This window comes from Akebia trifoliata, chromosome 6 (assembly GCF_017979445.1).
Source record: "Akebia trifoliata isolate Shusen 1 chromosome 6, ASM1797944v1, whole genome shotgun sequence".
Lineage (NCBI taxonomy): Eukaryota > Viridiplantae > Streptophyta > Magnoliopsida > Ranunculales > Lardizabalaceae > Akebia > Akebia trifoliata.
The window spans coordinates 1160754-1304932 of record NC_141380.1 but is presented as its reverse complement, the minus strand read 5'-3'; the positions used below and the strand labels follow the sequence as shown (position 1 = coordinate 1304932).

General features: G+C 34.3%; 12 protein-coding genes and 3 pseudogenes across 20 annotated transcripts in view; 5 read left to right on the top strand and 10 right to left on the bottom strand.

The window, feature by feature from the left end:
• Positions 1 to 6502: 6502 nt before the first annotated feature.
• LOC147399436 (cytochrome P450 714C2-like) lies at positions 6503 to 10277 on the bottom strand. Its single transcript, XM_086444797.1, has 5 exons — positions 9918 to 10277; positions 9594 to 9820; positions 8452 to 8693; positions 7494 to 7845; positions 6503 to 7071 (listed from the first exon to the last, which is right to left on the bottom strand). The coding sequence occupies exons 1-5, from the start codon at positions 10195 to 10197 to the stop codon at positions 6646 to 6648; spliced, it is 1527 nt and encodes a 508-aa protein (XP_086300923.1). The 5' UTR covers positions 10198 to 10277; the 3' UTR covers positions 6503 to 6645.
• Positions 10278 to 15720: 5443 nt separating this feature from the next.
• LOC147399435 (cytochrome P450 714C2-like) lies at positions 15721 to 23046 on the bottom strand (annotated as a pseudogene). The gene is made up of 5 exons (XR_015179515.1): positions 23031 to 23046; positions 22202 to 22428; positions 18795 to 19039; positions 16387 to 16742; positions 15721 to 16156 (listed from the first exon to the last, which is right to left on the bottom strand). The product of XR_015179515.1 is annotated as a cytochrome P450 714C2-like (transcript).
• A 3759-nt stretch (positions 23047 to 26805) lies between these two features.
• On the bottom strand, positions 26806 to 30454 carry LOC147399434 (cytochrome P450 714C2-like; annotated as a pseudogene). Its single transcript, XR_015179063.1, has 5 exons — positions 30151 to 30454; positions 29807 to 30033; positions 27950 to 28197; positions 27481 to 27832; positions 26806 to 27251 (listed from the first exon to the last, which is right to left on the bottom strand). The product of XR_015179063.1 is annotated as a cytochrome P450 714C2-like (transcript).
• Positions 30455 to 43322: 12868 nt separating this feature from the next.
• LOC147399433 (uncharacterized protein At5g01610) lies at positions 43323 to 46929 on the bottom strand. The gene is made up of 3 exons (XM_086444795.1): positions 46758 to 46929; positions 44658 to 44712; positions 43323 to 43927 (listed from the first exon to the last, which is right to left on the bottom strand). The coding sequence occupies exons 1-3, from the start codon at positions 46842 to 46844 to the stop codon at positions 43557 to 43559; spliced, it is 513 nt and encodes a 170-aa protein (XP_086300921.1). The 5' UTR covers positions 46845 to 46929; the 3' UTR covers positions 43323 to 43556.
• Positions 46930 to 52784: 5855 nt separating this feature from the next.
• LOC147399432 (abscisic acid receptor PYL4-like) lies at positions 52785 to 53763 on the top strand. Its single transcript, XM_086444794.1, has one exon. It carries the CDS (start codon positions 52798 to 52800, stop codon positions 53485 to 53487), a length of 690 nt encoding a protein of 229 aa, XP_086300920.1. The 5' UTR covers positions 52785 to 52797; the 3' UTR covers positions 53488 to 53763.
• Positions 53764 to 56895: 3132 nt separating this feature from the next.
• SLP1 (Calcineurin-like metallo-phosphoesterase superfamily protein) lies at positions 56896 to 63192 on the bottom strand. 2 transcript variants are annotated; one of them, XM_086444793.1, is made up of 10 exons: positions 62964 to 63190; positions 62313 to 62413; positions 60944 to 61057; positions 60214 to 60426; positions 59847 to 59982; positions 59533 to 59711; positions 58816 to 58904; positions 58164 to 58233; positions 57422 to 57531; positions 56896 to 57225 (listed from the first exon to the last, which is right to left on the bottom strand). In XM_086444793.1, exons 1-9 carry the CDS (start codon positions 63133 to 63135, stop codon positions 57445 to 57447), a joined length of 1161 nt encoding a protein of 386 aa, XP_086300919.1. In that variant the 5' UTR covers positions 63136 to 63190; the 3' UTR covers positions 56896 to 57225; positions 57422 to 57444. The 2 variants fall into 2 exon arrangements, 1 of the variants encoding a protein (XP_086300919.1); XR_015179061.1 differs by lacking the exon at positions 56896 to 57225 and adding an exon at positions 58575 to 58686 and having other exon boundaries at positions 57460 to 57531; positions 62964 to 63192.
• A 12763-nt stretch (positions 63193 to 75955) lies between these two features.
• On the top strand, positions 75956 to 84656 carry LOC147399430 (MATE efflux family protein). Of its 3 annotated transcripts, none has more exons than XM_086444791.1 (13): positions 75956 to 76110; positions 78244 to 78365; positions 78613 to 78762; positions 78922 to 79094; positions 80655 to 80790; positions 81733 to 81829; positions 81938 to 82038; positions 82204 to 82367; positions 82911 to 82982; positions 83123 to 83239; positions 83370 to 83465; positions 83566 to 83687; positions 84094 to 84656. In XM_086444791.1, exons 3-13 carry the CDS (start codon positions 78729 to 78731, stop codon positions 84155 to 84157), a joined length of 1176 nt encoding a protein of 391 aa, XP_086300917.1. In that variant the 5' UTR covers positions 75956 to 76110; positions 78244 to 78365; positions 78613 to 78728; the 3' UTR covers positions 84158 to 84656. The 3 variants fall into 3 exon arrangements, 2 of the variants coding, with proteins under 2 accessions (XP_086300917.1, XP_086300916.1); XR_015179060.1 differs by lacking the exon at positions 75956 to 76110 and adding an exon at positions 77157 to 78154 and having other exon boundaries at positions 83555 to 83687; XM_086444790.1 differs by lacking the exon at positions 75956 to 76110 and adding an exon at positions 77172 to 78154.
• A 1292-nt stretch (positions 84657 to 85948) lies between these two features.
• On the bottom strand, positions 85949 to 88014 carry LOC147399429 (dehydration-responsive element-binding protein 2C-like). The gene is made up of 2 exons (XM_086444789.1): positions 87816 to 88014; positions 85949 to 87393 (listed from the first exon to the last, which is right to left on the bottom strand). The coding sequence occupies exons 1-2, from the start codon at positions 87836 to 87838 to the stop codon at positions 86388 to 86390; spliced, it is 1029 nt and encodes a 342-aa protein (XP_086300915.1). The 5' UTR covers positions 87839 to 88014; the 3' UTR covers positions 85949 to 86387.
• Positions 88015 to 92006: 3992 nt separating this feature from the next.
• On the top strand, positions 92007 to 94706 carry LOC147399428 (Pentatricopeptide repeat (PPR) superfamily protein). The gene is made up of 2 exons (XM_086444788.1): positions 92007 to 92439; positions 93928 to 94706. Exons 1-2 carry the CDS (start codon positions 92041 to 92043, stop codon positions 94342 to 94344), a joined length of 816 nt encoding a protein of 271 aa, XP_086300914.1. The 5' UTR covers positions 92007 to 92040; the 3' UTR covers positions 94345 to 94706.
• Positions 94707 to 95553: 847 nt separating this feature from the next.
• LOC147399427 (BRISC complex subunit Abro1-like protein) lies at positions 95554 to 99597 on the bottom strand. Its single transcript, XM_086444787.1, has 3 exons — positions 98578 to 99597; positions 98020 to 98109; positions 95554 to 95850 (listed from the first exon to the last, which is right to left on the bottom strand). The coding sequence occupies exons 1-2, from the start codon at positions 99499 to 99501 to the stop codon at positions 98062 to 98064; spliced, it is 972 nt and encodes a 323-aa protein (XP_086300913.1). The 5' UTR covers positions 99502 to 99597; the 3' UTR covers positions 95554 to 95850; positions 98020 to 98061.
• A 5392-nt stretch (positions 99598 to 104989) lies between these two features.
• On the bottom strand, positions 104990 to 108393 carry LOC147399426 (laccase-12-like). The gene is made up of 6 exons (XM_086444781.1): positions 108218 to 108393; positions 107974 to 108125; positions 107521 to 107765; positions 107307 to 107435; positions 105566 to 106510; positions 104990 to 105443 (listed from the first exon to the last, which is right to left on the bottom strand). The coding sequence occupies exons 1-6, from the start codon at positions 108329 to 108331 to the stop codon at positions 105313 to 105315; spliced, it is 1716 nt and encodes a 571-aa protein (XP_086300907.1). The 5' UTR covers positions 108332 to 108393; the 3' UTR covers positions 104990 to 105312.
• A 6150-nt stretch (positions 108394 to 114543) lies between these two features.
• Positions 114544 to 115435, bottom strand: LOC147399425 (PRA1 family protein B4-like). Its single transcript, XM_086444782.1, has one exon. The coding sequence runs from the start codon at positions 115365 to 115367 to the stop codon at positions 114729 to 114731; it is 639 nt and encodes a 212-aa protein (XP_086300908.1). The 5' UTR covers positions 115368 to 115435; the 3' UTR covers positions 114544 to 114728.
• Positions 115436 to 116375: 940 nt separating this feature from the next.
• LOC147399424 (uncharacterized) lies at positions 116376 to 121260 on the bottom strand. 3 transcript variants are annotated; one of them, XM_086444783.1, is made up of 5 exons: positions 121120 to 121260; positions 120551 to 120620; positions 119441 to 119666; positions 117653 to 117769; positions 116376 to 116908 (listed from the first exon to the last, which is right to left on the bottom strand). In XM_086444783.1, exons 3-5 carry the CDS (start codon positions 119612 to 119614, stop codon positions 116777 to 116779), a joined length of 423 nt encoding a protein of 140 aa, XP_086300909.1. In that variant the 5' UTR covers positions 119615 to 119666; positions 120551 to 120620; positions 121120 to 121260; the 3' UTR covers positions 116376 to 116776. The 3 variants fall into 3 exon arrangements, with proteins under 3 accessions (XP_086300909.1, XP_086300911.1, XP_086300912.1); XM_086444785.1 differs by lacking the exon at positions 121120 to 121260 and adding an exon at positions 120774 to 121113; XM_086444786.1 differs by lacking the exon at positions 121120 to 121260 and adding an exon at positions 120854 to 121113.
• Positions 121261 to 131976: 10716 nt separating this feature from the next.
• LOC147399423 (cation/H(+) antiporter 15-like) lies at positions 131977 to 134795 on the top strand (annotated as a pseudogene). The gene is made up of 2 exons (XR_015179514.1): positions 131977 to 132978; positions 133539 to 134795. The product of XR_015179514.1 is annotated as a cation/H(+) antiporter 15-like (transcript).
• Positions 134796 to 139838: 5043 nt separating this feature from the next.
• Positions 139839 to 144179, top strand: part of LOC147399422 (cation/H(+) antiporter 15-like) — a 7404-nt gene continuing 3063 nt past the window's right edge. The window contains exons 1-2 of the mRNA XM_086446597.1: positions 139839 to 140254; positions 143154 to 144158. Of these exons, the coding sequence (XP_086302723.1) occupies positions 139994 to 140254; positions 143154 to 144158 (1266 nt within the window). The 5' untranslated portion in view covers positions 139839 to 139993. The remainder of the gene's footprint in view (positions 140255 to 143153; positions 144159 to 144179) is intronic.

The following is a 144179-nucleotide window of genomic DNA, read 5'->3' as shown; positions in this document are numbered from 1 at the left end:
AAAAAAAATACTATCCGAATTCGAATTCGAATCCGATCGGATATCTCTATCAAACATTCGAATTCGAATCCGAAAATATATATCGGATATCCGATAATATCCGACCGATCGAAATTCGCACAGTCGAAACCCACGGATTTCATCTGAAAAATCACTCCGGCGGGTTTAGATCGTAGAGAGAGAAAGAGAGAGAGAGTATGTACCTGAATGCTCGCCGGCCGGAGTAGACGTGTCGGAGTTCGCACAGTTGAACTTGAAACCCACATATTTCCTTCAAAAAACCACTCCGATTGGTTCAAATCGGGGAGAGAGAGAGAGAGAGAGTAGGTACCTAATGCTCACCGACCGGAGAAAATGGTGCTAACGGAGTTCAATCAAATGGAAACCCACCACCATTAACGTCGTCTGGTGTTTAGAGACGAATGTCGTTTTGAGAAGATAAAGATTTGAAACACGTTTTGTTGTATAACACGAATACATAGACTATATATTTACATATATAAGGTTTTGTTGTAAAACATAGATATATAATATATGTATTATTATCGGAGCGGATATTATCGATTCGGATATTGCGATATCCGAATTCGTATCCGAAACTCATTCGAATGTTAAAATGACATCCGAATCCGAATCCGATATCCGAAAATTTCGGATAATATCCGATTTTTCGAATTCGAATTCGAATTCGAATTCGGATTTCGGCTATCCATTGACACCCCTAGTTGTAGTTAGTGTTGGAATTATTATTATTATTATTATTATTTTCGTAATTAAAATTATTTTGTGGCCTTTTCACATATACAAATTTTATATAAATACTGGATTGTAATTTGTTCAAAACATTAAGGATAAAATTGAAAACCATGTTAGTGGTCTGGCATTGGTTACCAGCATCAAATATGATGGGTTAGTGAACATCCTATCAAAACTTAAGTGGTATTCACCTAATACTAGAATTCTACGATGGGTAGAAAATCTAGTATCCTCTATTATAAATAGGTGGTCGTCCCCCCCTCTCTACACACAGATTATTCTATTATTGAGATAGAGGTTCCCATCACCAAAAGTGTAGGCAGAGTTGGGGTAGTGCACCTGTTCTTTGCAGATCAAGATTAACATATTCTCCGTGGATAATCGGAAAAGCGAATCCAGGTATTTTACAATTATTGCTTTTCGATTTCGATTATTGTATTGTTTGTTCAAGATCAAATCCTAGATCCATGCTTATCATGTTTATTGTATTTTTCCAACAATTGGTATCAGAGCCTGTTTGGATTTGTTCTTGTTCAAAACTATTGATTAAATCTGAGTTGAATAGATTTAAATTCAAAACTATCATATTTATTTATTTAAAATCGATTTGTTAAAACCGATTTACCCAATAATCAAATCTGCCATTCTTTTTCTTCAAAGAAGATTAACGAAGGCACAGAGATTTTGAATCTTGTTCTGTCAATCCATAAGTAACAAACAAATTAGTTATTCTAGTTTGCATCTCTGCGATCGATCGATCGATCTTGATTGAATCTGATACGAACCCAGATTTACTTTTGAAATAAATCGATTATTGATTAGAAATCGAACACTATTCAAACCAAAATGGAATCAATAAGTTATAAAGATTGTAAAACTCTGAAATCTAGATCTGTTAAGATCGAATAAGAATAAAAAAAGGGAATAAGGGTTTTTTCGATTTTCAAATTTCAGTCGATCAGATCAGCCGATATGAGTTGCGAGGTTTTAATCGGACGCTACCGGACGGTTTCCGGTGGCCGTATGTATCGTCTGACATCGTCGATAAGACCTGCCGGTCGACGAATTGGATGGCTGCGATTAAGCGGCGGCGGCGGCTAGGGTTTTTCAGCAGTTCAGTCTTGACGAAGAAGACGAACTGTTTTTCGTTTTGGGCTGGGCCGACTCAATTAAGCTTTCGGTTGGGCTTTAAGTTTTGTTTTGGGCCAGTCCGATATCGTTTCTTTTAGATAAGCCCGATTGGTTCTCAGTTGGGCCAAGCCCATATTAATATTCGGTTGGGCTTATTTATTGTGATTGGGCTAAGCCCGTTTCATAGTATAATTTATGATTTTATTAAGTCTGTTGGGTTAAACCCGTTTCAGACTCGAACCGACTCACTTAACCGAATCGTTTTGGGTCAACCTATGACCCGATCCGAGCCAAACCGGTCCAGCCAAACCGATTCAATTGGTTCAAACATGAACCAGACCATAGAAAACCGGGTTTTTTCTTTAAAAACTTTGAAAAATCATAACTAAATCGTTTTAACTCCGATTTAGACAAAATAAAAGTCCATTTTGAATATTTTTTCGAGATCTATTCAATAAAAATGTTAAAATAATTAATTGACAGCAACATATAACAGTAAAGTTCAGATTAAGTTGTACCCTTTTGGAGAATATATCTATAATTGCTTTCTTTTATATTGAATAATTTATTTTGTTATTTTAATGTATCCACATGCAAAACTAGAATAATTAGAAAGCAAATTTAGATATATTAGGGTATAGGTCTTGCCTATAGGGGTTTAGGAAGACATTTTGAGTGATAGTTCAAGGAACGTGATGGAAATAGGATAGTAGTCTACCTAAAGGTGACCGTTCTATGGAAGTTACGGGTTCTTGAATTCTGAGACTTAGTATCTCATTAGGATCACTTTGTGGCACTCTTTTACATGAAATCACTAATTTCTTTCCAAAGGTGATTTAGGGATGTTTGTGTAGATTGAGTGAATAGAATAGTCACAAGTGTGAAGGGGAGAGAAGGATAACCCTCTTGCCTAAAGGTATGGATAGTGTCTGGATTGAACTGGAACATGAGTGGCTAGGTCTATGTGCGAACTCTAACGCAATTTTAGGGAACATATAGCATATTAAGATCTCAGCCCAAAGACGAGTTTTGATGATGCGACTTGTTTGTACCTGCAGAGTGAAAAGTTTTACCCTTAATAAAACACTCTGAAACGATTCGACCAAAACCCCTGGTACGAATTGAAAGAATTGAATCCCACAGTATATATATATATATATATTAATGTTTGACCATATTTTAATGCAGCTATGGATGGGTCATTAATTCAAAAGAGTCTGCCAGGGATTGAGCCTCTTAATGGCTCTAATTATTCATCCTGGAGGATGAATATTGATATTCTGTTGGGATGCATGGATTTTGATTTTGTTCTTTTTGAGGACATCCCACCAGCTCCACTTCCAGATTTTACGGAGTTGGTAAGAACCCATTTTGCTAAATGGGAAAAGGCTAATAGATTGTCCATGATGATCATTCGAGCATCTATTAATGAGACTTTTCGAGGTGGTATTCAGACCACAGATACAGCTAAGGAACTATTGCAGATCATCAAGAAACAGTTTGTGGGAACAAAGAGATCTGTTCAGTATGAGTATTTTGGTCAGTTAATGAATCTGAAATATGATGGTAACGGAAATGTACGGGAACACATACTTAAGATGTCAAAACTTGTAATTGGTCTCCGAGAGCAAGGGATTATTTTTGAAGATGACCTTCTGGTGCATATGGCAGTTTTATCTCTGCCTAATTCTTTTGATACTTTTAAAGTCAATTACAGTGCACAAGAAACTAAATGGGATCTGAATCAATTGATTTCCCTTTGTGTCACTGAGGAAGCAAGATTGAGAGGTTCGAAGGTTGAGTCAGCACACTTGGCAGTTCACCCAAATAGCAAGAAAGATTTCAAGAAAGGCGGCAACAAGAATTTTAAGCAAGGAAAAGAGTTCAAGGATTTCAAGAATCAGAAAACAATCAAGGAAAAGACAGAGATTGAAAAAATAGATAATGAAGATTGCTGGTTCTGCAAGAAGAAGGGACACATGAAGAGAGATTGTTTTGCGTATAAAAACTGGTTGCAAAAGAATTCAGGAGGCGTTCGACAGCAAGAGAAATCCCAGACCAGATGATAGACTTTTTCTTAGGAATGCAGAGGCATTATAGGTTGAGGTTGTTGGAGCTTATTGTCTCATTTTCAACATAGGACATTCTTTAATTTTATAGGAGATTTTCTATATCTCGTCTTTTAGATGAAACATTCTTTCCATTTCTAGATTGGATATTGTTGGACATGTTTTTTATGGTATTTATCAGTTATCTTTGGATAATTTATTTAATTCTTCTCTGTTATGTTTATTTGTTGATTCTTATGTTTCGGAGTTTAAGTATTCTAGTTCGTTAGAAAACTCTTCTATGTTATGGAATTTGAGATTAGGTCACATTTTCAAGAAAAGACTAGAATCCTTAGTTAAGGAAAGAATTCTAGGTCCTCTAGATTTTCAGATTTTTTGATGTTTGTGTGAATTGCCTTAAAGATAAGATGATTAAGTAACGGAAGTTTGAAGTTACTAGGGTTACCGATTTACTAGGTTTCTTGAATATGATTAAAACAGTGGGAGTGAAAAGCGAAGAAAAAAAAAAGGATTCAAAAGTAAGGCCAAGAAGTTTAAAATAAGGCTTGTAGCAAGGGTTTCATACAAAAGTCAAGTATTGATTTCTATAAGACTTATTCTCAAGTTATCTGCAAGCTGAAAATATTAATTTATAGGTTGAAACAAGCATCAAGACAGTGGTACTTGAAATTTGATCAAGTGGTGACTAGATACGGATTTAAAGAAAATGTCATCGATAAATGCATATATCGCAAGATGAGTGGGAGTCGATTAATCATTATTGTGATTTATGTTGATGATATATTGCTAATAAGCAATGATGCTCATCTCTTATGTGATAATAAGGTTGTTACTGATTTTGCAAAGAATGAAAGAGTAACTAAAGGAAACAAGCACATCGAAATAAAATACCTTTTAGTATGTGAAAAGGTTCGTGAAGGATTGATCGAGATTGCCAAGATAAATTCTGTTAATATGATAGCTGACCTTCTCACAAAAGGACTCCCGCCTAAGATTTTCAAGGAACATGTAACTCGTATGGGAATTATTATGTCATTTGTTCATGTTATTTAAGTGTTAAGTTTGTTTTATGCTGGTTTTGATTCATTTATACTCTTGATAGATTATTTATTGTTGTTTAAAGAAATTAATCATGACTAGTCATTGTTTATGTATTATTGTGTACACATGTTAAGTTTGCCTGTGAGTAAATGTACTCGTAAAGTATTAAAAAAATGCTTTGACTAGACGTGACTTGGCATCACGTTGATGAAGTCTTCATTCTGGATAGAAAGGTGATGGAATATCACATAGCTGGTTGCTAGTAAGATATCAGAATGACATACGATGAGTATGAAGCTGGACACCTAGGGAATGTACATACAGACTACATTGAAGGCTGTACATTGCCCTAATACCACAAAGAAAGTTCACATAAAGGTAAACTCCTGAATTTATTGATGGTACTAGTTTTGAGACCATGGAACTGTCTTAGGGCCGACATATGAGCACTTTGTTACATCCATGATCCATTATTAGTGGTATCTTTGAATGAAGGTGACAGTTAAAGATTATCTTAATTGTTTTGAACAATTGTTTTTCAAAAGAGTGCACTCGATTATTCAAAATGTAACAATCCAAAGAGTCGTTTTAAACAAAAGGTATATGTGAAGGCCAAATGGGAGATTGTTGGAATTATTATTATTATTATTATTATTATTTTCGTAATTAAAATTATTTTGTGGCCTTTTCACCTATACAAATTTTATATAAATACTGGATTGTAATTTGTTCAAAACATTAAGGATAAAATTGAAAACCATGTTAGTGGTCTGGCATTGGTTACCAGCATCAAATATGATGGGTTAGTGAACATCCTATCAAAACTTAAGTGGTATTCACCTAATACTAGAATTCTACGATGGGTAGAAAATCTAGTATCCTCTATTATAAATAGGTGGCCGTCCCCCCCTCTCTACACACAGATTATTCTATTATTGAGATAGAGGTTCCCATCACCAAAAGTGTAGGCAGAGTTGGGGTAGTGCACCTGTTCTTTGCAGATCAAGATTAACATATTCTCCGTGGATAATCGGAAAAGCGAATCCAGGTATTTTACAATTATTGCTTTTCGATTTCGATTATTGTATTGTTTGTTCAAGATCAAATCCTAGATCCATGCTTATCATGTTTATTGTATTTTTCCAACAGTTAGCACGCTTGAATCATAGAAATACACAAGCGAGCCAAATTAATGAACCAAGAAACAAAGAAAAATGGGTTAAGGCTCTCAATCAACATAACCATAGAAAAATGAATTCCTATGAATACTGATCTCTAGGAAATCTATTTTTTTCCCCTCAAATCCCAACCATCGTGTTGATAGAGATAGAGAGCCACAACCATGAACAGAAATTTGATTCTGCCAACCACACCCTCACCCACCTTTGAGGAGCATAATGCTTGTTGGAAGCCTAGTATATAGAAATCTCTTTGATGAAATATGTTCCAATCAACAAAAAATAAAAATAAAATAAAATATTTTAAAGTTACTAATCAGGCTAATATTTGTTTAAAGTTCAAGCTACCAAACACCACATCCTCATTGGGTTGGGTTCCATTCATATGGAAAGATAAAATACATAATCAAGCAAGAACTAGAAAACTAAAGAAACAAAAACAAAAGTAAAGAGAAAACATGAAACATATTTCAGAGTTTCTTCATGAGGAGATGCACTCCATGTTTAGGCTCTAAAACCAATCGCAAAATTGGGCAATGATGATAATTAGGAGAAAGGGAGAAAGAGAACTTGGACACAATGAGAGATATAACAATTTTCAATTCTGCCAAAGCAAAGTACTGTCCCAGACAAATGCGCTGTCCAGAGCCAAATGGCATGTACGCCTGTGGAAACTTGCAAGCACCAACAACTCCAAGAGCAAACCTTTCTGGTTTAAATTCGAGCGAATCAGGTCCCCATATTTCGGGGTCTGTGTGAAGTCTCAGCACTGGCATCCATAAGTTCATTCCTTTAGGAACATGAACATCACCTAACTTCATCTCCTTCAAGGCTTCCCTTGACATGATAGTTACAGGTGGGTAAAGACGTAATGCCTCATTAATCACCATTGTCAACTGCCAAGAAAATGAGCAATTGAAATTATTCAAATTCAACAAATAAAATTTCTAATGTTGCTATATATGTCTAGAATCTAGCTGGTTATTCATCACTATCATACCATTCGTTGTGATACAATTGAATGTTCTACCTAAATTTAAATTACCATTTCGAGTGAGTTGAATATGGCGAAATTCTGATTCTGGCTAACTGTTCATTTTAATTCCCAAAACATGAAGAGATATCAAGGATTTTCAAATATAAAGAAACGAGACAATCTTGTTGGTAAGTTTATATATAGTGATGATCTAACTAGAAAGTAGCGAACAAGTGATCAACACTTCTATAACCAGCAAGATTGTCACTTTGAAAAAAAAAAACTTATCTATTTTATATCAATGAAATCATCACTTCAAAAATGTTTAAATCACATATGTACCATTTTCATGCCACTAATTGTATTGGCATCCGGTAGGCGATTGCCACAAACTTCCAACGCTTCAGCACGAACCCGATCTTGCCATTCTGGGTATTCAGCCAATAGCATTAAGATCCATGTTGCAGTGACTGCAGTAGTTTCATACCCAGCTTGATAGATATTCTTGCAGTTGTCCACGATGAATTGATCAGTATCTGTCACTAAGTCTTCACTGTTAGCGCCATCGAGTATCATTTGTAATAGATCCTTCTTAGTTGTTGTTTCTCTTCGGTCCTTCACCACCTTTAAGATCAATGAGCGGACAACTTTTTCGTGCCTCCAGATATTTCTGTTGCCCTTTGTAGGGATATTTCTAGCAAAATTAATTTTAAAGAAATCAATATCATTTAATGGTCTTGGCCTGGTACAGATTTATATAAGATGAGTCGTGATGAATGCACAGGGTTGGGTACGCAGCTGATGTGACAAGAGCACAGAATCATAAATCATTTTCATCGGGTTTTGTTTTTCCCCTCTTATCTCAACTGTGGTTTGAGAGTAGAAAAGTTTAAAATGCCCACAACCCTCTACGTATGATTTTGATAATAAAACCAGTGAAAAAAAATTATAAAAAGATGTTAGAATTTTGTCCTGTACATGCTACATAGTACATATGGATGCCACATGTTACGTGGTTAGGAAACTTTCATTATTTAATAAGTAAAACTGTTTGTTTTTAATTAAGTAATATTCCTACACCTTTAGGTGTGTTAGAGATTCTCGAGAAACAATAAGGAAAAACTCTACTACTCCCTGGAAGATCTGTACCTATGAAAATTCATTAGAAGATAGATCCATACTGATCTCTAGGAAATCTGTGTTTTTCCTCTTAACCAAGTACACAAAAAGCGCTTCCAATAAAATCAAAGCACCACCTTAGCAAACGAGGCCTCAGAAATTCATTAAATAGTGGTTATACCTTAGGATTGGAAGTCCAATCTTAAATGAATCGGTGGCTTCTTGAAGAGATCTAAGCCTAGTGAATATCTCTTTCCCTTTGGCAAAATTGCTTCCAAAGCAAGCTCTTGATATTACATCACCAGAAAAGCTTCTCAAATCTTCATCAACTTCTAGATCTAAGATGCTCCCTTCACCTTCAAATCTGCTTTCCCATGACTTTATTAGTGAAACTGAAGACTCCACCATTAAGTTCACCATCCCCTGCAATATAGTTTGATTTTTATAATATATAAATAAAAGGGTGGTGTAAAAGAAATACATATATATATATATATATGGAAATGTTCAGCGACAAACATTTTGACAAAACATTTTTCAAAACATGGGTTAGAGGTTTTTGAGGAGATCATCATCACCAAAAATCAGCCCATTCAAAAACTTCTAACCCCATCAAAAACGATTTACAAAAAATGAACGGTCCACAATTTTTCAATTTGTAAACTGGGGTTAAAAGTTTTGGAATGGGCTGATTTTTGGTGAGGATGATCTCCTCACCATAGAGATCATCCTCACCAAAAATCAGCCCATTCCAAAACCTCTAACTCATGTTTTGAAAAATGTTATCATCCTCACAAAAAATCAGCCCATTCCAAAACCTCTGACTCATGTTTTGAAAAATGTTTTGCCAAAATGTTTGTTGATGAATGGGACCCAAATATATATATATATATATATATGGGAGGCGGTTCAAGGGCCATATGAGAAAACATATGAAAAAACTTTCGTTTTTCAAAATAAGAGTTAGAGGTTTTGGATTGAGCTGATTTTTTGCAAGGATGGTCACTATGATGAAAAGATCATCCTCACAAAAAATCAGCTCAATCAGAAACTTCTAAATCCATCAAAAGTGATTTACAAATTAGTGATAAAAATTGATAAAAAATCGACGGTCCACATTCTAAATCACTTTTAATGGGGTTAGAAGTTTCAGATTGGACTGATTTTTTTTTTTTTTTTTTTTGGATGATCTTCCCATCATAAAGATAATCCTCACAAAAAATCAGCCCAATCCAAAATTTCTAACCCATATTTTAAAATTTTATTAAAAACGAAAGTTTTTACATATGTTTTCTCATATATATAACCCATAAAATTACTCACCTTAACCTTTTCCATGTAGAGACTAGGAGCAATAATTTTCCTTTGGTATGCCCAATATGCACCGTTTGAAGTCAAAATGCCTTGACCAAGCAAAGCTCCTCTATCTTTCTGTTGATACCCAGGCTTTCCCAAATCTAAAGATGTGGAGATACTCATCTCCTTCACCGCATCAGGGTGTGTCAGGTACAGTAGTTGTAGGGTTCCAAGAGAAAACATGAATGTTTGGCCTGTGAAAATCAAACAAAAGCTAGAATTTAATTTATCATAATAAACATGATTCAAGAAACAGGCCCACCATTTGAACGATTGAGATCAATTATATACCATATTGTTCTCTCCAATTCTCCAAGAATGGTAAGACAAAGGAACAACAGTCGTGAGAAATGTGTCTGTCTCTTGTGTTCACAGCTGATAAAATTCTTTTCATCTCTGGAATATTTCCTAAGATAAGAGAAGGTCTAGGGCCTTTGATCCCTTGCTTTTGAATTTCTGATCGAATCCTTTCAGGTTTCAAGTACAGTGTGTTATAGAAACGTATAAACAAGCTAAAAAAACCAAGTACAGCAAGTGAGATGAAGATCTTCACAAGTATTAAGCTCTCCATGATCTCACTCCCTGTTTCTCACTCTCTGTTTAGCTACTGAATTTAGGACCCCTTTATATAAAGGAGGCTCTCCATAATTAGATGGCTGAGAGATGAAGTGAAACGTGAGGCCAAAAAAAACCCAAATATCCTCCATATCAGTTCAGAATTCTTAGAGATTATAATTTTAGAAATCTCTAGCATCCCATCCATCTATTTGATCCAAATGAAGTATGTAGCATACGGTATTTCGAAAGCTTGAACAATTTATTATTATTATTATTTTTGGAAAGAAATTTTTAGTTCCATGTTCACTGCCACGTCAGTACAGTCTTGAACTCAGAATCCTAGGAAATTAGTTCATCATTTTTCTAAAAGAGTGTGTGTGGATCGTATGCACGAGGGTGGAGGCTAAAAACCCTCTTCTCCACATCTCAAACGTTGCCACGTAAGTCTACGTTTCAATCTTCCACCTTTGTATATATACGATTGGGTATCTTTTTCTAAACTGTTTGGTACGCGTGACGGTTATATTTCCTTTTAAAATTTTCATTAGATTATAAGTTTCGTGGCATGTATTGAAATGTGGGTAGAGGACTTCAATTCTCCACCCTCGGTGCATACGATCTGAAATCAAGTGACTTAAATATTGAAAATGATGGTAAAATATATATAATTTTTTTATGCAAAGAACTCATAGGTCCTTTCTTTTATGTTTTATGTCTTATAAAAGGTGTAGAGTTCTTAGAGAGCTCAATAGTTGCTTTCTTATTTAGTTCATGTAAGGTAGAGTTATCTCCACCTGAAACCAATTTATTTCGATTATGTGTCTTTAGAAGCTCTCAAGTAAAAGAAATTATAAAGATTTGAATTTTTTTTACTCATACGCACAAGGCACACATACTTTTTTTCTTATTAATTATAGGAATGTAAAATTTTTTCACTAAGAAACCACAATTGCCCTAATTTTTAACTCGTAAAATATTTAGAGTTCTGGGAAAACCCTATCTGAAAGAAGTAGATATGAAATTTGGTACTCAAAGAAATCCAAATTTAAAAAAATCCTTCTTTTTCACCTTATAACTACATAATGGGAAAGTTCTAATAGACTCTACTTCATGAAAACAATATCATTTGTTTTGTAGGAGTTGAAGAGAGAAAAATCATACATTGGATAGAAATATTCACCATTTGTTTCGATTTCAGATGATTCTACCTCAAACTAAGTTTTTGGTGAAGAAAAATGATTTCCTACAAACAATAAGAGGATTTAGAAAAGAAAAAAAAATATTGGAAAAGATGATTTTGTACGACTCACTCTTATAGGAAAGAAGTGGAAATGACGAATTATAAATCCTAAAAATTACATTCTCATGCTATTTTGACCAAAATAACCTAAAAATTTGTTGAGTAGAACATCATCAAAATTTGGATCTCACAAATATTCCATCTTTACCTGTAAACTTATTATATTAGGGTCATTGGTTAAAAATCAATAAATTGCAATCCGACATTCATTTAATGAAGTCCATTAATTTTCAAAATTATAAAAATATTCTTTTCATTATGTATTATTAAAATCCCCTTTAATTAATATTTTAAATTACAAAAAAAAATCCCCTCTAATATATGTAAGTTTGCAAATGCTACCTAATTATATGTAAAAATTTTTATGAGGTTCACATACCTCCACCTGTAGCTCTCCAGAAAGAAATCATGTCCGTCTATTTTACAAACTTTTGAAAAATGGTCGTGATTTCCTGACTCTCACTCTGACTTCGCATGAAAAGAATATTTTTATAATTTTGAAAATTAATGGACTTCATTAAATGAATGTCGGATTATAAATCCTAAAATATTACATTCTCATGCTATTTTGACCAAAATAACCTAAAAATTTGTTGAGTAGAACATCATCAAAATTTGGATCTCACAAATATTCCATCTTTACCTGTAAACTTATTATATTAGGGTCATTGGTTAAAAATCAATAAATTGCAATCCGACATTCATTTAATGAAGTCCATTAATTTTCAAAATTATAAAAATATTCTTTTCATGCGAAGTCAGAGTGAGAGTCAGGAAATCACGACCCTTTTTCAAAAGTTTGTAAAATAGACGGACATGATTTCTTTCTGGAGAGCTACAGGTGGAGGTATGTGAACCTCATAAATATTTTTACATATAATTAGGTAGCATTTGCAAACTTACATATATTAGAGGGGATTTTTTTTTGTAATTTAAAATATTAATTAAAGGGGATTTTAATTTGGTTTTGTTTTGTCGGAATATACAATTATTTACGCATGTTTACCATAGAGGATATGAAGTTGTGTACCAGAAGGAAAAATATATGGCTCTACACACACCACACGTCACGTCGCATTAGGAGAGTAGAGGCCATCAACTTTTAATAAATTAAAAAAAGGACATGATCCAAGACCTATTATATTCTTTAATCAATAATATAAAATTACCTAACATAATTCCATGAATTTTGAAAACAAAATTAAAATAAAAATTAATTTTGAATTTTGAATTTTTATTTTTAATTTTAAATTTAAGAGTTTGGTGGAAGTTTGGTAGGCTTCCATTTTTTACACCTTGGATTAAGTCTAAATGAAAAATCAATTTTTTTTTCTTTTCTTTTTTGGATATGAGATTTTCTATAAAATCTAGAGAAATGTGATGTTGTATTCATAATGTGATGATCCATTTGCACAAAACGACTTTTAGTAAGACTTAAAATCTTATTAAATTAGTAAGGAAAATATTAGTGATTTAGGTATAAATTTTTCTCAAAACCTCTAACATCCTAGCAATCATGTTGATGGAGAGTTTCAACTATTACCATTTTCTATCTAGCAATCGATCCCCTTGACGTGACATATGTTAGAATTGTAGATATGTATTCCTTGGGATACATAATTGGACATCTCCATATATTTGTAGTTATTTATCTCGAGGAGTACACAGCTCAATGATTCTAGCAAATGTCACATTGGGAGAGTTGATTGAGTATGCCATGTGGATGAGTCATTTTATCACAACTCTTTAAAAAATCACTTTTCTAATGAATATGACTAATAAAAAAATACACTTTGGGTCATAATTTCAGAAGTGGATCATCCTTAGCACACAGTTCGTACACCCAGTAACACAACTTCAATGGATGAGAAAGAGCTATATTAGAAAATAATTAACATCTCAACCCTCTTGTGATCATGACTTAGATCAGATTTAAAAAATAAATAAATCAGAAAATAAGTTTTCCTCTTCAGATCCTTGTCTGTAAAAATGAACAGCTATTGAACTCTCAATATTATAAGAGATATCTAATTGTGTCGATGATGTGGTGCTATCTCCTCCATTGAAATTGTGCTATAAGAATTGTGTACTACAGAGGATCCGTTTTACATTTTTCACAAGATAGTGGATCACAACCATCCAATAATGATTAGCGAAAAAATTACTTAATAAATCCTAAGGAGGGACATCTTTTTCTCAATGTCCTTTGACTTCGATAAAATATCAAACTCAAATTGTTGAGACAAGCCATTCAATATCCGCAAGTACATTGTGGATAGGCCTTCAATTCCTTGGAGCTCCTCATTCTACTTGTGAAGGGTAAATTTTTTACCATATTTTGCAATAAATTGACACGTTGTCGATTAATTTATCAATTCTCCCTACCAGACCCTTAATCGGGGAATTTTAAAATTTTTTGAAAAATTTGATGAATTTTGTGATTACTACCCTTATGTTTTAAGATTGATGACATGCCCTTTGACATCAGTCTTCTCTCATAGATCAACGAAAAATATCCTAATTTTTTTTTTTTTTAATTCTTTCTAAAATAAGAAATCTTCAATCTCTTAAACGGTGGTGGTGATTAAGGTGGCGGCAAAAATAATGCCGATGATGTGATGGTGGTGGTGATGATGATGATTATAATGATTATCATGATGATCACAATAACCCAAATCAACATCACAGAGGTTGAAAATTATTTATTTTGGAGAAAAAAAGCAATGAATTTTAAGTTATTTTCTCAATAATCTCTAAGAGAATACCAAGTCCAAGGCTTGTCACCAATTTTAAAACATAAAGGTATCTCAAATAATCAGCGAATGGCAACTGTTTTTTCATAGGGGTGAGCCATGATTTTCTTGTAGGGGGCAAATTATAGTTGACCGTTGAAGAGCCTATGAGGGATTTTGAGGAGAAAATTCAAAGATTTGTTTTGTTAGAGGTTGAAGAAAAAGTCATTAGGACATTTCTCATTAATTCACGAGAGAAGACCTAAGTCTAGGGGTTGTGTCATCCATTTAAAACATTTTATAAGGATCTCAAATACTGACCAAAAAACCTACTTGATCTCGGTCTTTTTTATAATTAATGAAAAATGACCTTACTTTCCCTGGCTTTGAACTTAAAATAATAATAATAATAAACCTTTGATTCCCATCTTGAACATCTTCGGTAGAATTTTCTATCCTAGTTTTGAATCATAGGACTAATATATTTTTAACTTTTAAAGTTAAAGAACAATATATTGGATTTTTTGGGTATTGTTAACTTGTATGTTAAGGGCACATGTTAAAGGGCAATAAATACACATTGGGAATAAGAATCTGGTGGTATTTTGGTATATAAAAAAAAAATTGAGGGTATTTTCAATACAAAATTCAAATCCACTTAACTGTATTTTTTTACACTTTAACGTATGCCCTTGGGGTACATGTTAACAAAACCAGTAGTTTTGAAAAGTAAAAGATATTTTGAAGAAAATTCTAGGATTTTTGACAAAGGTATCTAGTTTTAACGTTGGAAGCTAAAGAATATTCTAGGATTTTTGAGTATAAGATGAGCATGTTCAAAATAATAGATGGATAATGGTAGCGATTTGAATGGAAATTAATATCCAAATCAAAGATATCTACCATTGATGACAACAGATGATAAGTTGCGACATCCAAAAGTCCAAAACAACAATAAAAGGGCTCAAATTACTAATCATACCAATATTTGCTTGAGTGATTCTTGCATGTGACTTGCTAGACTTCAAAGTGTAGATCAGATATAAAATAATATAATATATTTTTTTTAACTTGGTATCAAACTTTGAAAATGGATGCGATGCCACTGAACTCCTTAATTTAAAATTAAAATCCAACAGTGAGAAATAATCTTTTTTTTTTTTTTTAAATGTCTTAAAACTTTTTACAAACAAGTGACATATGATCATATTTTCCGATACCCCCGGGTCTGGATGGACAGTGAGGAAACATCCGTTAGTAAGAAAATGTTTTTATATTTTATTTTTTGGGTTCATTTTAAGTTTTACTTTAATACAGGGTAAGACCAAACATCAGTCAAATCTTCATGGACTACTCATGCATCATTACATACGTCTCCGTTAATGGATAATGATCACCTAAACATTCAAGCAAGTTTGAAAAACCTACTTTCTTATTCACCAAAAGAACAAGAAATGTGCTTGGTATAAAAATAACAAAACGAATAGAAAACATAAAGCATAAAACAGGTGGTTTCATAGTTTCTTCATGAGGAGATTCACTCCATGTTCTGCTTCTATAACCAACCTCAAAGTAGGGGAATGTTGATATTTAAGAGAAAGTGAGAAAGAGAACTTGGACACAATATGAGATATAAGAACCTTTAATTCTGCCAAAGCAAAGTATTGTCCTAGACAAGTCCGTGGCCCGACACCAAATGGCATGTACGCGTATGGAAATTTGCAAGCACCGACAATTCCATTAACGAACCTCTCTGGTTTAAACTCGAGTGCATCGGGTCCCCATATTTCAGGGTCAGTGTGCACTCTTAGTACAGGAATCCATAGATTTACTCCTTGTGGAACACAAATATCCCCGAACTTCATATCCTTCAAGGCCTCCCTCGACATGATCGACACGGGTGGGTAAAGGCGCAACATCTCATTAATCACCATTGTCATCTGCCAAGGAAATATTGGTTATTGAAATTTTTCGAATTCCATTAACATAAATTTACAAGTGTTATGACATACATAAGTCTTTAATTCATGTTCATCTCATTTGTCTGCATCTTTCTTATATTTTTATTTCTTTTATGATTTGAACCAAGGTATCATTTTCACAATTAGACACAATTAAATTTTGTACTAATGGTGTGCTATTTAAATGTCTAAATCACATGTATACGTACCGTTTTCATCCCACGAATTGTATCGGCGTCTGGCACTCGGTTACCACAAACTTCTAGCACCTCAGCACGAACACAATCTTGCCATTTAGGATGTGAAGCTAATAGCATTAAGATCCATGAGGCGGAGACAGCAGTAGTCTCGTACCCAGCTTGGTAGATGTTCTTGCAGTTGTCGACAATGAATTTGGTCAGTATCTATCTCTAACTCACCATTGTTAGCGCCTTCGAGTATCGTTTGTAATAGATCCTTCTTAAATGTTGTTTCTTTACGCTTCTTCACCAGATCTAAGATCAACGAGTGAACTTCTTTCTCCAACCTCCAGATTTCTCTGTTGCTCTTAGTGGGGAGGATATATCTAACAAAATAAATTTTCAAGAAATAAATATCACCTAATCATCTTTTTCATATATATATATATATATATATATATATATATAGGTCCCGTTCAGCAACAAACATTTTGGCAAAACATTTTTCAAAACATGGGTTAGAGGTTTTAGAATGGGCTGATTTTTGGTGAGGATGATCTCTACGGTGAGGAGATCATCCTCACCAAAAATCAGCCCATTCCAAAATTTCTAGCCCCAGTTTCAAGTTGAAAAATCGTGGACCGTCCATTTTTTGTAAATCATTTTTGATGAGGTTAGAAGTTTTGGAATGAGCTGATTTTTGGTGATGATGATCTCCTCACCGTAGAGATTATCCTCACCAAAAATCAGCCCATTCCAAAACCTCTAACCCATGTTTTGAAAAATATTTTGCCAAAATGTTTGTTGCTATTTCCCATATATATATATATATATATATATATATATATCTAGGGTCCCGTTCGGCACCCTAAGTTTTACCACACACTTTAACAAACGTGTTTTGTCTTATATGAGTTAGAAGTTTCGGAATGAGCTGATTTTTGGTGAGGATGATCTCTATGGTGAGGAGATCATCCTCACCAAAAATCAGCTCATTCCAAAACTTCTAACTCCGTCAAAATTGATTTACAAAAAATGGACGGTCCACTATTTTTCAACATGTAAACATGGGGCTAAACATTTCGGAATGGGCTGATTTTTGGGGAAGATGATCTTCTAATCATAGAGATCATCCTCACCAAAAATCAGCTCATTCCAAAACTTCTAACCCATGTAGGACAAAAAACGTTTGTTAAAGTGTGTGGTAAAACTTAGGGTGCTGAACATTTCCCATATATATATATATATATATGGGGGGCGTTCAAGGGCCAACTTTTTAGCAAACTTTTTGGCAAAACATTTTTCAAAACATGGGTTAGAGGTTTTGGAATGGGCTGATTTTTAGTGAGGATGATCTCTACGGTGAGGAGATCATCATCACCAAAAATCAGCACATTCAAAAACTTCTAACCCCATCAAAAACAGTTTACAAAAAATGGACGGTCCACGATTTTTCAGCTGGTAAACATGGGTTAGAAGTTTTGGAATGGGTTGATTTTTGGTGAGGATGATCTACTCACCGTAGAGAACATCCTCACCAAAAATCAGCCCATTCCAAAACCTCTAACCCATGTTTTGAAAAATGTTTTGCCAAAAAGTTTGCTAAAAAGTTTGCCCTTGAACGCTACCCTATATCAAACTTTTTAGCAAACTTTTTGGCAAAACATTTTTCAAAACATGGGTTAGAGGTTTTGGAATAGGCTGATTTTTGGTGAGGATGTTCTCTACGGTGAGTAGATCATCCTCACAAAAAATCAGACCATTCCAAAACTTCTAACCCATGTTTACAATCTGAAAAATCGTGGACCGTCCATTTTTTGTAAACTGTTTTTGATGGGGTTAGAAGTTTTGGAATGAACTGATTGGTGATGATGATCTCCTCACCGTAGAGATCATCCTCACCAAAAATCAGCCCATTCCAAAACCTCTAACTCATGTTTTGAAAAAGTTTTGCCAAAAAGTTTGCTAAAAAGTTTGCCATTGAAAGCTACCCTATATATATATATATATTGGGAAATGTTCAGCACCCTAAGTTTTACCACACACTTTAACAAACGTTTTTTGTCCTACATGGGTTAGAAGTTTTGGAATGAGCTGATTTTTAGTGAGGATGATCTCTATGATTAGAAGATCATCCTCCCCAAAAATCAGCCCATTCCGAAATGTTTAGCCCCATGTTTACACGTTGAAAAATTGTGGACCGTCCATTTTTTGTAAATCAATTTTGATGGGGTTAGAAGTTTTGGAATGAGCTGATTTTTGGTGAGGATGATCTCCTCACCATAGAGATCATCCTCACCAAAAATCAGCTCATTCCAAAACTTCTAACCCATGTAAGACAAAACGCATTTGTTAAAGTGTGTGGTAAAACTTAGGGTGCCGAACGGGACCCATATATATTAGAAATGCATTAAATAGTGATTGAATATTTCTCATACCTTAGGGCAGGAAGCCCAATGAGTAAATTTGACTTGGACATAGCCTTTTGAAGAGATCGAAGCCTCATGAAAATCTCTTTTCCTTTAGCAAAGTTGCTCCCAAAGCAAGCTCTTGAGACATCTCCAGAGAAGCTTCTCATGTCCTCATCAATTCTGATATCCATTATGCACTCTTCACCTTCAAATCTACTTTCCCACGACTTCAATAGTGAATTTGCAGACTCCACCATTAAGTTCACCATTCCCTAAAATGAGATGTGATTTTTAAACTACATAAATTAAAAAGATACAAAAGAAAAATAAAAATAACTAATAAAACTTAGGGACACTGATCTTGAATGTTTACTTTTCTTAAAAAAATATTTATGAAAAAGGGTTAGGAAAGAAAAATACAAAAACAAGTTTTTTTATTATTATTATTAACGAAGACCAAGGTCAATGAGTATGCCATCAAATTTTAAAGTTAGGAATGTTCACCAAGGCACGGATTGGGCACCTCTAAAATAAATGAGGTTTTAGGCTTTTAAAATAATATGAAAGGATAATTTAAGCATTTTCAAAAAAGAAATTTCAAAAGATCCTACTTTAAAGATTACTAGCCTTGGGATCTGTGCAATTTCATCTCACAATGTTTACATGTTTATGTGAGGGATAAAGATGTGTTTTATGGGTGGCGTTCTTTTGACAAAATTCTAGAGAAAGCATTTTGTCTTACATGGGCTAAATTTTGTGGAATGGACTGATTTTTTGTGAAGATGATCTCTATGAGAAGAAAATCATCTTTACAAAAAAATCAGCAAGTTCTGAAATTTCTTACCCTAGTTTATAAGATGAAGAATTGTGAATCGTCCTTTTTTACTATTAGTTTGTAACCACTTTTCATGGGGTTAGAAGTTTTAGAATTGGTTGATTTTTTGAGAAGTTGATCTACTGACTATAGGAATCATCATCACAAAAAATCATTTCATTTCAAAAAATTTTAGCCATATAAGACAACACTTTGTCTAAAATGTTGACTAAGATTTTGGCTGTTATATATATATAGATATAGGGTCCCGTTCAACACCAAACATTTAGGCCAACATTTTAACCAACCATTTTTGTCCTACATGGGTTAGAAGTTTTGGAATGCGCTGATTTTTGGTGAGGGTGATCTCTACGGTGATGAGATCATCCTCACCAAAAATCAGCCCATTCCAAAACTTCTAGCCCCATGTTTACAAGTTGAAAAATCGTGGACCGTCCATTTTTTGTAAACCATTTTTTATGGGGTTTGAAGTTTTGGAGTGGGCTGATTTTTGGTGATGATGATCTCCTCGTCGTAGAGATCATCCTCATCAAAAATCAGCCCATTCCAAAACCTCTGACCCATATTTTGAAAAATGTTTTGCCAAAATGTTTGGTATATATATATATATATATATAAAAGTGGCGTTCTGAGGTCCTAAAGAGAGCCAAACATTTTTCAATGTATGAGGTAGATGTTTCAAAATGGGCAAATTTTTTGTGAGGATGATCTTTATGATGAGGAGATCATCCCCACCAAAAATCAGCCCATTCTGAAACTTCTAACCTCATCAAAAGTGATTTATAAAAATCAGACGGTCCACAATTCTTCAACTTGTAAACTAGGTTTAGAAATTTTGGAATTAATGGATTTTTGGTGAGGATGATGACAAGATCTTCCTCACAAAAAATCCACCCATTTTGAAACGTCTACCCCATTCACTGAAAAATGTTTGGCACAATGTTTGGCTCTCTTTAGGGCCTCCGCACACTCCCCAACGGATCGCAAGCATCTGACGGTTTTAATGATAAAAACAGTAGAAAATTAAAGTTACCCCATGTTCAAATTTTAAATTATTTAAAGTACTTTTTGGCAGCGATTACATAAAGTACTTTTTGACTACTGAATATACAGAAAATGTCATCTAATTAATAGAAGGAATGACATCTGGTTTAAGAAATACAATTAAGGCATCGGAAACGTTTTTATTTCTCCTTAGGTCGAGTGTAAATTATTTCACATTCTGAGGCTGCCCAATCAGAGAGACTTTTCACATTTTGATCAGTTTTTTAAAAGGCGTTTGAGGTGGTTTGCACATTAAGATGGGTGGTGATGTTGTGGTGGTCATTTATAATATCTTGAAAGGTTTAAATTTTATTTTATTTTTATTTGTTGTTTTCCCTAATCCTTGGTTGAATTATTATTTACTTAATTTTAAATTAAACAAGTATAAGATGAAAATATCTAGTTCCCCATATAAGATTTACCCCTAATTTTCTTTTGTTTTGTTTTGTTTGTTTTTTTGTTTTTTTTTTTAAATCTCCAAACTTCTCAGATAACAGATGTAGTGCGAGATGTGAACTTTAAAAGAAAATTAAGGGAAAAAAATTGAAAATTCTCGAAAAAGTGGAAAGGGAAAAAAAAAATCTGGTGTTTAATGCACTTGGGGAAATGAGGAAAAAGTAGTGTTGGTTTTTCAATGTTGGGAGGGTATAATGGTGTGAGAATAACATCAGGAGATGAGAAAATCTTTTTCCAAAAGGCTTGGATGGTAAATATTTTCCTCAAAGAGAGTAATATTATTTTTCTAGAACAATGATTTCGTATAAGAAAATCTGCTGCAATCATACGCTTGCAAAAATCGCATTTTCTGAAGGAAAAAAAAAAACCCCATTTTCCATTGAGCTCTCGTTCGAACACATTTTAACAGAGAGAGAGAGAGAGAGAGACATCGATGGCGAGAATCATTCGAACCTTGAGATAGAGGGAAAGAAATTTTCGAACTCTTTCTGTAAGTTGAGAAAGAAAGAGAGAAAGAGAGAGAGACAACTTTAATTTTCTACTGCTTATCTTTAAAACCGTCAGACGCTTGTAATCCGTCGGATCTGTTCAGATCTAACCGTTCAGAAACTTTGGCTCAAAACTTGATTTACTTTAGGACTTTAAACCACTACCACATATAATATTTTACATAGAGTGGCAATGCTCCACATTCTACGCCAAGAAACTTATTATGACATACCCCTTGACCTCAGTCTTCTCTGAGATACTGATAAAATAAACCCTCAACTTCAACCTCAACCTCCTGTGGGAAAAAAAAAAAAAAAATTGCCCTCCATTTTCATTCAATTTCCAAACCTCATAAATAAGATAGGATTTATTTTTTTCTTTGGAAGTAGGAAATAATGGACTCTTTGATAGAAAAATCAAGGGTTTTATTAAGAGGTTGAAGATAAGTGATTGAAAATTAGGGTTTTTGGCTAAAGATTTGTCTTAAGAGTCTTCCAGAATAGACTTGAGGACAATTGTACATCCAAGAATATCTCTAAAATATTTACAAAAAGGTGGAAAGATGGATGTGTGTATAAATATTCCATAAATTAAATTAAATTAAACTTACCTTAACCTTTTCCATGTAGAGTTCAGGAGCTATGATTTTTCTTTGGTGTGCCCAATAAGCACCATTTGAAGTAAGAATTCCTTGACCAAGCAAAGCACCTCTATCCTTCTGTTGATATCCAGGCTTCCCTAAGTCCAAAGATGTACAAGTGCACATCTCCTTCACCACATCAGGGTTTGTTAGGTACAGTAGTTGTTGATTTCCACGAGAAAACATGAATATTTTACCTGTTAATTTTATTAGAAAATCAATCATATAAATATAAAAGTATTTAATGATCAAAATCATTAACTCAAGAATCAATTAAGACCACCAAAATTAAATAAAATCAACAAATGCTTGAGAACAAGTAAAAGTTGGAGTGCCAATAGAGGCTCATTCATTTTTTTTTTTTTTTTCTGAATTAGATTTATATTTTTTGAATTTAGGATTTTATATGAGCATAATTATTTTGTAATCTTAAGATTATAATTTGAAGCAATCTTTGTAATTTTGGAAGAGTTTGTTCTAATCATGAATTAAAGTGGGATAAATAATTGAAAAAATTAAGAGTGTAATAAGCAGAAGATGGGATGTCAATAATGGAATCTCTCTTTATGTGTTTTCTCTAAAGTTTCCTTAATCGGACAGTCCCATCATTTTCTTTCTCTGTAATGGGTGGTAGATATGGTATAGTTACTATGACTAAGTCAATGCAAGTTTCACGTTGATTAACTTGTTGAGCAAATACCAATAGGAGAGTAGAGGGTCCATTTAGTGGCGACAAAAACTTTAAATAAATTAAAAAGGACAAAAACTTTAAACATTTTCTATGATTCAAACTCCTTACATGGTCCAAGATCCATTATATAATAATATAAAATGATCTGACATAATTCCACGAATTTTGAAAACATGTGATAGAATTGTATAGCTTCGTATTCCTCGGGATATGTAACTGGCCATCAATTTGACATTAGGTAGCACCGACAGATGGACCACCAAAGTTAACATTTAGTTGACAGTAGTCATCATCATTCACGTGACACCCAATCTCATTTATCAATTTCTTTTTATATAAATTTCATCGAAGCTCAATAATTATCCCTCACCTTTTGACAAAAACTTTCAATAAATTAAAAAGATCCGAGGAGTGATAGCTCATCCTTGGAGCAAGGAGCATCACACAAATTCTCCCCTCTGCTACACGTGGGCGGTTGAGGGGTTCCAAAAATGTTTTACATTTCCTATGATTTTAAACTCCATACATGCTTAAAAGACCTATTGTATTCTTTGATTGATAATGAAAAATAACCTAATATAATTCTATGAATTTTGAAAACAAATTAAAAAAAAAAAAAAAAATTTATTTTGAATTTAAGAGTTTGGTGGAAGTTCGATAGTCTTCCATTTTCTATATTTTGAATTAAGTCTAAAAGAAAAATCATTTTATTTTATTTTATTTTTTATATGAGTTTTTTCATGAAATCTAGAGGATTATGGTATTGTATTGGCCATGTGATAAACCATTTGAATAAAATGACTTTTAGTAAGACTTAAAATCTTACTAAGTTAGTGAGGAAAGTGTTAGTGATTCGCATATAAAATTTTCTCGTAATTTAAGATTCTTTATAAAGATATATATTTTTTTTAAATGATTAAACTAAAATTATAACTCTTATTAAAAAGACTAAATTATTTGGTGAAAGGAGTTATACTTCACTTGATGGGATAAGGAGTTGATGCTTTCGCTTTGTTCCTACTAGATCCAACAACAGATCAATTAGTGAAGCGCAAACTAACCAATTTGAGAATCCACCCATTTTGGATCATTGCATTATGTCATTTGGTACAAAGAGTAAAGTTTTTTTGAAGAATTTCATTATGCTCTTCTTGCTATTTATGAAAGAGAAGCAAATTTTCTATTATGTGTCAAAGAAATCTTTAAATATTAATTATTTTTTGAACTTTTTAACATTATAGTTGTATTTATAGTTAACATGCTTGAATCATAGAAATACACAAGCAAGCCAAACTAATGAACCAAGAAACAAAGAATAAATGGGTTGAGGCTCTCAATCAACATAACCGTAGAGAAATGAATCCCTATAAGTACTAATCTCTAGGAAATCTATTTTTTTCCCTCAAATCCATACCCTCATGTTGATAGACAGTCACAACCATGAATAAAAATTTGATCCTGCCAACCACAGCCTCACCCACCTTTGAGGAACATAATGCTTGTTGGAAACCTAGTATATAAAATAAAATAAAATATTATAAAATATACTCCAATCCATAAAAAATGAAAAATAAATAAAATATTTTAAAGTTACTAATCAAGCTAATATTTATTTAAAGTTCTAACTACCAAACATCACATCCTTATTGGGTTCCCAATCATTGGAAAGATAAAATACATAATCAAACCATTTAAAACTTGCTTTCTTCTTCGAAGTAGTAGAAAACAAAAGAAATAATAAAAAAAAAATTAAGAGAAAACGTGAAATGCACTCCATGTTTAGGCTCTACAACTAAACTCAAAACATGGGAATGTTGATAATTAGGAGAAATTGAGAAAGATAACTTGGACACAATAAGAGATATAAGAACTTTCGATTCTACCAAAGCAAAGTACTGTCCCAGACACGTGCATTTTGCAACACCAAATGGTATGTACGCGTGTGGAAGATTGCAAGCACCAACAATTTCAAGAGTGACCTTTCTAGTTTAAATTTGAGCAAATCAGGTCCCCATATGTCGGGGTTTGTGTGAAGTCTCAGCTTGGTTCAACCCAACTTTATGCCTTATGATACTCGACTTATGAGCTTGTCTCCACCCCATGACCTATGCCTTATGGTACCTAACTTATGTGTTTGACTCAACCCAATCTTATACTAGGTGTTGTGTATTATATCCCAACCTATGCATTATACCCGGGCTTTAAACCCGGAACTACGTGTATCCCTATAGGTCATGTGTCACCATCCTAGGTCTTGCAAATTTGACCCTCCACACATATCTGCAACCAATTTCAATTATAATCAATTTATTGGACTTACTAAAACATAGTTATCGATCAACCAATGCTCATTTAACCTTACTATATGCGAATGCAAATTTACCAAAGAGAAAATTCTTCTTTTTGGTCCGGTAGAAGAAAAGTTCTTTCATACAAATGTGATGCAAAGGGAAACCCAATAGATCAAGCCCATATGACTATTTATTTATGAATAATAAAAAATTATAATGTGAAATCAATAGCTCATTTACTACTATTAAGCCCACCAAAACACCAGACATCCCAAATCCAAGCCATTTAGCCTAATTCTGACCAACTAATAAAACTACAATCCTCTTTACTCTGGACCAATTGAATCTAATAACACATGTTCAGCACATTTATAAAAAATGTATGTGGACTACTAAAGCCCAAAATATTCGAATGAGACCAATAGTAAAGCTCACGATAGGTTCTTTATTGGCCCTCCACGTAGTAACAAAGTTCGGTTTTGGTAATTGTTGGGTGGGGCTTCAATTTGGTAAATTCAGATAACTTCATAAAGGTTTCATAAAAAATCATGAAAATCTTGGAAAATATAAAAACAAGGTTTTTGGATTTCTCACCAAAATCCATATCGTGCAACCTTCTAAAAATCCGTACCTTGTTATTGAGATTAATAAAACAGTTTAGGTTGAAGGGCATATTTTTTACCATATTTTGCGATAAATTGACACCTAGTTGATTAATTTATCAATTCTCCCTACTAGTCCCTTATTCGGGGAATTTTACAATTTTTTTGAAAATTTTGATGAATTTTGTGATTACTACCCCTATGTTTTAAGATTCATGACATGCCCCTTGACATCGGTCTTCTCTCATAGATCAACAAAAAATGTCCTATTTTTTTTTAATTCTTTCTAAAATAAGAAATCTTCAATCTCCTAAATGATGGTGGTGATGAAGATGACGGCAACAATAATGCCAATGATGTGATGGTGGAGGTGATGATGCTGATCATAATGATTATCATGATGAACACAATAACCCTCATCAACATCAGAGAGGTTGAAAATTATTTATTTTGGAGAAAAAAGCAATGGATTTTAAGTTATTTCCATTATTTTCTCAATAATCTCTAAGAGAATACCAAGTCAAGGGCGGGTCACCAATTTTAAAACATATACGTATCTCAAATAATCAGCTAATGGCAACTGTTTTGGATAGGTGTGAGCCATGATTTTCTTGTAGGGGGGCAAATTATAGTTGACTGTTGAAGAGCCGATGAGTGATTTTGAGGAGAAAATTCAAGGGTTTCTTTTGTTTGAGGTTGAAGAAAAAGTCATTAGGACATTTTTCATTAGTCCATGAGAGAAGACCTAAGTCAAGGAATAGTGTAATCCATTTAATACTTTTTACAGGGATCTCAAATACTGACCAAAACCCCTACATGCCTCTATGATCAGTCAAATCTTCATGGACTCCTCATGCATCGTTACATATGTATCCGTTAATAGATAACGATCACATACACCATCAAGCAAGTTTGAAAAACTTGCTTTCTTATTCACCAAAATACAAGAAATGTGCTTGGTATAAAAAGAGCAAAACCAATAGAAAACATAAAACATAAAACAGGTGGTTTCATAGTTTCTTCATGAGGAGATTCACTCCATGTTCTGCTTCTACAACCAACCTCAAAGCAGGGGAATGTCGATATTTAGGGGAAAGTGAGAAAGAGAACTTGGACACAATAAGAGATATAAGAACCTTTAATTCTGCAAAAGCAAAGTACTGTCCTAGACAAGTTCGTGGCCCGAAACCAAATGGCATGTACGCGTATGGAAATTTGCAAGCACCAACAATTCCATTAGCGAACCTCTCTGGTTTAAACTCGAGTGCATCGGGTCCCCATAATTCAGGGTCTGTGTGCACTCTTAGCACAGGAATCCATAGATTTACCCCTTGTGGAACACAAATATCCCCCAACTTCATATCCTTTAATGCCTCCCTCGACATGATCGACACGGGTGGGTAAAGGCGCAACATTTCATTAATCACCATTGTCATCTGCCAATGAAATATTGGTTATTGAAATTTTTCGAATTCAATTAACATAAATTTACAAGTGTTATGACATAAATACGTCTTTAATTCATGTTCATCTCATTCGTTGCATCTTTCTTATATTTTTATTTCTTTTATGATTTGAACCAAGGTATCATTTTCACAATTAGACACAATTAAATTTTGTACTAATGGTGTGCTATTTAAATGTTTAAATCACATTTATATGTACCATTTTCATCTCACGAATTGTATCGGCATTTGGCACTCGGTTACCACAAACTTCTAGCACCTCGGCACGAACACGATCTTGCCATTCAGGATGTGAAGCTAATAGCATTAAAATCCATGCCGCGGAGACGGCAGTAGTCTCATACCCAGCTTGGTAGATGTTCTTGCAGTTGTCGACAATGAATTGGTCAGTATCTATCTCTAACTCACCATTGTTAGCACCTTCGAGTATTATTTGTAATAGATCCTTCTTAAATGTTGTTTCTTTACGCTCCTTCACCAAATTTAAGATCAACGAGCGAACTTCTTTCTCCAACCTCCAGATTTCTCTGTTGATCTTATTGGGGATATGTCTAACAAAATAAAATTTCAAGAAATAAATATCACCTAATCATCTTTTTCATATATATATATATATATATATATATATATTAGAATTCTATTAAATAGTGATTTAATATTTCTCATACCTTAGGACAGGAAGCCCAATGAGTAAATTTGAATTGGACATGGCCTTTTGAAGAGATCTAAGCCTTAAGAAAATCTCTTTTCCTTCGGCAAAATTGCTCCCAAAGCATGCTCTTGAGATTACATCACCAGAGAAGCTTCTCATGTCCTCATCAATTCTTATATCCAATATGCACTCTTCACCTTCAAATCTACTTTCCCATGACTTCAATAGTGAATTTGCAGACTCCACCATTAAGTTCACCATCCCCTAAAATGAGATGTGATTTTTAAACTACATAAATTAAAAGGATACAAGAGAAAAATAAAAATAACCCATGTATAAAACTTAGGGACAATGATCTTGAATGCTTTATTTATTTATTTATTTATTAATATTTATGAAAAAGGGTTAGGAAAGAAAAAAAAAACAAGTTTTTTATTATTATTAACGAAGACCAAGGTCAATGAGTATGCTATCAAATTTTAAAGTTAGGAATATTCACCAAAACATGGATTAGGCACCTCTAAAATAAATGAGGTTTTAAACTTTTTCTTTTGGAAGAAAAAAAAAAAAATTACTAGACCCTAGGATCTGTGCAACTCCATCTCACAACGTTTAACATGTTTATGTGAGGTATAAAAATGTGTTATATATATATACACACACACTATTTTACATAAGGGGGCGGTTCATGGGACATATGTAAATACAATGGTTTTTCAAAATATGGGTTAGAGGTTTTGGATTGAGCTGATTTTTAAAAATGAAATGTCAAAAGATCCTCCTTAAAAGATTACTAGACCCTAGGATCTGTGCAACTCCATCTCACAACGTTTAACATGTTTACGTGAGGTATAAAGATGTGTTATATATTTATATATACACACACTATTTTACATAAGGGGGCGGTTCATGGGACATATGTAAATACAATGGTTTTTCAAAATATGGGTTAGAGGTTTTGGATTGAGCTGATTTTTAAAAAAGAAATGTCAAAAGATCCTCCTTAAAAGATTACTAGACCCTAGGATCTGTGCAACTCCATCTCAAAACGTTTAACATGTTTATGTGAGGTATAAAGATGTGTTATATATGTATACACACACTATTTTACATAAGGGGGGCGGTTCATGGGACATATGTAAAAACAATGGTTTTTCAAAATATGGGTTAGAGGTTTTGGATTGAGCTGATTTTTTGCGAGGATGGTCACTATGATGAGAAGATCATCCTCACAAAAAATCAACTCAATCTGAAACTTCTAAATCCATCAAAAGTGATTTACAAATTATTGACAAAAAATCGACGGTCGACATTCTAAATCACTGATTTTTTTTTTCCTGATGATCTTCCCATAATAGAGATCATCCTCACAAAAAATCAGCTCAATCCGAAATTTCTAACCCATATTTTGAAAATTTATTAATGTTAAATTGTTTTTACATATGTCCCTTGATCCGTTCCCTTTACATAGAATGGCATAAATACTCCATATTCTACATCAAGGAACTTATTATGGCATATCCCTTGACCTCAGTCTTGTCTGAGATACTGATAAAATAGGCCCTCAACTTCAACCTCCTGAGGGAAAAAAATTACCCTCCTTTTTTTATTCAACTTCCAAACCTCATAAGCAAGATAGAATTTTTTTTTGGGAAGTAGAAAACAATAGATTCTTTGATAGAAAAATCAAGGGTTTTATTCAAGAGGTTAAAGATAATTAATTGAAGATTAGGATTTTTGGCTAAAGATTTGTCATAGAGTCTTCCTGAATAGACTGAGGACAATGAACATCCAAGGATATCTCTAAAACATTTACAAAAAGGTGGAGGGATGGATGAGTGTATAAATATCCCATAAATTAAATTAAACTTACCTTAACCTTTTCCATGTAGAGTTCAGGAGCTATGATTTTTCTTTGGTGTGCCCAATAAGCACCATTTGAAGTAAGAATTCCTTGACCAAGCAAAGCACCTCTATCCTTCTGTTGATATCCAGGCTTCCCTAAGTCCAAAGATGTACAAGTGCTCATCTCCTTCACCACATCAGGGTTTGTTAGGTACAGTAGTTGTTGATTTCCACGAGAAAACATGAATATTTTACCTGTTAATTTTATTAGAAAATCAATCATATAAATATAAAAGTATTTAATGATCAAAATCATTAACTCAAGAATCAATTAAGACCACCAAATGAAGGGTGAAGATCAAATGTATATACCATATTGTTCTCTCCACTGTTCTAAGAATGGCAAGATAAAGGAAGAACAATCATGAGAGATGTGACCATCTCTTTGCTCCTTAATTACATTCGATAGAAGAATTTTTTCATTTCTGGAATATTTCCATAGAGAAAAGAAGGTGATGGGCCTTTAATCCCTTGCTTTCGAAGTTGTGATCGACGCTTTTCAGGCTTCAAGCACAGATCCTCATAGAGACGTATAAGATACCCAACCAAAGCAAGTACAATGAAAGAGAAGAATATCTTCAAAACTACTAAGGTCTCCATACTCTCTCTCTCTCTCTCTCTCGATGATAATGTGGTGCATTTGTTCAAGGGTTCACTTCAATTTATAGGTGTTTGCATCTGATTCTGAACCATTGTTTTAAAACTCGTTAAGTCAGACTCCACTCGTTTGAATTTCGAGCTGAATCGTCCTTAAACTCGACTGAATCAACTTGAATTCCCACCGCTTCTCTTAGAAACTCAACCGAGTTTGTGGTTATCTTTATGTCTTTTATGAATTGTTACTCACCCAAGTGGACTCACGAGCCTTCGAGTTGGTCATCGAGTTCTTGTGTCGTGGATTCGATCTTTTAAACTAAGATTTGAATTTAAAATTTATTTTTGCTTTCTATAGTTGCTATTGATTATCCCAACTTTTACTAATTATACTCAATTAAAAATAAAGAAAATAAGCGAATGCTTGAGAACAAGTAAAAGTTGGGGTGCCAAGAGAGGCACATTCATTTTTTTTCTTAATTAGATTTATATTTTTTTGGATTTAGAATTTTATAAGAGGGTAATCATTTTGTAATCTTGTGATTATAATTTGAGGTAAACCTTTTGTAATTCTTGAAGAGTTTGTTCTAATCTTTAATTGGGATGAGATGAATAATTGAAAAATTGGGAGTGAAATAAGCACAAGATGGGGTGTCAATGGCATCTCTATTATGTTTTTTCTCTAAAGTTTGCTTAATCATCATTTTCTTTCTCAGTAATGGGTGGTAGATATACTATAGTTTAAGAGTTAGGCTAGCATTGCTAAGTTCCACGTTGATTAACGTGTTGACCAAGTACCACCATGACCGTCCCGATTTCATCTGTTATACAATTAAAAAAATAATTTTTTTTTTTTTTTTTTTTGGCTTAGTCTAAGGTTTGGAAAAGGACCTCAACTTCCAAGTTTAAACTTACAACCCAAAAATGTAAATTTATATTCTTTTAAAAAAAATTAAAATTTTATTATCTACATCCCTTTGACATCGATCATGTTTTTGACTGGTCATGAAACTTTATGTACTTAAAGAAAGGTTAAGAAAATTGGTTTTTCTTGACTAAATATACCTATAAATATAATATGGCAAGAAAAAAAATTCTCACATAAATTTTGCTCATAGTGCTCGCAGAATCCCGGATCCACCAATCCAATGGGCCTATGTGTGAATGGCATCCCTAATTTATAAAACTATCCTCATTAGGCTTGACATGGCATGAATTGGTGAACTTATGTATGAAAAATTTTATGATAAAAAAATCATTCATATGCTATAGTGTACCACTAGGGAAGGCGCTAACACCCCTTGCAACCATAGTTATCAAATTCTCTAAAAAATTTATAAAAGACTAATGTTAATCTAACGCTCGTTTTTCAGACGTCCCCATATGATCCCTGACCTAGCAATTACAAAATCATAAATCTTTTTCTTGAGTATCCCAAAGCAAAGATCTATGGTTCTGTGAAGAGTGTTAGATTATCGCGACTCTTTTATAAAATTATCTGAATAAGAGATTAATTGATTAAATTGACAAATCATCTAATTAATGGATAATACATCAATTAGTCATGGAATATGATCATATTTTTATTCTTCACCCTCAAATTTTTTATTTTCTTCATCATTCAAATCAAAAGAACGTGATAAGATTTTTAGATAATCATTTTTGGTGAGAACCCAATAACATCATTTGTATATTCTTAAAAAAAAAAAAAATCCAATTTTTAAAGTAACTTTTTTGAATTTATTGAAATTAATCCAATTTAAGCCATGAGAATAATTAGCCAACCCAAACTTTGTTACTATTCTTACAACTCACAAGATAAATTATAGTTTTAGAGGGATAGTCATGTAGCCACCCAAGAATTTTTTAAATTATATATAATATTTGATTTATGCATTTTATTAGATGGCCAGAAGTATAAGATGGGTTGAAAAATTCAAAATAATGATGAAAACTTGAGTATAGCATCTTATTAAGAAGTTTCTAGACTTAAAAAATGCAGAGCTGAGATGGAAGAAAAATATTCTTTTTGTTACAGCTTTCCTGATTTATTAGAAATTTGATCTCTAGGAGATCAGTTTTTTTTTTTTTAATTTAATTTAATTAGAAACTAGAACTTACGTCTTGGGTGTATTTTTACCTAATGTAGGAGAACAATAGAAGGTTCCAAAGGACCATAATGAGGTCTTCAGCTCAATAATCTGGATGGGATGATGGCAGCGAGACTTGAATGGGAGTGGTGGAATGCAACCATAATTCAACTACTTAAGAAACTTATCAAATAAATACCACTTAATTATAATAATTAATAATGAAAGAAAAAAAAAAAAAAAAACTTAATAAATTAATAGGGATATTTACGAAAAAGTAATCAACTTTTAATGAATTTACAATTTTGACTCACTGTTCATTTTAAAGATATTTCCCTGTTCAACATTTTTTTTCCTGACTTGATAAAGGGTCGAGTTCTCATCATTCATGAGAGAACACATTATCTTAACCATGTAAACACAAAATCCAATGGTTGAGATATAAATTTGAACATTCAAAATTCAAATCTTAATAACATGATCTTCAATTCTTATTATAGAATAAAATCAATATTTCACAATCGGAATCATGTGTTCTCTCCCGAATCATTCTCCACAAATCACCTAAACTCGATCTTTATTTAAATAACTAACATGACTGAAGTAATGATTGTGGACCTAACCCAACGTATGGATTGCGTGGCTGGGGGCCACTTCAAAGTCAAGGTCAAACTGAATGGGCCTAACCCAACTTGTGGTCTGGAATCTAGTCTCAGATTGATGCATTAACTTCAATAGTGTGGAGCCACTCCATGGACAAACAGATTGTGGTAACCCAACTTGTGGTCTGGAATCTAGTCTCACATTGATGCATTAACTTCAATATTGTGGAGCCAGTCAAACAGATTGCGGTCTACATGTGTAGATGGATCATCAACGAAGATAACTTTTCCTTTTAAATTTATTTTATTGGCCAACGTAGAAGTAACATTTGTGTCGAAGGCAATCGTAATGGATGGGTAAGGACTCAATATGTCATGGATCAACCCTATCAACTGCCATGCGTGAAAACTGGAAAATTTGACAAGAAAATTCGACGGGTCAAGCCATTGAATTTTATAAATGAATTTTGACGGCCCAAGGCCATTGAAATTTTTTATGTTCCCCAGATCCAACGGGTTGAACTGTCAAATTTCTCTCATCCTCCATTATTTTGACAGTTTTGGCCTATTAAAAAATAAATTTTGATAATGAAAAACTTCATGCCTTAATCCATCAGGTCTTGTACTTTTAGGAGTTGAGTGTTTATCAATTCCAGGCCTTCTTGGTACCACTCTTTCGTGGACAATAAAGCTTGATCGGAGATATTTATGCATTCTTATAAGTTTTTCGATGTAGGCTTCATTAATATGTCTGTTGGTTGGTTCAAAGCTAAACAATGTTGAATTTTCATGAATACAAAATAAAAAGGAAAAATACTTAGTGAGGTCAATTCATGGTAGAAATGTGGATGGATAGGGTTGTGGATCAAATGGGGTTGATCTTGGACCAATCCGATAAGGAATGGATTAGATCCCAAACTTATTCGATTAGCCTTGAATCAAACTTTTATTGGAGAATGAGTTTACACAAAAGCAAAATAAAAAAAGAACCATGTTAGAGTCCAAAGGCATTATAATAAGTAGGACAAAGACAATGTATGGACTATAAATTTAGTACGAGCACTCAAGTATAGGAATATACAGTAGAGTTAAAGATTATAAACAAGTGAAAGAAATACCCAAAAAAATGATAATAGAGATAGTAAACATAAGTTGTGATAATCTGACTTACCCATGTGGCATACTCAATTAACACCCCTGACATGATAGGCTTGGAAAATGTAGGTCTGCTCTCCTTGGGAAACAATAAGCACTTTTTTTTTATGGGGACTGTAGTTTTGTATCCCTAGGAGAGTAGATCTACGGTTCCCTAAGCCTATCACATCAGGGATGTCGATTGAGTATATATGCCATGTGGTTAAGTCAGATTATCATTTTTCTTAAAGTAAATATGAACGGCTTAGACCCATAGCACAGTTGGTTTGACACATTGCAAAACAACGTTGAGGTCATGACCTACATCAGAGTAGGATGGAGGAACAAGATGCATTTTGGTGGCCCAAAATCTAAGGGATAATGCTTGATAATGAGTTTACTAGGTGAACAAATAAAAGAAACATATATTACACCGCCGCTTATTTTACGTAGGATTAAATCTCTGACAAAATAAAGGAAATAGAAACTATAAAATATTGCAATTAGGTATGTTTAGCACAATATTGTATACAATGCAGGATTTATACATGTCGCAATAATATATTCTGTTGATATATCAAAAATATGTCATGGTCATTAGATTTCTGTTTTTTAAATGGAGATATATGTTTTCTCATTAGTCATTTCTCAAGAGTCAATAACACAATGAACATGTTTTATCCTATATGAGTTAGAAATTTCAGAATGGACTAATTTTTGTGAGGATGATCTCCTCATAACTTTAATTTACAAGTTGAAGAATCATGGACAATCAAATTTTAGTGTTGATTTGTAAATCACTTTTGATGGTGCTAGAAGTTTTGGAATGGATTGATTTTTTATGAGGATGATCTTCTCACAATAGCGATCATTTTCACAAAAAATCATCCCATTCCAAAACTTCTAGACCATATAGGACAAAACTCGTTGGCTATGCTATTGGCACTCCAACTTTTGCAGTTTATTTTCAATTTTTTTTTAAGAAGTCAATGACTAAGAATAATTAAAAATTGGGATGGCACTAGAAACTATGAGTGTATGCACGCGTAGGGGCAGATTTACATTGTGGGAGCCCTTGCCCCCCACAAGAATTTTCAGAGTCTATAGATTAATGAGTTATCGAATAGATATTTGTTGCGGGTAAAAAAATCCATTGCCATAACACCCACAATTTTTTTTTTCAACTCCTACTTACCCCCACAAAAAATAAATTTACTCTTAGTTTCCCCCACAAGAGCAAAATCCTGGCTCCGCCCCTGTACTATGTGTGTATTTAGAGTTCTAGTTGTTAGCTTTAGGATTTTATATGAGTCTAATCCAATTGTAAACAGCTATTAAAATTATTTGAATGTGTTTTCATATAGTGTTTTCATATAATGCTTTGTAGTGTTGAGGTAATAATTTGAACCAAGCTTTTGTAATGTTTGGATGATGTGTTTTAATCTTTAATTAGGATGTTATTAATAATTTAAGTAATTGGCGTGAAATAAGTAAAAGCTGGGGTGCAAATAGCAGCTCTTGCAATTACTTCTAAGAAATGGGATTCTTAATGTCTTTTCTTTGGTCTAACGAAATTTCATAAAATGGGACCCAGGGCCATGCGCTGGAGCAATCAAACAATTACTGTTGTACCTTTTTTTTTTTTTTTTTTCAATTATTAAGATTTGTTTTGTTTTGTACTGTTAATGCAAGCTGACTATGAAGTACGAACACATTTCTTTGCCACAAAAATCATGTTCTCTCACTCTCTTCAACGTTCCTGGCGTGCGGCCTTTTTTGAATTGTAATTGTAGGTGCGTGGAACGAATTATAGCTAGTGGACCATCTGCAAATTTCAACCTGAAGATTTCTGATTTTCTAGAAAGCCTTCACTCGATTAAATATTAGGTTGATTGATGTGGCATTTTCGTAAAAGATGTGCAGTTTTGTATCCCGAGAAAAAGAATATATGATTCCGTATTCATGCCAGGTCAGCCAGATATTGAACGAGTAAAGACTTTTTAGTTAGAAAATCATTATTCTTAATTAAATAGCTCAGTCAACTTTCTAACCTTGGTGGGATTTTCGAGTTCATTCAACCCAATTTATTTGCCAACAAGTTGTTCTATCCAATTTTCAGGCAATATCTCGAAATCATTAGAGTTGAAGTGACCTAATGAGTTTTAAAACTCGGGTTAAGAAAGAAATAGGTAGATTTGTCAATGGATAGCTGAAATCCGAATTTGAAATTGAATTCGTATTTGAAAAATCGAATATTATTTGAAAGTTTCGAATATCATATTTGAATTCGGATATTTTTTTTATATTCAATAGCATTTCAGATATTAGTACATCTGATTCGATAATATCTTATTCGTTTTATATATATAAAAATAAAAACATAATAAAATATATGTGATGCTTTTCTCCACTTTCAAGAGTTTTCAGCAAGTTTTGCTCCCATCTCCTTAAAAGGGTTTCAATACCAAACGAGGGTCGGCACCATCTTCTCTGGCACAAACTTTTTATATGGTTCTCTCTCTCCACCAGGCTGTTAAATTGTTTACCTTTGGGTAAAGGTTATGATCTCATCTTCCTAACCCTAAAAAGAGGAAGAGATGATGGGACTGGTTGGAATTCATTGTAAATGGGATTGGGGGAATGTTTTCTTTGTTAGAAACTACAAGTTGAATATCTGATTTCGTGAAGGTTTGGGTTTCAAGGTAAGACAAATGAAATGGATGCATCTCTCTCAAATAGAAGATGAAACTATTTCTAGGATTTTTTTTTTCTTTTCTCTATAAATGCATTTAAACAGACATGACATCGTGCAAATATCGAAATCGTTTCTTCTAAAAGCTTTTTTGAATCGCTCAAACAACTGCGAAACCTCTGTGAGCCTCGGATCAATCTCTCTTTCTTGGTGAAAAATCAGGGGTTTGAACTTGAGGTTGAAAACAATCGCATCAAATTCGAATTGAATTATATCAAATATCCAATAAGAAAATCGAATGCGAATTTGAATGTTGAATATAAGTATCCGATTGGATTCGGATACCAATGAATTTTTTCAGATTCAAATTTGGATAGAGGTATATCCGATTCAATAACTACCTGTTGACAGCCCTAGAAATAGGACCTAAGATTTAGAAAATTATAACAACTTAGAAATAATGAAATGTTTTATATCCACCAAAAATATGGCATAATTTTTTCAAAAAATCTTAGAACGGCTGAAATATTTAATCCCTAAATACAAGGCAAAAAAAGTAAAATGAAGAGTTGGGACCAACGTAATACACATTTTCTAAAGGTCAAAATCTGATCACAGTGGAAATTGGTTAATCTAAATGTCAATCATACACATTCGTCAATACCCCCAATAGTCTAAATTTCAAGATGAGTAAAGTAAATTTTTGAATCTCTATGTACATTGGAAAATTTATCAAAACGATTAATAATAAAAGTGCACGAAAACAAGTAGAAAAAGTAAGAGAGACTGAATTATTTGGAGAAAATATAGATTTGCAACTTGATAGTTCCACTCCTTAATTTGAAAATAAGAAAACTATGGAGAAAATTTGTCATTCAATGGTCAGTGGAACCAATCACATCAACTGTGACAAGTTTTTCACATAGAACTCCTCCTTAATTAGTGGGTATCTTTCAAAGAAAATTCAACACCCAAGTTAGACAATGAGTAATTAAAATTGATTGTGAGAACATGGTTTCAAAACTCGTTTAAGGCTGAGATGTATCGTCCGAGTCGTCTTGGTATCAAGCATGAACAAAATAGATGGACAAGTCAATTTTTTGAACGAGATTTAATGCCCCACGTTCATTTTTTAAATTATTGGGGATAAGTCAATTTTTCGAACAAGATTTAATGCCCCATGTACATTTTTCAAATTATTGTGGTTAAGTCAATTTTTTGAACGAGATTTAATGCCCCTATGTTCATTTGTGGATACATCAATTTTTGGAACAAGATTTAATGCCCCACATTTATTTTTCAAATTATTTATTGAGATGGACAAACAAGTCAATTTTTTTTAACGAGGTTTAATGCCCTACATTCATTTTTCAAATTATTGGACGAGACGGACTGATAAGTTAATTTTTCGAACAAGATTTAATGCCTGACATTCATTTTTCAAATTATTGGACGAGACAACTTGGTATCTAGCATGGACAAGACACAAAATCGAGTTTTAAAATCATGTGTGAGAAACAATGAAAATAAAAAATAAAAAATAAAAAAAATGTAAATAAAAATAAAACGAACACAAAATTTACATGATTGGACAAGATTGCTTCTATCTACCGATGATGATGATGAGATCCTTTTTCTATTTCTTGCAAATCATGGTGCTGAGAAACAATCACTAAACATCACACGGACAGATTGGAGCCAGGGTTTTAAAACTCGTTTTGACATCTCGTCCATGAATGAGATCAAGTCATCCAATTTAATCAAATCGTTTCGCTCAACAATTACACAATAGACTGACTTTTTAGAAGCACGTCAGGTTTGAGATGACTTGTCAATCTGTCTCATTGGTGGACGATACTGAAATGAATCAGACGAGTCATCTTGGTCTCGAAGAAGATATAAAATCATGCATATTAATGACATGTATTTCAACATCATGTGTGTAAAATGATATCATGCCCTAGTGGACCGGGTGTTTATACCAAAAAAATACATTTGAAATCGAATTATATAACACCAACCATTCACTTATCACACATTGACTAAACTTTCGGACCAAAAAAACAAGAAAAACAGAAACTCTTGCAAGTGGATCCTTGACGATGTCAATATTTTTAGAGAGCTTCTATTGCCACAGAAACTTTCACTAATAGCACCCCAAGATGTTATATGAATTGGTGTGGCCTATTTTTATTCACTTAAATATTATAGATTTGTGGGATCTACCTAAATACATGAAGAACATGTCGCCCCACACATGGAATGTAAGAACAACAACAAAATCTTTAAAATCGAGGGTATTAATTAACTTAAAATTTGGTCCAAGGATAGAAACATAAAATAGATTGGTGCATGGATATTTCAGTTTTACATTGAAATATATCGTTAAATAGGTACATATGTGTTGCAAATGTTTACCCATGGTAAAAATAAATAAAATAATTTAAACTACAAAAATTATAACGTCAAAACGCCGAGCAATAAAATAACACAATTTTCCCACCAAAAAAGGCTCCAAGCTAGTGTTAAAATTACTTTGAGTCGCGCCAAATATGTTTTAATGTCACCTATTTCTTTGGAGAAATTATTTAATGGAACCCAATTTGGGCCATGGTGATTTCTATCTATTATCCAAAATTTTGGGGTGTATCTCATAATACCTCCAAAATAACATACGACCAAAATGCTCATAAAAGCTATATTTTCAACAAGTGCCAACAGCTATTGAAAATGCTTCTAGACCCAGAAAACTACTTGATTATAACAATTGCAATTCTTATAGAAATGATTCAAAGATAAGTGCTTTCATAAAAGCACTTCTATTAACAACGGAGCTGCACTAGAGGAAGAGGAAAGCCCTTCCATATGGAAGCAGAGTTTGCCGGCCTAAAGGATGGAAAGCTCTGTGGAAACATCTAAACTTAATCCTATTTTTAATAGGATTATTTTATTCTATTTTTGATGATCAGGTATCTCTGTAGACAACGGACTGGGCCCGTGTATGAACTTTTCCCAGTCTATAGACCATGATCTTATCTAAGGACTAGTCCCAGGACATGTGCAATGTCCGCACATCACTCGCACCAAGTAAGTGAGGGTGGGCCCTGAGGGTTAATGTTCATACTTGTTCCTATTAGATGTAGGTTTCTATTTTAGTTCTTTAATTCTTATTAAAATACAGTCATATGAAGTGTTTTATGAATAGGAGTTTATTTTTAGGTGCATATGAAAATCTATTTTTCTTTCTTCTTATTTCTACTCTTTTGTATGAATGTTACGAATTGTTTGTGTTGGAGTTTTTGGACTCAAGAGACTCTTTTAGCACCTCACTCTCTTCGATACCCTATCTAATATGTGGAACAAAGAGAACTATTTACAACATCACCCTATAATACAAGGTGTTTAACGTAATATGATATTCTTGACAACATTACCATTTATGTCAGTTAGTTTAGTTTGTAAAGTCTTTGGGTGATAATACCACAAAAAACCTACATGTTTAGAGAGTTCAAATCAATGAAATAGGGCCTCTTCTCAAGGTGGGCTTGAACCAATTTGATCGTCGGAGGACATTCCTATGGCAACGGGATCAATGTGCCACGTGGTACACAACATAAATAAGGTTATTAAACATTATCCTAGGGATTTGGAGTCTGCTTAATGAATCATGTTCATGTATATTACCTTTTGCAAAACTAAATATAGTTTAATTTTTTTTCTAATTAATATTGTAATCGGTCTTTGTTGAACGTGTTCAAACCTTTTTATTATTGTAGAGGGTAAAAGTTGTAACAAGTTTGATCTGAATAGATGTCCAGATCCTGACCAGAGAGAAGGTGGTACCCAGATTAGTCATGCTGCCCAGTCCTGCCCAATTGCAAGACAAGACTGGATTAGGTTTCTAGTCCAATGTCACAACTGGGGAAACAAGAAATGTTTGGCGCATTTGATCTCTGGAGATCAAGGCGAAACCCTAAGATTCGGAAAACCAAGAAAGGAATAATTCTACTTCGATTGAGATTCCACAGTTCATGGGATCTTCCTAATCTCGAATACAGAGGAGCGAAATCAAGAACCCAAGATGGAGGGAAAAGCCTATAAATAGAACCAAGGTCGAAAGGAGAGGGGTTCTTCTCCTTCCGATTGAAAGGGAACACAATTGAAAGTACTAAATACTCTTCTTCTTTTCTTCAAAATCTAACTTGAACGTCGGAGGAATTTTGACAAGTACCATACAGGTGCTTGTAGGTGACTAGAGCGAAGAGTATTCCATCTGGGTTGTAGAGCAGAGTTGACAGAGGTAACTCGAAATCACTTCTACAATTTTTATAATTTTACTTATTAGAGCCATTCTTACATTTTTTTTTTTTTTTTTTCTATAGTGGGTTGATTTTAAAGTTTACTTATCTTTCCACTCATCTATCTTAATGTCAGTCAATCTACTATGTTCACCTTATACAATTTTCTTTTAAATCCTATTTTTATAGTGTTGATCAGATAACACTTTAGAAGCACCCCTCCACTTAGAAAATTCCCAGCTTTAAATCTATAGACAACATCTTCTCAATCTCTCTGTCCCTAAACTCAATAAACTTAAAATGATTAATAGTTAACACGTCATGTAGTCATCTTGATACTAGAGCAAACAAATATGGATGGATTTAGGGCCAATCCTAGTAAAATTTGTAATAAACCAAACAAAAAAAAATATTGCAAATATGTAACTAGGAATAAAGAAAGGGGTATTTATGTCATTTTAAGTTATGTCTTTCAAAGAGTTTTGAAACCTCAGGTATCTTAAATATTCACCAAAAACCGGAGGGGCTAATCGACCCTTCATTTCCTTGAAATTACCAGAAGGGCATTTCCAATTTCCATCATCAACAGAAATGTCGATTTCTGAGAATGGTTTCTTGCAACGTGAATGATAAAAATAATTAGAGAAGCTCTTTCGATTCATAATCAAGATTTCTCATCTCTCTCTCTTTCTTTCTGCTTTCTGCTCTGTTTTTTCTGCAGATAACTCAGACAGCGATTCCGAAGCTCATTTGGATGATGGCCTTGACCCTGATTACTATCAGCCCATCTCGGCCTTCGATGAAGAGGAATTCGATCAAGAAGAAATCTCAACTGAAAACAACAGAGATCACGTTTTCGATTCCTTGCCTTCTTCTGAAAACCCTAATCTTCATGATTTCTTCACCAATGGTTATTATGTTGGAACACTGAGCGTAGATATTTCCAATCTCGATCAGAACGAAGAAGAGAGGACGAGAGCCGTAGGAAGGCTCCATTGGGTGCGGAGAACACAACAAGGATAATGGAGGCTATGCGTGGGATCTCGTTCTCGGGATTCGCTCCCGAGTGGACCCAACGATTGCCCGAAGATCGGTGGGTTGATCAGCTGAGGAGGTTAAGACTCGACACAAAACCTTCTAACTACCCAAAACTGATTTGTTTTCTATAATTCAAATCAAATGTACTATAGAGTTTACTTTTATTGTAATAATGGTTTGTTCATGAGTAATTCTTGTTTCCAAAGCTCCAATTTATCTAGAATTTTTTTATATAATGCATGATTTTAAAACTCGTTTTGGCTTCTCGTGGGATGAGTTTTCCAATGCGTTTGAGTCGTCTCATTCAACAATGAGACAAATGAACCATGGTTTTAAATCTCGTCCAATACATTGGACTTGTCTATCCATCTTGTTGGTGGGATGGACGATACCAAGACATATAGTACTAGTCGTCTTAGTCTCATACAAGATTTAAAACCATGATACGGATGTCTTGTTTAGCAATCAATTGTATAATGAGTTGTTTCATACCTTCAATGGACCATATCCAAACACACAATATCTACCACCACATTCCTAAGCTCAGAAAATGTATGGAGACTAACTCCGATGCCGATCACAATAGTACATAAGCGATAGAATGAGTAGCTATGCTTAATTAAACTCTTAATCATTGTCACTATAATTTGAAGACCGCTAATGATTTTCTGACTCGAAAATTTTCACTCGGTCTGTTCTCGGCTGACGTGGCAAGGGCACAAAACCTTTGATCTTTTTCCTTGTGTATCCTAAAGAAGGTTCTGTGCCCTTGCCACGTCAGACACGTATAGACCGAGTGAAAATTTTCAAGTTAGAAAATCGTGACTCTTTGAAGAAACAACTACTACTGCAATATAAAGTATAAATATAGTCTAACCTTTTGCCAGATTTCACCCACACCAGTGAACTTGGTTAAGGATTATATCCTCCCTGCGTTAATCCCGAATCCTCCTAGCCCAAGTAATTCACTTGATCCAGACTTCAGACATGCGTAACAACAAACAAGCATTTTGAGAAATCAAGTTAGTCACCCATATAGATAATACACTCCACAAGGTGGAGTTAAGTATGTATAGACCAACTCCATTATGAGCCCTAAAAACAAGCATTTCATAAGTTTCAAACAATTGGCTTAATAAGTATCCAATTTGTTGTTGGGAGACGTCACAGAAACAAACAGATATAATCTCAATAGATGAAGGACACTTTACAACCATCACAAAAATAGAGAATTTTCCAACAGCTCAATACCCATTTAAAAGAGACCCTCCTAAAACTTATCCACACACACTCCATCTCTTAGGACCTCATAAGCCTCTCTACTCCTGGTTTTCTTCATCCCAGCTGTGAAATGGATTTTTGATCCATCGGTACAGATGGAGGTCACTTTCACCCAAATCATCACCTTCGTCTTCATCCCCTCGACATCAGCTAGCTTTCCTTTCTCTAGATACCCAGTCACGGTGGTAAAGAAACGCAAGACGGATGAATCCTTGTACCCGACTTCACATACAGATGGTATGAATACAGTTAGCTTCTTTGTCTCTTCATTGAACTCGTAGTTGGTGGCATCTCGAGGAAAAATGCCTACTGCCATGTCAAATTCCTTTAATAACTCCGGCAGTGGCTTTTGCAATTTCCCTGTAAAAACCAAATCTCCATTTCATTAAAAAGTTGAAGAATCCTATTCAGAGAAGAAAAAAAAAAGTTCCATGTCAATGCCATCCTGCTTATTTTTTTTAATCCAATTTATCAAGTTAACTGAAATTCAAATACAATGAAGGTTCAAACAGGATGATAATCCACTTGTCAGCCCACCATCAAGAGAAAACCTTTAAGACATGGCGGTCCATGATTTGGAAATCCAATAGAAATCAGCACTCTCGCATGAAGTGTACATTTTTTTACTTACCAATGATTCCAAGACTCGTGTGGCACACACCTTTACTCTGAAACATGACTCACATTCTCAATTCAATTCCATTAAACTACCAAAGCAGCATAAATAAAACTATTCAAGTAAAAGAACACCTAATCTCCATACCATCTCACAACTGTGTCATAAAGGCTAAAGTGCATTGAACTTGGTATTATATTGGCATGCCTTTAGTGTATTGTGGTTCAATTCATGCAGCTATAGCTTCTTATGACTTACAAGGAGTTACTTTTAGTCAATGAACTACAAAGAAAAGGTCAACTTATTGTTAAACTTGCTATAATGTATTACTGGATTGCTTTACATGCTAGGGAAAGAAAAACAGACAAAACATTTGTAGTATTAAGTTTCTACCTGATGCATATATGTCAGTTGATATACATGTGAAGTAAATGAAGAAAATATTGGAAACTAACAAGGGGTAGTGAAATTCACCTTTGAATTTATTAACCAGCCATCTGGTTCCTCCTTCTATGGTGTTTGACAATGACTAATCACATAGAAAAGATATTTCAGTATGTAAATAACAACTTTATGTTTGATTAATAAAATACCAATTGCAAGGAGAAAAAAACCAAACCAAATAATTAAAGCACAAAAATAAAATTCCCAAGGATGGTAACATGATGGTAATATCAAGATATAATGTGTCGATCAAAAAAAAAAAATCAAGATATCAATGACAGCTGTTTAAGTCATATTGACAATTGGCAGCATGTTGTCTTGTTCTTTAATAAAACGGTCTAAATAAACAAGGGTTTTGTTAACATCTGCCCTAAGGGCACACGTTAAAGTGCATTTAATACACCTTGGGAACTGATTTTAGTACTGAAAATGCCCTTAAAAAAACAAAAATACTCCCTGATGCTTATTCCCAAAGTGTATTTAATGCACTTTAACGTGTGCCCTTAAAAAGACCCAATAAACAATAATTTGATCTAGTAAAGCAATATGTTATATCAACAAAATGATGATAAGATAACTAGCATGAACAAGTTATGTATAACGACAACAAATAATAACAATAGATCAGAGTGTCGAAAAAGCAGATTAGACAAGTCAATTCAACAGGTGAACCAGATTTTTGTTATACAAAAAAAAAAAAAAAAAAATTGCTCTAAGCCATTAAACCAGTTTGAACTGGAAAAGGCAAACATTCAAACCGGGTGGCTTTTATATTTTTATTTTAAATAAATTTGGTGATTGTCACTTGACATCATGGCTTGCTCTAGTTGACCTGATTGTTGACCCCAAACACTTCCCCAGTTTGTAACTGGTTTGGTTTTTAAAACACTGCAATAATGGAGATTTTTCCTTGACACCTTGGGTATCCAGTCATCTTAGACCACCCGACTATCCTGACGGGGCACGTATATCACCCCCTTCCACACATACCAAGTGTACTGGAAAAAATACCAGGGGAGGTCAAACTCAAGACCTCCGCTTCCTGAAGCATGGTCCTGGCCATCTCACCAACCCCTCGTTGGTTATAATGGAGATTTCACCTAGCAATTGGCAACTTTGCACCTCATTTTGATTTCCAAAAGGTTAAATGCTTTAAATATCTCAAAATTCCAATCAAGTTAACCAAATCTCACACGAATATTGTGGTACCCAAACTCAAAATATTTTGAACCATATGTGTGTCACCTCAAGATACATGTAACTAACTTATATATTAGATCCGACGTACGGACGTCATGACCACTGAAACCCAACAGCATTAAAGGGAAACCTAGGGATAAGGACCAATCTAATATTTTTCATCTATTATATATTACATTCCTAACCAACATTACAAAAAATGTTCACCTTGGGAGCTTAGGCAACAACTCTAAAACATGAGGAGGATCAAGAATGACCTCCCGCACTGGATAAGACTAAAACTATGTAGGGAATCCTAAATTGGGTGTCAACTATCAATGAAAATCTACAAATAGTGGTGAGAGTGAGACCTCAATAGTAAGTAACACAATCTACGTACTTGATGGGAATTGGGAAGTACGGAGCATCCAAGGGTCTTGCAATATCATTTATGCTCTCAAAGTAATCTGGTCCGAGATCTAAGTGAGCCGAGGAGTTGAAATTAAAACGCCTTTGCATCAACAAATATCTATAGAATTTCGAGGAAATCTTGAAACTTTGTACAGTACCTGAATAAGGTTCTTGATAATTTGGTATGTGGATTTGCAAATGTGAAATGAATCTTTTGACTATGGATCTCGTGTTTTGATATGGGTTCAGGAAAGAAACTGATAATCCCTACACCTTTTCGTGGGTTCATGAATTTTGCTTTTATGTGTTTTTTTTCTATATAATTAATGGATTATTGAACCCTTTTTTATAACCACCAAATCAAATTATACAAGTTAATGAAGAAATTGTGAAACTTAATAAGAGAGGGAGGGGGATTCAATTAAGCAAATCAACCAAAAATAAGATTTGAAGAAAAAACACATTTTGATCGAGAGGAAATTAAATTAGGGCTGAAAAATAAAAACCCTAGAATTCGATTGGAAAGGGAGAAAACCTTACATTGATGTCATCACCAACGGAATTGAGCTCCTTGTTGGCTTTCTTACTGAACCAGTAGGATCCCGCCTTGTTCAGGATCTGATCCATCTCTCTCTCCCTCTCTCTCTCTCTCTCTCTCACTTTGTTTTTGTTTTTCTTTCTTTTTTTTAATTTTTATTTTTATTTTTATTTTTGGACTTTAAGGTTGAACAACCTCGATAAAATGTTAGGGACGAGATAACTGGCGAAAATCATTTTTAGACAGTCGTTATTAATGTAAAGTTGCTTTTAATTAAATGGACTAAAATGACCTTACATGTTAAAAATCGACAAAAACTTGTTTTTTTTTTCCTTGAGTGTGCTTTTAATCATTTTTAGACATCAGTTATTGATGTAAAGTTAATTGGACTAAAATGACCTTCCATGTTAAAAATCGAGAAAAACTTGTTTTTTTTCTTGAGTGCGTAGGTGACCGGTTATAGCCGACTTTTTAAGGATGATTTAGACATCACCCCCTACGTTTTGCTGAATATTAGAGATACCGTTATATTTTGAAAATGATTACATACATCCCTTGACCTTAGTCTTTTAAATAGACTAAGGGGGAAAATACTTAAATGCCATCATCTTCAATCTGTAGTCAAAAATTCAGATTTTTCTTCTTATAATCAGTCATCTTCAAGTTCGTCAATCTCCATGATACATCTACTCAACTAATTAATATTCAATTCATTGTTTTTTACCTAGAACTTATCCTTTACATAAAATCTTAGATTTTTTTATCCAAAATATCATCATTTTCAATTTTCACAAATATCTTATTTGTTTTTTCTTCCTAAAACGAGTCATCTTCAAGTTCTTTAATTTCTAGGATAATTTTAATCTATTCAATCTTATTTTAATCCATCATTTTCTCTACCTTGTCTTCTTTGTAAAAAATCTTAGATTTTTGAATTCAATATTTCATCATTTTATACTTCCTCAAAACTTATATCTCGCCTTGAGATTTGATAATTAAAGATGATTGAATTTTAGAAGAAAAATCTTGATTTTTTATTAGTGATTGAAGATGAGAGCGTTCAGTATTTTCCTCTTAGTCTATATAGAAGAATGGGGTCAAGGGATGTATGTCATCATTTTCAAATATAGCGGAGTATCTCTAATGTAGCAAAACATAGGGTGGCATGTCTAAATCAACCATTTATTTTTTTTATCTCATCATGATTTTCCTGATAATTCCTTTAGTTTGTTGATGATTGAGTGGGTCACCACATGTCCCAATGACATCAAATCCATCCACTTGTACCACGTCTTTTGTGTGATTGACAATAAATACACATTGCTTGAATCAAAAGGATAAAAATATCTCAAAGTCATCATATAAAAAATGCTTTAACTTGATTGCCGACCTAGGTTCAAATCTTGTTGGACCCACTTTCACGATAATTACTAACTAATACTCTTGCCTAAAAGGAGATATCTGTGAGTCAATTTCGTATAATTTTAATGGTCATGACATGACATCCTAAAGATTGAAATGCTTGAATCAATGAGAAGACATCATCTCCCAAAAATTGTATTGTGATGAATGCAAACGGTAAACCACACATGGTTGATGTGGTAAGGGCATAGAATATAGATCTTTTTCTTCGGGATACATAAGGAAAAAGATTTACGATTATGTGCCCTAGCCACATTTGTCGCGTACAAATCACATATGATTTAGCGTGTGCATTCATCATTGTTCCCCAAAAATAGGGAACTGAGCATTTAGAGAAACGCTAATCGGTCTCTAATTCTCTTAATTTAGATATGGAAATGTCCGAACCTAATTGCAGCCGGTCTTTAAATCTCTGACAGTCTCGCTAAATCATTGTTCACATATCTAAATTTAGATACGTTGAAAAATTTTAGAGCTTCTCTCGAAATCACTATTCATTACTTTTAAATACCATTTTGTCCCCAATTTTTTACATAAATGTTATTTTCAATTTTCATCTTTTTCATAAAACATGTTTTAAATATATTTTTTCCCCTACCTATTTTCAATGCTTTTTATTCAATCCCAAATTTAGAAAATGAATAGTGATTTAGAGGATGGGTCGATTGGAGTTCAAATTGGTTCAGATGAGAGCTCAATATCAAAACCCTAAACTGAGGCAAGATAACAGGACAATGAACCCATTGACAGCCAAATATACAGCCAGACAATTTCAGCTTAGGTTGAGAATACATTGTTCCTATCCAGACTTGATCTATGCCAACATCATAATATGGATGGTTCCATAAATCTAACAAGATGGATTCAATGGAAATGAGCTTAGGTTCAATAATGATTCGAAAGGTATCGAGGATACGCTATCTTACATATTTTTCCATGAATTGATTATTTCTTTATTTCTTCATTCCAAACTCAACAACTTGAATAAAATGAAATGGTTAGTGGGCTCGACCCGATTAGACCGACCCATGGGTTCTCTAGTGGTGATAATCATATTTGACCGAAGATTTTATATCTTCAAAGCATGTATTCAATCGTTAGCAATTCCGTATTGTTTTGAAAATGCCTTACGATGACTTCTAATTTTGTTAATCTTTGAAGGGAAAGAAAGTCCTATCTTCCTTTTCCTCCATTCCTTCTCCTATTTTTATTGGTTCTTGCAAAATCTTCTTTCAAGTGGGAAAAGCTTTTGGGATTTAACTAAGCATAACCGGACTATGGCAAGAAATAATTGCAACCAAACACTTCCTTATTCTAGAAATAGAATATAATAACCATAAAATAAATCTTGTTTGAAAAGAAAAAAAAAAACCTAGTAAGGAATACTTATGTTGGACCTTTGAATTAAAATTAATTAGATTCTTCATATTAAAAAGAAATAATATGAGTCAATAACCAAATAAGTTAATCCATTGACCAAGTTAGATCTCAAAATCAATCAGTAAAGTTGGCACTAATTCTATAAGTAAGAAGACAAATAAGTTTTTACATGGATTTCATCTACAGTTCAATTGGTTGCAAACAAGTTGATATCATTTACCTATCAAAAATTAAAATAAAATTCGTATTACAAAATCCAAATCTTTAAGATATAACGCTTTGTAGTTGTTTTTGTATTATATTATATCATATCCAGTCAGTTTTGATTATTCTTATCCATTCTTTCATTAGACATTGAAAACAAATAAATTAAATAATTTGCCTTGACTAAGTATTTGCAAAGTTCCATCGAGGGTATTGGCCAAATGAATCAAACTAAACAAGTTTACTTTAATGACCGAGTTATATAATACTATAAATATTTCTAGTTGCAATATTTTATAGGCCAATTGCATATTTTATATAGGGTTTAAAACAAAATTTTGAAATAATGATGACCTTATGTTTATCCCATTAGATAAATTGTACTATGCTCTAGACATGAATATAGGAGAACAAAATGGTAAAACAAAAAAACAAAAAATAATAATAAGGTCACCAAATACAAAAGTATTTAATAGTTGTGAAACTCCTATGGTAAAAATAGGGAAGTTAAGTACCACCAAATATAAAAACAGCATAATAAATATCCAATCCCCTATGAGCTAAGAAGAAATTAAGCGGTGTCAGAGCTACAAATCAAATCCTCGTATTTCTCAAAAAGGGATGGTAATTGTATGTCCCTTTGTCTACTTGATCTCTGCTCTTTGATCTCCTTCTTTGAAAGTTTAATTTGTTTGAATTTTGATGAAAGGGTAAGAAATATCGAATCTCCCCTTGAAAGTTACCTATTCAAAAAACCTTAGGAGTTTATAGTTCTAGTTTTTTTTTTTTTTTTTTTTTCAAAATGGGAATGGTATTTTCTAGTGAATGTTGCTTGATCATATTTAGACACAATGGTGATTAGATGCATCGGCATTGAAAATTTTTCTTTCATGATGTTCATAGAATGTCAAGTTACGTATACCTTTGAGATCCATGTGATATTTTTACATATAATTCTATGAAGTCAACATGACGAATGTCAAAATATCATAATTTAATAAATCAATTCTCTATTCGGATTCCAATTCTTAAAACGGGTGCAAATCCAGACTCAAACCAATATTTATTAGTTTCAGTTCGATCTTAACTCGAACAGGTTCGATCCATTTTCAATATGAATTTCGATTTCAGTTAAAAATGTACATCCCTAAACCCACCCCATGAAGAGGTCTATATCAGAGTTCACAAAATTGATTTGATTTTGGGAGGTCTCAAGTTTCGACTTGTTTGGATGAGTTTAGAATATTATAATAATAAGAAATAAAGGTGAAAACCGGGTCTAAGTTGGCGGGTAGGAATGTGTGGGAGAGAGCTCTAATTACGGGGAAATTTTCTACACCCACTTGTCTGTTTCTGCCCTTCAAAACAACACTTCTGAAAAGGAGCCATACTTATCTTATCCACCGCTTACGTCTTTTGCAGCTCGCAACCCGCAAGTGGATCCTCCATTTGCAAATTTTATTTTCGCATTAAGGCTAACTAAATACCCCCTCTCTCATGTACTAAATTACGAGAATACCATCTTGTTTTACAACACAGCTGAATGCACCCACTTTACCCAAATGACTTATACGCCCTCTTAATCTTTTGAGTCTCTAACCAAGCTGCCGACATACTTATTTTTTTCTCAATGGTGCAAAATATCTCTAAGAATCAACTTAATTAAATACTTCTTAATAGTTATGAAAGAATAAAGATAAATGTAGAGGTAGGTAATGCAAATTTTTTTTTACGAATAACCAATTGATTACATGGAATTTGAGAAGATGATTTGATTCAATTAGATAAACTATGATCCGGACTAATTTTGCATGAAAAATATTCTCACAAACATAGATTTAGGAATTTTAAGGACTCAACAAGAGACTTAATTTTAAGAATTGTTCTAAATTGATTTCGTTAGACATTATGTAAAAAACTATGTTGATGTGGCAATGTGTAAAAAGGCTTTGATTTTTTTTCTTGAGAAACAATGAAAAATAAAAAAATAAAAAATCAATGGTTTTTTACACATTACTACATCAACACAATGTTGAGCGTAGTGTCTAACGAAGTCGTTTCAGCATTTACCTAATTCAAAAGACAAAAGTAACCTCAACATTAATATAGAGCAAATTCAACTAGGAGACACCAAAAATACCTACATAAAATCAAGGACAAATGTTGTTCCAAACAATCTATATGTAAATAAAGTGCAATTCCTAGCAATGGTATAGCTCATAATGTAGTTGAGAAAACTCATGAGACTTAATATAGTAGCATTTAGAATTTGTGTTTCATTATTTTCTTGATCTTTATGTGTGAGTCTATCAGATTTATTAGAATACATTTATTAGATATTTTGAGAGAGAGAGAGAGAGAGAGTCACACTGAATTTCTTGCAATTGGAGGATAAATTCATTTGCTTCACTAATAGTAATAGACTCAATTTAGATGGTCACTTCTCAAGGAAGAGTTACACATAGTGTAAAGTTAACAGATGCATTTTCTCATCATATATTAATTTTGTGATTAATATAATCAAATCATCATGTATTTTATATAATAAAATATTAACAATTCTTTTAAAAATAAATATATATATATAAATTATATAATTTAAATTAAGTAAAAATAATTATGTCAAATATACGATTCTTTTGATTATCATAATACATAATGTATTAATAGGTGCCACCACACTGGATGAAGAGTACTAAAAGAATTGTTGAAGAAAAATATCATAGAAAAGGTTTCGAACAAATAAAAGATCCACAGATACTATGTCAATATCAAACATGAGGAGAGCTTTGAAAACAAAACTCGATCGCTCATAAACGCACATCGCTGTCTGATAAGCTATGGTTGAGATGGCTATTATTCATGGTCATTTTGTACTTCCCTGAGGACAAATGTGTAAATTACCATTAAGGTCCCAAATCAGGGCTAGTTTAGTAACTTTGTTCCAGCTTTATCGATTTTTAAATATTTTAATATTTTAATATTTTATTCCATAAGAACTTATATTTAGCTACCTTTCCAAGCCAACCATCTCTCATGAACCCAAAACCTTTTTCAAAGAGAGACAGAGAGAGAGAGAGAGAGATGCCTTCAACAGCTTCAAAACCATCTCTGCAACTCCACAGACTCAGTACCACTACCACCACCACCACCACAATCTGCCACAAACAACCCCTCACACACCGAGTCCCTCTATCATGCGCCACCCCAGTACCTGACACGGTGGCACGTCAGCACTCACACGTGGTGGGCCCCAACCAGTGCTGCTCTTCTGTCATCCAAACCATCTCTGCACCAGTCTCCACCGTATGGTCCGTCGTCCGCCGCTTCGATAATCCACAAGCCTATAAACACTTCCTTAAAAGCTGCCACGTCATCGTTGGAGATGGTGATGTTGGCAGTTTGAGAGAGGTCCACGTGGTCTCCGGACTTCCTGCTGCCACAAGCACCGAACGCCTCGAGATTCTCGATGAAGATCGTCATGTACTCAGCTTCAGTGTTATTGGCGGGGACCATCGCCTCGAGAACTACCGATCCGTTACGACACTCCACACTTCATCAAACGGTTCTGGAACCGTAGTTGTTGAATCGTATGTCGTTAATATCCCACCAGGTAATACTAAGGAGGATACTTGTGTGTTTGTCGACACAATTGTACGGTGCAACCTCCAATCACTGGCACATATCGCTGAGAAATCAAACAAATGTAACATATCGTTTTCATAAATCTTCGTTTTGTGATTTTGAGATGTGTGTCGATCAGATCATACTTCCAAGTTCAAAGAAGAGTGTCTTATGGGTTATGAAAATTTCGTCTCTAATGACGTCAGGAGGAATGTAGCACCTTGTTTTTCCGAGATTATCGTATCGGTACCGAAAAGCAATGTTAGTGTCACCATCACCCCATCAATGTTTTTTACAAGTTAGACCATTGTGAATTCCACCTTGTTGAATCATATTGAAATTTGAAGGGGGCATTTTATTGCATGGGTTATACTTCAATATCACTGAAATTGTTTTTTTATTTATTTATTATTATTCTAAAAATCTGATTATTGTCCATAATCTGACTCTAGAATCTAATATTTGTTTGGTTTGGATTATAAAAACGATTATCTAAAAGTAACTTTTTTTTCCCCCTTATACGCATATGGTATTTTGCACCCCAATTCTAGAAATAGGTTTAACAAAAATGAGATTATTATTTTAGATTCTGAAATCAATTTCTTGGAATAGTGCCATCGATCGAGACTGTGAATTTTGATAATTAGTTTCCATTTTTATAATCTAGAATCAGAATATAATCACACTGCAAGTACTAAGCCTGTAGGCCAACTTCATTCAAATCCATTTAATATAAATTAATTTAATTGAAACCATTACCACTTTAATAAGGAAATGGTTTTCATGCCTGCCTTAGCCATTAAGTAATAGAGTCGTGATAATATGACTCACTTTTATCCTTCGTTTCAAGGTACATAAGGATAGATCTTTATGATTTTATATGATTCTGTGAAGGGAGCGTACAAATAGTATACTAAAAAGTGAGTCAAGGATTTAAAATAAATAAATAAATAAATAAAACGTTCTTCAAGTTAATCGACAATATTGTGGAGTATGACGTGCATATCGATAAAATGATCAATTTGAGTATCTTTACCTTTCAATTCAAAAGTTGTATTTTTATTTTATTTAATTTCATGGGTTTTGTTAACGTAAGGGCACACATTAAAGTATATTAAATACACTTTGTAATTTGGATTTCTTACCAAAATTATCCTTTAAAATTTTTATTTATTAATCAAATACCCTCAAATGCTTATTTCCAAAGGTGTATTTAATGCACCTTAACGTGTGTCCTTAGGTTAGATGTTAACAAGACCTTTCATTTCATTTGATTTTATTTTTGACCTTGTACATTAAGTGAGTTCTTGAGATTTTTAAATAATTTTCCTTCATGTTATTAGTTGTGAAAAAAAAAATGAAATAAAAATAAAAAAGATTTCGACCCCATAGTCCATGCTTGAGTAGGATACATGTTGTAATAAAATATATTTATTTGGGTGATGGAATCAATGGCCGCTCTGCAGCTAGACATTAATAACACATTTTTTTTTAAGGAAAGAAATGCAAGTTGTGTGTGTGTGTGCGCGCGCGTCTCTCTCTTTCTTGGTTTAGCTTGCAAGTGGGCTTTATAAGTAAAGAGCTTCAATGATCCTTGTGGTCTCTCTTGTTTATATTTGAATGCTTTCACGCCGCCCATTTTTAAGTGTTTTGGGTATATTGTTTCTTTCCCTTTCATTGAACCCACCACACAAGCCTATTTCACCATCATAGCTCTCTAACCATTCATGAATTACTATTTTTCATTTATGTTTTTATTTTCAGTGAAATTTCAACAAATCCTTATTCCAGATATTTGGGTTGACTAAATAAATCTTGTTCCCCACTCCATTCTTGCCATAGCAAGTCTTTTGCCAATGAGAGTGAGTTTTTATTAGCTTTCACTTTCTTCTTCACATTTGTGGGTGGAATAAGAAGAATCCTTCCTTTAATCTTTGTTCCTCTCTTGACTTATTAAGTAGAAATTTTGGCAAAGTCAAAAGATTAAATATTGAGAAACTTGTGTAGTTTTTTATTCGAACTTATCAGTTAATCTGGTCGAGGATGACATCAGATTGTATTTGGTAGTTTTACATTGTCGTATTTTACAAATCCAATATAAATAAAGTAAATTTATTGTATTTTTTGCACCATGTCTATGTTTAGATAAATTTGCTAAATTTCGATACAGGCTTACAGCTAATATGTGATAGAGAATAATGTGCATGAGATACACTATATCAATGCTATGGTGTATCTCATCACATTTCTTGCAAATCTTAGATTTGCATCAATTAGGATTAATTAGAGATATTATATTGGGTTGATTGATTCTGTTTTCATATTCATGGATATTTCGAATTTATATAAACTCTATGAGATATGTAATCACTATCCAAGAATTCTCAATTTTTGATAAGTCAGAAGTATGTTATATAGTAAGATTTAATGTAAGTTGAAAAAAAGGATAATTTAAGTTATTTTTATTTTATAAAATGGAAACGCTCAACACTCCCAGTGTTAGGATTTTAATATTAACCACTGGCCTCTACACTTGATGGCAAGCTTCATATGGCAATCCTTGATTTTTCTTCCCCAAAACTCATTGGCTTCAACCTCTCCAAAACCCTCTCTTTTTTATTCTTTTATACATGGCATGGTATCTCCACACCCTCACACCCTTTGTGGTAGAACTAGTCCCTACGATTGCAGAGTCCAAACCTAACAAAAGTTTCCCAACGTGCAACAAAGTAAGAGACCACCCAATTTCAAACAAACGATTACAAAGAGCAAACTCTTGCCACTAGTCTTACCGTTGAGCCAACCCCTCGGGGGTTAAACCCTATCTCCTTCTTAAGGTTTGCAAGTAAAACAATATAGGATCTTGAGGTCGAAGACAAGGATAAAATGTTAAAAAAATTGTCGTGGACAAGTCAAAAGATTGCAATACATTGTGTGGTCCCGATGATTGGAGTAGTGCAATTTATGGACTTCAATGAACTTTTAGGGAATGCTGGATATGAGGATCACCCTATCCCAATCAAGAATAATTCTACTCCATTTTGAGGGTAAACCATCTTTGGTGGAAGATGAAGTTTCAGGTGTTCAAAAATCAAGTTAAGGGGAACTCAAACTTGTTAATTCCATTAAAGCTGACAACAATGAAGATTACATATTGGATTAGACCTAACCAGCTATAGATGTAATCCTGCATCCAAAGTCTCCGATGTGGGACTAAACTCAACATGCCCCCGCACGTGTAGGCCGGACTGGGGCAAAGCACATGGAGATATGAACTGGGTGACGTGGAGGAGAGAAAGGCCCACTCTGATACCATGATAAATTTGGGGGTCCAACTCAAAACCAATTGGCAATGAATGGAGAGGCCCAGGAGCTTATAAGGAGAGAGAAGGTAATGAGTGGCCGATGTGGGACTAAAACGACATGGATATCCACATTTAGAAAACAGAGGTTGCTGATGTTGAACATATATGATCAAATGGAACAGAAGTCAGGGAACAGCCAATCAAGTTTACTTTGACCTCTTCTCTCTGATGAGACCCATTTTTCTATAATAAGCAAATCATATACAAAATCTAAAGTGTTTACAGTTAATTTCATTACCAGCAAATATTTTTGACAGAAAAAGTTTGATTACAAATTCCAAATTGGAGTAAAGCAATTACCTCCACTGTTGAGCAAAATCACCAGACTAAGTACATCACCTTATCCCAGATTCCCACCAAGTATATCACCAAAACTGGAATTGTTTCACGACAATGGCACTGCCGTCTATTGTGGTGCAGGAAGATTTAAACCACTTGATGTCCCCAGGAGTAATGAATTTTAACACTGTATTTCCTGCAAATGTATCGACAAGAAATAGTGAGCCCTGACATGTAGAAAGGTAGATAATGATCTTTACAAAAGAATCCATCTATTTCTATAAATTACAACCCAAATGAATTTGAAGAAACGACAAGATAAACGAACTCTCATTTGACATGACAATTTAATACAACAACAAAACAAAGGATTATTTTCATACGCATTGTACCTTATCAATTCATATAGTGGTCTTCAAATATAATCAACAATTTGAAGTTCATTAAATGTGTCGCTCTTGCACCTTATAACTCTTGCTTTATTGTCGATTATTTCTAGAACCTGATCAACAGAATCGAAGTTAAACCCTATCACTTTCAGCACCATTAATAACTAGGAAGCAACAAAAATGTAAATAATAGACAGGAGGATCTTCTCCTTCTAGTGTTTCTCCTTCAAAGAAAACCCAAGAAGATGATAAGAGAGAGATGTTGGGAGTTCCTTTATTTTTATTTGGCACATTATATTTAATTTCATTAATCAGTGTGTTAGAATGAAAGTTGATGTGATAGTAGATATTATAAAAAACTGCCCAAGAAAATATATAGTTTATGACCATCTAACCGGGTCTGAGTTTGGCACGAGAGATATGATAGGAAGAAGTTAGACCTAACCCAACCAAGTGCACCACATTTGTGGTAGATTCAGCATACTCTTCTAGTCCACCCAGCTTGACTCGTGAAAAAACTTTGAAGTGCCCATCCCGCTTCAAAATTTCAGTACAACCCTATCCTTTGGATTACACATGGTATGTCCAAGGAGGCATCCCAAATATTAACCAAAAAGCAGGGACGTGAAATAAACACAAAAAGCCACGTGTCATGTTACAAGGGGGGTTCCTCCAAAATTTTGAAGTGGCCTGGCTGCTTGTATTACTGTTATTCTTAAGTAGGTGCAGAGAAATTCTAGCTTACCTCAGGTCTTGAATTAAGGACCCCACTGGACATTCCCACATTGGTACGCCATATGCTACAACTGTATTTACTGCAGTGCAACACCCAAAACCAAATAGCTGATCCACGAGACAAATGCAAGTCTAAAATAGGCTGTAAAAACTGATACTTTATGGTATATGTATTTAAACATGAGGACAGGCACTCTGGGATGACACAACAGGTGGCGTTTCCAGCACAGACAGGGTCTTCAAAGGTAGTTGAAACCAAATGGCCCACCTCTCCACTTGAAAAGTTTCAGCATGGTAGTCATCTTCCACGTGGCTAAAATGCAGAATTTCCATTTTTTTTTCTCTTTTTTACTACCTTTTGTTCCAAGATAATAGAAATATCAAGCATCTGCTTTTTGTTGAGGAGAATAGAGAAACTCACAGAGTCTAAGGGTAAGTTTGGCAGGGCAGCATCTACATGGCTGATCTGGAGGGTCCTCTATCAGATGGACAGTTCAGATTCACCTCACCAGCCCTCCATGTGAAAGAGAAACCTGCCTTAGCCGGTAAAAAAGTCTGTTGTGATACCCCAGAATACCTTTCGCTTACAAATATATAAGAGATCTTGAAGCCTTATCAGTAGTTTGTCCAAATAAAAGCTCCAGAAAAAACGCTCATTGTACCTGTTTATTCCAGAAGTTTGAGGAGTATGGCCGACTACCATAGCCTTAGCACCTACTGCTTCCAATGTCTTTTCAAGAATGGAACATATCTGATGGGCAGATACATTTGGTTTAGGAGACCATAGAGTTATATAATGGAATGTTCAAAGGTAAGACTTTAATTATGATGAGGGTAAATCAAATAAGTACATATTAAACAACTAAATGGAATAGCTGACATATAAACAATGCCCATTCTCCTCGGAAACTAGCCTAGACAACCATTTTCATGGTTGATAGTATTTTTATGTGCTTTACATCCTGTTTTCATTTGTTTTGACATTACTTTTATCAAGTAAAGGAGACCAAACCTCCCCTTCTCCGTTTGATCTCTTTTCTTTTATTCTTCCTCAAACTCTCATTGCTATCCTTGAAACAAACCGAATATTGAACAATGCATGGAGTGAAGGAAAAAAAAAACATGGTGAATCAAAATTGACTCGGCACTCTTTTGCATGAATATGCCTACATATTGGAAAACTCATGTTTGGTACAGACAAAATTTAAGTTCACTCAACCAAGTTCTCAGCCAACTTATTTTCATTTTTTTCTAATAAAAATATTTATAAAAAAAACTAGAATCCCTTTGTGAAGACTGAAAAAAGAACATGAGATTCTTCAACATTGGGACGGTAATCTAATAAAAAGAAAATGAAGCACATAATTCCAGTGACTTGCCTGGTGAATCTGATAGTCTTCCATGTCTTCAACGTCTCTTGAATACAAGCGGTTCCAAACAACACTATCATAGCCTCGGGTGGCTATGAAAGGGAGTCCAAGACCACTATCATCATTCTCATTGAAACCTTTCATCCATTGAGATACTTCCTTGTTCATCCTCTCTATTCCATATGCAACTGCAGAAATAACAACACATCCTATCAGCCATCATGGAAGAGGTAGATGAAACGTCTGACATATAAGGTAAAAATTGAGGATGAAAAACTATCAGTAACAAAGTAAATTCATTCAGTAAATAATTCAAGTTTTACCATGATGAGGGAGGAGACCACCATGACAGAAAACCCAATCATCAACTTTAAGAACAACAGCATGTTGTGCCAACTCACATGCCAATGGAGCCCCTGGCCTTAAAAGGGTTGATCTCGCAGTCACCCCCTTTTGCCTCTGTCCTAATATTTGGATAAATTTATTAGAGTAATTATCAAAAATCTCAAAAGGATTCATAAAATGCTACAAGACATGTATAAAAAGGTGGAACATTTATTCCTATCTCCTGTTTACTTCGAAAAAAAAAAAGTGGCGTCTTAGATATATAAAATAGTTTAATGTTCTTAATAATGAAGAAAATGTTTTAAACAAATATAAAAATCCAAGAAAAACAAAGTCTGCTGATACCTTCAGTAGGTTCCATGGGCCCCAATAACTCTGAGACGTCCTACGATTTTCTTTCCACCTTTCAGACACACTTATCCAACCAATAAAAGCTTCATCCCAGTTATCTTCATAATCATCCAAGTATTCCAAAAAGTTCAAACATTCTTCAAATGCTCCTGGATCAACATATCTGAAATCCCCTTCTACATTCATGGTTTCATGATTTCCATTTACCTATAAAGCATAAAACAAAATCACCAAATCTAGAGCGAGGCCTTTACCAGTGAAAGCAGAAATGATCCAAACAGGTGAAAACAGATATGCAGACACTAGTACCAATAAAAGGCATGTTTTTAGATAGAATTTAATGGAGGAATAGTATTTATTTTTCCAAACCCAAATTTTTGAGATGAGGCTTCGATTATGATGACGAAGTAGTGATCAAATGACGTCCAAAAATAAAGATGGTTTTCCAACTTAGGGAACCTCATAGAGGTGTGATTTCACTAATTTGTGTGTGATTGATGGTGAGAGGGCACTTCCTTTCCTACCTCTCTATACTATGTTGCTTCCACAAAAAAAAGTTATCTATTAAGCAAGAAAATTAAATAGTCAAACATGACATACTACCCATGTGTTGTAGTCTCTAGCAAAGTATTTGTTTACAAGCTATCACCGAAAAAGAAAACACTATAGTGTACCATGTTCAAGAAACTGTCCTGAAATCTAAATTCCAATTGTAAGCACAAACCTGAAAGACTGCTCCACCTTTAGTTTTTGCTTGAATATTCAATGAATGCAATAAGGATAAAATAGCTATTTCATCTTCACCTCGATCAAGAATATCTCCAAGTTGAATCAATACCTAGGATACACAGAAAACAGATTACTATTTGCATGTTTCAACTCAAATTGAGCACACTACATTTTAATCCAAGAGTCAAGTTTAAAACTATCTGTTATACAGTACTACATAAATCTATCATAAATAATATATATATATATATATATATATATATATATATAATAACATAAAGGAAGAAGCTTCCTTCACTTCAAACAAAACAAGTTAAAGTGGTATGGCTACTATTTTAAATAACATAGTGAAGACTCAAGAAATCATTTGTAGATATCAAAAGATGAAATGGACTACCAAAAAGATGACAAAGGAGTGGGATTTTATCAATCATTAGTTTCTTTACCCAATTAAGGGAAGACAACTTGTCCGAAAGTGTGCAATCTAGTTCTCGATCTATTTGTAGAGATTGGATCAAGAAACTTTACTGAACTGTGGACTTGACAACCCAGACTACCCAGCAGAAATTTCAAAAAACATTTAAAACAACAGAAACTTCTTAATGAAAATATTTTAAGAAAAAAAAATTTTATTTACTTTGGTAAGTTGGCGGTTATTAAATGTTTTACTCATTCTACAATTCAGGGCACCACCCTATTGAGAAATGAGTTCAATCCCCTATCTCCCTGTGATTTTTTAGGCTGTTGACCTACAAACTCTTGAACAAATCGATTAGTGAAGTGATGTTTACAATTAAGTAAAACCTTGAGGAAAGGAACATCTTCAACATAGGTGGCTAAATTGGTGTCCAACCTTAGAGTAAGTCCAACGGGGATATCCAAAATCACTAACCATAATGAGTAACCATGTGCTTATGGATAGTCATTTTGAATATTCAAGGGGTATGTACTCCAACTGTGCTACCCAAAATAACTATCCATAAAAATTTCAATATCTTTTAAATTCAACCCAAGATGGAGATGGATAGTGCATTGGAGAACCCTACTATCCAAAATGACTCTCCAAAATAATAAATTGGGGTCATGAAATTTTTGGAGCCAAAAAATGGAGACTCCAAACTAGCTACCCATAATAGAGAGTGAAAATCCCACGACACAAAATGGACAGTGGGATGGGTAGTGCGTTGGAGACCCTTGTTTTGGATTTCACTCTCCAAAATGGCAGTTGAGAGGGGATTGAGAGTGGGATAGGGAGCGCGTTGGAGTTGCTCTTACTCATATAATAGAAACACTAACACAAACTAGTAAACATGATTCACATGGAGGGGCAGTGTAACCATCATCATTATGTAAAAATGGCATACCGTCTCTTCACCAATCCATGAATCCTGACCATCTGAACTCAAGACGCCAGCCATCTCAAGTGCACATCTTGCTTGTGCAAGGTCACCATGCAAATCTCCAACTAAACATGTGCAAAGCAGTTATAGACAAAACAGTAAAAAATGTAAAACCCATTATACATAAACAGTTCCAACTAAATATTAACAAAGCAGTTAGATGAATAGTGAAGTATTCACACTCAAACATGATAAACAATTAGGCATGCAACATATAATAATCAATTTTCATATTTCTTATAAATAACTAAAAAGAACATAGTCCCAAGAACTTCATTAGTGTGATAGAACATACACATGGCGTGCCTATCCAACCAAAATAATGGATAATTGATCCAATTGGAGAGGTAGAAGATCATGTACTATAAGAAGAGCTACAGCTTAGACTATCTTATTATTTCCCAATAAAAAAAAATAACAATTTTGAGATAAAATTCAATCAAAACTAATAAACAAAAAAAGAACATAAACATGCACTTGTATTAATAATTACAAATAGTGAATTAGAGCAAGAACACCGCAACTTTATTGTTGAAATTGTTTTAAAGAATCAAAAAACAAGATATAGAGTGCAAAATAGCAAAAATGAATAAATGGGTACTGGTCAAAGCTCACCAGCAACGATTCGACGATCAGGAGCAGAGACGAAAGTGGGGGGATTTCCACGAACAATGATGGGCTTCAAGCCTCCATGGAGAAGAGAAGTTTCCGAGAGTTTGCGAGATTGAGAGGGAGGAGGGAGAGGTGATGAATTGAGAGAGAAGGAAGCCATGTCTCTTCCTTGCATTCTCCTCTGTTTTAAATATTTTTCTTTTTTCCATTTGAGAACAGGGTACCTCAGCCAAGTGTTTTCGATCCACTCTTCTTTTTCTGGAGATTCTTCGATTTTTTATAATCGCCCCCTATAAAATGGCTAATACTAGTGTGAACTCCCTCCTAATTCCTAAGTACAACTTTTTATTTCCTTTGACTCTTTTCTCAAATAGCTGACTGAAATTAAATGTCGAAAATCTCCCTCCCTCATTATGAAAAAGAATTAGATATTCTATTGGCACACTAACTATTATTTATGAGACCCAATCATTAAATTAAAGGAGAAATCTAAGGTTAAGGGTATAAACCATTCTCATTATTATTTTTTAGCTTCAATTCACCTTCTCTTTTTCTAGTGTAAGAGCCTATATTTTGATTTCTAACTTTCATCCATAGCTCAAAGAAAGTTATGAGTGAGGGAGAGAGAGAAATAAACACCAAGAATTGAGAGAGGAAGATATAAAGATCATAGCTAATGGTGTGGTTGTATTTATATTTGGTGTGTTATTACATACAGTTATGTTAGTTGGACTAGGGAGCGCCACAAAAATGTTCAGAAATCTCCATGCCCAAAGCCAGTACCCAATAATCGGGTTCCAGGCCCATTTTTAATTTGATGCTGGGCCAATTGCTGTTACAAAAGAGAGAGAGAAGTGAGACAAATGGGTCTTGTCCCAACGGACCCGATAACTGTTTGGGCTAAGTTACATTGACAAAGCCCAGTTCATTCTTGGATGGTCTAGGAAAATATGTGCACTATCCAATCTTGAAAACCTCTAAAGCAGATGATTATAATCATATCCATATGAATGTCAATGAATTAGATCGTCAAGAATTAGATCGTCAAGGATTGATCGAAGAATAATGCTGAAGTGACCTCAAAGATTGGACCTCAAATCGCACACCCTGACATGAAAGTGTATTGGAATCATAGATACTTTCCTCGAGATACAAGTGAAAAAGCATCTATGGTCCCTATCCACTTTCACGTCAAGATGTGCGATATGAGATCCAATCTTGAGGTCACTCCAGCACGACTCTTGATCAAATCATTCACTGTGAATCTGATCTTGAGAAAGAGATCTTATAGGTGAAAACTATTTCTTTGATGATTTTAATCACATAGGGTAGGTGTGGTCTAATTAATGAGTGGTTAGGATTGACTGATCTGTGGTCAAGATTGGATGGTAAACGAGGTTACTACAACCCTTTAGTGGAAGATCTATCACTAAGTTGGAATGTTTGAGATCCTAATAACCACTTTGAACACAAATTCTTGCTAAGTAACCATTTGAATAAGCTCCCAAATCTTGCTTCTAACTTGCACGTCCACATATTCTTATATTTTCTCTTTTTTTTTCAGAAGGAAAAAAAATCAAATTGAAATCTTCAGAAAAAATGTCTAATATTTTTAAACACATGCATTCAAATAATTAGTGATACAAATTTTAATTTGTATGACTAATTACTCATAGACTAGGGTTGTCAAACGGGTACCTAATTACCCGATGTACCCAAAATCGATTAATCGGTTTTGAGTCTACTATGAGAGACCCGATTTATTTCCGGGTTGGTTAATCAGGTCTCCCCGAGTAAACAGGTAAATAGGGTTTTTTTTTTAATTATTTAAGAAAATATTTATATTTATTATTTAGTAGTATAATTAATTTATAGTAATTACTAATTATAGAGAGATATTTCAATATTCAATATCTTCTCAAACAACCAACTTGATTCTCAAGTCCCATCCCTTTATATTTTTTAAACGTATGTCCATACTCTCTTCTTTCATTTTCAAGTTTCAACTTTAAAAAAGCACAGAATTGCACTCATGGGTTATAGGGTAGATTTTTCTCATCTTTAATCCTTTGAAAGATTAAAACATGTCATTTAAAGTTCAAACACTAAAAGAAGAGTCTGACTAACCTTACTAAGGTCCTTGGGCTCACCTTGTGACATCTAAAAACATGATCTGATGATTCAGGGTTGTAGAGAACAAAATTCTAAGAATCCTTTTTTTTTTTTTTTTTTGTATGCGTGGGTGGAGGGGGACATTCAAAAAAATTATTATTTGCCACCTTAAATTTTTTTAAAACTAAGTGGAAATTCAATAATCCATTTGAGCAAAACAACCTTAGTAATTAAGTTAAACTAATTTTTTATTTTAATCTTAAAGGGTTCCAATGGGTATTGGTTATTTGTTGACGTGAAAGTATATGGGAACCATAGATGCTTTTCATCGAGATACAAGTGAAATAGCAGCTATGGTTCCTATCTACTTTCACATCAAGAAGTGCGATATGAGGTTCTAACTTTAGGTCACTCCAGCACGACTCTTAATTTCTATTGGTTCATAAAAACTAAATCATATCCAAATCAATAAGAGCACCTTCTAGTAGATTACTCCATTATGTGTATCTCTGTATTTAGAATGTTTGTGATGACGTGTGATATGGTGCTCTAACAGGTCAATTGCCTCACCCATGTCAGTTGAGCCTACGATTCTGAACGATCCCCACCATAAAAATATAAATATATAAAAAAATATGCTAAATAAACCTAATTAGACGGCTGAAAGATGAGAATTTCACTCTGCTTTAGAATGATTAGAACCTTGGCTCATAAAATCGTAGGTTTCCAATTCGAAACTATCTCTCTCAAAATCTAAAATAACGCCATTTTCAAATTTAGATCATATATTCCTATTAGAGCATATTGTTAGTTTGATGAACAGTAACATTGAGATTCATCAAGATCCATGCCTCGTGATTATGGAGGAATGTCCAATGTTCTTCAATCCAACCATTTGAAATTTCATTTTAATCTATTTTTAGTTACTTGGACCACGTCTCTTTAATTGCCTTGGAAGTTTGTCAATGATGATATATTTCAACAAATCTAATTTTCAATTTATTCACGAAGATTTGATTAAGAAACTTTATTGAATTGTGGACCAAACATCCTATAGTACTAAATCTGGGTGGACGTATCTTAGGAAGGATGTTTCCTGTTGCTATTTGCTGGGACACATAACAGATGAAAATTGAAGGGCGTTTAACCACTGACAATTAGATATTAACCTAATTAGGATTACAACTTGGGCAAGCTAACCTGAACTCAACCCTGATCGATGAGTGAGCTTGGGCTGAGTTATGTAGAAGATGAGTTGAGCTTGGGCTAGGATATCCCAACTCGAACTCAATTTGAGTTGAGGGTTTGTACAAGCCAACTCAATCTAAACCTGATTATATATATTAACATATAAATATTTTATTTATTTTTAAGCTATTTTTTCGATCTCTCTTCCTACATATATTTGTAAAATTAAGGAAAAAACATCTTTTTATTTATCTTTCATTGTATTTAAATCTATTGCTATATATGTTAATGTACACTAGTACAAAATTTTGAAGATGAAGAGTTCAACCAATCGAAAGTTACCTAACTCGAGTTCAACCTAATTTTAGAAATTCAATCACGGATTGAGCTCAAGTTAGATGGTCGGGTTGAGGGTTCTACAACTTGAATTCAGTCTGGGTTTACTCTCCAACCCGCACAGCTTGCAATCTTAAATCTAGCCATTACTCAAGTGTCAATTAGATGAGATCTCATCATATGCAGCAAGGATCAGTAATAATTCATAATTTGGATAAGTTAGGTACGCATTAACTCAAACTGAGTTGAATAAATAATAAAAGAAGATATTATTATTTTAAATTATGAAAGAGAAGATTTCCTTACTTATTTCAATACAAGGGAAAGATAATAATTTAAAATGATTCATAATCTAGGCAGGTAAGACATTGATTAATTCAAAACGAGTCGAAGAAATATTTAAATGAAAAAAAAAAGGTTGGAGATTAAGGTAATTTGAACCTTATTTAAATGGTCATTATCTAATTCCCCTTATAAGTCATAGACCCTACAATTTATGCATTTTTTTTATTGTTAAGTTGGGGTCAAACAAGCCCTCTCTTATTACAAGATCTCAATGATAATAATTACAGAATAAATCTTCAATTAAAATTCTCGTTAGATCTTGAGGTATGCTAGAAGTATTCTCAGTAACAAAAAAAAACGTCCCCAAAAACCCAAAACTTTACTAATAAAAACCAATGTAGCCAATCAATAAATACCATTTATTTTTCATCAGGGATTGGGTCCCAGTGACAATTATACAACTTTCACAAAATAAGTTTCCAAGAATAATTGGCCCACCTCTTGATGAATCTAAACAAACAAAAAAATCAGCTATTTTAGATAGTTTCTATGGTTGGATTTTACTAATTCATTTATGACATACCATTGAAGAGGACGAAGGGAAGATATATGCTTCCAAAGCCGTTCATAATAAGGATGGTTTAAAATGGACAACAAAATTCACTTGTGTGGTCCAAAATTTCAATAGCGGCCTCAGAATATGCCACGTGGAACTTTGTGATTGATTCCATTCATCGTATTAGATTGCATTGTTCATATGGATTTGCTTATATATAGTGGACCCATATTTTAATAAGTATTTTAGTAACACTATGCAAAATTTAAGATAAGCCTAAAAGTGCAAATCCGCACTTGAAGTGGCATGTGCACAAAACAATATATCTTTTCGTTGTATATCCCGAAGAAATTGATCTATGATTCTGTGCACATGCATGTCAAGCGAGTGAATTTCGAATTGATTTATAACGATAGCTTTTTTTTAAATCAGTTTAATACAGTTCATACTTTAAAAAAAAATTTGTGATGAATGCACATAGATAATCATATCGACTGACGTGGTAAGGGTACATAATTATAGAACTTTTTCTTCGAGATATACAAGAAAAAGTTATGTGGTTCTGTGACCTTGCCATATCAACCGCGTACAGACCGCATATGATTTACCATGTACATTCATTATTGTTCTTGTAAATATTTAAAAAAAAATTACATTAGTAAATTAAAATATTAAAATTTATATAAATAAAAATTTGTTGATCTTTAATTAAACCTAATCCCCCAACTTTACAGGGGAAAAACTAATATCACTGATTTCTTAAGGGGTATTATAAAAAATTCACAATTTTTATTAGAAAAATCAAGTCCACGCATGGGAATCAGGGAATGGGATGAACAGCTAAGAAAATATCGCTCGTGTTACGAGGACCTGACACGTACGACGGAGTGATCGAACTTTTAAGGCATATAACGAGGGGTTTTATTTGCTGATGGATCTGATTGCTGGCCCATAGTACAGTCAAACTGCGGTAAAGCTGTAAATAAATTCCAGAGTAGTCCTCCTGCTTAAAAAGATACAGTACAACCCATTAACATCGAGATAAAAAGGATTAGACATCCAATGGCCAGGGATTGAGCAAAAAGTTACACTACAGTATTTATCTACTTCAAGAACGCCACAATCGCTTTCCAATTGAAAATTCATCTGATAGTGTGACTCGGAGGACCATGCATCGAGATCAATTCGAATATCGAGGAAGATCTTTGATGCACTGTTCACTTGGGCTGGACTGGGCTGGTATAATAATCTAGCCTATTTGTTATGGGTCACCATCAAAATGGGCCGATTGCGAAAATAGCCAATATGGTGAGTTCGTGACGTTGTGAATTAGGTAAGTGTCATTGAAGATGATGGGACCCAGATGAATGATTACATCAAATAAAGCCGAAGAAGCGCCTGACCCGGGTCCGTATCACTACTCAGGATACAGTACAACAGTCCACAGTAAGTGAAGATTTGAAGTATGTGGGGCCCTTCAAAATGCTCATCAACATGGCATGTAAACCTTAATACATTTTTCTTTAAAAATTTAATCTTAATAACGTCAATATTATGATTAAAGTATTGTCATTTAGTAAGGAGTAGTTTATTATGTTAGTAGCGGCTGTATGATGTCGATGCCACGTGTTAACCTGTATTAAATACATTGAATTTCCTACCAAAAATATCCTCAGAAGATTTGTTTTACCAGAATATTTTCAAAGGCTTCAAAATTGAATTTCTTACCGAAAATACCCTTACAAAATTTTTTTATAAAAAATATTCTAAAGGTCTATTTTCAAGGTGTATTTTATGCAACTTAACGCGCGCCCTAAAGTCACGTGTTAAGAAAATCCAATAATTAAATATAAAATTAGAAAAATTACTTAAAAGATCCTTGCAGAAGGACATCTTTCTAAATAATCTCTAAGTTTTCAACGATTACTTGATAGAAGATTTAGGAAACTTTTTTCTTTCTAAATGGTCATGGACCTCATCTTTCACATTTCTCATGATTGAATGTCCTAATATTTCAAAATCATTATTTTCATTTTAAAAAAATTAAATTTTTGACATATCAATCGAGTTTTACAAACTCAATTCCGTCAAAAAGTATTTAAAAAGAAGTTATTTCTAAAGCTCTTTTAAGATATATATTAGAAATTAGGATTTTTTTTCACTTTTTTTCTCCTAATTTTTTTGATAAAAATGGATCAAGAATAATTGTTTTGAGTTGAAATCATTTAAACAAGTCATTATCTCAAGATTTTACCTAATCTTTCCATGTATTTTAGTCGAAAAAAAACCTTTAAAATTGAAAATGGGTGGATTTTACCAGTGTTGAGTTTGACAAAAAAATAAAAAGTGATGATCTGAACAGTAAATAGTAGTGAGTTTGACGGTAAAAAATATGAACTCGACACTAAATAAAAAAGCGTCAAGTTTAACAGTAAAAATTATGAATTAAAGAGTACGAGAAATCATTAAGAAAGAAAAAATGTACTAAATGTCTGATCAAGTTAACGCGCAAAACTTAAAGACTACTTAGAAGTAAATCCTTCTACGAAGGTCCTTTATCTAATTTTCCCAATAAAATTTCTCACGTGTTTGTGTATGAGAAAAAATTTTACTCATAGAAATATGGGATCCACCAATCATATGTATTAGGGGTGCAACTTGGTTCGGCTCAAACCAAGAACCAAACCAAATCGATAGCTTTGAGGTGGTTTGGTTTAGTTTGCAACAAGTTGCAGTTCGATTTCCGGTTATGAAAATGGATAATCGATCAATTTGATTCGATTCTCCGATCAAACTTGTATTGAACTGCACCAAATCGAGAATCGAACCCCTATGCAATAAATATATATATATATATATATATATATATATATAATTATTATGAATTATTTTAGGAGTTAGGACATAGATTAGTGATCTTTTATGAATAAATTAATGACTTTTTATGAATAGATTTGTGATTTTTTGTATAAAATATTATCTTTATTTTTTCATTAAAAAATATTACTTATACGTTACAGAATATTAGCAATCCGTAGAATCGAACCAAATTAAATCGACTTTTATTCGATTTGGATTAGTTTGATTCCAATGGAATTTGATTTGGTTCGATTCTGATTCTTATTTAGTAGAAGCGACCTATGTTGATTCAGTTCTAATTTGACCTCAAACGAACCAAATTGAACTTCTAATATGTATTCTTATGGATTGAATAATATTTTTAATTTACAAAATTACACTTGTTAGTTAAAAAATTACCACTTTATGATTGACGTGATAAGCATTGAGGAGTTCTAATTTACAAAAGTACCCTTCTTAGTCAGACAAATACACTTGTATACTTAGACGTGGCAAGCGCTGTGGAGTCGGAGCAAAAAAACGACTCAGCTGTATGGTACTGGTCCGGCTACGCATTGAACGTTAGCCATCTAACCAGAATGAGTTATGATAGCGACTGCAGTTGGACAAATTCCTGACAGACTCAGCTGTACAAACTTTTTAGGCGTATTACAAGCTCTGAAATGCGATGCTGTGAGAACAGAAGGCGTAATGGAGACCTCTGCACTCCACGTTGAGCATTTATGGATAACCTTTAAAATGAGACTGTGATTTGACCCCACAAGCAATACTGTTGGCCCAGAAGGCCACATCAGTTTGAACATAAGATTTTGGTCTTAGGGGTAAGACGGTCTTTTTCTAGCTTTGGATAATGGGTTCAAGACTGATAATAAAGGTAAATTAGAGAAAGTCAAGTAAAAGTTTCTGATTTTCCTTTTTAAAAAGAAATTCCTGGTGTTTGTCAGAAAAACACTGAGGACATTTAAGTTTCTATTTATTTATTATATATTAAATAGAAAAAAGACTTTCTCGAATTACGAAACTTGATCTGACAAGAGTGTAAGAGTTGGTCACAAGCGCAAGTTCCGAGAAGTCCCTGGGAATCAGACAAGGGAGGGTAGAATCGATAATTTTCTTCCTCGAGAAATTACGATGCATTGATGTTTGCTTTGCTTAGTTAAAAATAATATTTTTTTTATTTTTTTTCTCTCCATAACTACCGATTTGATTGTCCTAATTCAATTTTACGAATCAACAGTAACGAACTATCGATGAAAAACACTCTCCTTACTTGAGTTTGTAACTTCTAAGCTTATTAGACTAGCATATTGTTAATTGTGAAACACTTTTTTTATTATCATAATAAGATTTTAAGTCTTATTAAAGATTATTTTGATCAAATGGATTACAATATCAACAACTCAACATCACGACCCTCTAAATTTCATTGAAAAACTCAAATTAAAAAACACTCATTGAAGTCTGATCGAGGTTTTGAAAATGGATGACCATCGAACTTCTACATAAGTTCCAAACTTAAGATTTAAATATAACGACAAAATGTAACAATCGTTGAAAATTTTCTTTTTGAAAGTTCAAAGAATTTTATCCTCTACAATCCTGAAGCATTAGATCATGTTTTTGAATGCGACATAATAAGGCTAGTCAATTATTATTAATTTTGTTATATTCAAAACATTTTTCTCTTCAAAAATTAAATTATTTAGTTAAAAATCGTCTTAAAATATTGGTAACCCTAACTCTATTTAGTTGTAATTGTAACTTGGCTAAGCAAAAGCACATCTATGGAAATACATTTGCCAAATTGTCATTTAGAGATATAGACTAGTGAAAAATAATTTCTTTGGACATATATAATTATAATAAAAATATTATATACAAATTTTGATTTATTCGATTATAATTTAATTTTTTTGAAGTATTTACAATGATATTTTAATCGTTAAAACTTTATTTACAATTTAGCCTAGTGAAGAGAGGTTGAAAGGTCTTAGTACTACATATTAAGAAAATGTTTGATGGCATACAAATTTAATTTTCATAGATTTTGTCCATGAAAAATGGATGGGTAGAACATCAAGTATTTGGTATTTGATTTCATCTGGAAAAAAAATTACCAAAAAAAAGAAAAAAAAATCAGAAAAGGGAAAGAAAAAGAAGAAAGTAAGCAAGGGTGAGAAAGTTACAAAGTAGGCTGTGGAGGAGAGGGAGAAACGAAATAAGAAGAAAAGAGAGAGGGGTGGTGGCGAGTTAGTTGGAGGTCATGGGAATAGGAGGAATAAGATGAAGAAGAAAAATAAAAGAAAATGGATGATGGTTGGTGGATACGGCAATGGCGATAGCATTTATCATTTGTCGTCAACAATAGCAAAGACGACGAAGGTGGTGGTATAGAAAAAATAATGGAGGAGATTAGGGTTTTAATTTGATGATAAAAATTTTGGCTGAATTCCAATTTTTCATGAGTATAAGTGGAAAAATTAAATCTACATTTTCTTGGAATTTGGAAGAGGGTGAAAAATTGGTTTTCACGAAAAAAATAAATTAAATACATGAAAAATGATTTTCTACCCTATTTTTCATGTGTAATAAAATGCACCCTAAATGAACTTTTCACTTGACAAATTCAAAAACAAAGACCTAGAGAAAAATACCCTTATTATAGTTAGTTAGGATTTCCACAAATGTCTAACACAAGAAACATATATTAGTTATGTTTTGCTTGTTGCCATTTTTAACTTCTACAATAGTAAGAAGTGCTTTTGTAATTTGACCAAGTGATAATTTGATTTATATAAAAGTGCAAGTCTACGAATAGATTCCCAAATGGTTACTTTGCCCTTCAAGATTTTCATCACCTATGTCACATCAACATTAGATTGAGCTTGGATCGACAAACCATAATTACCCTAACGGAGGATTTACACCCGTTTGATTTGAAATTTTTTCATTTATCGATTTTCTTATTAGTTAGTGTGGGGAGCAAAGAATTCCACTCTCACAAATGAGTAAATAATCTTAAGTTGAGAATCCTTCATGGCACTAACCCAAATTACGAACTTTTCCTCCCACGAGAATTTGCATCCAAACTAATACTATCCGGACACTTAAGAAGTAATAGAATTGACACAAATTGTATCATCTCAAGAAGTAATAGTATCGACCTAATAAGAGTTTGAACTAGTCTTTTGTTCACACTTTCACTTTAACATGAGTTTTTAGTGATTCGGGCTCCTAACTCTTTCAAGTTAGGAGGCCAAGACTCATCTTTTCTAAATTGGTAGTTTACCCTCATACCTTATCAAAATATCAAAATAATTAAAAACCTTGTTAGGTTTGTCTTAGGAGTTGTTACCTAGACTTAAAATCTAGTACGTAATAGATGGTACAAATGATTTTATGCAAAACTTCTCATTGAATTTTGCTTCATCATTTTTACATGCATTTTTCTCCATGAAACTTCAGTATTTTTCTCTCTTCTCCATTTTTACACCTCTAAGCTAATAGTATATTGGTTGTCCTTCCATCTTTACACGATTAACACAATGAAGCTCCATTATTAAGTAAAGAAATTCCATCCATTTTAAAGTAACGAGTCTTTTGGTATTAACTCTAATCTTCATATTTTACATCCATTTGTCTCATATCCTCATAATAAAAATATAAAATAAAAATAAAAATAAATAAGATTATAATACACATGACACCTTAGTATGGCACGACGATACACACATGACATCTTTATAAAATCTGATACCATTAGATAATGCGTTCGGTTACAAATAACTTATGCTACAATACAAAGGTAATACACTTCGTTACAAAGACGTTTTCCCATTTTTCATTACATCTTCTCTGTTTAAAAATTTTCTTTTTCTTCATATTTATGTTTTCAATATTCTTTTGAGATATTTTCTTGTCTTAAATCTTCTTATTTTCCATTTGAAATCTTCTTCAACTATTTCGAAAGCTTCGATGAAAATGACAGTGAGGTGAGAAAAATATATTATATTATGAAAAAGTATAATAATTACACCTGTAAAAGAAACTATTTCACATTTGAAAAGATGTGTGGCGACTTAGTATAACACGACAATATTCACATGACGCCTTTATCAAATCTAATATCATTCGATAATGCACTGCATTATAAATAAATTACGCTACGGTACAAAGGTAATACACTTTAGTACAAAAGGTGCTTTCCTATATTTTCAATTATATCTTCTTTTCCATTTGAAATCTTTTTCTTCTCTTTCATATACGTGTTTTCAATCTTCTTCTGAAATCTCTTCTCCATTTGAAATCTTCTTCAACTATTCTGATGAATGATTTAACGAAAATGACGGAGAGGTGAGAGAGATATATTATATATTTGAAAAAATATAATAATTACACTTGCAAAGGACACCAATAACAGGTTTAACGTCATATTAGGGTAAATGACATTTTGGGCATGAAAATATACTTTTGCTTATGTAATAATTTTTTAGGGTAAACTCTTAATTCATAAGAAATGAGGTCCGAAATCCTTACTTGTAAAATTCAGGAGCCCGAATCACCAAAAACCCCTTTAATATGAGTGGTTCATCGACTTTACTAACATTATTTTGACAAAGTAATTTGCTTATAAAGGTAGACAACTTAATCTAGACATGCGCAAGTGCCTATCATTTGTCTACAACCCCCATATAGGTACGTGACATATAGAATGAGATTTTGATATGTGTAGATTCAAACACTCATTAGCTTAGGGTTGAGATCGAAGCTCAATTAGTGTGTCATTTTGCAAAGTAAGGAGGTTGCAGGCAACTTCAGCTTACATATGCAAAGGAAAAAAAAAAAAAAAAAAACACAAACACACACACACACACAGTAGCTCTTGAGAATATGATAATGATCATTTAACATGTGATATGACCAAAGCGTACTAAATCCTTAAAATGGAGACTTTCTTCTATTGATTTTCAATAAAAAAAAACACACACACACATACAGTAGCTCTTGAGAATATGATAATGATCATTTAACATGTGATTTGACCAAAGCGTACTAAATCCTTGAATGGAGACTTTCTTCTATTGATTTTCAATTTACTTGATGGTTGGAGTTGTGTTCACAGATCTCCATATACCAACAAAACTACAAGAGAGAGAGAGAGAGAGAGGCATAATTAGAATTTGTCTACTGAAATCAAATTACTAAAGAATTACAGATCAAACAGATTTTTTTGGTTTCGGATGGACAAAAACCTAATATGATCATCTAAGAAACAAGATGTGCCACGTTTAAGACGTGGATGATCAAACTTTTTCCTCCAGAGTCAAGACTGAGACAACATAGTTTTTCTCATGGTCATGGTGAGTTGTTTCATTGAGGGTTAATAAGGGCGAGAGAAAAATCTGCCTCTCCACACGTAAGCAGTCGTACACAAATACAACCACCACCACCTTACTTAGTCAAGCTTCTCATGTCCCAAGGACGTGACTCTTGTCTGTTCGTCCTTCATCACGTACCATCCCTTATAAATATACTCTCTCCTTGACCCCTTTCTCAGCATCGTATGTTTGTGAGTTTAGAAATTCTCAGTCTCTGATCTTTGCTGAGCTTCTTAGGAATTTTGATGATATCCCTTGTCGTGTCATTTTCTTTGATAAAAAGTATAGGAGAATCTGTAAAGCTCAGGAGGGATAGCGCCATGAACGACTTTCTATGTGATTTGATCGTCAATAGCGCTATCCATCCTGAGTTTTATCGGATCTTCTTACTCTATCTTGTGCAATTACATCAAGACTAGTGATAATGGCGATCTGGGTATGTTTAAATAGTTCATATTTTGATTTTTTTGCTTTTATTTTTCAGTAAAAATTGAGGAAGATATCTGGAGTGAGAGTAAGTAGACAACTTTCCTTCAAATTTGGCAAGAATGACACAAAAACATACATGGGTATGAGATTAAATAGCATTTTAGACAAATTTTCTCCTTTTATTGGATAATTTTAGAAAGCTAAGTGAGGTGGGTGGGTTTGTTCTTCTTCTTCTTTGCTCTCTTTCTCTTAAGTGAACTGGAATGACCAGTGGCTTGTTTTATTTATCATTCCAGGTCTTTCATCGAATATTCAAAATGATGTGGATCTGTTCTCCCTTCCATCCTCTGTGTGTGAGTGTGTGTGAGTGTGTGTGTGTGTGTGTTTTAACATGGTTCAGAAACCCTAAGTTGAATAAGAAGCTATGATATTTTGGAGAAATATGGGTTTGGTTTATAAGCTTCAGATTCATTGTTGCATGCAATTTTGACCTTTAAATAAAGTATTTTACAGTGGGTTTTGACTCCATTATTCCAACTTCTTCTAGACAATTCAAGTAGCTTTAACATCTCCATTTTCACCATGTCCCTCTGTCCACGAGAATTGCCAAATGAAATCTAATTTATTATGTAAGATGGGGTTTGTTTTCTTGTTCAAAATAGCTTTTGTACCTACCGAAATCTTACTTTTGGTTTCGGCTCTACCATCTGTTCCATGTTTTGTTGATTCGTACCAAGTTTACAACAATTACCCTTCATGGAAGGTCCACTACTATTATAGATTGTGAAATTTGCCTCAAATCCAATGGTTAGAATTATTCTGGATCACCGAATCCCTTGATTTACAGTTTAACAATTTGGGGTTTTTTTTTTTCATCAAAATTTCCAGAATTTTTGTCAATTTTTATTTATTTATTTAAAAAAAAAATAGATCGTTAACCAAACTAGATTTTGGTAAAGTAATCACAGTAGTGTAGGTCTAACAGGTCCGTAGTAAATGTATCTTCAGAGGTGACACGTGGCAGGATTTTGATCGTTGAATAGCCTTCGATCTATGTTATTATATTACTATAGCGTCCACAAGGACCTATCTTTCCTGGTAAGGTTTGAGTTTATGAGAATTTCTATCTCGAGAACTGCTGAGATGGGGTGATATTCTTCCTAAAGTTCTCAAGAAATAAGAAACCGTACCGATCCCAAGGAAACTGACAGTAATCCATCATAAGCCCGTATTTTCTTTTCATCTCTACCGTACATTTGATGAAGTTCCTCGAATGCCGTTTGAGTTTGAGGTTTTCATTTTTTACCAAAATACCCTCAGATTCCAATCTGCAAAGTGTATTTATTGCACCTTAACGTGTGCCCTAAAGGCACATATTAATTTTAGGGGGTGCACTTGACTTGGGCACTGCAGCGAGAACGTGCACTATTAAAGTTGGTGGGCCCTACCTTTCTCTCTACTCTTGAAAGGAGTCGGCTATGTTACCGCTGCACACTATGTATAATATAATGTACTCGTACGTCTGTCTATACGTCTAATAATGGGTATTATGGGCTTATACGCCATTGGGCTTTTTAAAACTGATTGAATCCAAAATATATTTCTCGTTTCGGTAATGGGCTTGAATCTATTGGGCTTTGAATATTATTGAAAATCTATAAGATATTCCTGAACTCGTTATCCATCCAAATCAAATACATGGTTCACGATAACTTAATTAAAATTGAAGATGAAAAACTAGTCTCTCCTTTTCTGTGTCTCGAGTTCAAGATTATGGCAACTGGATTCATCTCTCACCCTCGCAATCGATGTTGCTTCTGCTTCTCAACTACTCCAATTTCTACATCTCCAACACTGGGAAGGAATGCTTGTACCACAATTCGCTTTCGAATTAACCCAAGATCGTTGCCTCGAAAAAATACTACAGACCCGTTAGAGAGTTTAAAACCGGAATCAAAATCTCCACTTTCCCCTGAAAGAATCAAGAATTCAAGTACCTTAGTGAACCCATCGATCACAAATTCCGTTTTTGGTCTTCTTAGTCGATTAAGGTACTTGAATAGTAGTATATAATTATATGCCATTGGTGTTGATCTTTGTTTTGAAATTCGGGTATTTGAAATCATGGTGGAACTTGTAGGAATGAGGTTAAGGTTGATGAACTTGGATTGGAGATTTTGTCCATTGCAGTCCCAGCTGCATTGGCTCTAGCTGCTGATCCCATTGCATCCCTTGTTGATTCTGCGTTCGTTGGTCATTTGGGTATGTAGGTTCTGTTTCTCATTTTCGTAAATTATGAGCGATTTTGTATTTTGAAAAAGTTAAAAATTTCATTGACTTGGATGTTCTTTAGTTTGGGCTGATTCTTTTTTTTGGGTTGAATTCTTCAATATGGATATTAATGGTTTGGGTCCATCTATAATGAATCCTACTTTTTTGTTTTGTTTCAAGTGTTCAGGTTGTATTGTGATACCATAAGCGAATTCATTTTATTTAATTTTTTCAATAGGATCGATCGAATTGGCAGCGGTTGGGGTGTCCATTTCAGTGTTTAACCTTGTTTCGAAATTGTTTAATGTACCTTTGCTCAACATCACAACATCCTTTGTCGCTGAAGAGCAGGCAATGACTAGTGAGAGTAGTCGCGGAACGGGCTCAAGTATGGATTACGTATTTAATTTTTTATTTTTGAATACAAGCAAGTCCTATTTATATTGCAATTTTCTTGAATTGAGGACTAATGTAGATGTTTATTTTTCCGGAACGTTTTTGCAGACTATTTTATTTTTATTAACATTGAAATGCATATTATTTTTAGGCAGTATTGGATTTGATTCTGTTTCAATGCTTCAAGAGCCCATGGGAACTAGCAAGAAGTTCCTTCCTGCGGTATCAACTTCTGTAGCATTGGCTGCCGGCATCGGCATTGTAGAAACTATTGCACTTTCCGTTGGTGCGGGGTTCTTAATGAATATCATGGGTATACCTGTTGTACGTAGTACTAATCTAGTTTTGTATTATATTCATGTAGAAGATTAATTTGATTTCCTAAAGTTTTAGGTTTCCTGTCTCCATGAATTATATATCATTCTCAATGTGTTGGTTTATGGCGGTTATTTTAGATGCCATATTATCTATTATTGGAAGTTTTTTCTAGTATGTCGAACCTATGTGATCAGCAAGATAAGTTTGAAGCGAGTATTACATTTGTATGCTGTCTCCATTGCCTGCTGTCAAGCATTAAACTATTTTTCATTGGGTTGGATTGGGTCCTATCCATTTTTTAATTTTTTTTTAGATTTGTTCAAATCCAGTATTATATGTATCATCATATTGGATTGGGTCTGGACTTTAAAACTGAAAGATCAGATTAGGTCATTGGTCTAATAAATCTTCATTGATGTGGTACCGATCCAAATTCAACCAACTAACAGCCCTACTTTCCAAGGTTCCCTTTTTATTCCTTTGAAAATTGATGCGAAACATGTCGATAATCCTTTTTGGGTGAGCTGAAAAGTGTGAAGAAGTTATTGCTCTAGGAGTCTTCTTGGAACATAATATTATATGGGAGACATCTCTATGCAAGCTTAAATTGTGAATTAAAAAGCTTCTCTACCTGCACATACCTTGTTCCTGCATTCAGACTTGTACAAAAATTTGTTTTTACTTGAACTAGAGAGCTTCTCACCCTAACCATAATTTATAACAATTTTAACCCTTGAAACTTGAAAGCTTTGAAGTGAAAGTTTGGGAGTTATAATTCATTGTCTGAAAGTCTATGATGTACTTAACTTTAATTGATGGAATTCGACTTTTTTAATGGTTCTAGAAGTTATGACATTGAAGTAAATCAACAAGCTATGGGCTGGTGCAATATCAACATGAAAGTGGTGCCTAGTTGGAAAAATCCTGGTTGTGATAAAATATAGCTTTATTTAGAGAGTGCTTGGTAGGAAATGCAAGGCCAATTAGGGTAGCGGTCATTAGTACATATGACAAGGCCAGTGAGGACTTTACAAGACTGCTTCCAGGTCATATAGTGGGAAAGATTCTATTGAGGTGGACACAAGGGCTCTTCTTCAGGGTCTAGAAATTTTTGGGTGCTGCTTCGACGGTTCTCTTATTGTTGGGATGATTTTAGTGATGCCAATATGTCTCATTTTTGTCAATGATAAACATTTATGGTGAATGATCCAGGAAAAACTATGATGGTTTGTGTCATCTGACTGATTGATTTTTTCTTGGGAGTTCTGCTGACTTGGGTCATTTGATTGGGGTGGGAACTTTCCTGCTTGTACAGTTTTATGTGATGTGTTCAACTTCATGTTATTTGGCGGGTCTTTGCCTATTGTCTTCTAGATGTACAGTAGTTTTTCTCTAAATTTTTTTTTTTTTTTGTGAAATGTGTTCATCTTTTAGAATTATTAGGTAACTTCATTGGGAATATGTTTTTGATGTTTGACAGCAGAATTGTCTTACTTGCCAAAATGGTTTAATGTTTGTTAAAGAGTTCATTGGAAAGTTTTTTCACCTTTATAGACTATTCTACAGGATTCACTGATGCGTGGACCAGCTGAGCATTTTCTTACTCTGAGGGCTTTTGGTGCTCCAGCCATAGTAATTGCACTTGCTGCACAAGGAACTTTTCGTGGATTTCTGGATACAAAAACACCTCTATATGCCACAGGTAAGAGGCTAATCTTTCAATCCTTTCTCTAGTATTTAATTCACTACAGAAGTTCTCTCGCATATTTAGTATACAAGTTGACTCACAAGAGGCTATTAGTAAGAATCAGATCCCTGTCATGACGAGTAGAAGCATGACATCCATTCGTTTGGTGGACTTAACACGTATCCACCTATAGAATCCTCCATGCTAGCAAACGATTGCATATAAGTTCATAGTCTCCCAATTGGATGCCGATATTCACCTGATCTATTGAACATGCCCTGTCTAGTGTTTCTCTGCACTGCATTGCCAGTCCCATGGCCAGATGAGGGTTATTTAGGGTTTGGCAGCAGGAGCCTCCTCACATGAATCTTGATCCTTCTAATTTTGAGAGCTTCTATCAACGCACCATGTTTTACTTATAACACACCAATCTATATGTAGTTAAACTATTTAATTTCCAAAGGATTGGTGTGTTGTAAGTAAAAGTTGGTGTGCCAATAGAATCACTCTAAATTTTATAGATAGAATTTAATGGAGGAAAAATATTCATTCACATAACCAAAGTTTATGATCCTTATAATTTATCGATTACTGCATTCTTTTAAACAGTAAAAAAATATGACAACTATCCACTGCAAAGAAACTCTAAATAGAGTTGAATTTAGGAAAATGATTCATTCAGGCGACCCTAAAGTTTTGTGATGTGGCTTTCACGAAGATCCATCTCAAAGCTATCCAACTTTTAACACAACCAAATAATAAATGGGCACTGTGCCCATAAAGTGGCCATTGAGACACGATACTTACATTAGATAAGCTAAACATACGCTAAGTAAATCATCAGCAATGGTTCTCTTCCTTCTTCTGTAGGAACTAATGTTCGTGATGATCCAAGTGACACACATGTACTCTCTTAGCAAGCTATAAATAATATATATTGCTATCATGGATAATCAGGTGTTGGCAACTTACTGAATGCGGTATTGGATCCAATTTTGATATTCTACTTTGGTCTGGGCATTGGTGGTGCTGCAATTTCTACTGTGATTTCCGAGTATGTCAAGAATGTGGTAAAATAATTTTGCTCTTCATATGGCGTTCTTGCCATAATATACAAATTTTCATGTTTTTTTACGTTTCTGGTGTGCATTTTTTTTCTCAGATATTTGATTGCATTTATCCTCCTTCGGGAGTTGAATGCAAAAGTATTGCTTATCCCTCCAAATATTCATGTGAGTGGAGTGGCCCGATATCTGAAATCTGGTATGCCTTGTGCCAACTAAAGTATTTTGATATTTGATGTTTGTGCTCTTTCTTTTAGAAAAAAAAAAAAGGCGCCATGCTTTTCCTGAACATGGTTGCGTGAAGATAAAGATCTCTGTGCTTTTCTCAGCATATAGTAATTGAAATATGAATCCATTTTTGTAGGTGGCCTTCTAATAGGTAGAACCGTGGCTGTTCTTATAACTATGACATTAGCAACATCTGTGGCTGCACAGCAGGGTCCTGTATCTATGGCTGGTCATCAAATTTGCTTGCAAGTTTGGTTGGCTGTTTCTTTACTTACTGATGCTTTAGCTCTTGCTGGTCAGGTAACAGTTTTTCAATTCCCACCTGTATTGTATGTTTTATCGCATATGTAACATTGTATCGACATGGGTGCATTTCAAATTTGTGGATCTGCACTGTTACATTGATTGATTTGTGTTTTTTTGGAAAACATGAATAGTTGATGGGTCCATATAGTTTTTCGAACAAAATCCCAGATGTTGAAGCATTTGAAAAACTGAACTCCCAATGGTCTTCAATTCTCAGCAGTGTTGGCTTTGTAACTAACATGCTTACACTTGTTATATTTATGTAATGCACTTGAGAAACAATTACATTTGAAGTTCTAGTAGGGGGGAATGCCATCAAGCTCAATAACCAAAATATGAGGGAAAAAAAAGCCTCATTATGGTTAAGGAGCCACGTATCTGGGTGTAGAGAATAACAGTTATCTTTTCTATATGATATTTTGTCTCTTGGTTGCCAATATAACTTACAGGGGAATGGACAAACCGTTTGAGTTTTAATGCTTGAAGATTCTTTATGATGCTTGTTCTCACTCCTCAATGCCACTGGTTTTTCCGCAGGCTCTTCTAGCTAGTGGTTACTCTCAAGGGGATTACAGACTAGCTCAGAATGTGATTTACAGGGTTCTTCAGGTTAATATCGCCCCCCCCACCCCTCTTAAAAAAAAACAAGATATTTTCCTTGTACATGGTTTCCATTTTTCTGTTTTTTGAAATAATATTTATTTAAATCAAATAATCATTCTAAGTACTGTCCTTTGAATTCCAATCAGATTGGTTTAGTTACTGGAATAGCTTTGGCTGTTATCCTTTTCCTTGGGTTTGGGTCATTTTCTTGCTTGTTTAGTACAGATGCTGCTGTCTTGGAGATTGCAAGGTCGGGTATCTTGGTAAGAACCATTTACTTGAAAATTTTCTTGTATGTCAGCACGAGCATTGTATTTGTGCATGTCAACTTTTAGAGCACTTGAGCACACATATAATTAGGAGAGAAAATCCAACATTGAAGATTCTTTGCAGTTTGTTGCTGGATCTCAACCCATGAATGCCCTTGCTTTTGTTTTTGATGGACTCTACTATGGGGTTTCTGATTTCACGTATGCCGCATACTCAATGGTACATCCTCTACTCTATTTTGATGTGGCATCTTTTTCTTTACCAAACTACACATTTGTTTGTATTTAGTTAAGACTCTTTAACACCAGATGCTGCTCAGGTATTGGTTGGGCTGATTTCTTCATTGTTCTTAATTGTGGCTGCTCCTGTATTTGGCCTTGCTGGAGTCTGGATGGGGTTGTTTCTTTTCATGAGCTTGCGAGTTGTTGCCGGATTTTGGAGGTTTGCTACAACTTGATTGTTAAATTAGACATTTCTTTCGTAGTTTCCCATGGCCTAAAGAATTGGGTTAGACTTGTACCATTTAGTAGAATGTATGATAGCCCACTAACTGTTGTATAAGAAATAAATGCAAGGAATCCGGAGAATTTGAATGATTAGCTGCCCCTCATAGATGGGTGGTCAGATTAATAAAAATAATTTGTGGGTTTTTGGATGATCAGATGGATATGATATTTGGGTTGGGACATTAGGACATGTCCAAAATGTGGCTCATCAATTAGATAGTCTGCATCTAATATTTAGATTTTCGACTACTTATGGCCCAACCATATCATTTCCTTCTCTGACCATTTTGTTTGGGGTTTGGTATCCTTTGTTACAATGTATATTTTTTGTATAATTTCAGGTTGGGCAGCAAAGGTGGACCATGGAAAATGGTTTGGTCAGAGATGGAGCAAAATGGTAAATGAGACTCAGAGCTTGTTTTTGAGATCCCCTGCAGTGGCTGTCAGGTGAAAATCATCATTGTTTAAGGTGTTGTGACCTTGTTTAAGGTCTCAAAAGCAAAAGAGTGCAGAGAGATTCAGAAATTCAGTAAGCTTTAGTTGCATATTATGTGATGACCACAAATAGGAGAGAGAACCATCTCATACTAACCCTTCATCGCTCGAACGCATTGCTCATGAAACTACGTTTGATCGTGTAAGTGCTTGAAAGTATTCAAGCATGACTGGGTCATTACTAATTAACAGGTAATTCAGGTATTGAGGTTTGAAATGTACTGGTTTTATCTATACATAGATTTGTTTAATACAAAGTGTATAGCTGATATTTGGCACAGATGTTGTTCAAGAGAGTAACTGTTTAATCTTCTGTCTGAGAGTCAAATAAGGTGTTAGAGATGTAAATTCTCATTCTGATAAAAACTCGTGAAATTCATCATTGTTATTAAAGTATTTATTTTGATTCTGAATTTCTCTCATCTTTCCTGGCTGCTGGCTGATCTTTTCAAATTTATTTTAGAGTTTAAAAGTGTCACCATTGCCACACCAACACTGCAATTCTTTGGTGATTTAAATAGGAATTGGTGTTGGCAGTAGTAAAAGTTTGTTAGGCAATAGCAGCTCTCTAAAAAAATCAATGTAATTCTCTACCATTCTCTTAAAAAGACTTTTTCTGAACCTATCCAAGAAAATATGGAAACCCAAACAACAGCCTTTCCTTCTTATGTACGGCATTGGATACAATACAAGTTGTCTATAGAATCATCCATATTCTTCCACAACAGTCTGCACCACTCTGGAAACTCAATTATTACAGATTCTTGATTGAAAGTATAGATATTACGATAAAGACCCCCCCAGTCCCTATTACAACCAACCATTTGACACTATTATGAATAAAAGAAATAGAGAGATTTATCAAACAGACCTAACTGTACATTTTTATTACAAAAACTCCCTTAGGAGTTCTTATAGGGGCTTTGTTATCCAGCAATTAAAACCTTTAAGATTGGGGATCCACGTCAAAAAATTCAAATTGATGCTGTTAATTTGTTCATCAATTTATGGCATTCAGCCATAATCATGATCTGATGCCTCATTGTTATAAAGAACTAAATTCTATAAAATTTTGGGGAAAGGTTCATTTTCACCGTAGAATTTTAATTTTTAATTTAAGTGTTTTGTTAAGCCATTCATTTTGAACCCAATAATTTTTTTTTTCTAATAATTTTTTTTTTTTTCCGAATCGGAGTTATTCCATGAAATGTACTAGTATGTGGTGTGGGGTTTTATCAATTTGATAATCCACATTGGCTCAACCGCGCAAAGCCATTTGGATCCCTCACCATTTTAAAGGCAAAGCTAAAAGCCCCCCTTTTAAACACGAGAGCCCTCCTTTAAAAAACCTTAGGAGAAGGAATTTATAACATTTATAACTCTTAATAGGTTTTAAAACTCATTCATATTCTAAGCTTGAGATGTTATTAAAATTAAAAAGCCCAATCTTATGTTAAATGAATCCTAATTATTACATACTACACATGACCGGTATATACAGATCAAGAATTGGACCGAGCGACTCAACAAACTTAGTAAGATTTTCAAGATTCAGTAACCAACTTGATAAAGTCAGGAAGTTTTTTTAATAAAATTGCAACAGGTAGGTCTGCCATGGTTTGGCTTTAAATCTCGTCAAAAGTAAAGCACATTGGCATTCCACATTAGAAGAAATAGATTCACAAAAATAGTAACCACAGATTATTTACAAACTTTGCGGTCCACATTAGAAGAAATAGATTCACAAAAATAGTAACCACATGTTATTTACAAACATTGCTGTGCATTACAGACCCACTCATCAAGTCCATGGCCCTTCTTATTAAGCTATACCACATGTTCTTTGTTAGTCCACACATTTACAGAAAAAAAAAAAAAAAATTTACTATAGAAGCCTACATTGTTCAAGTATTACCAAAAAAAAAAAAAAAAATACAGAACATAACCACCACCAACACCTCACTATCCGTAAATATATGAAAAAAAAAATACAAATTGTCCCAGCCAAATTCTCCAATCTTATAAAACCTAGAGAGAATCCGCTTATACGGGAGAAAAAAAGATAGAAAAGTATTGAATAGTGTTCCTAGTAGATTCAGAGACAAAATTGACATCATATGTGATCGATCCTTGAAGTAACTCAAAACCCCAAATCAGGGAACCCCAAATCAAGCAATCCATGCTCATCATCAAAACCATAACTGAAATTCTCCTCTGGTCTTTGTTGCCTCAAGAAATCGAAACTATAATCCAACCCTGAGGGTGCCTCATCCATATGGTACAAACTCCCCAACAGCTTTGCATCAGGATTCTGCAATTGGTATGATAAATCTGATGGATTCACACATTGCAACAACTGCTCTCTATCAGAGAACCCCGACTCACCTAAGTAACAATTCCTGTCCTCCTTTAATCCAAGGTCATCATTGGTACCAGCATCTATAGTCTGAAGGAGCTCTTCCACATCAAACATCTCCTCTGTGGCTGATAACTCCTGCAAATTATCTTGTTTGGGTCCGATTTCATTGAAAGGGTAAGAGTCCATAACACCAGCCACTCTCTCTTCCATAGCCTCCGTCTTCACCACACTCGTGGGATTAGGAGGAGCCTCGACGTCAATTCTCGAATCCCAATTTTCAGTTTTGATCACCGGGTGTGATTCAATCTTGAAATTTGATTCCTCTGACCCATTAATATCAGAGTGGTTCGATGTTGTCATGGTGGATTCCGACGTTACTGGGGTTCCTGCTGAAAATGATTCCTCAGAAGACTCCTTGGATATACCTGGAAGGTTGAGACGGGCACATGAGCCATACAGAGCCCTAGCAGCCTCATCGTAGGCCAGGGCAGCTTCTATTGCAGTTGAGAAAGTGCCCAACCAAAGCCGACTCCCCCTGTTGGGTTCACGAATCTCAGCGACCCACTTTCCCCACGTCCTCTGCCTCACACCTCTGTAATTGCAGCAAGAATTCTCAGGTCCTCCCTTTCCTCTCATGCATCCCTTCTTTGAGCCCTTAGCGGGGACTCTACGAGAACGTTTGCCCCCTTCGTTTGAACATTCGATTTGATTATTTAACTCTTTCCACTTCGCGAGAGTTTCCGCTATAGAATTAGACCCATTGCGTCTACTTCGCGATTTTCTCTTCCTGTAAAACAATTCCAAGAAAGAAAACTAGGGTTAGAAACTTGGAATAGGACCAATTTTTAACAATTTAATACAAGTTTCTATTAAGGGTTTAATGTTCCTCCTACTACTAGCTATAAAAAAAAAAAAAAAAAAAAAAAAAAACTCCTAAAGTGATTTAATCTTTTAAGTTCTACAAGAAATCAAAACAAAACGCCATTAAAATCCAGAAGACAAGCTGAATCTCAGATCCAAAACAAAAAAACTAAGACCATACACACTGAAAATCCCTTTACACAGAGAATTGTTTAAATCTCGAAAATGATCCACAAAACATTCATCTTTTCCTTAAATTGATAAAAAGATTTTGTATTCTAAAAATAAAAATAAAAAAAATCCAAAAAATGGAGAAACTCAGAAACAAATTATTTTCATCAAGCATACCTTTCGAGATGATCTGAAGACATACGCGGTGAAGAAACTCCTTCAATTATTACTTGGAAACAATTCCTCCTTCAATAAGGGTTGTTTGTTTGTTTTTTCCCCCACTCTCTGTTTCCTTCTTTGTTTGAGGTTTTTCTGCTTCGCTCCAACTTAAACTTCCGTAGACTTCTTGAAGATGAATGAAGAACTCTTTTTCTAGTTATGCTGTGGGGGACATTTATAGCCTTCTCGAGATATTTCGAGACCATATAAAATATCAGTGACGTGGCAACAGCTGTTCGCGCATGAATTGTCTCTGACCACAACTTATAACACGTGGCGTTAGATGGTTCTCGAAATATCACAGCACCTTCCATCGCTTTCATGAACGAGTTTGATACACCTTCTCGGCATAGAAAAATGGACACGTCATTACACGGCAACCTTAAAAAAAAAAAAAAAAAACAATTAAAAATTTGATATAGTACAATTCTTGTCTTCTAAAAATGTGTGATGGTCATTAACTCATTATTTGACCCAATAAATAAACCTACAAAACGGAGGTATTATCTTCTAAAAATTACAATGCCAAACAAAAATTACATAACTTGACTCTATAGAAATTTTTTGCTTTTACCATCTATAGAAATTTTGCAAGGTGATGTGTTGGCTTAGATGGTAAAATATATATATATATATATATATATATGGGTTGGGTTCCGTAGACTCACATTACGATTCACATTATGACACATCATTTTGTCTTATATGGATAAAAATGTTTGGAATGAATTCCCTCATCACAGAGATCATCCTCACAAAAAATCAGTTTATTCCAAATATTTTTGCCCATATAAGATAAATGATGTGTCGCAATGTGAGTCGTAATAAGGATCGTAATAACGTTATCCTATATATATATTAATAAAAACTCAAAAAATAAGGAGAAAAATTTATTGTAAAATATTTAGAAGAGTAGAATCCATTATCCTAAAAATTGGCAAATCAATGATGAAATTGGTTGGGTACACATTAACTGCCTATTTGTGTGAGATGGAGAATTTTCTCTTTCCTTAGATGAGGAATGGGCCGATTAATGGTGCGGCCTTATGATACTAAGAAGAGTCACTGATGAGTGATGACATCTTTAACCATTGGGATACACGGATAGACCAAAAGATGAGGTACTTCATCACGTCAGCTACCTCTTATACTAGCCCAATGGGCCCACTCCAAACTTCAAGTGGTAGAGGGCGTGGTTCACATTATGGGTTTAACACTTAATTGATAATTAAAATATATAATTATCATAATTAAATTATTTAAATAAAATTTATCATAAATTTGCCAAAATTGGTGAGTCTCAAATAAATATGTATAATAATATAAGAGTCGAGTCGTGCTGAATGCACGCGATTCTGGTACGTAGTGGGGTACCATTTGAATATATAGAAAGAATATATGTGATTTTGCATTCTTGTTACGTTAGTCGTATATCAAAATTGTGTGTATTTATTATTATTTATAATATAAATATCTAATTATTAAAATAAATTATAATTAATTTATTGAAGTAAAAAAACTTAATTAAAATTTATGATAATGATAGAAAATCACCATAAGTCATGAATGTTGAATCTCAGTAGAGTCTTGATTGAAGACTATTTTTTTTGCTTTGGAGTGGTGAGGTACATCGGGTGAGATGTGGACTGCTCTATTTAATATGGATAACGTGGGACCTACCAATTTCTTGTGTAAGAGCAACTCCAACTGGTGGCTTCAAATTTGGCATCTTCATCATTTTGAAGATTTCTACCTACTTTTCATTATAAAATTGACATTTAGAGAGAGAGAGAGAGAATGAGTGAGTGTGTGATATAATAGGTATTTTAAAAAAAAGATGAATCGTGATAAAGATCGACTTCAAATATTCTCTCTCCCTCTCTCTATATTTGAAGATGTGAATGATAATATAGAAGAATTTTCTTCATTTTTAAGGACACTTGGAGTTTGATTTGGATACCTTCACATCAAAATATAAAAAATTAAAGGACAATTGGAGATGTTTTAAGAGGAATGCCCGAGAAAGTTTTTGAGTTAAAAATTCATATACAGCCATAGAGAAAGTCAACATTGAAAAATTATGGATAAATCCATAGGCGTGGAGTTTGGATTTTCTTGTGTACTGGGACAACAACAAAGAGGAAGAGCTTGTGGGTGATTTTAAGGAGAAAGTTGAAGTGGTTTTAGGTTAGACCCACTGTAAATTTTGGGGTAAGTTTAAAATATATTAAAATTATCAATAGATCCTTATAATTTTTAAAATTTATTGTAGAACAAGTACCCTCGTTGACTCTATTTTAAATCCGCCGTTGGCCATCCAATTTGTACTAGTTCAAGGAACATGAGGTCAATGAGCACATCATGATCTACCAATTATAAAATTGAGGTCAAGGAGTATGTCATCAATTTTGAAACGTGAAGGGGTGACATGTAACCAAAAATAATTTTTTTATTTATTTTTTATTTCAAATATTTGAATGAAAACTTTAAAGCGTGTATCGGACAATATCATTTAAAAATATCATTTGGAGACATTTTTTTATCCAATTTAAAAGACAAATGGATCTCCACGTATGATACTTTTCGTATTTTTCGAACTTGGCATTGGATAGATCTTTGTTAAGAACTTAAAATACCAATATGATAATGACAAAATATAGTCTCAAATTACATATTACACATTAATTAAGATTATCCATATCTAATCTTAATTATAGTGTAATGTTTGATCAGAGTGCTTGTTACGTCACTATAATATTTGTATTTTGAGAAAATCTAATCAACTTGAGGTTTAGAATAATAAAAAAAAGGTAAATTACATTTTAACGCCATGTGGTTTGACATAATTTCATGTTGACCCCCTAACATTTTGACAATTGCACTTACCTCCCTTTTCATTATTTGTGTTAAACTTTAGATATTATTTTACTATTTTACCCTTCAATTTATCTTTTATTGGATAAAAAAATTAAATTTTAGAACTACAAAAACCATTTTTTTACAAGAATATATATTTTTTATTATGAAAAATTAACATCTTAAATAGGATAAAACGATCTTCATAAAAAGTAAAAAAGTTAATTTTTAACTTACTAGTTCACGATAAGTCGACTAAAGAGGGAGTGATTTTTTTTGCTCACTATCCAATACTTGTTTGACATATGACACAAATGATGTAAGTAATAAGAGAATACATTTTTCTTTCTTGCCCATGGTGAAAAACTGAAATTTATTAATTAGATCACTTTGTGATTTTCAAAAACATGATCCAATACCATAGTGTTGTAGAAGAAGAAATTCCATGAATTTCAAAAAAAATTCCCACCGTTGAATTTTACTTTTTAAATTTAAGTGTTCAGTAGTTGTCCATTTCCAGTAATATCTTGAATCAAACTTGAAAGATTTTATCTATGTGTATGTTTTTTATTTTTTTTAACCATGAGTTTTTTAATGAAATTTAGAAGACTGTGCGATGCCAATATGTTAAATCCATGTAGGCCCCACGACTCTTTAAAATTTGAAATCTTAAAAATAAAATTTCAAACCGAGGATGTGCAGGCATGAGAATGAAATTCTCTCTATTGCTTACATCATCTAGGCCACATGTCAACCCACTATTGGGCTGTGAGTAAAAAAAACTCTTGAAAGGGAGGCATGAGCTTATTAGATAATTATAAGTGAGGTATGTGCAATTGTCAAAATTTTAGGGGGTCAATATAGAATTATGCCAAATCATAAGGGGTGAAAATATAATTTACCTCAAAAACATGACCAAGGTGGGGGCATTAAGAAAGAAAAAACTTACTCACTGAATTATCAAGTTAACCCAAAAATTAAGGTGGAGGGGGCTGGAATTAAAAAAAGTTGTGATGAATGCACGCGGTTTTGATACGAGGTGGTTACGCGGATGACGTGGTAAAGGCAAAGAATCATTGATATTTTTCATTAAGATACTAAATGGATAATGATGAGTGCACGCGGTAAATCACACGCGGTTTGTACGTGGCTGATGTGGAAAGGAAACAAAACTGCAGATCTTTTTTTCCTGGGGGTATCCCGAAGAAAAAGATCTATGGTTCTGTGTCTTTACCACGTCAACCGCGTACAGATCGCGTTAAAAATTCCGCTGCCTTGGAGCTTTGTCACTGAAACAATTTTCATTCTCTGACAGTTAGGGTTGGAGATGTTGCGCTTGGCTTCGACTTCACTACAGAGAAAAGCGAGTGCCTTTACAGATTACACTCATTCCTCTGTAAAAAACCTAACCCTAACCCTAACCCTAGATTTTCTTCTCAATGGTCGACGAGCAGAATATGAAGACCATAGAAAACAACAAGAACTAAGAGTTTTTTTCCGCCATTTATCTGGTTCAGCTTCAAGTCCAAGCTTATCGATATGGAGACGGAAGAAAGAGATGGGAAAGGAAGGATTGATCGTTGTTAAGGAGCTCAAGAGATTAAAATCAGACCCAATTCGTTTCAATCGATTCATGCAAACTTACGTTTCTCGCCTCCTCAAATCTGACCTCTTTGCTGTTCTTGCAGAGTTTCAGCGCCAAAATCAAGTTTTTCTATGTATGAAGGTTCGCAATTTCCACTTTTTCGACTCTTTTCAACTTCAGTTTCTGACTTTCTGTTAATTTGATATTGGTAGCGCAAATATGACTTTCTGTTCTTAATTATGGTCGAATTTCGAAGTTTGGGGATATTGATTTCCTGTTAGAATGAGATGAAGTTCTTCTAAATTTTTATGGTTTGAAACATGAATTATGGTATTATAGAATCAATTCTGGACTAGTGAATTGGATTATTTGTTTGGGGGAGATGAGAAATTCTGTAAATATTACAAAGAAGTAATAATTAAGAACTTTATTAGTATCAAACAGTGTTTCAGATCAACCCTAGAACTGAAGAAACCAAACTAGGGTCAGGATACCTATCCAACAAATTTTTGAACTTTGACCATCAGGTTGGGTCTAAACCATTACAATTTTTTTTACATTTCATAGGAAGCTCCATAGATTTTCTTCACTCAATGCTCATTGAAGAACAACTCGTGAAGATTTTCAAAATACTGGTTTTCCTAATCATGGATACTTCTTACCTCCAGCCTTGTTTTAATTAAATTTCACAACCTTAGGCCCTGTCTAGGGAAACTTTTCCAATTTTTTTTTTCTAAGCTTCCATGATGGGCCTTAATTGCAACTGTATCTTAGAGGGGATTTTTTTCTCTTATCTTTACAAAATTTTATAGGCAGAATTCTCACTTGAACGCTTGTCCCAAATCCCTGACCCCAAAATTAAGGGCTTATTTATGTTAAACTAGGAATTATTCTAGAGTTGTCTGTTGGTGATTCTCTTTCATTTATGGACCTTTTTTATATTCATTTTTTGGATAGGTTTAAGTGTGAAGGTGGGGTTTTGATCCCAAGTCTGTGTTATTACCACACAGAGACTCTACCACCTAACTGAAATAGGTTAGAGAGAGAGAGAGAGAGAGTTTTTTCTTCTTATTTAGCCATTTTATTACTGGTAATTTTTCCTAGTTACCCTTAGGAAGTGTTATGGACTTGTGGTTATGCAAATTTTATGTGATGAGCCATAATTAATAAATAAAGGCTCAATTGGAAGTGGGAGACAAATTACTCTCTATTTGGTCTTCTTTGGCATGTTGGGATTTATACTAGTTTTTGCATAGCCAACCTTTGACACCTGATTGGATTTTAACCATCCAATCTTTCTCCTTATTTTGTTAGTAAAAATTGTAAAATGACTGTAGAAAATTAGCTGTAAATTTTCTCCGTTCTGATTGTTTAGTCAAGATGGATTTTTTTTTTTTTATATATTTTTTTCCTAGGTAACTTGGATATTTCCTCAAAGTACCCGTTGAACGGTTAGCTCTGACATTATTTGCATTGGTTCAAATCAAAGCTAAAATGTCCTCATGATTATCCAAGCCACATCCCAACAATTTGTGGTTGGCATAATGAATAGATTTTAAGAAAGTATAACAAACCCAAAGGCTGATTTTATTTTCAATATATACTGAGATTTTTTTTTTTTTAATTCAGATATATGAAGTGGTGCGGAAAGAAATATGGTACCGTCCGGACATGTTCTTTTACAGGGACATGCTTATGATGCTTGCAAGGAACAAAAATGTGGAGGAGGCAAAACGAGTATGGGAAGATCTGAAGAGGGAGGAAGTTCAATTTGATCAACACACCTACGGTGACCTTGTTAGGTCTTTCTTAGACGGTGGATTACCCTCTGAGGCTATGGAATTGTACAATGAAATGAGGCGATCCCCTGACCCTCCCATATCCTTGCCTTATCGAGTCATCTTGAAAGGGCTCTTGCCATACCCTGAATTGAGGGAAAGGGTAAAAGAGGACTTTTTGGAACTGTTCCCTAATATGATCGTATACGATCCACCTGAAGATTTGTTTGACGATCAAAAACTGGAGACAGAGAGTGAAGATGATTAAGGAGGGCCCTCATTCACCATGACTGCTTACAATTCCTAACCACCGATTAATAAGCTCGACCAGTGAAATCAAAAGCGAACTTCAAAAACCCAACCATTGGGTAATGGTTTGTGATAGTAGAATGCATGGGGCTAGGCATGATCTTCTGGTTTGAAAATGTTATGAAAAGGACTGTTTGCCACATTTTTAAGACATTGAGAAGAATTCTCCACTGTCTACTGATTAGATAGTTTAGATACCATGTGCCAGGGATTTCAGCTGCTTATCTATTTTACTTTTTTTTATATCAGTATCTATGTACTTGAAATACCTTGAAAGAATATTGAAAAAAAAAAAAAAAAATTGCAAATGTGTGTTCGATGACTTATCATTAAAATAAAATGTCTGCGCACAAGTTATACTAAATAATTTGAGGATCAATGTGTGAATTCAGCCTTCGCCAGAAAACTGAATATACTTGAAGAATCTCGTAGGTCCTACAATATTATGGTGCGACATGGTACTAAAGGAAAAGATGGTGTATCTTTAGTATTAATAGCAACATCCAATGTCTAAGAGTCTCTAAAAATCACTAACACCAGGGTTGACTTTGCTTCTTCTGTCTTAAATTAAATGAAATGGCAACTCAAGCAACAACCATGCCCGTAGCCTCCCTGAAGGAAGGATGCCACCTTATAGCTCCAACTCTTGAGGGCAACCCAACTCGTACTTCATCCACCTTCCAAACTGGTCCACCAGAAATTAAAAAACTAATAGAGTCACTCCCCAAAATTGTTATTTCCTCGTTCCACTGACCAGCACAATTGAGCCGCAACATCAATATTAACAGTTACAATACAAGGACAAGCCCGAGCACTGTGTTGTTGAATGTACCAAAATTTGGGAAGAATGGAACTAGAATAGACTCAAAAAACTCATGCCAGCCACACAAATTTATCCATCCAGTAATTGTACTGTTTTAAATTTCTTTCAAGTGGTTTATAAGATCAAGACATGGTTCATTAGAAATAAATAAGAAATTCACTAATCGTAGGGGCAGTTGTGGCATGCCCAGTATGTGATTAATCAGTTTGATGGACTAGTTGTATGGTTGTATCAGGCAGTGTGTAAAGAAGCAAACCACTATTCACTTGGTTCCTGTGCAAATAGCCAGATATCCTCGTTAATGGAGGAGGAGAGGCCCCGGTTGATCATGTACATGAATTGTGATTACAATAAAATTTGGTTACTATTTCCATTCCCTTCACTTCAGTTTAAATTTTACAAAAGAACCTCAACAACATTTAATCAAAAAAAAAAAAAAAAGATTGATTTACCCATAAAAACCCAAAAGTACATCAAAGGTGGGAAGGACCCAAAGGAGATACAAAAACAAAAAGACTAGTAGATACCATATGAAGAAGAGAGAACCATCCACATCTCACAGCCACAGGGTACAGTAACCACAGATCCAAGATTTTGGGGGTAGATTGCATGTCAACTTGCAATATGTGCTTGGATGCATCCCTGTTTTGAGTTTCCAGAAGAGAAAATAGCAGACAATAAGTAGGATTAAGCAACACAGATCACCAATCATGAATCCAATCCATTAAACCAGCACCAATTTATTGAACTCTTTAAAAACAGGCTTAATGATCCAAAAAAAAGAAGGGAAGAAACATGGTCAGCAGATGGAGAAAGTTCTACTCTAGCAGTATGACGTGTAAGATTTTTTCTGATCCAATAGGTGGCCCAATGGTTGGAGAGTCCAGAGTGGTGATGGTGAACGATGTTAAGATGGGGGTATAACTACAATGTGTAACGAAGGAAATTAAAATTGGGCACCTGACTCCAACTAGGCATGACGGCAATAAGGGAGTTTTGAGCCCATCACCAACCATAAAGAATGGATATATATATATATACACATACACATAAATCCACCAGTGCTTGCAGGGGTGTGTGATTATATTCCATTCTTATCAATTTTTTTGTTTTGTTTTGACTAGTATCCGGTTCTTCACATCACTTGACCAAAATCAAGATATTTGAATTAGTAATTTTAGCTTAATCACTTCTAAAAGAGAAGGTATTCAAAGTAATCACAGCTATTTGTGATTGACAAAGCTCAACTGTAATCAAATTTTTTATTTTTTATTTATAAGTATAATATATTGATGATGGAAAACAAAGTACAAGGAGGCCGAGGAAGCTTCTTAAAAAGCAAAAAAACACAGGAAAGCTAAGACATCAATGATTACATAAAGAGTTCTATCTAAAAACAAAGTCATCAAAAGTAGTCCCTGTGAACTCTATATTCTGTTTCGAACAAAGAGTTCAACTGTAATCAAATTTAGGGCTACTGATTGCAAACATGCCTCAGGAATTCTACAATATCCGCACAACGCACTGGAAATGCCAGAGAAATTTTGGCTTCCTGTCTTCTCTAGGTAGAACAGCTTTTTTCTGAAGTGAACATCCTATAGTACCTCAGCACCTTCACGTCACATACAATGACCTTCACAGACAGAATCTCTTTTTAACATAAGGGCGATACCTCACACCTGCTTTTCCATCTCTTGCTAGAATGCCTTTCCCAAATTCAATGTCGCTTGGTAGTCCCAAGCCCTTAATTTTTCTTGGGGAGGCAAATCCAATTCGTTTTTATGAGGTGGAATATCCTATTTTCATCCATATTATTCCACAAGTCTTAAATCATCTTTTCAATACGTACTTCAACACTCCTAGGCATAGACAAACAAGAATAAAAAAAATATAAACTGGGATAATTGATAGTGTGCTCTTAATCAAAGGCCACTTTCCCTCAAGATTCAACAGTTCCTCTTTTGATAGTCTTCCATTTTCCAAGGATTCTTAGAAGTGTTTACTTTGGGTATTTTACCTTTAGACAAAGCTTGCCCTTAGTTCATAGATTTCTCTCTCTTTTGTATAGTTTTTTGAGGGACTTCTTGCTCATCAAGGTTGGTTGGTTTGTGTCGGTGGGTGGGTCGATGGGTGGGGGGAGTCCCTTCTAATGAAAAAAATTGAAAAATCATAAAAACACCTAAAGCAATGCCATTTCTTAGTCAACATGTTCCATCCCCCCTATATGCGCATGTTTTCCAACAAATCCTGGAACCTTTGCTCCATTACTTATATTTCTACGTTCCTTTAAAAAGTTAATATAAAGTCTTATGTCATTCAAAAATTGCTTTGTTCTTAATAAAATAAACCAATGTAATTTAATAAAATTTATTCCAAAAGAGGCTAAAGCTTCCATCAAACCTAAGGGACCATTGTTAATGAAAATAATGATTAACTAAAATATATAAAATTATCAAAAGATAAGAAATTAGCATAAAGAAACAACAACAAAAAATTGTAAAAAAAAAACACCTCATGCAATACAATTGCTTGATCAACACGTCCCCCACAAGTGCCATTACCCCTAGATTTTTTTTAAATAAAGCTTTAAATGGAGCAAATGCAAATCAAGATCAAATGTAATATCATAATAATATATCAGCATGTTCACAAGCATTTCCTCTACTTTGGTTTTTTTGTTTAATAGACCTTTATATTGAAAAAAATGTAAATCAAGATCAAACACAAACCATAATAAGCGTCATCATACAACTGTATTGCCTATTCTTAGGTAACTAATGACACAAATATATCAGAGGAATTATTTATTACCTGACCAAACCCAGAAAAAAAATCCCTCTAAACATCCAACAATTATTCCAATCCTGCAACTTTGCTCCTTAACTTCATGTTTCGATGTTCCTGTCAAAAGTTGAATAAAAAATAAATAAATAAATCTTATCATCATCCAAAAATTGCCCATAAAGAAGTGCCAAAGCATCTGTTGAACATTTTGATTGAAAATAAGCTTCAAAAATGGAAAAAAATTTTACAAAAGGAAAATAAACTTCCAAAATAACAGAGCCAACATCCTGTACTAACAACCATGACAGATAGAAATCAAAGACATAGCCATACATCAAGAAATGCAAATCAAGGGCTAGCTAAAATGGCAGAAACTTTGGCATCCTAGGATAATCCATAATCCAAATTCTAATTTTAATTTAATGTGAACTTGTGAGTGATTAATAAGTTACAGTTTATGTCAAATTTTCATACTTGAATCATAAACAAACCATATATTCAGCATTATAAGCAATCCAAACAAATTCAATTACAGGTTGCTCTAGTAAAAGAATAAAAAATAAAAAATTTATGATTTGAATTCACCTGCTCCAGAACCTTAGCCGAGCTCTTCTCCACGAGATGAGCCAATCCCTCCAACTTCGAAAGCATCTTCCCATACAAACCCTCCAATTCTGAAGTATAATTAGCTGCTTCAGAACCTATTAACCGACTCAACCTCCCAATCTCAAACCCCTCGGCACATGAATCCAATCCAATTTGCTCCTTCGACATTTTTCTAAGTGAAGTCAAACTGTCCTTACGACTACCCTCACCGATTAACATCTCGGTGGGCGGCGGTGACGAATCCTTAATCCCACACGACAACCATGGAAATGGGGAATTTGGTGAAAATGTACCATAATGTCCCCGAAAAGCCGGTCCAATGTTAACGACATCCATCGATTTCGGCTCAAATACACCGATGGATCGACGGAATTGAAATGCACGATACTCGTGAGTGTGGATTAATTGATCAGATAATGGGGTCGAGAAGATGATGAAGATACAAGGAGGGAGATTGAGAGAGGAAGTTTGATCGTCTTGGGGATTTAGGGTTAGGGTTAGGGTTTTGCTAGAGAGAGAAGTGGAGACGTTGAATTCTCTCATGGAGGGTCTGAGAGAGGTTCTGCGTCGACCCATGAACCAACCGATGAGAGAACTACCAGGACTTCGGTCTCCGAGTGAGCGACGAAGGGAGGAGATATCGAGTCGACCCAGTGAGTCATAGAAGCTTGCGATCGTGCCAGAGCAGAAGTAACCTGTGATGGTGGCGATGAGAGTGGAAGAGTCAGAGAGAGATGAGGATGACTCGAGAACGTCATCATCTGGGAGATCGGAGGAGGTGAGTTGCGTGACGTGGCCGAAAAGGAGACCGTCCACGTCTCCTGGAGAAGAGGAGAACCGTTGGATTATGGAAGAGATAGTGGGGCCAGAGATGGCGATCTTCTGTAAGGGAAGATCGTCCATGGCCGTGCTTCGCTAGCGCGAGAGGAAGACAGAGAGAGCGCTTCTTCTCCTCTTGAAATGAGGAAGCAAGGGAAGATATGGTGTTTTGCGAGCTACAGTAATAAAATGATTCTGTAGCAGATAGACCTAATCTACCTACACATCTGAATATCGGGAAATCAGTCTGATAGATGAGCCAATCAGTGGGCCTAAAAAGAAGTGTGCCACCACGTGGTGCGTAAAGGAAAACGGGGAGTAGTATTGTAACCTAGCTCTTTGTGTACACCAAACCGGGAGTTGTATTGTATTCCTAGTAAATCTGTGGTTAGTTAGGGGGCGATTGATTGCGTTTCAAAACGCAATTTTACCGACGTTTGCGTCAAAACGCGGCGTTTTGAAGTTGAATCAAACACAATCCAACTCAGCGATTTGAAATTGAGTTATGAAATTGCGTTTAGAAACGCAAATGGGTGAAGCGGTATTTTAAAGCTTTTCTAAATTGCGTTTGCGGGAGACGCGAATTATCGAAAACGGCTCATTTGAAAAGACTATTTTGCCCATCGTTTTTTAACCTCATTTCTCTTCTTTTCTGTCGACAGAGAACCGCACACAGCAGCTCTTCTTCTCTTCGTCATTCTCTTCATCTGTTCTTCGAGTGGGAGAGAAAAAAAACCCCTAATCCTGAACTCTCTACGATAGATCCGATCGACAAAGTAATTTTTTCTTTTAGTTTAAGAATTAAAAATGGTAAGAAAATCGTTTAATTTTTTAATCATATTTTGTTTTTTCTTTCTATCACAACTGGTGAGATTTGAGATGAAATTATGTGAATCTTATTTAGGGTTTGTTGGATTTTTCAGTCGGCTCTCTTCAATTTCCATTCGTTTTTGACAATGGTGTTGTTAGTAATCTGCACCTGCACTTGTGTTAAGATGCAGTTTCCTACCATTCTCCAACAAAAAACTGGGTACTCTCTCTCTCTCTCTCTCTCTCTCTCTTTGTATTAGCTTAATATGCTTAGACTTCTAGGGTTTAGATTAGGAATATTGATTGATACACTATATTGTGGAGATCTTATAATATCTGTACAGTTATAGGAAATCAAACCCATTGAGCTTAAACAATTAATCGAAGCGTTAACATTTGATCTGTTTGAAAAAAATTCCATTTGCACAAAAGGTGTTTGAATTTTTTTGGATTTTAGGTGATATATATATATATATATATATATATATATGGGAACGGATCAAGGGACATATGTAAAAACAATGTAACATTAATAAATTTCAAAATGTGGGTTAGAAGTTTCGGATTAAGCTAATTTTGTGAGGATGATCTCCATGATGGGAAGATCATCCAAAAAAAAAAATCAGTCAAATCTGAAACTTCTAACCCCATTAAAAGTGATTTAGAATGTAGACCGTTGATTTTTTGTGTGTCAAGTTTTGCAAATAATTTGTAAATCACTTTTGATGGATTTAGAAGTTTCAGATTGAGTTGATTTTTTGTGAGGATGATTTTCTCATCACAGTGACCATCCTCGCAAAAAATCAGCTCAATCCAAAACCTCTAACCCATATTTTGAAAAACCATTGTTTTTACATATGTCCCTTGAACCACCCCCAATATATATATTTTCTATTTAGATGCTTTCTACATTGTTTTGAGATGGAATTGGACTTGCAGATTAACCTCTATAAGGATCAGATGTAGGGAGTTGTGGATGTGGGTCTATATAAGTTGGTTGGTAATTTGGGTTGTAGTGTGGGGTGTCTTTGTGAGTCAAACTTGGGCTTCCTCCATGGTGTTGATTCACAATCGAAGGCGTTATGGGATTTGCATTTAGAAAGAATTTGGGAGAAGATTGTTCATCAAACTTATTAACTCTGTTAAAGAGTACATTATACTCGAAAAACCCTTTTATACTCACCCTCCAAGAATCAAAGTTAGTGGAGTGTGACGATAAGATGATTAATGAGCTTTGGAGGGGGGACATTGGCTGTGATTTTCTTCCAATTTTAGGATCAGCAGGTGGCTTAATCATGACGTGGAATAAGAATTTCATTAAAGTGTCAATAAACATGGTTGGGCCTTTTTCTATTTCTATTTTGTGTAACTGTGTTAATAAGGATTTTCAGTGGGTTTTTTCAGGTATTTACGGTCCTACTAAAAGTGGGGAGAGAGTTCAATTTTGAGAGGAATTGGAGGATGTGGGGAATGTTACATAGAAGGGTATTCAAATAGTAACCCATAAATGGTGCCTCTTAGGGACAACACAAATTTACTGGTTTGATAATCTAATTGAATACCCAAAATTTTGATGTAGTTTGTAACATTCGTTGGACTTCAAATTCGAATAGGAAAAAATAAAATCGAAATTCTAATGGAGCTTTAATGTAATTATATATTTATAAGGATATTCTGATAATTTTTATGCATTATGGGTATATTATCAACATTGCGTATTATACATGTATTTTGTTTATCAGGAAAATTTCATATGTCCATTTTGAAGAGGAGATGCTGTCGAAATTTCTATAGAATTATAAACTTTTTAAAATTAAAAAAATTATTTCTATAAATTTTTAATATGAATTTATTATTTTTATATAAATTTAATGTAATTATATATTTATAAAGGTATTCTGATAATTTTTTATGCATTCTGGGTGTACTATCAACCTTAAGGGCATTCTGGTCATTTTACCCTAATACAGCAGATTCTTGAAGCTGTATCAAACAGTAATTACCAGATTCTGGTCAACAGCACAGCACTTTTACAAAGCTCTATCAAACAGGCTTTTCAATGTTTCAGCTTCTGACAGCAGATTTAGACAGCAGATTCTGACAGCAGATTTAAGAAGTTGAATCAATCAGCACCTTAGTGGAGCCGAACTCGTAAATATCGCTTCCAAAATGGTTGCAAGATCGCACGTGCGAGTCCTTAAACCCACACAAACTTCGGAAAATGACAGTGCTGCATCGTGCTTTTATAATTCTTTATTTTTAATGAAATCTCTACGTACAAAATGGAGGCATTTACACTTAGGGTGGAAAATCAATTTTCATGGAAAATGACATTTTTCAAGTGTTTGATTGTACATGGAAATGGAATTCATTTTCCATCCCATTCAAAAAGTCCACTAAATCATGGATTTCACTTTCCCACCCTTATGGGTGGGAAAATAAAATCCACCCATATTTTTCATCATCAATTCTTCCCTATCACCATTACCACCACTACCACTACCACCACTATCACCATTACACTAATCTCGTCGTCGTCGTCGTCACCATCGCCGTCGCCATCGGCTCTGTCTCCGACTATCTTCTATCTCTTTTCTTTTTTTTTTTCTTCTCCTTCTTCTCCATCCCTCACCTCATCCACCACCACTACCACCACGTTCTCCCCCATCTTCCTCACTTACCTCCGTCGCTATCGTCACCGTCGTTGTCGTCATCGCTGTCGTGGCCGCCACCTTTGCCGTCGTGGTCACCACCTTCACTGCCGTCGTGGCCGCCACCGTTTTCGCCACATCCTCCCCCCTCCCTCTTCCTCGTCATCTTCTTCTTCCTCTCCCCCTCTTATCATCTTCTTCCTCCTTCTCCTCTTCTTCTTTTTTCTCATATTTTTCCATGATTTTATCCATGTGAAATCAAACAATGGAATTTGATTTTCCAACCCTACCTATTTTCCACAACTAATTTTTCATAGATTTCAAATTGCATGGAAAGTGACTTTCCATGCAATCAAACACACCCTTAGGTACTTTTAGAGTATTGATTTAGGTCTTAATATTTGGTATCAGAATTAATCTCACACTAAGAGTTTGAGTCATGTGGAGGTGATCATGGAGATTTGTTTTTTTTAAAAGGGACTCCTCTACAGTAATGGATATGGAAAGGGGTTAAAAAAAATAAGGGATGAGTTAATTGGCCCCGAAATGCACATACATTATTTACGTGTGTACATGGATGTCAAGATATGAAATTAAAAGAAACAAAACATGTTTTTTTTACCCTTTTCTTGTGCATTGCTGCTTTAGATATCGTCTCTTTATATGATTTATATTTCTAGGATTTGAGGAGTATTACTTTACTTCCATTGTAGAAAAAGCAGCAATCCAAGAATACAAAACATGAGACCCCGGCAAGAATGGTTCAAGAACATTCATGGAGACCTTACAAGAGGTGACTATGATTGTGTGTGTGTGCTTATATTCTCTGCATTTAAATTCCATTTATGGTTTGTCTTACTAATACATCTCATCTCATGCATTCCTCTTATAAAAGCAGGGAAACTTAGAAATGTTGCATCCACACGTCCCCTGCTATTTGAGGGATGTATTAGGACCCTCCAAACTCTACCCTTCCATTGCCATTCCTGCCCTGTTTTTGGATCCAACATCTGCTCTGTTTATGCAGTAGCCAGCTTAATACACATTGGCAATCTTTGTTTCCTGACTCTGTTGGTTTTTTAGACAAGCCAGAAGAAGATTCTGATAAATTATGATCTGTCACGCAATTGCTGAATGGAAGTCTAGATAGTTTTTTAAGGAAACCTTTTAACATCAATGAGAAATGAAGACATGAAAGAAACTCACCTTCCTTCCTTCCTTCCTTCCTACCTGTCTTTCTTTTTAGGCTTTTATATATATATATGAAGAAGACTGCATACTTCTAAAGAAACAGAGATTTCTTTTTTGAGATTTTCCATTTCTTTCAATAATTTCGCAGATAAAAAAAACCAAATTCCGGTCGTTGCAGAGAGAGAGAGAGAGAGAGTGTGTGTGTGTGAGGTTTGGACTTGGGAGTTTGGAGGGAAAACTACAGGGGGGAGGTCGGAGGGATTTTGTGTGAGCGGGTCGAGATGAAAATAAGTGTATGGCCGACTCATGAACTCGGTAAACTGAGTTAACCCAGCGATCCGAGTCAACTCAACACCGATTTAACTCGTTTGAATGAGTCAACTCATTAAACGAGTTGACTCAGTGATCGATTTAACTCGTCTGCCGGAGTTAATTCAACAACTGAGTCGAAAACTAGACTGATTTGACTAGGGGGTTGAGTCAAATCGACCACTGAGTTAACTCGTTGACTGATTCAACTCGGACACTGAGTTGAGTCGGTGGTTGTGTCAACTAGATGGTCTGAGTCAACGGCGGTCACTGAGGTGACTCAATGGACCGAGTCAACTATGGGGTGTACATTGTTTTCATTTTAGGAAACTCAGTCCAATTTGGATTATTTTCTATACCATCTGATCTAATAGTATGTTTCATTGTTTCTTTTCTATCTAGGCAGTTATTGGTGTGTTTGTCTCATGTCCCAAGCAAGCATACATTGTATCTAGAAAGGACTTTAGGAGTGCTGCCCCCCACACTTGATTGGTAGCAAGCAAAATCAGACCAATCAGAAGTAACATGGGGGGGGGGGGGGGGGGGATGGGGGTGGAGATTCATCTTTTCAGAGTCAATTATACTATATCAATCAATCATGGGAAACCTGATAGAACAACACATCAACCATGCATTAAATAGCTGGTAGAATATATAAACACAAAATCAAATTCAAATAATCCAAAACTCAAATCCATCTAGTACATTGGTTCTAAAAATGAACCAGCAAAACTAAGAATCAGATGATCTCCGGCGGCCCCAACCTAACTAGCTAAATATAAGGAGAAAAAAACAGAACAAGAACAATGTCCCCAAATGCGGGTGGGTCAACAAATAAAGCTCACAATGAACCTAAATTTATTGCGAGGATAATAACTAGCCCTTCTCTTGGCAGATCAACTTTAATCCCCTCTGGTTTGCTTTTTATGGTCTTTTAACATATGGGCAGATCAGCTGGAGGAGGCTCTATGGATTGCAATTCCCCAACTCCATTCTCAACTAGGAAAGCCATAGCCAAACCCCATGTGATATGAACGTCCAGGTGACAATGCATCAGCCAAACACCTGATTTTGCCAAACATAGAATGAAAAGTACCTCATTAAATAGAGATTTGAAGATGCAAATTATGGCAAATTGGAAAAAATAATAATAATAATAAATCCATATTTATGTGTTTGCATTTTACCTGGGTTATCAGCAACAAATCGAATGACTGCCCATCCACCGACGTTTACTCCGACTGTATTCCGCAAAGGTGGATCAACAAGGTTGAATTTTGATGTATCAGTTTTCGCGTTAAAATTTCCAAACCCCTCAGCGATGATGTAGAAGTCGTACCCATGGAGATGAATTGGGTGGTTCTCTCTGGTAAAGATACTAGTGCCTTGTAATACAAGTTGCACTCTCGAACCATATTTCAACTTGTATAATTTAGTCCCCGGAACTGGTTTCTGGAGTGCACGGCTTACATTACCCGTGTAGTCAAATTGCACTGGTGGGAATGCGGGGAAGTCTGTGGTGAAGACTCCAGGAATTCTTTGTTGGTGGGCTTGAAGTATGGAGAAGGTTGATGGTAGGACAAATGAGTGGTTGTTCATGCTAGCGGTGAAGCGTGTTCCATTGGGACCTTGGCAGTTGCGTTTGCGGGCCCCCTGTGGACAAGGATTGAGGCCCAAACCAACTGTGAAGAATAGGTTTTCGTCAATTTCGGTCGGTACAGGGGCCTTGGATGGGCTTCTAAGGCTGGAAGTGAAGGCGGTGGCTGTGTTGGTGTCATTGTAGGCAGGAAGTGGTGGGAAGACAGGTTTCGTAGGCTGACAACATGCAGAATCGTATTGGAGAATTGCGGTTGTGGTAGTGTTATCGAAGGGTGCGCCTTGGGCGCTGGCATAAGCACGAGCTGCAATGTAGTAGCGGGCTGGGGGCTGATTGGCTGTGATGAGAACATCAGTGGTCTGGCCTGGTCCTAGCATGATGACCGATGTGGTGAAAGGTTTTATGTAGGAGGCATCAGCCGCAACTACTGTTAGTTTGTGGTTGGCAATGGTGAAGAAGAGTTGTTGGTTTAATGCAGAGTTGATGACTCGGAGAAGGTTAGTCTCGCCGGAATCCACCGGAATTGTCACAGTGTCTGCATGACATAAGAGTATGTTTATTCTTTCTTTTATTTTTAATAGTAAATAGAGAGCAATAATCTGTCATATAAACCAGATTAGAAAAAAAAAATGTCATATAAGACATGAGCATGTGATGTTCTTGATTTTATTATAGCAGATGATAACATATAATAAAGGTAGACAATGTACATGAAAATTTTAAAACAATCCTTAAAATTAATATTCTAATATATATATATATATATATATATTAGCCACCCAATAGTTTAATATAATTATGAAGTATCTAGAGAAAATGTTTGTCCACCAAATACCCCCTAATTTCTCTAAATCAGATCAATTTGGTCAACACGACTTCGATGGGTGGTAGCCTCAATGGATGGTTTAGATTGTCCAAGAAGTTTGGTGTGGGGGCTATTCCCCATCAAGGAGATGCTCCTTGGTGAGTTGGTCATGATTTGACTCACAGGTGGGCAACATGCATATTTCAAGGGGCCCATACTACTGTCAATCTCAATTCATATTTGCTTCTGTGGCCTAGATCAGATTTTAAAAACAAAATTCTAACCCAACTTAAGATTCAAATCCAACACTTAATAGCAATCAATATATATATATATATTTAAGTTCTTAGAATTTTGTTCTCTACCAGGAATGTATGAGTCATCTTGTTGAGCCGTAACAAGTTTAAACAACAACAGTCATTAAATTCTGATTGGGAATGAGTTTTGGGGTTGGCCAAGGGTGATAATTAAGGTGAGTGCATCGATATGCACACACAACATTGGCTAGAGTGGTAGAGAGCCAAACCTTTGCTAGAGCATTTGTAGAGATCTCCGGGTTGACCATTGATGGTGTAGGCATCAGACACATTTGGAGCGCCTCCAGTTCGCCTTGCCTGGTTCACCACATCAATGGGGTTGGCGTCCCACCATTCTCCTGCTCATCAACATTATGATAAGTTCCAGTAATGGAAAATAAGGATGAAAATTAAATCTCACAATGATAGGAGTTAATTTGTTACCTAGAAGAACGGGTGTTTCTCGCTTGGGCTTCAGGAATGGGTATGAAGAACCTTCTCGGGGGTAGATAATTAGAGCTCCATAAACAGTGGCTCTGAGCCACGAACTATGTGCATGCCACCACAATGTCCCTTCTTGCCCCTCAATGGTGAATCGGTAGGTGTAACTTCCTCCTGGTCGAATCGGACACTGGGTAACGAATTCGGGCCCATCAGCCCAACCCGTTCGCATTTGGCGAATCCCGTGCCTGTAGAAAGAGAATGAGTACATAAAAAATAAAAGTAGACTTGTGAACCTTGACATATAACATTGTGAGGACAGTTGCTTGTACATAAGTACATGTCTGCATGGCCCCCATGCATTTATTCAAATTTCATGATCACTCATATTTCCTACCTAAATAATAAGTTCAGAATACACCATATAATACCCATAATATACATATATGCAATTACCAATGGATAGTGACATTGTATCGGGCTCTGTTCACAACATTGACGACTAGAGTATCTCCATTTCTTACTTCCAAGGTTGGCCCTGGATATTGCCCGTTCACCGTAATTGTGTTGTGAGTCTTGCACAGCCTCTTCACTGGTGTTGCTTGAACCTGTTATATATACATTCTAATTAATCAGTAACGAATGAACCGATAATAACAACAAGAAGATGAATATGAAGAAAAAGAAGAAGACGACGTACAACGAAGTCATGGTAGTGAGTTTTTGCATCAACGAAAGACACAAAGAGAAAGAAAAGGCCTAGAAGGAGGCAAGGAATCCATGTCTTCATGACAATGTTACCATAAGCCTCCATGTTTACTACTATCTAAACTCTTGTTGATTGAAGCTTGAGGTGGTAATGCAAGAGAATAAGAGAGAAGTTCTTATATATATACAACACTAGAGGGGGAGAGATGAGTTGTTTAGAAGTTGGCAGATTAGGTTTTGATTCTAGAACTTAGTTCAACCCTAGAGAGGAGTTGGTGCACCCACTAGCCTATAATTTCAAGAATTTCATTAATTCTTGCTTCACAAGCCTTCCAAGCTTTGAACGTCTCTACAACATCACCTTGTAAGTTTTTCTTTTTTTCTTTTTTAGGTGAAAGGAAGGGTTCTCTTTCCAAAAGTTTGAAATACTATCTTTTCTAATCTTTTTATATAAAGTTGCTCAATTAATATACATATAATGTAAGAAAAATACCACACCAAGCACAATAGTAAAAAATGCTCAAAGCCATTCTTTCTGTTTAAACAAATCCATTAATTTTTTTTACTTTGAGATTATTGAACAAGTAGTGGGGTTGATCATTGATGATTGGTTAGGGTTGTTAAATGTGTCTATATTCTGTACTTCAGGGAGTTGGGTAGCTACCAAACTCCACATCTCCTTTGCAATTTACAAATCACGTGGCACAATCTTTTGCGTCCGTTGACCCATGAATATTTGGCCCACCATTTTGAACGATGTATACACCAACAATCTTCTTGATTAGTGATTTCTATCCATTGGATTCAAACACGTCTATCACGGGTTGTAATTCCTCTTAAGGCCTGATAAAAAAGTCTCTTATGAAAAATTCTCTAATCCCAAGACTAGATATCACCAATAAGACCGACAGATGGCATGCAAGATCAAGCCGACTGTTAACAACTACATTTTTGTAGATATATAAAGTCAAATTCTATATAGTAAAAAATCAAACAGATGGTTGAATCAAGAATTTGTCAAATTGATATATAATATTGGTCAAATTTGATGAATTGGTATTGAGGTTGACCTTTATAATCTAAATAAATTTCACATCTTAATGTTTGTTTGTGTTTGTACGTTTCTAGTCTTTATAGTTTATATTACCAATATATATGTAAGTTTTAAGTTAAAGGTGGGTTCCATTAAACAAAAATAACTTAAGTTCTAGTTTTGCGTAAAAGATAATTCGTTTGGAGGATCTTCTTTGGAAAATCTAAGATCAGCTTATATAAATAGGTAACCTGTCATGGTTACAGTTGGGGATGGTTTCAACAATTTAGATTTCTTCAATAAACACTCATCCCTGACGTTTTCATGTTTACTTGACCAATCCGACCAAGATTTCGTACAACGTTACTTTATTCAATGAGTCACGAGCCATTCACATCATCAACATGTTGCCCACTAGCTTCTAATGGGCTTGACTCTAGTATTTGGCCCATGTCACAAAAGGTCCAATATCCAGTACAAGTTCTCTTGGGCCACAGACAAGTATAAGTTCTTCAATGGAGTTCAAAGACTATGGAGTGTTAGAAAATTTAACCTGAATATTGGATTCAAATGAATAAGAAAATGAAAAATTAATAAATTGATAGGCTTCCAAGCATCGAACATAATCGACAATTAAAAAAAAAAAAAAAAGATTTCAACCCCCTTTCGATTGAATCTGCTAAGAAAAAGAAAAAAACATAATCGACAAATTTTAGGATATAATGAAATATGGTCTGATCACTATAGAACCTGATTTTTCCCTCGTATCTAAAATGACACAATCCTTCATGCACACACCAACCCGATTAGATGTTACGTCATGCTTGTTCCTACTGTTAGACAATTGGATCCGAACCAACACGTCCCTTCATGTCGTGCACATGTGTGTTTGTGATCGTAACAATGACTTTTCCACCATCTTAACATATTTCTAGCTCCCACATTTAAATAAGAATCATGATTTTCTGACGCCCCCTAACATGGCATGTGCTTGAACCATAGATTTTTCACCTTGGGATACACAACCAAAACATATTTATGGGGATGTGCAGTTGTGTATCCCGATGAGAAAGATTTGTGATTCTAGCCCATGCCATGACAAGGAGTGTATGTCATAGGGGGTGTTAGAAAAATCTATGTTGGATTTTACATATAAACTAGAGGAATAGACTTGTCAAATGTTGGATTAAACATTAGAGATCAAATAATATACCTTTTTTTTTTTTTCTTTCTTCTTAGAAAAAAATTCAAAATTTCACAAAAAAAAATAGTTCCCACCAAAGAAACCTTTATTTTCAAATGGAATGTGGATTCAAAACTCTAGCATAGTAAATAAAATATTTACCCAAAAAATATTAATTTATTTTTTAAAAATAAATTCACTTAAGACCTATACAACCTAATTGACAGGAATTTTTTACTCAATTTTGTAACTATCGGTTGTGGGAAAATTTTGTCCTTGTATGATTTATATATTTATAGCAAACGTTTTTTTAGGGTTTTTACGAGGGCTTAAATTTTTTTTTTTTTTTTTTTTTCTGTAAGGAAGAGAGATTTAGTGATTAATAACCTTGATTTTCACCATAATTACGAAGCAATTTTCTCTTCTTTCACTTTCCCTTCAAAATTAAGAAAAAAAAGTAAAAGGAGATTCTCCTTCTGAAACCTTTGGTTTGAAGATGTCTAGAAGTGAGTGGTAACGCGTTACAGAGAGCCCCCAAACTCATGGACTACGAATGAAGAAAACCAAGTTAGGTAGGATTGTTGGAAGTCTGTTATCTTCATGAGAATCTAACAAAAAACAAAGCAAAAGCAGCTGGAGCTGAGCTAATATTAATAATTTGATTTGCTGGTTTTCCATCCCTTAAATCATATTCCTTAACAAAGATTATTAAACATTTTATAGGAGTCAATTACACTCCTAATATACTTGCCTTTAGGCCCTTGGGCCTTGGTTGGTACCAAACGAACTATTTCTTAGGGTTTAAATCACCTTATTAAAATTAATTAATGTGTTTACGTAAGTAAACCCTGATTAGGTATTTTTATCTATAGAAAATTATAGAAAGCAATGATAATCAGAGTAAATTTTAAACTTCTAATACTAATCTTTAACCGAACAGATATGAATTAATCTTTATAAAATGTAACACAGTTCATTTTCTTTTTTTATTTTCACAATGCATCGTATGATACCCTCTTCAAGCTTAGGTTGATCCATAAATAATGTGGATTTGCTCTATTTTATTTTATTTTTGAAATTGAGGTATCCGGGATTCTTAGAGCACCTAACTAATCCTTGGACATGTGCAGTCCCCTCCCCTCACATGCACCAGATAATTTCTAGGATAAATCCTCAACGGTGGCGACTTCTGGTTTGTGAGGCGTGATTGATGTCGGCCACCTCACAAACCCTCTGAGGTTAATTTGCTGAAATTGGTCGCCTCTAAAAATGTAAACGTGGTTGAAACGCCGACATTGTTGATTGCCAAATATATTGTGTTGATTAGATGATTAATGTGGTTATCTTGTTATGTGAATTCTTGACGAATGTGACACCTGATGAAGATTCATCATTTGCATGTCGTTGATAAGAGGAAGAGTTGTATAGTCATTATCCATAAAAAAGAGACAATGAATTATATGCCCACATGTGTAGAGGTGGAGCAATACACTCAACTCATTAGGCTAAATCGCAACTTTAGAGATTTGAATCCGAAAGTGATGCTATAATCAAATGTCTCCAATATCAACTTGATCATGGACTCAGTGGCCACGATCATTTTGGATTCAAAGGTTCTTAGGGCCACAATTTTGAGGAACCACGCCATAATCGTTTTCTTTTTATTGGTATCCGCTCCATAATCCTAGTGTGATCATAACCTTCCAAGCTAAAGCTAGACTTAAATTTTTGGAAGCAAAATCAAAAGAACCTCTGAACTTTTGTTTGGATCTGTGGTATAGAATCAAATTAATGGAAATTACTTAGGATACATAAGGCCAATTTTAATTGATATCAACTGATCCTATATTACTGCCAAAATCACGAATGTCAATCATTCAGGATTCTTTAGACTTGATTGAGTTTGAAGTAAGACAACGTATATAACCTTGGCAACAGTTCAATGTGAAAGTTTCAAAAAAAAAAATTCTCTCTATGATTTGGTTTGAATCGTCTTCTTAACCTGTTCTGCTTTATTAATATACGCTCTTTAATTATTATTATTATTATTAAGTATGGAAGAACTATTAAGAAGATTCCTTCGCTGCTCTAGTATAGCAATCTTCCATCTGGCTTGTAACATGTGGTATGGTCTCTACTGTGAGAACTTGTTAAGATGGAGAGTTCTACTGCAATTTCGATACCAAAATAGCCTTCTAATCCAAACTCATGGAAGTTTGAACATTTTGAACCATCCTAAGACTAAGCATGCTAGCAATAGCAAGTGAGCTCATTTTATTTTAGTGAACTTCTTTTTCCACTTCAAACTTTTCTTACAATCCATTAATCCAATTAGAACAGGATTATAAATGGATAAATATTTTTGATTTTTTTAATAAGTATAAAATTTTCTTAACGAGAAAGAAAAAAAGAGGCTGAGATAGCCCTCCAAACAAGGGAGAACAAACAAAAATGAACCTAAAAGAAACAAAAAGCAACTAAGCGTCACACAAAGAATCCCATCTTAACACGAAATCCTAGAAAGAAACTAACGAAATCCTTGCTCAACTTGGATCAAAAATACAAAATGCCCAAAATCTTCAAGAACACGGTTTGAGGCGTACTCTCCTTGCTCTGAAATAGCTTGTTGTTTCTCTCTTTCCATAGACCCCAAGCAATGGCAAAGGGAAGTAGTAGGTGAAGACCGATTTTGAACCCAGGTGGTTATATCAATGCTCACAAGCTTTAACCACCTTAGCAAGCAAGATTCATAGATGCATTTGGATTTGGGAATGAGTGAAATTTAAATTAAGGTTTTAGTTGGAGAGAGAAGGAATAAGGTTTCATGATAAAAATTTATAAAAAAAAAGAGTAAAGAAAAGAAAGATATCACCATATGTTTGAATTCCATCTAATTTGATTATTTAAACAAAAGTTGATGTGGTAATATAAGTTCTCTTATTTTATTAAGTAAAAAAAAAAATAGTTTCATGGCACTGTTCTTTAAAAAAATAAAAAAAAAGCCCATATATACTCATGCAAGAATGCATAGGTGTTAGCTAACCTAGTTGGTAAAGTCTTTGGGTGATGATACTAGAAACCTGGGTTCAAATCCTGCCAGCACCGAGATACTGAACTCATTAAAGACAGGCTTACAGATATTTTAAAAAAATTCACCAACTTTAACCCTCATGTAACACTTCTACAATCCATGAAAGAATCAATTCTTGCAGGAAGGACAATCTTGTGTCATAATGGAATTGAGAATCAAACAGATATGAAAGATGACAACATCTTATACTCAATAACCTAAATTTCATAAGTACACCTAAGTCAGTGAGGGGACCATAACAAATGTACAAAACTACCACACAAATTTTCTCAAATGCTCTCATTTTCTAATATTATCCTTCTTAATATGTCCACTCTTTACACAAATATGTCTCCTGATTATCGAACATTTGGCTCCATAACGCTTGGCTCATATAAATATTGGCATCTTGAAGAAAAGAAAAATGTTTTAATCAGATTATTACACAACCCTATTTTACATACAACATCCACAACAATCCCTTGTTTTTTATGGATAGTTAAACCTACATAATGAAAATCTCACTTTGGAGTAACTATTGGCCTATTAATACTAACTAGAGTCTCATTCCTACAAGATATCTTTCCAGTTCAAATTTTCTCCAAAACAAGGTTTCATATCGACGCAAGGACCATATCATAGAAAGTTTGCAAGAATGTGACCATATTGATTTGATTAAGAAAAAGTTGATCTTTGCAATTGAATTTTTGAATGTTTAGGCTTTCGGTACTAATCGCGGACCATGTGCCAATACACTATAGAAAAATTGTGAAGGTTCCTCGACCCATTAGGGGAAAAGAAAACTGTGCACCTCTTAACCTTAATCCAAATGTACAAAAAAAAAAAATCTCAAAAATAGAAATTCTTAATGAAAATAAATCCCAGTAAAATAGAGGATCTCGATACCAAGGATGATCACTCAAGCCAGGGCAAATCTAAAAGCTATATTATCAAGAATTGAAAGATAAGCTAGGTCACAATGCAAATCTAAATTCTAAAATGATCTTTTAAAAGAAAAATTAAAACCCAATCTTGATCATACAGGCACAGATTTCACTTTAAACAAACAAAAGTTCAATTTTTTAACATGTCAATCAAACTTTGTATAACAAATTGTGTTAATCGATCCATCACATTTCTACTAAAATAGGTATTAAAAAAAAAAAAAAAGTAGAATTGGTTGCCCTAACCAACCTCCCTGGCGATCAATCAGATCTTCAGACATGAGCGGCGACGGCAGGTGCGGCAGCAGAAGGAGCAGCGCCACCAAAGAAAGAGAGGAATCCAACAGATGCAGGTTCTTGATCATCAAGAAACAAATCCTCAGGAACCCTAAATGCACCGTGACCACACACGATCGCCAACCCGACCATGAGAGCGGAGATGAGGAGCGATCCGACGCTAGTGAGGAAGATGATGACAACGGTTAGCACAATTAGCACCCCAAGCGTCTCTCGATCGCTGAAAGTGCGGCCAAAGAGGACAAGAGGCGGATCAGAGGGTCGGAAGAGGTAGAGAAAGATCCAGGCAGCGAGCAAGCTAAGGAGGACGAGGAGAGAAAATGGGTGAGAGAGGAGAGAGAAGGCAAGAACAGTAGTTAAGAGGGTCAAGTAGTTGACACGGAAGTAGGAGAAGTTCTTCCGGACACGTGTCGTAGCTTCAGATAGGGAGTCTGGGCGAGCGAAGGAGGACCTGTCGATGAGCTCGGACCATGGGCGACGCTGCGAGAATCCATGGCGGATCGTATCAGATATGCGAGCGATGAAAGCTCGAAATGCTGGTGTGGCGATGGGCGGCTGAGATTGAGATTGGATTGTTTGGGGATTTGAGATTGGGAGAGTTGCAGGAGACGCCATTGTTGGATTTGGGGGTTTGGAAAGAAGGAGGATTTACGCTGTGTTTGGATTGAGGGAAGGGGAGGGAAGAGAAACTCATTAAGGGAAGGGAAGGGAAGGGAAGGGAAGGGAAGTTTCTCTTCACCCTGTTTGGATTGAAAGAGAAGAGAAGAGAAAAAATCATGTTTGTCCTGTTTGGTTAAGATTCATAAGAGAAGAGAAGAGAAATTATTATTGTCAAATGACTATTATACCCTTCATAATCTAAAAAACAAAATTCTCCTTGTATAATGATACAAAATATAAACAATCAAACATTCAAGATCAATTTGAGGGGTACCTTTCGTTTGAATACGTATAAATGAGAGTTTCTATTGCCACACCCACTTTTACTAAGAACATCCTAAGCAAAAGTTGGTGTGGTAATAGAATCTCTCTAATATAAGGATTTTGTTAATCAAACACACCCTAAATAATTTTCCTTAAAATAGAATAACTCCTTCCATGTATTTTTTTTTTTTTTTGGATTACGACCTCCTTCCATGCATTTCTAGCCACTCGAACAAAATTAATTGATTTGAGGTTAGGATTAAATGCTTTAAGGACGCGTAAAATTTTCTATGTATGACCCATGATTTGGACAGTTTAATGTTATGAAAAATACTTTCCTTACTTAGCTTAATAAGATTTTAAGCTTTTCCAAAGGGTTGTTTTCACTATGTGAAAAAGACCCATATTTGACAGTTTTAGCCTATCAAATTTTGAGAAATTTGACGGACCATCCTGTCAAATATGCCCATCAAATATTTTCTTGTAGAATTTTTTTTTTGACGGCCCTGGAATATCAAATTATTAGAGAATGAGCTTAAAAAATAAAAATAAAAAAATTTCATAGAGTATGAACGTCGAATTTGGAGGTTTAACAAACAATAGCACGGTCCTCTAATTCACCAATCACAATAAACGAAATAATAATAAAAAAATCAAAAAAATAAAAAACAAAAGAAAAATAATAAAACAAACTCCAAATTAAACTAAACAACTCAAAATTCATATTATATATTGAAATTCCATACAGAGATATATATATTATATAATTGATAAGGCAAAATTTGACTGTACACTAGGTTTACAACTCTTATGTCACTAGGGAAAGCTAGGAAGGATACCATCTAAGGGGGATGTTATACGCATCAACAACTTCTCACATACTTGTCGTAATTCCGACGAGTGACTCATTGAGGAAATACTCGACAGTACTGATCTTGCTTCCAGCAGCTCAACCGATATACTCTCCACGACCACATCTTCACTTGCCATGAGGGATACCATTAGTTTCACAGCTGCCATCTTTTCTTGCATGAAAAAATAGTTTATCGATGGTAAAACACCTGAGAAATAAGAGATCTCGATGTTGTGATGAGTATGACTCATCTTGGGTAGGCAAGATTTTTTGAACTGTGAGACTTCTTTGCATGTTCTTCCTTCTCTAGCTTCTCTTGCTCAGCTGCTTTCATCACTTTTTCTGCAGCAGCTAATCGAGCTTCGAGTGATAGACGCATCTGTGAAAAAAAAAGTGCAACAATTAAGAAAGGATAGGGACCTCTAATTAAAGTGGCATCCAAGTGGAAATTTCCAGAACTCAGGTAACCAGGCCAAGAGTAGTTTATGGAGTAGGAAAGCATTCGGTTTCCACTGAAGTTTTGTGAATTCAACACTAGGAATGACTTTTGGATCCACAAATCCAAGAAACAACATAGACTTTAACCAGAATTCAGTGACCCACCACATGAGAAACTGTGGCAATGAAGTTATCATCCTAGTTGGAGGGTTTACCCATAGCCGTTTCCCCAAAACACCACCAAAGGCAGTGTTGTTAAAATCATATGATTTACGATTTGAATCCTACATTTAAAATTAAATCTTAATCCAGCCAATTTGAATGTCATGTATGAATCCCTTCAAATCAAAACTGATAATTATATTGTGAATTTCATAACTTGAGTATGTGATTCATGATCAAATCTTACGAATTGAATAAAAAAGCACATTTTTTAGGAGAAAATCATGACTCCTACTTGTGTAATTTTAGTTCAAAGTCGTAAAATAAAATTAGTGGAGTATGAGTGTTTTTAATGACTAACTAAAATGATTGGCAAGAAATATATTCCTAGACCGCAGTTCTAAGTAACCAGATAATAAAGCATACATAGAGTGAAAAGAAAGGAATTAAAAATTTCTGGTTAGTGGTAACAATGATTAATGGCAACCAGTAAGATGATGAACTGAATGACAAAGTGTTGGACCTGATCAAGAATATTGAGAGATATATCCCTTTCATCTGACAAATTCAGCAAACGAGATTGAAGTTCCTGTGCTTCAGTTGCTAGAATGGCCTTCTCTCCATACACTTCTCCTACAAGCTGTAAAAGACAAGTGATAGACACAGTTATTCTTCTTATTACCCGATGACAGCAAGTTTTTCTTTTCATTATGTAAGAACATAATCTACACTCTTAAAATAAGTTCAAAGAGCTAATAAATTCCATGGCTTTTACTTCACTAAAATTGCAATAGATTTTTAGTTTAACTTTATATTGGTCAACACCCTTAGAATTGATAGCTAAAGAAAATTTAGTTACTAAATAAAGCTAGACTTATATAGCTTAGAGATGTGAATGGGATGCTTAGCTTAGAGATGTAACAGGAACGATGGACCTAATGGGCCACCCAGACCTAACCATTAGATGATTTGGAATTTAAGTAGATAATTAGATGATTTAGAAATCTATGGTTTTTCTTTCTTTTTTATTTCAATTTATTGAGTTTGTGCAATAAGATTTCCAAATCGAACCACATAGACATAGCCCATACCTGACTAATAATTAAATGGGATGGGTATAGATCTCCTTAGTTTAGGCCCATCCCATCTAATATGGGGTCTAAAGATTGTACTTCAAACCTGGTCAACTATGACAATTAATAGTTGGTTCTGGTTGTGCTTTAACTCACCCAAACAGGGACCAGTTACAGTCCTAAGCTTACTAAAGAGTATGACTAAGAGAGTTTGTTTTGTTTTAATTGATTAGGTCATCATCACCATCAAAGCCTTATCCCAAGGATTTGGGGTTGGATGAACAAATCCTGATCCTCCATTCCACTCTATCCAGAGACACATTATGTTAATGAAAGTGTGTTCATATCTGCCTTCACCATCTCCATACACATTTTTTTGTGTCTTCCTATTTCTCTTTCTAAACCTTCAACTTGAATATTTCTTTTAACTATGGCTGTAATCAACCTTCATTGAACAAAATGCCCAAATCATCTCAGAAAACTCTCTCTCAGTTTATCACCTATTGGAGCTACTCCTATATTTTATTGATGCTTTCGTTCTTATCTTATCTTTCCTAGTCTTTTCACTCATCCATCTCAATGCCCCCATCACTACAATGCTTAATCTATTAGCATGAACTTCCGACAATTAGCTCCATAAAGCTAGCTGGTCTTACTGTCTTCTAATAAAAGTTTTCTTTTAGTTTGGTTGGTATTTGTCTATCACATGGCACTCCAGAAGCATAACTTTAAACTTTTATAATGTATGGTTTTGAAGAGTTAAGAATACTACTTATTTATTTGTTTTGATACATGGGTATCCAGACTTAGTCTGATTATTCCCACGGACACGTGAGTCATCCCTTCCAACACATGACAAGTTTACTGGCCTCTTAAAGCACCAGGGGGATAGCCAACAAGGGGTTTTAAACTCAGAATACTAGTTATTTATGAATTTCCATTAATATTCGACTCTTTTATTTCAACTACACATCCAAACACACAATCTCTCATCATTACTAATCTATTGAATGAATGTCTTACTAATGAATACATACCAAAAATCTATAAAAATAGGCAGTTGTGATTCAATATGTCAATTAATGTATTACATGACTGAGAAACTATGAGCAAGGTACCCAAAAAAAAACACAGATACAAGCACCAAAAGATGATCAAAATAACACCAACTCATGGAAGTCAAATGCTTGCAACAAAACTGTAGTAACTTCTCAACTAAAAAAAAATATAGGCAATACCTCCTCTAGTCGATAGATGTTCAGCATTGTGATTATCACTGGGAGAATGGGTGTTGAACGGATTGTAGATGGAGGGTTGTTTAACATCCCAATCATCCATGAGATTATAAGGTGCCTCCAGTGGACTAGGAATAGAGGGGAGAACCTCAGAAATAATAAATTCTGCAGCTGCATCAGAATCTTTAGAATGCTCAATAGTAGCAGTTTTGAGTACGCGAATGTCAACCTGTACCAAAAGAACAACACCGCTTGTGTTGAAATAGTCAACAGATATATTTTTATATGGGTAGCGTTCGGCAACCAAAACTTAAGGGGCCAAAGTTTTGTCCTATATGGCTAAAAGTTTCGGAATGGGCTGTTTTTTTGTGAGGATGATCTCTATGGCGAGGAGATCATCCTAAAAAAATAAATCAGCCCATTCCAAAACTTCTAGCACCCATCAAAAGTGGTTTACAAATTAACGTCGGAAATTGACGATCCACGATTCTTCAACCTGTAAACTGAGGTTAGAAGTTTCAATCTATCCTTGTTGGACTACTTTTGTATCCATTTGGATTATACCATCCTTAGAAAGGAAAAAATAAAAGATAAAATCAATATTCAACAGGACAAAAAAACACGGTTCTAACTTCTACACAAGCAATTATTCCGAGCATGTAAAAGGAACTCATTACATGACTCAAATCATATTCACACTGGTGCACTTAGATAGTGTCACATTGCCACATATAAGCAGAACAGTGTGTTTATGTGCAAGAACAAAAAAAATGCAAGAAAGGGTACCCTTGGTGCAAGTGAAGGAACGACTGAAACCAAATATCACATTGTATAAGTATAACATGACAGAACGATTTCGTAGGCAAAGAATTCATTATTAAGAAGGATTTTCAACGCAATTTCTTCATCAAATAACTAATAAAAAGAAATTGCAGTATTATATATAAGATAATTCTTCAATATAATGTGTGGGGACCTCTCCATACTTTCACAGACTCTAAAATAAAATTCAAAGAGCAAAAGTTCATGCAATCAAATAACAAAATTCAACTGATTAGCTTTAAAAACAAAAAGAAAAATAACCTCACAATAAAAATCTCTAATTTCTCATACCTGTGGAAATACCTCCACAAGGAATTTAAATACTGATTTAAAGCCCATATCTGAAGAATTCCAATCTAATCTGCAAAAATAAGCACACACACAAAAAATGATCACTGTGCATCCATTTCACCGATACTGAGCTTCATCCATTGCCTTAAAGAAACCAACCCAATAACAGGAAGAAACAGAAACTCAACAAACACAAGAACCCTAATTAATAAAGTTTAAATACCGCAGTCCGAAGTCCGAACATAGAAATCATATTTTCAATCTCAAACCCTAATAATCATACAAGACTAAAATTCAAATAACCTTATCGTTCTTCAATCAAAATAGGCTCCGATCAACAAAACACAATCTAAGCGACAACTAATTGAAGAAAATAAAACGAAATATTTAAATTTAGGTTGTGATAAATAGCGAGAAATTGAGACAAATTATGAAAAAACAAATCGAAAATGTCACCAAATATCAAACTAATAAAAGAATGAGTATAGAAGAAACTAGGCGAAATTCGAGCGTTTTTGGATGCAAAATCAAATAAACCCTAGAGCTGAATGAGACAGAATTTCACTCACCTCTTGACTGTTTGGGTTTCTTCTTCGTCTTCTTCGTCCCTTCTCTAGGGTTTCATGGTATTTTATAACTTGGGGTGTAACTACTAATAGTTGGCCTGCCAATATCATATTTTTTTGTAAATTTTGAAAATGTTGAGGACAAATTTGGAATCAAAATTTTGTTCCCTTCCCTTCCCTCCTCGTCACTCCGAATTTGGGGGGAACAAAATTTTACCATTTTTCCCTTCCCTTCCCTCTATTTTTCTTCTCTTCCCTCCTCACTTTACAATCCAAACAGGAGAAAAGAAGAGAAAATTTGCAATTTTCTCTTCTTTTCCCTCCCCTTCCCTCAATCCAAACACAGCCTTAAGCGGCAGATGGGCGAAAATTGTGGGTGCGCCGAGAGCGGAAATTGTCTGCTTTGGTGAGGGGTCGTGGTTGGTGGAATGCATAAAGAGTTCAAGATTTGATTTAGTAACAAATTATGATTTAACGTATATATTGTATGAGTTTACAACTTAGATATGTACAATACCTTCTCACAATCGCATGTTATTTGAATAAGAGTTTTGATAATATGATTAATTAGTGGCATACTCAACCGGGTTCCTAGCGTGGATAAGTTTGGAAGTCGTAGATCTTTACACCTTAACATACACGACTCCCTCAGGATGCTTTTTTTATTATCAAAAAGTGCAATCGCATATCTTGAGACATACGAATCTACGGTTTCCAAACTTGTTCACGTCAATGAATCCATTGAGTATGCCACTTGACGAGTCATATTATCACGATTATTTGAATGATGGTGGGACAAGTCATTTGTATGATAAAAATAAGAGATATAAGAGAACTCAAAAGATTGGAAAGTGCTTTTCGCAATGTAGGCCAATTGAAATTTTTCTTTGAAAAGGGTAATAGTAAGAAGAGAAAATGATGCAATGTTCTACCCCAAACACCAGGTATTGTTTTTTTTTTTCTATACCATCAAAGTTATGCCTCCATACCAACTGTGATTAATTAGGTAATACTTCAATAATATTCAAGTTGTTCATTTATGTTCTCAAATTTTAATTGTATTTAATTGATTAATTTCATTATAACATATACTAAATAATTTATGTCATTATATCAAGAAACAACATTTTCTATCAAAAAATAAAAACCAAATACATGTTTCTTAATTAAAGAAACACTCAGAAATGAAGCATATTTGAAGTTCTCACAGATAAACAAATCTGAAAGATGATAAAGAAGAGATAGAAATGAGAATGGTGACGGGGGAGATGGTGAGGAGAAGGGAGAGAGAGACAGGAAAGAATCATGCGATTTGAGATTTTTTTTTTTTTTGACATGTGGGACAAAAGACAAAAATCATTATATAAGAATCTTCTTTCTCCTGTTCACAAGTCATTTGGAAATATTTTGTACCACATGATACAAAATGGATGGTTACCCCCACCTCAATTTAAAATTATATATTCTTTTAAGATTTGAAATTATATGTTATATATAAGATTTGAAATTTTATATATATATATATATTATATATATATATATATATATATATATATATTATTTTAAGATTAGAAATCTTGAAAAGAGTTGTTGAGTCACATGGATTTTCATATTGGCAATCTAAAATCTAACACCACACTCTTCAAGGTTTCATAAAAAAAAAATCATGTTGAAAGGAAAAATTATCAAAACAGAATTTTTTATCTAACGTGTTCAATTTAAAATTAGAGTCATGATAAAAAGACACACTATCACATATACGATTGATGTGACAAGTGCAAAGAACAATAGATTTTTTTTTTTTTTGGGATACACAAGAAAAAAAGATCTTCGATTCTATGCAATTGCCACGTCAATTAGATAGAGACCGTGTATGTGTCAACTCATCATTTTATCATTAGTCTTAAAATTAAAATACAACGGAGTAAACAATCACTCCTTAATTTTACATGGAGTTGTAAAAAGAGCTTGAACACGTGGCATTATCACAACGATAAAAAAGTACCATAGGTGGTAAATGGATCAGAGATTTGCTGTTTAGAATGAGTAGTGATAATCTGATTACCTCACATGGCAAACTCAATCGACTACCCTAACGTGACAAGTTCGGGGAATCGGAGCTTTGCGCTCATCGGGATACATGATTCCCTCGAGATACACTTAAGAAAAAATGGGGAAGTGCCGCGGTGTATCCTGAGGAGTGCAGATCTATGGTTTCCGAACTTGTCATGTTAGGGTAGTCGATTGAGTTTACCAAGTGTGGTATACAGCCATGTCTAAGCTCATAAATTTTCTCTCCATTAACCAATCAATCTTGTTTTTTTCTTTCTTTTTATATATATATATGTTATAAATACACTTGGCAGCATGGCATTAGTTGATCACCTTAGCACATAAAATTCAAAACAGCAAATCTCTCTTTCATGAAAGGATCCGCTCAATCGACAATTAAATTGGATAACCTATAAGTTTGCGAATTATATGAAATTTAACTAAAAATTCGGCCATATTTACATGGACTCGATCGGTTCCCCTCTTCTTCTTCTTCGTCTTGCAAGTTGCAATTAATAATACTCTCGTCCATCCATCTCAAATAGTTAAATTTTAATATGTCGACTTGATACCACTCCCTCCCGTATCAATCCCTTTAATTCAACCATTTGTATTATTATATTAAATAAAGAGAAGTTGAGAAGAACAGAACAACAAAGTAATACACTCTCATCATATATCGCTTTAGTATTTTGTGAATTAGCTTCCTGTCTGATGATACAAGGTACAGTAGACCACAAAAGTTTCAGCCATGGATGATGCAACAACATCAAAAATTTCAACGCCATTGGGATCAGGATTGCATTCGTTTAACGATTCCGTAGTTTGTCTTAGTCCCTTTTAGCATCAACTCAAAGGGTTTAATTTTTAAGGATGACCTTTTCCATTATTCAATGCCTGTTCTTTTGTTGGAGCTCTCTCTAATGTCCCTAACCACAATTGGCATCCACATTATTCTCAAGCCTTTTGGACAAATATCCATCGTTGCGCAGATACTCGTAAGTGATTAACTTTTTTAATCTATGGTTTGTTCATTTGTTGTGTGAATTAAATTAAGTCGTTGATGATTATTTAATTTATTATGTCCCCCGCTGCGTGCCTAGGGTGGTGTTGTACTTGGTCCTTCACTGGTCAGCCAGAACCGAATGTTTGCCAAGGTTGTGTTCCTACGTGAAGGCATGATGTTACTTAATCTATTTGCAATGTTTGGACTTATATTCTTCCAATTCCTTGTGGGAGTAAAGATGGACCTTATGATGCTTTTGAAATCAGGGAAAATAGTCATAACTACAGGTATTTTGTGCTGCATGTTACCTTTTATAATGAGTACAGCTGTAGCCCATCTCCTGTGTTCAGGTTTCAATATGGAACAAAGTACAAGAAACTCTCTAAACGCAATAGCATATATCCACTCTCAATCTTCCTTCCATGTTATTACTTGCTTTCTAAGAGGCCTCAAGGTTCTCAATTCCTAGCTTGGTCGCATAGCCACAACCACATCGATGTTAAATACAGTTTTAAATTGGATTATGATAGGAATTGAATCCATCAAAGATGGAGAGTATCAGTCGTTAGACATGTTGACATGTGGTATCAAGTGCTATCCTCATTATCATTAGTATGTATTCCATGCGCCGACTTGCATTAAGAGCAATCAGACAGACTCCCGAAGGAAAACTAGTACATGAATCCTACATCTTTGCAACTGCAATATTGATATTGGTGTGCTCGTTTATTAGTCAGGTCATTGGCAATGATTTCAATGCAATTCCATTTCTAATGGGTTTGGTTATACCTTTTAGGATCTACTTTAGAAGTGAGGTTTGACTCTGTGATTACAATGCTGTTCTTGCCAATCTTTTTCACCGTCTATGGTTGAAGGACAAATGTCTTCGCCATAAAAAACTTCAAGATTTTGTGCCTCGTTGAATTCCTCGTATTTATTTCTTTCTTGATGAAGGCCATAGGGACCATGTTGCCTCCTCTCCTCAACAAGATGCCTTGCCAAGATACATTCTCACTTGCTCTCATCTTGAACTCCAAAGGCATAATTGAACTAGCAAAATACACTCATGAAAAGGTTATCACTCATGTAAATTGCCGCTGTAATCATCAAGGAGTTCGCTGCTACAATCGCCTAAGGGAGGAGATGGTTTCAGTAGGAGAGTGGTTTGTTCTTTGTTGAGGGTTCCCAAATGAAGAATGGGTTTCTGTTTTGATATTGGGATATATCGAGGAAAATAGTTATTTGATGCGGGGTATTTTTGGAACCACAACAAATAATTGATGAAAATAAGAGCATTGTGCAAAAACAAAATTAAGAAGTACCACTCTCAGTACTTCTCTAAAAAATACTAATTTTACTTTTTTAAAAATTTATTTTTCCAAGGGATCGGGTGTCCAAATGATAGAGTAAGTGCTTCTGGTTCCTCGGTAGAGCCAAAAATACTTGGAGAAGTCAATCGAAACAAGGCCCAACTCTTTTTGCTTTTTTAATTTTTAATTTAAAAAAGTCAAATAAACAATGTTCGTTTGGATATTTTTAACTCTCGCGAATATCAACAAAAGCCCAAAAACAACTTTTAATTAGGTCTAAATGGGACTTCTTTATTTTGCTTCTACGCAAAGTCGATCATCGAAAACAGCTTAAGTATAATGATCGAAATACCCTTCACCTTTATTTGAATTTCCAACGGAAGTACACCTAAACCTTATCGACTTTCAACAAGTGTAAACCCCTTCCTCATCTTTCTCGTTGCAACTCCCAGCCTCTTTATGATCTATTCTTCTTTCCCAAGCCTTCTAGGTTTTATACCTGAGAGATACGAAGCCTGCTCTGTGCGCTTAACGAAATCGGAAGAGCTTTCGTAGTCATTCACCATTGAAGCTCTTACTCCACAAACCCTAGAACCAGAGGGGCTGTTCGTTTGAGCTTCAGAAGCCGATCTTTTTGCAAAAACTACAGGTATGCCACACGCACAGCTCGACATTTCAATTTCTCTCTTGCTCCTTCCTGTGTTTTAGTTTTGATTTCGATTCCCCCCCCCCCCTCTATTTGATGTTAATCTGTTGAATCCATTTCTCCGTTTTGCTTCTCTTTCATGAATTTTCGATTATGATTTTCTTCTCTTCTTTGTTTTTTGGGGTATTTAAGCAGATTTCTCTTCTCTGTTTTGTTGTTCCTACGTCCTCAAGTCTACGATTGGTACAGGGATAAGGAAAATCAAACTTACAAATAAAAAGCCTTATAATTGTAGAGATTTGGGAAGAAGGGCAAACTTCTTTAGGAATTGATAGGGTGGAACAATAATGATGTATCCTGCAATTTTGTTTTGAAGGGTAGACATCATTTCTACTCTTCTATCAAACCCCTATTCTATCAAACACCAACAACCACACCAGAACAAAACACAACAATAACTCTTCAATTTACAATCCCATTTACAAGAATCTACTAATCCAATTTACAAGAATCACACCAGAATAAATCTTTCTTAATTAAAGTACACCAACAACCACACCAGAATAAATCTTTCTTTGGGGAACATTTGTTCTTCTAATAAGCTTGGCATTATTGATTCCTAAAGCATCTTTCTCTATGCAATGTTGATGGGAAAGAAGAAATTGTTTACTTCTCTCATTACCAAATTATTAATGGGCGGCATTTGTTTTTACACGTATATAACTTGCAAAAATTAGTATTTATATAGTGTTAGAATTATTTTTATAATTAATTTAAAATTTTGTTTTAAAATTTTCAAATGGATGTTCTAATTTAATAACGTGTTGTCATTTGATGTAATGTAAAGATATGCATGAATCAACCAAGTCTTAACCCAACTCAACTTGATTCAGTTTGATTCAACCTAATCTCGGTCTCTGGTTGGCTTTTGGGATTCCTCGCAATGAGTCCAGAACGACATTGATTCCATTTTCGCACTTTGTTTCTTTATATGTGATTAGTCTCGCAGATTGTCATGTATTGGAAATGGGTATTGTCCGAAAAGTCATTTTTGAAAGATTTCGCAATGCCCAATGGAGTTTTTGTATGAGTTGGTACTCGAAAGCATTTTCTAATGATCCTTTTGAGTTGAAATTAACTGAATAAAATATAATCAAGGAACTCATTGAACTATTAACATTTACTTGAATTGAGACAGAATGGGAAACACTAATTCAGTAAGGATTTTTGTAGGAATGAGACTTTATTTCACATTGATGGGTAAGCAATAGTTAAAAATGGCTAATTTATTTATTTATTTAAGTTCAATGGTTTTATATAGATTCACAAGGGCACCCCAACTTTTGCTTATTGCATCACAATTTATTCAAAGAAAGATTTATTAAGGAGATGTAACTATTGCATTTTTTATTAAAAATAATTGTTCCCCAATCTTCCTTTTGTAAATTGGATTAGTAGATGCTACAATCACAATGGAAGCTTATGGGTTGTTCTTTTGAGTTCAACGCAGAGTATTGCCTTTTCGACTTCTTTTGAAGGGATACAAAGGTACTTTTTAAGGTTTTGTTTTTTCCTATGTACAGATTCATGTAATCAAATTTTAACCATTGATCATCTTAAGAAGAGAAATTTTATCATTTTGGACACTTGCTTCTTAAGTTGGAGAACAAGAAATTTGTGAATCATCTTTTTCTTCATTGCCCATAGCCTATGACATTTGGTGTTCACTCATTTCTAAATTCAACATGGCTTGGCTTTGACCCAATTTTACTAGGGAAAGATGTTGCTATGTGTTAAGGCACTTGAAAAGAAAGAAATTGTAGGGTGTTTGAAGGTAAAGAAGAGGTCATCCACAACATTTTTCCCAATATTATAAAGCCTTGATGTTCTTTTGATACAAGAAATTTAAGGAGTGTAGGGGTGTTCTTCTTAAGAATTGATGTTTAAGTGGGGTTGCTTGTAAAATTGGAGTGGATGAGAGTTGTTTTTTTTATTGTTTTAACTTGTTTTTAGTTGGGTTCCCTTGGAATGTTTTCTCCGCCTCCAAAGTGCTTTTATTTTTATATAATTTACCTTATATTTTTATATATAATTTACCATCACTTGTAATATGTATTTTTCCTTTTTTTTTTTAGAGAAAAAGATTTTGATTTAAATAAATCTAGAACATTAGCCCATAGATGATAATGGCCACCAATGTATACTTGGAGAGGTTATATTGCTGTACCAACTTTCTTATGTAACAACTTTCTCATAGATTTGGTTTGTTTTAAAGTAGTAAATGTTGTGATTAAGGATGACTCAACAAGAACTGATCAGTAATAATGAAGCTGAAAACAGTGAATATGATTCATTTAATGTGATTTAATTTGTTTGTGCCTTGTATGTGAAGAGAATTCTTGATGTATTTATGTAAATGTTATGTGAAATTATCTTTTGTCAACATTTATGTGATTTTAGTCTTTTAATCTGCTTTGGTAATATGTTTTTTTCATCTTCTTTTCTGATAGGTGTTTTTGTGTATTAATTTGTTAATTTTTCTACTCATTTTCTTGGCGATTCTTTGTGTTATTTGATCATGCATGTATTGTTCTCGTTCCTTAATATTTTTTCAATGAAACCAGAATATCTAAGCTTTTGGGAGGTTCAATTTCTTTTGAAACTAGAATTAGAACAAAAAAAAATAAAAATATAATGGTTATGGTTCTAAGTACCTTAGAAATCGAATCGGAACTGACCCATTGATACCCCTGTATACTATCACTTATTGATAATATAAAATTTAATATGATATATAATATAAAAAAGAGTGCTGATAATTTGATGTACTTTTGGTGCACACACTTGACGCATGTTGACGTGGAAGCACATAACTCATTAAAAAAAAAGAAGAGAGAAAGGTTCTGTCTCTTTCCCGTTCTCGACTTACATATATTTTTTTTTAGATTTCAAATCTTAAAAAGGATCGTCGAGTCCACATTGGTTATCACGTTGACAATCCAACAACACAGCCATCTAGATTTCATGAAAATATTCATATTCAAAATATATAGACATATATTAAAAAAAATTGTTTTTGAGCTTGATCTAAGGTATTTAAAATGGAAGGCCACTGGGCACCCAAATTTAAAAATAAAATTTACCGCTGAAAAATAATTGTCTTTGTTTCTTTAAAGTTTATATAATTTTATCCCCTACAACCCCATTTCATCGGATTATGATTTTAAATGTCATAAGGTGATCAAATTTGAAAGTTTCGTTTTTTCACTATGGGCTTCGAGAAACTCTCTTTTTTTTATTTTTTTATTTTTTATAATAAGTTCTGTGCTTCCATGTTATGGTGCGTCAGTTAAAAGTAAGTCAAATTATCGGCACTCTATAAAAAAAAGTAATTTTCAAATATTTACAAGTAGTCAGGTTAAATCTCTAATGATTAATGACAGTCTAACACCTCCACGTGGCATACTAAAAATACTCACTGACGTGGGGTTTGCCAAAACCATAGATTTTCTTTCATAGGGATACACAACTGCACAAATTTATGGGGATATGCAGTCATGTATCCCAAGGAATAAAGTCTATGGTTTGGGCACACCCCACATCAAGTGAGTATTTTTAGTATGCCACGTGGGGGAATTAGATTATCACGACTCATTTCTAATTGTAGGAATTGTGAATCTATCACGACTTTTTTAAGAGTGGTGATAATATGACTCCCCATGTGGCATACTCAATCGACTCCCTGATGTGGGTTGTGCCATAACCATAACCATAGACTTTATGCCTCAAAAAACACAATGGCACATCCCCATATACACAACTGCACAGATTTATGGGAGATGTGTGGTTGTGTATCCCAAGGCATATGTTTATGGTTTTGGCACACCCCACATCAGGGAATCGATTGAATATGCCACGTGGAAGAGTCATATTATCACAACTCTTTTTTTAAAAAAATTGGAGAATTTTATCACTCGGCCATCAAACTCTTTCATTGGATGTAAGACATCCTTAATAAAGAGGTAAGTCCGTAGACTTCCTTCTTTCCAGTTTTCTTTCCACTTTTTTATCAATCTCAAGTTCTCAACCCAAGGACAACGGAAGGAACTGAGAACCTTTAAAAATGTCATGATGTCTCACAGCTTCTTAATGGTATGTTATGTCCAACGAAAAAAATGGGAGGAGGTTAACACCCCCAATGAGTGCTTGGACCTTAGCATTTCTATATGTATTTTTAATTTCGAATGAGTTTGATTCCTCTAATCTCCTTTGTATTTTTTTCTTATCTCTCTGTCTCTTCATACAAGGAACTCGGCCAAAAGCTTCAGCTATGGAGAATGCAACAAGATCGAAACTTTCGATGGGATGGCTTAATCTCTACATACAAGAACAACCAAATGCACAATCACAGAATAATTCTGAATTTTGCTTGAGTTCCTATAGCATCAATTCAATGGGCATAATATTTGGTGATAAGCTTTTTCAATATTCAGTGCCCGTTCTATTGTTGGAGCTCGCTCTTATCTCCTTAATCACACCCACCATCCAAGTTCTTTTAAAGCCTCATTGGACAAATATCCATCATCTCGCAGATACTTGTACGTGATATTTTAATTTATGCTTTGTTGTGTGAGTTGAAGTGGTTTTAATTAGAGAGTTGTTATAATCTGACGCTCTTTTTTCCGGATGCCCCCATAACATAACCATAGATCCTTTGCTTCGGGATATACAAGAAATATATTTGTCGTTATATAACTGCCATGTCAGGGAGCATATATGAGCGTCTGAAAAAAAGAGGGTCAGATTATCATTGTACCTAATTAGATATTGCATGATTAGGGACACAAAATTGAATTAATTAAAGAGATTGGTACTCTCTCTCTCTCTTATTATATATATCAGAGTTTGCCTGTGAGCACAAGTATTCTCTCTAGGGTTACGAGGTAAAAATGGAAAAAATAATAAGATTAGAGGGATATTATTAAAAAAATCTTTGAGATTGAAGAGTTAAAATAGTAAAGTTAGAGGAGTATTATTACAAAAAGGGAAAAGGAGTGGGGGAGGCAGAAATCAATAAAGTGATCGATGGAAAGTTTATTCCCCACAAGTGTGCCTTGCCGTTGTGTTTTATTATATAGATATAAATATATCAAAATGGTTCAAGAGGCAGTAATTGTGACAACACTTGTAACAACAGTTTTTTCTAAACTACTTTTAATGGGATTAGAAGATTCGGAATGGGCTATGTTTTGGTGAGGATGATCTCTACGGTGAGGAGATCATCATCACAAAAAATCAGCCCATTCCAAAACTTCTAACCCCATCAAAAATGGTTTACAAAAAATGGACGGTCCACGATTTTTCAACTTGTAAACATGCGGCTAGAAGTTTTCGAATGGGCTGATTTTTGGTGAGGATGATCTCCTCACCGTAGAGATCATCCTCACAAAAAATAAGCTCATTCCAAAACTTCTAACCCATGTAGGACAAAAATGATTGGCTAAAATGTTGGCCAAAATGTTTGATGCTGAACGGTACCCATATATATATAAATGTGGCATGGACTGAGGGACCATGTAGAGTGTGGACCAAGGTCCACATTTGGGCCACGTCGACTACCCCGTTGGTCCAAATGAAACCTCAGCCGTCTTGTATGTGGTCTAGATTGGGTTTGAAAAAAAATCCCAAAGAAGACGTACTTTTTGGAGTCAAATCTTAAGTTTAAAAATTGACGGCCATTGAACCCTTAGATTTAAAATTGAAATCCAATGATGGAAAAATCTCTGTTTTCAATTCTGTTTTTTGAACAATTGTTTGGTTGATGATTAGTTATATATGTGCCCTAGGGAGGTATTATACTCGGTCCTTCACTGCTCAGCCAGAGCCATGCTTTTGTGCCGCATGTGTTCCCACCCCAAGGCTGGATGATACTTAATCGAATTTAAATGTTTGGACATATGTTCTTCCAAATCCTTGTTGGAGTAAAGATGGACGTTAAGATGCTTACAAAATCTGGGACAGAAGTCATTGCTACAGGCGTTTTAGCCTACGTGTTTCCTATTCTAATAGGTACAGGTCTAGCCAATCTCTTGGGTTCTAGTTTCAATATGGACAAAAACATGCGAGATTCTCTAAGATCAATAGCAGATACCCACTCCCAATCTGCCTTCCATGTTATTACTTGCTTCCTAAGTGAGCTTAAGATTCTTAATTCTGAACTTGGTCGCATAGCCTTGACTGCATCGATGATAACTACCTTTTTTAACTGGGCTGTGAAATTATATTATTTCACCATTGATTTAAAGAATCAATAATTAGACATATTGGCATGGTCTGTGGTATCATCTCTTTTTTTAGTGATTATTAGTATGTATTTCACGCATCGACTGGCATTAAGAGCAATCAGACAGACCCCAGAAGGAAAACCAGTAAATGAATCCTACATCTTTGCCATCATAACATTGATATTGGCGTGTTCGTTTATTAGTCAGGGCATCGGACATGTTTTTTACGCAGCGCCTTTTTTCTTGGCCTTGGTTATACCAGATGGACCACCCTTAGGATCTGCCTTAGAAGAGAGGCTTGAACCAATTGTTTCAGTGATCTTCTTGCCAATTTTTTTCACTATTTCTGGTTTAAAGATGGATGTGTTTGCCATAAAAAATTTCAAGCTTGTGTGTATCGTCGAACTTCTCATTGTTGTCTCTTTCTTGGCAAAGACCATAGGGACCGTGTTGGCTCCTCTCATCTACAAGATGCCCTTGCAAGATGCGTTCTCGCTTGCTCTCATCATGAACTCCAAAGGCATAATTGATCTATCCAAACACCTTGAAATGTCTCTCGCTCATGTACTGTACATAACTTTTACATCATTCACTATTTTTAATGTTGGAAGTCTAATATTCCCGGTTTTGCCTCAAACACATGGCACACGGGCTTACTAAGTTACGGCTAAGGAAAAAAAATTAGAAATTTAAATCTGATTCTATTATATTTGTATGCAAGTGCCTGGCATTGACTTGTCGTTCCAATCCGCATGTCATTGAAAAAACTTCAAAGGAGTGCTTAGGTTGATGCAGGGCATCATGCATACAAATTCGCACTCATTCTGATGTGGATGTAGCTATGGCCAAGATATTAAGGGACTATAGTTTATCATTGTTTGGAAATAATTTAATTTCTTTGTTATTATTCAAGGGAATATGACAGTCCTAGCTACTTATATTTATGAGGATTTAAAAAACCTCAAAATAAAAATATAGTTTTCGAATGGATCATCAGTAACAGTTTCCTAAAAATCCATTATTCTTGAGAATCCTTAGGAATATGTGTGTTTAATTTTACTGTCACTTAGACTAGATTTTTTTAAAAAAATATAGAAAAGAGTTTCTCTATTTTGTGTGTGCAGATTTTTGACCTGGAAATGTACTCGATTATGGTATTGTATTGGTGATAACTGGGGTGGTGTCACCCCTGGTAAGATACCTTTATGATCCATCGAGAAGATACCTAACATACAAGAGAAGGACCAGCCTAAACAATGGACATGGTACTGAACTCAGCATACTTGCTTGTGTCCACACCCAAGACAATGACTCAAGCATCATCAGACTCCTCGAAGCTTCCAATCCTAGCAGGCAGAGCCCTATTAATGTTTCTGTACTCCACCTTGTCGAAATGGTGGGTCGTAATGCCCCGTTACTCATAACTCACTGACGGAATACTAAAGCTAAAGATTCTGCTAAACCTTCTCTACCAGAATCCATCATCAAAGTCTTCAGAAGATATGAGCAAACCAACAAAGGCATCGTCTCAGTAGATGCCTTCACGTCCATCTCTCCTTTCGTGAGAATTCACGATGATGTGTGCTGGCTTGCTCTAGAGCAGAGAACTTCCCTTATAATTATTCCTTTCCACAAGCAATGGTTGATAACAAGTACGGTAGAGATATCAACTACCATTAGAAACCTCAACGTCAATGTAATCGACAAGGCCCCTTGTTCAGTGGGAATCCTTATCGATCACCACAACTTGAACTTGATTTCTTCTGTGGATGAGGGTAAAAAAATTTCATCGTCGTACAATGTCGGCGTTCTTTTCTTTTGTGGTGTTGACGACCAAGAAGCATTGTCATATGCAACAAGAATAGTAGAGCAACCAAACATAAGGCTCACAGTGATTCGTTTTTGCTCTAAGGACATTATCTCTGATAATATGAGGGTAAGGATGCTTGATAATGAAATATTGAGTAATTTTAGGCTGGTAACCTTACAAAATGATCGGGTTCGATACAAAGATGAAGAGGTGAGAGATGGGGGAGGAGTAGTAAATACGATTCAATCAATGGAGAATGCTTACGATCTTGTGATGGTTGGGAGACGACATGAGGAGTCCCCACTCACAGTGGGTCTTACAGATTGGACTGAATACCCAGAGTTAGGAATAATTGGAGATATATTGGCTGCACCAGATTTCAAGGGTGTGCCTTCCATCTTGGTGGTGCAACAAGCACAGGTATAGGGCATGCCCCAGCGCACCATTGAATCACAAGTTAGTTATTAGATTTTGAATAAGAATTTTTGTGAAAAGTTTACCAGTTTATAATGATGGGTAGCCCAAATACTCTTTTTGTTTTTGTTTTTGAATTCAAATTTGTTTGATAGAATTAGAACAGCTCACTGAGATTTGAATTATTTTTTCACTTCTCTGCTTTAAGAAATGGCATAGCAACACATTTCCCATCCTATGAAGCTATGAGCTTCTACAAAATTTTACCCATAAGGTCCAATTACAAAAGGAGCCCATAGAAATATTCTGCGTAAAATGGACTGAAATTAAAGAAAGGGCACTAAGAATTTCTTTGTTAGAAATATTTTTTCTTTTATTATGCTCATCTTCAAAAGCACCTAATTAATATAGAATAAAAGCCAATCCCCCACCACTTTAACCATATATTAGTTTTTGCAAATTACGAAGATATTTTTTTATTATTTTATTTTCAAAATCATCATCATGAATTTAAAACTGAAAAAAGAAAAAAGAAAAAAAAGTATTTGCACTATATTAAAAGATAAAATATGACATAAAATTTAAACGTAATATTTTAAAGTAATTATTAAACAAATTTAATCTTACATAAATCTTAACTACAGACCTATCTGTTGCATTTTTTTTATTTGTTCTTTTTCATCAAATACTTATTGGGAAATTTTATTGACATGCCAACTTTCTTTGAGGGTAGGCCAAAGTGAAAAAAAAAGAATAAAAAATTTATTCTTTCTATACTCGATCTTCTTCTTCTCTCTGTCTTCTCTAGAGATTCAACACCCCGATACCACTTCCTCCAATCTCTCTCACTCTCTGTTTTTTCTTCTTCTTCTCCTCCTTGCCTGAGTTGTTGAAATTGTTGGAGGTGAGAAGGGTACCCTTTGAAGAAATTATTGGATGGTGATTACATATCCAATAGGGTTTTATGTAGATTAAAAATATCCATGAATATGGAAAGATAATCCATCAATCCAATATAATATCCCTAATTAATTTTAATTGATCATAATTGAGACAAATCTAAGATTTGGAAGATATGTGATGAGATAAATCATAGCATTGATATAGTGTATCTCATGCACATTATTATAATGCATACACTTATCTCTATCACCCTTTGACATGGAGTGCCCAGCCCAAATTTTGGATTTTTAAAGGTGCTCCTAAATATTAGAGCCCCCTTAGAGTTCTTTTGGCATGTCAATAAAATTTCCCATACTTGTTATATCTGGTATCTAATGTATTTATTGTAACAAACTTGGTAAAGTAAGCTAGTTTTAGTAATAAATAGACAAGAATTTGCTGTTAGGAAATTTCTGTGATAAGTTGATTAACAGTTGGCATGATGCCACATGTATTGAAAAAAGCACGAGTGATTGGTTGGTGGAGAGAAAATTTTGAATGACTAAGAGTTCAGATTTTAAGTGTTTTTCAACTTATGTGGTAACATCCTAGTGGTTGATCAGATTTTCAACATATGTGGTAACATACACATGTGTACATGTGTGATTGGCGGATCCCAGATTTTTTAAAGTTCTGTGAGCAAAAATTTTTCCTTCTTAATGTGTGCCCTAAGGGTACACATTAAAGTGCACTAAATACACTTTGAAATTTGAAATTTGCACCAAAAAAATATTTTTTTACCAAAATACCCCACTATAGTAAAATAGGGATATAGCGAGGGTCGACGACTGTCATTATAGGGGAAACCGTCAAAAATACATATAGCGATAGCCACCCTGGTCGTCAATGTTGTCGCTAAAACCACCGACGCTATATGTATTATCGACGGCCAACTAACTTTATAGCCTCTAAAAACATGATCTGATGCTTGAGGGTTGTAGAGGATAAAATTCTACGAAATTTGAAAAAAAACAATTTTTGAAAAAATTATTTTTTACCGTTGAATTTTAATTTTAAGTTTGGGAGTTCATCAGCCATCCATTTTCAAAAGCTTGGATCAAGTTTAAAAGAAATTATTTTTGATTTTTTTTGTTGTTCGGAGTTTTTCAATGAAATTTAGAGGGCTATGGTGTCAGATTGCTGTTGTGGTAATCCAATTGAGAAAAACAACATTTAGCAAGGCTTAAAATCTTACAATGTTTGTATGGAAAGTGTAAAAAACAAAAGATAATAAAAAGAAAGAGAGAAAGAGAAAAAGGTATTTTGGTATTAAATTTATCAAAACGCTGATTATTTTAATTTCTACCAATTAGTAAAAAGAACTTATTTTCATAAATGGTAATTTATCATTTTCAGAATTAATTTGAATAGTTCGCCATTTTGTATATTAATCAATTTTCAATAGCATTAAATTAGATAGTTGTTCTGGGAGTCATTTTTTTCTCACCAAATTTTTTGTCACAAACTCTTGTGCCACACGTCAAACATGTAAGGGAAGATTTTGTAATAAACAAGGGTAATTTTCTAAAGGGACTGACTATTTGCAAACCATTAATCGTGAGTTGCACACCAAATTAGTAAAAAAAACTTATTTTCATTAATGGTAATTTATCATTTTCAGAATTGATTTGAATAGTTCACCATTTTGTATATTAATCAATTTTCAATAGCATTAAATTAGATAGTTGTGGGAGTGATATTTTTCTCACCAAATTTTTTGTCACAAACTCTTGTGCCACACGTCAAACATGTAAGGGTAGTTTTTGTAATAAACAAGGGTAATTTTGTAAAGGGACTGACTAAACAAGGGTAATTTTGTACAGGGACTGACTATTTGCAAACCATTAATCGTGAGTTGCACACCTAACTTTACCCCCTCCCCCTCCCCCTTTTAGTTTTTTATAGCCTCTGTTAACCTCGAGGTTGCACTTCAATACATAATCTTGAAGGGTTTAAAATTTATTCATCTTCTTGTAGTTTTGAATTCTTTGCTTGTGATCTTCATTTATGATCTATTTTTCTCACGATCAATTTTCCACATGTTCCCTTTTGGTCCAATTTAAGGGATTGATTGTCTAATCTCTCTTTAGATTTGGTTTAGAAATTAATATATACCTATGTTTGAATCTCATCTCTTGGATTTTCATGATTTTTTATCTAATCGAAGTGTCAAAAGAGATATCTTTATTTTTACTTTTATATTGTGGAATCATTGTGCTTATGTTACTCTTTTGCAATTGTTCTTCTTTTAAATAAAACGAATCAGAGACACTGAATATTAATATATATATATATATATATATAAATTGCAAACTCCCATTTTTAAATATAAAAAGAAGTGTGGCCCTTTCTATTTTATGCTATTGGTTTTCTTTAGTGAAATCTTCTTTTTATTGCTAATATTTCTTTGGGCATTGTGAATGATTTTTTGCTCACAGCCGAACAGCCGTTAGACGTGTGGCTAGGGTTGCCAACGGATGCTTATCGGTTCGGATACAACAATATCCAAATCCGAATCTTAAATTTTTATCTGATATTCAAATTCGACAGATATCCTAAAACTTTATCTGAATTCGAATTCGATTATCCTATCGGATATCAGATAATATCCTATTAGAATTCGAATAATTTGTATATTATAAAAAACACAATTTTCCTTATTAAAAAAAAATCTATTATATATTATACTATTTATATAATAAATAATATAAAATAAATTATATTATTTATATAAAAAATAAATCAAATAAAATAATTTATATTATATATTATTTCAAATCGGATATTATCAGATTTGAAATGTTGATATCTGAAGCCGAATCCGATAAGGATTCGAATATATAAAACTATCCAAATTCGAATCCGATATCTGAAATTTTTGGATAATATTCATTTTTTCGAATTCAAATTCGAATCAGATTCCAATTTTCGACTATCCGTTGACACCCCTACATGTGGTGCAAATGACATCATTCATAGAGAGAAAATTTCTCCCTCTTGCCCGCACATCTTCTACCCTAGGAATTTCAATTCTGAGATTTAAAATCTTAAAATGAGTCATTGAAACCACATGGATTTTCACATTATCAATCTAATACCATAGCCTTCAAGATTTTATTAAAAAAACACATAATCAAAAAAAGATTTCAAGCTTGATCTATGGAATTGAAAGTGGACAGCTATCGAGTACCCAAACTTAAAATTAAAATTCAATGGTGAAATTTTTTTTTTTTATTTATTGTAATTAGTAGAATTTCTTCCTCTATGACCCAATGGCATCAGATCATGTTTTTGAATGGCAGAAGGTGATTCGATCAAAAAATTTCTATTTGCCACCGTGAAGATGAGATAGAAATTTTCTCTCTTATTACTAATGTCATTTGCGCCACATGTCAAATGGCTATTGGACCATGAGCGTATTTGTTCACAGCTCTTTGAGAGAAAAATCACTCAACTAGTCTTCACTACGTGGAACGTCAAACATGCAAGGGTAATTTTCTAAATTAGGGATGCAAGTTCATGTTGCACTACTTTTATAACTCTTTTCTTCTTTCTCAACAATGCCTTGAGTGCTTTTTTGCTCACAAGGTTGTGAGCATGGTTTCAAAACTCGTCCGAGTCGTCTTGGTATCAGATATGGATGAGACTGAGTCAACTTTTCAAACGAGATTTAGAACCCCATGTTCATTTTTCAAATTTTTGAACAAGACGTCTCAAGCGTATCGAAAAATTCCTCTGAGGTGACTTGGTATTTAACATGGACAAGATGAGACGTGAAACCGAATTTTAAAACCATGGCTGTGAGTAAATTTGCTCACAGTCCAACAACCATTTGACATGTGGTGCAAATGACATTAATAAAAAAAGAGGAAATTTCTCTCTTGCCCACAGTGGACAATAGAAATTTCTTGATCACCTTCTACTATTCAAAAACATGATCTGATACCGCAGGATGGTAGAAGAAGAAGTTCTACAAACTTCAAAAAAAAATCTTTATACTTCACTATTGAATTTTTTTATTTTAAGTTTGGGTACTCAATAGTCGGAGCATTGTAACAAACCCAAAAAAAATGTAAGCCAAAAATACCCATTTTCAACACCTTAAATAATATAATATTTTAGGTCCAAAACAAAAGTCCGAAAAGGAATATTTTGGTCAAAAACTAACCAAATTGAAACCCAGTCACGATCCTATAAATCCGTTGCTTATTTTATATATATATATATATATATCATTTTTATTTTATAATCTTCAAAATCCCTTTTAATCAATATTTTAATTTATAAATAAGCCCTGTTGAGACTAATTGAGAATTATATGTTCTCTCTCATTAATTTTACCTTTTTTCCCACTTTTGATCGGTATCTCTCTTAACTCTCTCGTGATACAGATATCAGTCAAAAGCTTCAGCCATGAATGCAACAATACCTATAATATTTATTTATGAAAAAGCCAATCTCAACAACACCCAACAGTTGACACAAATAAATGATGATCAAATTTGCGTTAATCCCTTTAAAGTAAATTCAAAGGGAGTTTGGTTTGGTGATCACTCTTTGGAATACGCAATGCCTCTTCTCATGTTCCATCTCTTTCTGATCTCGATAATTACAAGTGCTGTCCACTTCATTCTTAAGCCACTTGGACAGCAATTGATCATCTCACAGATACTTGTAAGTGGCTTATTTTTTTACGAAAATCCATTTCTGTAAATAAGTTTATTTTCCTTTTTTTTGTTTTACGAAAAGGGATTTGTATGGAAAAATCTAAATTTATTTTATAATTCCATCATCATCTAAAATGTGCTTTTCTGAAATTTTCTTAAAATGCGTTTTTTCTGAAATTTTGTGTAGTGGTGTAAAGGTAAATCTAAATTAACAAACCGTACACACACACACACACACATATATATATATATGGGTCAGGTTCAAGGGCCATGTGAGAAAACATGTAAGAAAACTTTCGTTTTTCAAAATAAGGGTTAGAGGTTTTGGATTGAGCTGATTTTTTGCAAGGATGGTCACTATGATGAGAAGATCATCCTCACAAAAAATCAGCTCAATCAGAAACCTCTAAATCCATCAAAAGTGATTTACAAATTAGTGATAAAAATTGAAAAAAAATCGACGGTCCACATTCTAAATCACTTTTAATGGGGTTAGAAGTTTTAGATTGGGCTGATTTTTTTTTTGGATGATCTTCCCATCATAGAGATCATCCTCACAAAAAATCAGCTCAATATAAAATTTCTATCCCATATTTTAAAATTTTATTTACCGCCGAAAGTTTTCTTACATGTTTTCTCACATGGCCCTTGAACCTGACCCTATATATATATATAGGGAAATGTTCAGCAACAAACATTTTGGCAAAATATTTTTCAAAACATGGGTTAGAGGTTTTGGAATGGGCTGATTTTTGGTGAGGATAATCTCTACGGTGAAGAGATCATCATCACCAAAAATCAGCCCATTCCAAAACTTCTAACCCCATCAAAAATGGTTTACAAAAAATGGACGGTCCACGAGTTTTCAACTTGTAAACTGGGGCTAGAAGTTTTGGAATGGGCTGATTTTTGGTGAGGATGATCTCCTCACCGTAGAGATCATCCTCACCAAAAATCAGTCCATTCCAAAACCTCTAACCCATGTTTTGAAAAATGTTTTGCGAAAATGTTTGTCAAAATGTTTGTTGCTGAACGGGACCCATATATATATAAGGTCAGGTTCAAGGGCCATATGAGAAAACATATAAGAAAACTTTCGACGGTAAATAAAATTTTAAAATATGGGTTAGAAATTTTGGATTGAGCTGATTTTTTTGTGAGGATGATCTCTATGATGGGAAGATCATCCACAAAAAAAAAAATCAGGCCAATCTGAAACTTCTAACCCCATTAAAAGTGATTTAGAATGTGGACCGTCGATTTTTTACCAATTTTTATCACTAATTTGTAAATCACTTTTGATGAATTTAGAAGTTTCTGATTGAGCTGATTTTTTGTGAGATGATCTTCTCATCATAGTGACCATCCTTGCAAAAACTCAGCTCAATCCAAAACCTCTAACCCTTATTTTGAAAAACGAAAGTTTTCTCATATGGCCCTTGAACCTGACCCATGCATATATATATATATATATATATATATATATATATATATATATATATATATATATTATATATATATATATGTATGTATGTATGTATGTATATGTATGTATGTATGTATGTATGTATGTATGTATGTATGTATGTATTATGTATGTATGTATGTATGTATGTATGTATGTATGCGTGTGTGTGTGTGTGTGTGTGTGTGATTTTTCAAAAAATGGGTTAGAGGTTTTGGATTGAGCTGATTTTTTGCGAGGATGGTCACTATGATGAGAAGATCATTCTCACAAAAAATCAGCTCAATCTGAAACTTTTAAATTCATCAAAAGTGATTTACAAATTATTGGCAAAAAATTGACGATCCACATTTTAAATCATTTTTAATGGGGTTAGAAGTTTCAGATTAGACTGATTTTTTTTCAAATGATCTTCCCATCATAGAGATCATCCTCACAAAAAATAGCTCAATCCGAAACTTCTAACTCATATTTTGGAGATTTATTAATGTTACATTGCTTTTACATATGTTCCTTGATCCGTTCCCTATGTATATATGGAGGTCATGTTCTGCAAATGAAGCCTACTGCGAAAACATCTTAGGTTTTTTTTGGAAAGAATTTGTTTTCTTAAATTATAAAATACAAAAAGTGCTTACTATAAATATTAAATGACAAAATATGATCAACTTTTAAAATAATATTATTAATTATTTATACAATTACAAAATTATTTAAAATTTATTTTCTCAATATTAAGAGAACAAATTATGTAAAAATTGTATATTTTTTTAAGGAGAAGATCTTCAATGTGGGAGAGATTTGCTAAAGAAATTTTGTAGGAAACTAAGTTTTTATTCTTTTTGGGATATCTCCAAATTTGAAGGGGCCTTGAATTTTTTATTTTATTATTATTTATTTATTTTTAAATCTTAAAGTTATCTAAAGGTGTTTTTTTTTCTAAGTATATAATTTTATTTAAAAAAAATAAAATAAAATAAAAATAAAAAAGCCATCTAGACTAACATTTTTTATTTTTAGGAAATAAAGAATTTTTAAGTAAGAACCCTTAAATAAATATTTTTTGGGGCCTTAGGCAAACGCCTAATTGACCTAATGGTTGAGCTGGCCCTATAAAGAGTTAGAAATTTCGGAATGAGCTGATTTTTTTTGTTAGGATGATCTCCATTCTCACCAAAAATTAGCTCAATCCAAAACTTCTAACTCATGTAGGACAAAACACGTAGGGAAAATAGTAGAGTGCCGAAAATTTCCATATATATATATGTATATAAAGGTTTTCGTGATTCTCTTTCATTTCATTCTATGGTTTTGTTTGTGGTGAGAAGTTGGTTTTAATTAGAAACTGGATTAGGAAAAAAGAAAAAGAAAAGATGGGAGAGGTTAAATCCTGGCGGAGTGGTACTGATGTTGTGTTTGGCTGATGATTTGTGTCTACCAGGGTGGTATTCTACTTGGTCCTTCATTCCTCGGCAAAATTGGAGTATTTGCAGATTTTGTATTCCCTCGCTCAGTGCTATTGGTACTTGAAATATTTTACAAGTTCGGACTAATGTTCTTCATTTTCCTTTTTGGAGTAAAATTGGACATGAGCATAATTTTGAAAGCGGGGAAAAAAATCATAGTTATGAGTGCTTTATGCTACGCCTTACCTTACGTAGTGGGTAGATCTTTAGTCAAGTACCTCAGTAAAACGATGGGTTTGGACCCAAAGTTTGGATCCACGCTCGCCATCTTAACTAAAGTAAATTCTTTTACTTCCTTCACTGTTATTTCTTGCTTTCTCAGTGAGCTTAAGATCTTAAATTCTGAGCTTGGTCGCCTAGCACTGTCTTCATCGATAATAATTACGATTATTGATTCGTTAGTGGTAGTATTTCGTTATGTCATCTCAATAGCCGGTAAAACATTGCTAGGCCATTCAATATTGTCTTCGACAACGAGTTTTGTCTTCATGATTCTAAGTATGTATTTTGTGCGTCGACTGGCCTTAATTGTAATCAAACACACCCCAGAAGGAAAAGCAGTAAAGGAATCCTACCTCTTTGGTATTATAGTTTCGTTCTTGGGGTTTGGGCTTATTAGTCAACTCTTAGGTATTTCTTATTACGTGCTTCCCTTTTACTTAGGTTTGGTAATACCAGATGGACCACCCTTAGGATCTTGTTTACAAGCGAGGCTTGAATTCTGTATTTCAATGATCTTCTTGCCAATCTTTTTCACTGTTTGTGGGTTGAAGACAGATTTGTCTTCCCTTCCAGATATGACAACTGCATGGGTCCTTCCATTGATCGTCATTGTCTTATTCTTGGCAAAGGGCATAGGGATCATAGTGCCTGCTCTCTACTTTAGGATGCCCCTCCAAGATGCTATCTCGCTTGCCCTTATCATGAATTCCAAAGGCATAGTTGAACTCGCCTTCTTCAATGACCTGCTTCATTCTGAGGTACGTACAACATTATTAATT

Bases quoted from the DNA above. Each gene is read 5' to 3' on its own strand.
- LOC147399433 (XM_086444795.1), bottom strand. From the start codon at position 46,844: ATGGATCAGATCCTGAACAAGGCGGGATCCTACTGGTTCAGTAAGAAA. The intron at 44,713-46,757 runs GTAAGGTTTTCT...CTATGTGATTAG, and splicing joins CCGTTGGTGATGACATCAAT to TCATTGTCAAACACCATAGA. The intron at 43,928-44,657 runs GTGAATTTCACT...TGGTTTTTACAG, and splicing joins GCTGGTTAATAAATTCAAAG to GGAAATTGCAAAAGCCACTG.
- LOC147399429 (XM_086444789.1), bottom strand. From the start codon at position 87,838: ATGTCTTCAGATCATCTCGAAAG. The intron at 87,394-87,815 runs GTATGCTTGATG...ATTGTTTTACAG, and splicing joins TCTTCAGATCATCTCGAAAG to GAAGAGAAAATCGCGAAGTA.
- LOC147399430 (XM_086444790.1), top strand. From the start codon at position 77,802: ATGGTTCACGATAACTTAATTAAAATTGAAGATGAAAAACTAGTCTCT. The intron at 82,983-83,122 runs GTTAATATCGCC...AATTCCAATCAG, and splicing joins TGATTTACAGGGTTCTTCAG to ATTGGTTTAGTTACTGGAAT. The intron at 83,240-83,369 runs GTAAGAACCATT...GATTCTTTGCAG, and splicing joins TTGCAAGGTCGGGTATCTTG to TTTGTTGCTGGATCTCAACC.
- LOC147399432 (XM_086444794.1), top strand. From the start codon at position 52,798: ATGAACCCAAAACCTTTTTCAAAGAGAGACAGAGAGAGAGAGAGAGAG.
- LOC147399425 (XM_086444782.1), bottom strand. From the start codon at position 115,367: ATGGCGTCTCCTGCAACTCTCCCAATCTCAAATCCCCAAACAATCCAA.
- LOC147399426 (XM_086444781.1), bottom strand. From the start codon at position 108,331: ATGGAGGCTTATGGTAACATTGTCATGAAGACATGGATTCCTTGCCTC. The intron at 107,436-107,520 runs GTAACAAATTAA...GTTGATGAGCAG, and splicing joins AGAAACACCCGTTCTTCTAG to GAGAATGGTGGGACGCCAAC. The intron at 105,444-105,565 runs GTAAAATGCAAA...TGGCAAAATCAG, and splicing joins ATTTGTTGCTGATAACCCAG to GTGTTTGGCTGATGCATTGT.
- LOC147399428 (XM_086444788.1), top strand. From the start codon at position 92,041: ATGTTGCGCTTGGCTTCGACTTCACTACAGAGAAAAGCGAGTGCCTTT. The intron at 92,440-93,927 runs GTTCGCAATTTC...TTTTTAATTCAG, and splicing joins AAGTTTTTCTATGTATGAAG to ATATATGAAGTGGTGCGGAA.
- LOC147399427 (XM_086444787.1), bottom strand. From the start codon at position 99,501: ATGGACGATCTTCCCTTACAGAAGATCGCCATCTCTGGCCCCACTATC. The intron at 98,110-98,577 runs GTGAATTCAAAT...AACTTTTGACAG, and splicing joins CGGCTAAGGTTCTGGAGCAG to GAACATCGAAACATGAAGTT.
- SLP1 (XM_086444793.1), bottom strand. From the start codon at position 63,135: ATGCAAGGAAGAGACATGGCTTCCTTCTCTCTCAATTCATCACCTCTC. The intron at 62,414-62,963 runs GTGAGCTTTGAC...GCACATGTTTAG, and splicing joins TGATCGTCGAATCGTTGCTG to TTGGAGATTTGCATGGTGAC. The intron at 59,983-60,213 runs GTATCAGCAGAC...ATATTAGGACAG, and splicing joins GCCCATGGAACCTACTGAAG to AGGCAAAAGGGGGTGACTGC.
- LOC147399436 (XM_086444797.1), bottom strand. From the start codon at position 10,197: ATGGAGAGCTTAATACTTGTGAAGATCTTCATCTCACTTGCTGTACTT. The intron at 7,846-8,451 runs GTATAACCACTA...TAATTTTGCTAG, and splicing joins ATTGGACTTCCAATCCTAAG to AAATATCCCTACAAAGGGCA. The intron at 7,072-7,493 runs GTACATATGTGA...TTTTCTTGGCAG, and splicing joins CAATTAGTGGCATGAAAATG to TTGACAATGGTGATTAATGA.
- LOC147399424 (XM_086444783.1), bottom strand. From the start codon at position 119,614: ATGCAGCTGCAGAATTTATTATTTCTGAGGTTCTCCCCTCTATTCCTA. The intron at 117,770-119,440 runs GTATTGCCTATA...TGTCTTTTACAG, and splicing joins ACATCTATCGACTAGAGGAG to CTTGTAGGAGAAGTGTATGG. The intron at 116,909-117,652 runs GTCCAACACTTT...TTTTTTTCACAG, and splicing joins CTCTCAATATTCTTGATCAG to ATGCGTCTATCACTCGAAGC.